Source organism: Nicotiana tabacum, chromosome 9, assembly GCF_000715075.1.
Source record: "Nicotiana tabacum cultivar K326 chromosome 9, ASM71507v2, whole genome shotgun sequence".
Classification (NCBI taxonomy): Eukaryota; Viridiplantae; Streptophyta; class Magnoliopsida; order Solanales; family Solanaceae; genus Nicotiana; species Nicotiana tabacum.
Genome location: NC_134088.1, coordinates 10,896,897 through 11,041,075, shown reverse-complemented (window position 1 = coordinate 11,041,075; position 144,179 = coordinate 10,896,897). Strand labels below are relative to the sequence as shown.

The window sequence follows — 144,179 nt, the reverse complement described above, 5'->3', positions numbered from 1 at the left end:
AGGCATGTATGTCTCCAATTGCGGCCTCGTCGGCCAACTAGCACTTTATTATTTTGGCTCGTCTACCTTTATTTATATGGCTTATTGTTATTCAGGTCATGTCGTTAATGGTCCAGACTTAGTATTTCAGATGTTGTGCTACCCGATCTGTTGGGCCCCCAGTTTAGTTAGCTAGTATATTTAGTGGCTAACTCGATCGAATACAGTATCGAGTGACAGTCGTGCCTCCCCTAATTTGGGGCGTGACAAGAATCTTGCTAGACATAATTTCTCAGACATATAACGCAAATTTTGATAGGAGAAAATTCTAAAATAAAATATTAATGTAAATATAAATCCAAATAATACATACGTTTAGCCAGGATTTTGATCAACCCATAATTTCTCTCTCTGCGTCTCACAAGAATGCCATAATTAATTTGAATAACAAGAGATTAATCCATCACTGATTTATAAGTGGACACAACTCTAGTTGAATTCAAAGATCAATATAACCTAAAACCTAAATATTAAAAAAGAACAGCCTCATGCACAAAGAATCCCGCATTCACGCTGGGTATGGGAAAGGACCGCGCTCTAAGGGGTCTGATATAGATAGTCTACCTTAATGCAAGCATTAGTGGTTGCTCCAAGGTTCCGCTTCAATAAATTATAGGACGATAAAAATAAGATACTCTTAATTATTTTCCTTACTTAATAGTTATACCGAGCTTTTTAAATATACCATTTTATTACTTATAATTAATAAACTATTATCGTCATTCACAAAAGAGCTCTAACTTTGAATTACTTTTTAGTTTGTTACATGAACCATGCTTTAAAGAAATGATGATATCTCCATATTCAAATCTCTAGCCTTAGACCGAACTTATCTTTCTATATAGCATTTTTCTTAAACTATTAAATTTTTCCCTCAAGTATCCCTTCATGTAAAAATTTTAGAAAAATTGTTCTTCTTTTTCTTTCATAAAACAAATTCTCTTTTGTGTTTTTGGTTCTTAACTAATATTACAATAATGCTAGTCTAAAGATAGTAACATCTAAAATAATATTTAAACATCGTATATATTTAGAAAGAAAAATAAAATTTAAGAACCTAAAATATTCATGAATATAGACGGAATGTTGATAGATATTATCGATTTTAGTATCAGTAAGTCCTTGCTTATTCTTTGTGGACTTTGAAGTTGATTTCCGTGTTTATTGTTATATCAAACTCATTTTTCTCATTTGAATTGAAGATATAGTCATTAAATTTATTATTCGAAGCATGAGACAATATATCTTGAGGCCTTATTTTTTAATTCGAAAAGAAATTATTTCGTTCATATTCAATGGTCATCATTGTTATTAGATCTTATTAAATAAGGAACTGAATTTACATTTTCGGTTGTTCTTCTTTGGATATAAATTAGATCAAGGAGCTATAGTTATTTTAAGCAACTTAAATACGAAAATGATTATATAAGTAAAAATCTTATTTGGTTTTGAATATAAATATTAGGAGTTTCAACGAGTAGTTCAAATAAAAAAATATTAAGAAATATTTTTAGTTTGTTTTAAAGTTTTAAATATTAAAAAAATATTACATATAAAAATTATATCTAATATAAAATATGATGTATGTATTATCCATCAATAATGATTAAACACCATATATTGAAAACGGAAAATCTGTAGGTCATCTTAAACTCTTTGTACATATGTATCACGACCTAAATTCCATTTTAGGCTGTGATGGCGCCCAACACCATTGCTAGGCAAGCCAACAGTGAACAATCTAGTGATTTTCCATTTTAACATGTTTTTCGAGTAAATAATTTTCCTTAATTTAAAGGATTTAATGCATAACGGATTTAAAATAATCAAAACGAAATCGACTAAATGCAATCATAACTATAGAAATACAATCCAAAATCATAAGTCTACTAACGTGTGCCAAGACCCGATGTCACAAGTGTATGAGCTACTAGTAGAATGTACAAAAGACTTCTACTCTACTGTCTGAAATAGAATAGACAGAAAATAAATCAAAAGAGAGACTCCGACTGCTGCTGAACGGCTCGGAAGGGCAGCTTACCGTATAGTCTCGAACCAGAAGTCATGCATGCACGCCGGACTTATAACCGGATGTACCTGCCTCAGATCCTGCACATCAAGTGCAGAAGTGTAGCATGAGTGCATAAACAACATGTACCCAGTAAGTATTTAGTATAACCTCGAAGAAGTAATGGCAAGGGGTCGACTTCCACACTTACTATAGGCTAAAAATATAATAATATGAAGTTTTAATTAAGCATGATATGTATAAAATGATAATAGAACACAGAGCAGGAAAATAAGTAAATAATCTTTTCATTTCATATAATAACCAAGTCATTTTTCTCATCTATTCCTTTCACCTTTCAAGTCCATGAAACAATATTAAATATAAAAGGGGTTCCAATATCTTTATGCATGAATTATGACGAGGACGTACGACCCGATCCAAATATACATATAAATATACCGTGCATTGTCGAGGGTCGAACGGCCCGAACCATAGATGTATCAATTTAACATGTTGGGGCAAACGGCCCGTTCCCATGAGAGTAGTGAAAATTTATCCCGCTCGCAGAATATACTTGCGAAGAGGTCGGACATGGATTTTTCCAAGTTATTATAATATCTCTCAATTCTTTTTCAAAGTAAGAAATTCAACTAGGAACCTTTAAAATATTGCAATCCTCAACCTTCGCTTTAATCCAAACAATTAGAAAGCATAAACAAGCAACGGTATCAACAAAATATGGTGTAAGCCTAAATTTACCCGGACATAAGCATGAATAGTAGCTACACACGGACTCTCGTCACTTCGTGCGTACATAGCCTCCACAAATAGAAGTACATATTGATTAAGTTCACCTATGGGGTTAATTTTCCTCTTCCAATGTTAAAAATGAGACTTACCTCATATTAAGACCTACTTCCTAGTCCAAGAATGTGCTAACACCTTCAAGTCGGTTCCGAATCACCCAAAACTAATCAAATAGTATATAAACTAACCAATACATGCTCAAAAGTTCGTATTCCAACTATTAAAGAGGTTACCCAATCCTAAATATAAGATTCTTAAAATTTACCCCCGGGTCCACATGCCCAGATTTTGAAAATTTTCAAAGAAAGTTATTACCCATAACCTCATGAACTAAAATATATGATTTTCACTAAATTCCATAACCATTTTCGTGGTAAAATCACATTTTTATCAAAACCTAGGTTTCTCATCTAAACCTATGATTTTCACATATTTTCATATTCAAATCTACTCATAATCTATGTATTAAACTCACATTAGATAGAAATTACTTACCTTAAAAAGTTAGGTTGAAATCCCTTTCTTTAAAGCTCTAAAATTGCCCAAGAGTGCAATAAATGAACCCAAAATGGCTTATGTCCCGATTTAAAATACACTGCCCAGCTGTCTTCTTCATCACGAACGCGACAGGGGCCTCGCGAACGCGGAGGCTGGCTTGGCCTACCCTTCGCGAAAGCGAGGGCTCTATTGGGAATGCGAAGCATAACAGTGGCCCAAAGTCCAGCCCAGGCTCTTCTACGCAAACGCAAGTCGCCTCACGCGAACGCGAAGGTTACAGATCCCAGACCTTCACAAACATGGACTAGCTATCATGAACATGCAGCACAAAATCCCCCAGCCCCAATTCCTTCATCGCGAACGCGAGAGTCTCTCCGCGTACGGGAAGAAGGAAACTAGAATTGGAATTTTTGGTTTTTCCAACATGGCTCTGAGCGGTCCAAAGCTCACCCCAGCCCCTCGGGGACCCCGTCCAAATGTACCAACAAGTCTGCTAACATGATACGAACCTGCTCAAACTCTCAAAACGTGTGAATCCACAACGAAACTAAGAATCTCACCCTAAAATCAAATTGAATCAAAATATGAACTTCAAGTTTACAAATTGCTCCAAACGCGCCGAATCACACTTAGACTACTCGAAATGAAACCAAATTTTGTGAGCAAGTCTTAAATCACCATACGGAGCTACTCTAGATATTGGAATTCCATTTGGACCTCGATATCACCAAAACCCTCTCCAAACCAAGTTTAAAGAACTTCAAAACCCAAAGAACCAATTTTCGATATTAGGCGCCGAAACGATCCCGGGTGATCCAAAACCCGATTTGCATGTCCTCCTCAGACTCCCAGGTCACCTCCTCAACTAGTTGGCCCCTCCACTAAACCTTTACCGCGGAAATTTTCTTAGATTTCAACTGGCGATCCTGTCTAGTAACAATGGCAACTAGCGCCTCCTCATAACCCAGGCTCTCACCTAACTGAATCGTGCTGAAGTCTAACACATGTGACAAGTCGGCATGATACTTTTGGAGCATAGACACATGAAAGCCGGATGAAATCGTGATATACTGGAGGTAAAACAAGGTCATAATCAATCTTCCCAACTCATCTCAACACCTCGAATGGGCATATAAACCTTAGGCTCAACACGCCCTTCTTCCCAAACCTCATGATCCCTTTCATCTGTGAGACTTTCAAGAAAACCTTCTATCCCACCATAAAGGATAAATCACGCACCTTCTAATATGCATAACTCTTATGTATCAACTTTACATTTTCCAAGGCAACCTTCACCAAATCAGTACCATATATTTTAGCCTCGCCGGGCTCAAACCACCTGATGAGAGAACGGCATCGCCGACCATATAGAGCCTCAAATGGATCCATCTCGATGCTGGACTAATAACTGTTGTAATAAGAAAACTCGTCCAAAGGCAAGAACCGATCCTACTGTCCCCCAAAGTCAATCACACATGCTTTGAGCATGCCCTCTAAGATCTGAATTGTAACGACCCTGCCGGTCCTTTCGAGAGTTATAGCCATGTTTCCCCATTCCATCTTCCTTTTGTGTTATTCAACTATATTATGATATGTTGGATCAGTTGATTCGGGTCTGGAGTGGTTCCGAAGAGGAATTAAAACACTTAATCTCTATTAGGAAGGCTTAAGCTTGGAAAGTTGACCAGATATTGACTTATGTATAAATAATCTCGGATGTGAATTATGATGGTTCTGTTAGCTCCGTTAGGTGATTTTGGACTTAGGAGCACGTCGGATATGATTTGGAGGTCCGTGGTAGAATTAGGCTTGAATTGGCAAAAGTTGGAAATTTGGCGATTTTGGTTGGTAGTGGAAAATTTGATATCGAGGTCGAATAGAATTTCGGAAGTTGGAGTAGGTCCATAGTGTCATTTGTGACGCGTGTGCAAAATTTCAGGTCATTCAAAGGTGATTTGATTGGTTTTGGTGTTGTTTTACGGAAATTGGAAGTTTAGAAGTTCTTAAGCTTGAATCTGAGGGTGAACTGGTGTTTTGATGTTGTTTTGATTGATCCATAAGGTTCGACTAAGTTTTTATGTTGATATATGACTTGTTGGTATGTTTGGTAGAGGTCCCAAGGGCCTCATGTTGATTTCGGGTGGTTGACGGAAAAAGGTTGGAATTGAGGAATGCTGAAGATTGAACTCAGTTGTCATAATCGCACCTGCGGAGTGGGAACCGCATGTGCGAGCCCACAGATGCAGCCAAGGATGAGGTTGGCTGGGAGCCGCAGGTGCGAGTAGTAGAGCGTACCTACGAGACCGCAGGTGCGGGAATTGGACTGCAGAAGCGGGTCTTGAGGGCTTAAGTGAGAACCGCACTTCCGATTGTTTTCCGCAGTTGCAGCATCACAGAAGCGACATGAGGATCGTAGATGCGGAAGTTCTGGGCAGAATGTATAAAAGGTGGACTTCGTGAATGTTAGTTCATCTTCCACCATTTTTAGTCGGCTTTGGAGCTTTTGAGAGCGATTTTGAGGAGGACTTCAAGGGTTTATCAGCAAGGTAAGTGGCTTGAGCCCTAATACTCGTATATGTGATGATTTCTCATGGATTAATCATGTAATTAGTGAAGATTAGGGGTGAAAATGAGGGGTTAGGGCTTGGGAATTGGAGAGTTTGATTTGGGGATTTGAGGGATCATTTGATGTCGAATTTTGATGAATTTGGTATGGATAGACTCGTGAGTGAGAGGTGTGAGCACGTGATTTTTTCCCTATAAGAATTACCCCCATAAAATATAGGAAAATAGTTTTTCCACTTTTTGCAATTTTATAGGATTTTTCGTAGAATTTTGTTAATTAGTTGCATCTTTGCGCATATTTAATTTCCATTAAAAGATAAAAATACCAAAAATACCATGCATTTGAATTTAGGATTTAATTTTACATTTTTAGGTTAATTAGTAAATTAGTTGTTTTATTAAAATAAAAAATCACAAAAATGGCTCTTTTTTGCATTTTTAGCCTTTTAATATTAAATTAGTAATTTCTTCTTTTAATTTAGGAGTAATTAACTTTCATAAATATCTTAGTAGGTAATTAACTTAATTTTATTGCTTAGTTTAATTTAAGAGTCTAATTTAGTTTTTTAATTAATTAAAAAAGGAAAAGAAAAACAAATGAAAAAGAGAGGAAAAGAGAATTAGGGCTGTTGATTTTGGCACAAATACTAAGGCTCAATTTTTCCATTAATCTGCCCCAGCCACTCGCCCGCCAGTCTGTCCCAAACCCGACCCGTTCCCAAATGCTAATAAACAAAAGATACACAGAACCCTAATCTCCAAGACCCAAATCGGCGTAAACATTGTTCTTCTTCTCCAAACAACCGAATCCGTTCCCAAAAATCGCCAAAATTCACGTGAGTGAAATCCAAACTCGCATCACGCATCTCTCCCTTCTCTCCTCCTGCCACATGTATAACGGTTTCTGACACCAAAGATTCCCCTCCCCTTACTCGCCCGAATTCGAGATATAGCACGCGATTGGAAGGTTCTGAGAACGATCGTTGGATGAGTGTGAGGCGTTGGATTGAATTCACTCAACCCGAGCCCCACATTCATGAGAGACCTGATCCGATTTTGAGAGACAGAGGAATTTGGGGTAAAAATTTGGAGAGAAAAGGTTTAAGGATTTTCTTTAGCTTCTCATTTGGCTCTTCTCTAAAAATTTCTTTTAAAGTTTCTCTTAAAGGTTCAAAGAAGGAGATACATTTTTTTAAAATTTCTCAATCTGGATTTGAGTTCCAAAGTGATGAAAAATGAATTGAGGTCATTCAACTGGTGGTGAGGATTAAGTTCGTCGACTTCGATTTTCTACTGTTGTCCTGTTGATTTGCTGTTGAAACTCGCTAGGATTTTGGGATCGAAAGGTGTATTTGCTGATTCTATAATTATTATAAAGGAAATTTGCGATTTCAGGGTTGATTCTTTTTTTATCCCATGTGACTCTGTTTTTAGGTGTTCTTGAGCTATGATATTCTGTCCAGAATGGTGTTTTGTTCTGTGATCGAATTTCTTGTTGATGAATCTCATCTCAATTGTGTGATGTGCTTGAGTACGTTCAGTTAGTAAGAGTAGATTTTGAGTAGTCTTCCTCTATGATTTATACGCTTTAATTGTTAAGTTGGTGTCGAGTTATCATTATCGAGTCAAGATGTCATCGTTTTCAAATGAATGATGAGTTCAGCTTTGAAAATCGCAAGCGAGCATGAAACTATGATGTTATTTCTCATTATGTGTGTTTTCCGGACTCTATGACCTGCTCCTATGAAATCTCTTTGTTTATCAGAATTTTTTTTTTGAATTAGAGTTCAAAAACCTCCTGGTTATGTTGTTAAGGAATAGCCACTTCACAAAAATGAACTTTTCTTGTGTTTCTCATGTTGTGTGCAACATGTTCTGATATTCGTGGTGATTTGCTCGAGCCCATTATTTGGCCTCGATGGTTCGACATGAACTACCAAAGAATCTTCTCTTTCCCTTGATTTCATGATCATTTTTGGCATGTTCATGCTGGACTAGAGCTGCTGAAGCTATCCTCGATAGTATGTGCTCTCTATGGCTTACCATGTTGAGATGACCAGTGAGGTTCATGTTTCCAGCAGTCATTTCTGCCTATTGAACTTCTTAAAACAGAATTTAACATGAAACTTGTGTAGTAGTGTGTTTTGTTTTCTTTGAAATCAGTTTGTATTTGCTAAGTCTTCTTGAATCTGTTGTCCTGTGGAAGCGTAAAGGATGAGATTCCATTCCTTGTTTAAATGGTTGAATGCTTTGTTCTAATCGATAGGTTAAGGCATGTTGTTTTATTTTGGTTTTGTTTTATAGAAGTTGGCAGTGTCTAGCCCGAGCTAGCGACTGAGTTGTAAGTTTGAAATCAAGGAAAGCTTTTTCAAACTGCCATCTTGTTTGAACACATAAGTGCACATTGTTGAATCCTTGTTTATGAATCTGTGTCGACCTGTGAAAGAGAAAGATAAGTTGGTTTAACAAAGAAATGAGTTCAAAGATGGGTTGCTGGTGAGAATCCTAATTGTGCTTGGATTAACTTTGTTTGTTCGATAGTTCTTGTGTGGAATGATAACAAGCTAAATGTGATGAAGCTTGACGACATAGGCCTAAACGATTTTAAGTGTTTTGTTTATTCTGAGTTGTGAAAATTACCTATTAAACAGAATTTTTAAGTTGCTGCATGACCTCCCAGATTTGCTGCTACAGATCCGTTTCTCCTCTTCTCTAGTTGTATTTTTCATTAAGTTGTCTCTTCCATTTGGTTATTACTAAGGCACACGCACCAGGAGCTTGAATTACAATTATGGAGTAAATCAATTGGATTGTTTTCGATCCTAGTTACTGTCCAGCTTTGCCTTTTCCTCCTAGCTTGAAGTCTCTCTTTTGGGTATTGGCACGTGATTTGCATCTTGAGTAATATCTCTGCTTCTTGTGAATTCCTCATTTCTGATTTCTTTTGAATAAGTAACAATTACTTTGGTCTTGGTTATGTCTTTAAATCCGCCTACCGCAGCGTGAATGTCATGACCCAATTCCCGAACTCGATCGCGATGGCACCTCTCGTGAAGACAAGGCCAGCCAGACCAAAACGGAACACCTCTTTATGCAGTTAATTATCATAAACAGTAATAAAACATAATATAATATCCATAGATTGCAGAATTTAACGATAACAACAGTGGAAACCATCCCGACACAGCCCAAACCGGGGTGTCATAAGTCATGAGCAACTAAGAAATACGGATACAAGTCTACGGAACACTAAATCCGATACAATAGTTCTAAGAACATGAAAATGATAAGATAAGGGAGACACGGGGCAACGGACGCCAACATCTACCTCGTAGTCTCTAAATCACTGCCTGGAATGGGAGGATCAACACTCAAGAGCGGACTCTGTGATGCCTGAATCTGCACATATGGTGCAGGGAGTAATATGAGTACTCCGACTCAGTAAGTAATAATTATAAATAATGGTTGAAAGTATTAAAACACGTAAAGGCACAAAGCAATTCCATATCAAGCAGTAAAATCACTTAAAGCAGTAAATCAGTGAAGAAATCAAATGATATCCCTTTTTAAAACAAGTAAAACAGGTAAATAACAAGTAGAAATCCACCTCTTGGGCATAGTATCAATCACTTAGAACAGTATCAGCCCCTCGGGTTCACTCTCAGATCATAATGGGTACCCGCGCTCACTGTGGGTGTGCAGACTTCGGAAGGTCCCCTTACGGCCCAAGAGCCATATCAAACCACCTCGTGGCATCATCACTCGGCACTCGGCCTCACATCACTCAAGCCACCTCGTGGCATATAAAGTATTTCAGGCCCTCGGTCTCATATCACTTAGCATATCCTCACATATGGTTCTCGGCCTCACTTAGTCCGAAAATCATCACAAGCCCCTCGGGCATTAGTAAAACAATAGTTCTCAGCCCAAAACATCTTTTAGAAATATCATTTAAATTTCAAATATGAGTAAAAGTGGCTGAGTTGTAAAACAATAAATACCAACATGACTGAGTTCAAGTGATAAATCAATATAGTGAGGAAATAGTGATAAAAAAATCCCCGGAGGGTTCAAATAATTTTGCAATCAGCCCAAATATGGCAATCAGCCCAAATCATGATGATAACAAACACGTTTCAGTCAAATACGCGGTAAAATCATCAATCGGGATGGACCAAGTCACAATCCCCAATAGTAAAATACCCCACGCTCATCATCCAGCATGTGTCTTACCTCAATATAGCACTACGATGTGCAAATCCGGGGTTTTAGACCCTCAGGACATCATTTACAAATAATTAGTCACCTCGAACCGGCTACAACTCTAGCTCGCGACGCCTTTGCCTCTCGAATCGGCCTCCACGCGTGTCAAATCTATCCAAAAGTAGAATGAATACGTCACAATATGCTAAGAGAACAAAGCCCAAGAGAAAACAATCAAAAAATATCGAAAATCTCGAAATTAGCAAAACCCGAACCCCAGGCCCACTTCTCGAAACTCAGAAATTTTTACATTATTAGATTCCTTATCACCCCACGAGTTCATACATATCAAAATTTTTCTAATCCGACCTCAAATGGTCCTTCAAATCCCAATTCAAAAGTTCAAAAATCTCAAGCCCTAGTTCTTCCATTTTTAGCTTAAATTTCATGAATTTCTAGGTTAATTTCACAATAGAATCACGTTTTAGGTTCAAAAATCTTACCTCCAATCAATTCTCCTTGAATCCCTCTTTAATAACCTTCAAAAAGCTCTCAAAATACTCAACTATGGAGGAAAATAACTCGAAATCGCGGATAAAATAACTTATAAACTTTCTGCCCAGTTCTGGTATTCCTTCTTCGCGAACGCGGTCAACCTCTTGCGTTTGCGAAGCACAAATTTGCGTTGATCAAAAATTCTCCTTCGCGAAAGCGATGCTTTAAAATGAACACCCTTCGCGAACGCGTCCTTACCATCGCGAACACGATGGGCAAAATGGACTCCCCCTAACTGACCTCTACGCGATCGTGAGGCTCCTGTCGCAAACGCGATACACCACTGGGCAACCCTTCGTGAACGCGAAGCCCTTCTCGCAAAAGCGAAGGCAAAAATCCCTCAACCTCTTCTGACTCTTCGCGAACGCGAAGACCCACTCGCGAACACGAAGAGTAAAACCCTGCAACTGTTGAACCTGCATTTTTTGTAACTTTTCAAACTCCAAAATGGTCTGAATGACCACCCGAAACTCACCCGAGGCCCCCGGGACCTCAACCAAAAGCCCAAAACATCCTAAAACCTCATTTAAACTTGTTCCAATCATCAAAACACCTCAAACAACACCAAAATCCATCAATTCACATCGAATTCAAGCCTAAGTTTTCTAAAAACTTCCGAAATACGCTTTTGATCAAAAACCCAACCAAACCACGTCCGAATGACCTAAAGTTTTTCACACACATTACAAATGATATAACGAAGCTACAGCAACTCTCGGAATTCCATTCCGGCCCTCGGATCAAAATCTCGCATATCAATCGGGAAGCGCCAAAATACTAACTTCGCCAATTCAAACCTAATTCTACACCGGACCTCCAAAACTAATTCCGATCACACTTCTAAGTCATAAATCACCTATCAAAGCTAACCGAACCACCAAAACTCTCATCCGAGCCCTGTAACATACCAGTTAACATCTAATTGACTTTTCCAGCTTGAACCTTTTCAAAAGAGACTAAGTGTCTCATTGCTTACCAAATCCACTCCGAACGCAACCAACTCAACTCGATCATATAAAACACGGATAACGAAGCATAATAAAGCATAAATGGGAAAAACAGCGCGGTAACTCATGGGACGACTGGCCGGGTCGTCATAGTGAACCCTGTAGCGGCTACACTTTTAAGTTGTTGAATATTGTCTGCAATGATGAACCATTCTGATTTGTGGAATATGTCCTTTAAGAGTGGGACATCAACACATGGAATAATAAGTTGAAAAGGGATTGAACATGACATTAACTTCCTTTTAGTAGTGTTTAATTTACTTCTATTGCATTGTTCTCTAGGAGCACGCTTAGGTCGTCAATAATTGTGAATCTCGTAGTTTACTTTAGGCTCGTAATTAAAACATCACGACTATGGGTATGGCTCCCGTGACGTAGTTGCGGTGATTGATTTCGTATTAGCTCCAAATATGAATATCCTAGTTCATTTAGTTGAATAGTTTTGAGGCGTGTCATGCCAAATAAAATCCCTAAACCCATGGCCCTCGCAAAACTAATTAGTTTTTTATAGAAAATTTGAGGTGTGCCATTTTCATTAAATAACTCATGGCCCTCATGTAATTAATTCAAACCTTGTAATAAATTGAGGTGCACCATCAATTAAACTCTCCATGGACCTCATAAATATTATTATTAATCCAAACCTTCGTAGTTGCTTTAGGCGCGTTCTTTAAATAATTCATCATAGCTACGGGTATGGTTCATGTGACGTAGTTATAATTTTTAATTATTAAATCTGGGTGTACATTTCATGTGACTCAATTTCAATTCTTAGCAATGTTAAATAGAACGTGTCGCGAATCGCGGGTGCATTTCATGTAGCGCGGTTCAAGGCATGTTTTAAATAACGTTGAATCTTCCTAAAAGTGGTTTAAATTAATTAAAAGCGGTTCTAAAGCTAATAATGAACCATAGGCTAAAACATGTAATAAATCGGATAATAGGCCAATTTTAATAGTTTAAGCGACCGTGCTAGAACCACGGAACTCGGGAATGCCTAACACCTTCTCCCAGGTTAACAAAGTTCCTTATCTAGAATTTTTGGTTCACAGACTTTAAAAATAAAAGTCGAATTTCCTCGATTTGGGATTTTAAAATAAACCGGTGACTTGGGACACCAAATAAACTATCCCAAGTGGCGACTCTGATAAATTAAATAAAATAATCCAATTTCGAACAATGTCACTTTAATTGGAAAAACTCCCTTATATTACCCCTCGGGTGGGTAAAAAGGAGGTGTGACAAGAGGGATTTATAGTTTTATGATTTTTGTCGTATTTCGAGATGTGGGCTCGGGGGGGTGAATTTCGGGATTTTGGTCTAAATTGATAGTTTTTCATGTGGAATTGGTTCCTTGGCCCATTTTGATTGTATTGTATTGTATTTCTTTTGGTTAGATTTGGGACGTTTGGAGGCCGATTTCAGAGGCAAGGGCGTCGCGGAGTAGAATTTGGCTTGGTTTGAGGTAAGTAACGCTTGCAAACTTGGTTCTGAGGGTTCGAAACCCCGAACTATGTGCTATATGATTAGTATTGAGGTGACACACATGCCAAGTGACGGGCGTGCAGGTGTGCACCGTGAGAATTGTGGTCTGGTTCATTCCATGACACCGCTTAGTGTCTATTTCTTGCTAATATCCGTATTTCTGTTATGTGATTAAGTAAATAAACTGTTAATCATGCTAAATATCATGTTAGGGCTTCATACCAATACTGTTGAGAATCGAGTGGTCGTTTCTTGTTGTCATCTCATTAGTTTCATTGATATTCTGTACTCAGTCTATTTCATGCATATCATGTCATGTCTTAGTATCATTTGTTATTATTTTGGTACATCATATCATTGTTTCGGGCTAGTTTCCTGGCATTGTGAGCATGTGTGTGTGAGACTGGAGAGTGATGACTGAGTGAGGCTGAGAGCCTAATTATGAGTGACAGTTATGGGATCGGGCTGCACGCCACAGCGGTTATGTTGATGATTATGATAACGCTTGGGTCCCTACGGAGTCTATAACACACCCCTAGTGAGCGTAGTTGATATTTTGAGGGATGAATCTTACCTAGACATGGATCTTGTCCAAAGTATTTATACCTGGAGATGGATCTTCTCCATAGGGCTGGAATGGCCTTCCTCGGTTCTAAGTGATTGTTGTCAGCGATGTGTATATATTCTGGGATGGATCTTCCCTAGGCCGGATGGCCATATACAATACTGAGTGGTTGAACACTTGAGAGTGGAGGCACATGGTACATTTTCATGCATTATGTGCATTGGCACATAGAGATCTGCTGAGCTTGATACTTCACACTGTTTAGATTTGTATTTACTTTATTGCTTGAGCTAAATACTTGAATTGAAAGCATGCCTACTTTACTGCACAATTTAATTTTGTTTACCTGTTGAGGTTTAGTCCGTCACTACCTGTCAATCTATAGTTTGGACTTGTTACTTACTGAGTTGGTATCCTCACGTTACCCCATACACCTTGTGTGCAGATCCAGATATCTCTAGCCACGATAGCGGCTATTGATTACTCCAGTTACTGACTTCCATCGGAGATAGCGAGGTAGTTGCTTGACGATTACAGACCTACCTTTCTCCTTATTTATCTTCCCTTTAGTGTATTTTGGTATTCTCATACTATGTAGTCTTGCTATATTTCAGAACAGTTGTAGTAGTTGCTCATGACTTAGTGACACCCGATGTCGAGTTTTATTTTCGTATTTTGGTTTTTGAACCAACCTCTTTTACGAAAATTCAGTATAAAGAAGGCTATTATTTAACTTTTAATAAAATATCGAATTGTTTGGGAGTGTGTTGGGTTGCTTAGTTCCATGATAGGCATCATCACCACCAGGTTGGTTTTGGGGTCGTGACATGAATTGTTCGCTCTGACTGCCCGTCGGTCTGTGGATGAAATGCGGTGTTGAGATCTACTCGGGTCCTCAACTCACTCTGTACGGCTCTTTAGAAATGCGAAGTGAACTGAGGGCCTCTATCTGATATGATGGAGACAGGCACACCATGCAACCGGACTATCTCCTGGATATAAATCTGGGCCAATCTCTCTGAAGTATACATAGTCATCACAGGAATGAAATGTGCCGACTTGGTCAATCTGTCTACAATGACCCAAACTACATCAAACTTCCGCAAGGTCAACGGCAACCCAACTACGAAGTCCATAGTAATGCGCTCCCACTTCCGTTCATGTATAATCATTTGATGGAGTAGTCCACCTAGCCTCTGGCGCTCACACTTAACATACTGGCAATTTAGGCACCTAGCTACATACTCAACTATGTCTTTCTTCATCCGCCGCCACCAATAATGTTGCCTCAGGTCGCGATACATCTTCGTAGCACCTGGATGAATGGAATATCGAGAATTGTGTGCCTCCTCTAGAATCCTCTCCCTTAAGCCATCGACATTAGGAACATATAGATGACCTTGGAGTCGGAGAACACCATCATCGCCAATAGAAACCTCATTGGAACCACCCTGTAGTATCGTCTCTCTGAAAACCGCCAAGTGCGGGGCATCAAACTATCGAGCCTTGATCTACTCAAATAGTGAAGAATGGGCAATGACGTATGCAAGAACTCGACTGGGCTCTGAAATATCCAACCTCACAAGTTTGTTAGCCAAATACTGAATGTCCAAGGCTACTGGCCTCTCCTCTGTTGAAATGAATGACAAGCTGCCCATACTCTTTGCCTTTATGTTCAAGGCATCCGCGACCACATTTGCCTTGCCCAAATGATAAAGAATAGTGATGTCATAATCCTTCAATAACTCAAGTTACCTACGTTTCCTCAAATTGCGATCCATTTGCTTGAACAAATGCTGCAAGCTGCGATGAACACTGTAAACTTCACAAGACACCCCATAAAGATAATGCCTCAAAATCTTAAGAGCATGAACAATTGCGGCCAACTCCAAATCATGCATAGTATAATTCTTCTCATGGGGCTTCAGCTGTTGTGAAGCATATGCAATCACTCGCCCCTCCTACATAAATACAAAATTGAAGCCAACGCGTGAAGCGTCGCAATACATAGTATACGTCCCCGAACCTGAAGGTAACACTAGAACTGGTGTTGTAGTCAAAGCTGTCTTGAGCTTCTGAAAGCTTGACTCACAATCATTGGTCCAATAGAGCATAGCACCCTTCTGGGTCATTCTAGTAAAAGGTGCTACAATGGACGAGAAGCCCTTCACAAATCGACGATAATAACCTGCTAGCCTCAAGAAACTCCTAATCTCAGTCACCGAAGTAGGACGAGGCCAACTCTGAACTACCTCAATCTTCTTGAGATCCAACTTAATACACTCGCCCGATAAAAAATGCCTCAATAAATCCATAGAATCTAACCAAAACTCACACTTGGAGAACTTAGCATATAGCTTTTGTTCCTGTAAGGTCTGAAGCACCACTCTCAAATGATGCTCGTGCTCTTCTATACTACGTGAGTAGATCAAAATGTCATCAATGAAGATGATGACAGATGAATCAATATAAGGCCTGAACACTATGTTCATCAAGTCCATAAATGTCGTTGGGTCATTAGTCAAGCCGAAAGACATCACTAGAAACTCATAATGGCCATATCTAGTATAGAAAGCAATCTTCGGAGCATCCGAGTCCCGAATCTTCAACTGATGGTACCCCGATCTCAGGTCGATCTTAGAGAACAACCTAACACCCTACAACTGGTCAAACAAATCATCAATATGCGGTAATGGGTACTTTCTTAATAGTGACTTTGTTCAACTGGTGGTAATCAATGCACATCCGCATAGTCCCATCTTTTTTCTTCACAAATAACACTAGTGCACCCCAAGGTAATACACTCGGCCTGACGAACCGCTTTGCTAGAAACTCCTCAAGCTGTTCTTTCAACTCCTTCAATTCTTTCGGAACCATACGGTATGGTAGGATAGATATAGGCCGAGTACCTCGAGCCAAGTCAATACAGAAATCGATATCACGATCTAGTGGCATGCCTGGAAGGTCAGAAGGAAACACATCGTAAAACTCCCGAACTACTGGTACTGAATCAATCATCGAAGACTCTGTGGTAGTATCCGGAACATAGGCTATATAATCCAAACAACCCTTCTCGACCATATGTCGAGCCTTCATAAAAGAGATAACCTGACTAGATGTACTGATAGACAAACCTTTCCACTCCAATCTAGATAACTCTAGCATTGGTAAGGTAACAGTCTTGGCATGACAATCTTGGATGGCGTGATATGGAGATAACCAGTCCATGCCCAGGATGACCTCAAAGTCAGTCATATCAATCAATAAAAGATCTGCTCTAGTCTTGTAACCACAGAATGTGACCACAGAAGACCAATAGATCCAATCCACAATAACAGAATTGCCCACAAGAGCGGTCACATAAACAGAAGTACCCAAGGACTCACGAGGAATATCCAGAAAATGAGAAAACAGAGATGACACAGATGAATAGGTAGATCCTGGATCAAACAATACCGAAGAATCCTTACCGCAGACAGAAATAATACATGTGATCACGACATTTGAGGCCACTACATCTGGTCTATAAGGAAAGAATACAAAACTCCGGTATCTCATCAATACCCAGCTATAACCAATCCTTAAGTGAAAAGCCAAACTAGAATAACTTGCACAGTAGAAGAAAGATACATAAACACATAAACTGATGCGGCGCACATCCCGATCCCACCAAATAATCAATATTAACATGAATATTCACCCTTATTACTCCATATCAATCCTCTCTTATTCCTCATGTTGCGGCGTGCAACCTGATCCCACTATACAATAGTAATTCACCTTTATTTCTCCTTAATATACAATCCTTATTACTCATGTTGCGGCGTGCGACCCGATCTCACCATATATTATCATTTTCACCCTTATTCCTCTTCAATATATCACCCTTATTACTCCTGTTGCGGCGTGTAACCTGATCTCATCATATCAGTAACAATCACACAATAAGAACAGGAATTCCACAATTTAGCCCAAAACCCTCCACAATAATTAAGCCTCAAACCAAAGCAAACAGAAAGCTATACAACTATGACACTTCACTCAATTAATACTACACAGTGAAACCAACAAAAATGTACCATAAAACATCGATTAACCAACTTAAACCAATATTATGATACAATAAAACTGTGGGATAGCTAATACCTTCTATAATGAAAAACAATGTCTACCAAGTTGCAATTAAACATGGAAATACCAATAAGCATGTAGTAGTTAGGACAGAAAAATAATATATTAAGAACGGGGAAAGGAACAGGCAAAATAGATAATTTGGCGGCGCATAGGTACTCGTCACCTTGCCTATACGCCACTCGCATGGATTTTCACATTGCAAATTAAGTTGGGGATCCCTAATCCCTCGAGTCAAAGTTAGACACAACACTTACCTCGATCCACATGCCATTCACTACTCAATTACCATTTTTACTCTAGTTTCCACCTCCGAACCTCTTGTATCTAGTCATAATTAACTTAATAACAACAATTATCACTAAAAAAATCAATATGCATAATTATAAGTTTCCCAAAATTTCCCCCCAAAAAGTCAAAAACCGACCCGGGCCCGCTTGGTCAAAAATCGAGGTTTGGACCAAAACCCATTCACCCCCGAGCCCAAATATGTAATTAGTTCCGGAATCCGACCCCAAATCGAGGTCTAAATCCCAAAATTTGCAAAATCCCCAATTCTCCAAAAATCTCTAATTTTCTACCCTTAAAGAACAAGATTTAGGACTAGGAATTCATTGGGTGATGATGGAAATTGAAGAAAACGAGTTAAAGAGTGCAAGCCTATGATTTGGTGTTGAATTTCCTCTTCAAAAATAGCCCTAGGTCGAGTTCTAGTGATGAAATATGAAATTTGGGAAGAAATGTTGTTTTTGTTCTGTTTTAAAATCATTGGACATGCCTTCTTCGCACTCGCAAGAGGCCTGTCGCGATCGCGAAGCTATGGCCCTATTAGTCTACGCGTTCGCGAAGTCATACCCCCCCAGCCTCCGCGTTCGCGAGCCAAGTGTCGCGTTCACAATGAGTTATTTTCCCCTCCCCTGGGTCCCATTTTTGGCGTTCGCGATAGCCTGGTCGCATTCGCGGAGGGTAAGACCCCACTGCTCCGCATTTGTGGCCCAGTCTACACATTCGTGTAAAGTAAAAATCATCCCTACCCAATTTACCCTTCGCATACCCAAGAGAAGCTTCGCGAACGCGAAGAAGGAAACTAGCAAGTGCTGAAGTTGCAGAAAACTAGAATTTTCCTAAGTCCAAAACATCTCGAAGCCTATCCGAAACTCACCCGAGCCCTCGGGGCTCCAAATCAAACATATACACAAGTCTAAAAACATCATACAGACTTGCTCGTGCGATCAAATGGCCAAAATAACACCTAGAACTACGAATTTAGCACCAAATTGCATGAAATTTTTAAGAAAGTTTTAAAACTTCTAACTTCTCAACCGGACGTCCGAATTACATTAAATCAGTTTTGTTGCTTACCAAATTTCGCAGATAGGATATAAATATTATATTGGACCTGTACCGGGCTCTGGAACCAAAATACGGACCCGATACCAACAAGATTAAACATTACCAAATTTCTTTAAACCATTATAATTTCAGTTTTTCAATTTTAATCAAAATTTCACATCTCGGGCTAGAGACCTCGAAATTCGATTTCGGGCATACGCCTAGGTCCCATATTTTACTACGGACCCACCAGGACCATTAAAATACGGGTCCGAGTCCGTTTACTTAAAATGTTGATCAAAGTCAACTAAAATCAACTTTTCAGGCTAAAAATTATTATTTCATCAACTTTCCACATAAAAGCTTTCCAGAAACGCGTCCGGACTGCGCACACAAATGAGAAGGGATAAAATATAGTTTTAAAGGCTTTGAAACACAAAATTGAGTTCTAAAGCATAAGATGGACTTTTGGGTCATTAGAACGACGATAAAATCACAAGTTTTAGCAGATTTCGTGGCAGACTTTAGCCCAAGAATGGTAATAGAAGCAGAAAAGGAACTGTAGGTATTCAATGGATCTAATCCAGGTACTTGGACCCTATTTACTGATGGCTCCTCAAATGTTAAAGGAGTAGGTTTAGGCATTGTTCTAATCCCACCTTCAGGAGAAACTATAAGGCAAGCTATAAAGTGACATCCCATTACTGATAATGAAGCATAATATGAAGCTGTAATTGCAGGTCTAGTATTGGCACGAGAGCTCGGAATATAGCAGGTTGTAATCAAAAGCCACTTACAGCTTGTAGTTATTCAAATGCTTATATAGCTAGAGAGGCGAGGATGCAGCAATATTTAGAAAAGGCACGAGTTTTGATCAAACGATTTCAATCTTGAAAAATCGTGCAAATACCCAAAGATGAAAATGCAGAAGCTGACACTCTGGCTAAGCTTGCATTCGCTGTAGAAGTGACAAATGAATAAAACGCTTATGTGATACATTTTTTTCATTCGGCACTCGATCAAGATAAAAATGAGGTAAATTTCAATAACTTAACTTGGGATTAGAGAAACAAGATCGTTAATTTTTTGCAGTACGGGATCCTACCAGAAGATAAGAAAAAGGCTTAGGCACTTCGACGAAAAGTTGTCCTTTATTGTTTGGATCAAGGCAACTTATATTGAAATATGTTTGGTGAACCTTTAGCAAGATGTCTTGGACCTTCTCAAATAGAGTATGTGATGAGAGAAGCACATGAGGGACACTGTGGAAATCACGCAGGAGAAAGATCCTTGGTAAAAACTCTAATTAGAGCAGGGTATTATTGTCCTAAAATGGAAGAAGATGCATAAAGTTATCTGGTCAAATGCGACAAATGCCAACGATATGGTAATAACATGAATCTCCTAGTAAAACTATTACATCCGGTTATTGCATCGTGGCCTTTTATAAAGTGGGGATGGATATCGTGGGTGCACTACGCAAGCCAAAGGAAAGGTATGATTTTTACTAGTACTAACTAATTATTTTACCAAGTGGGTAGAAGCAGGTGCCTTTAAACAGGTACGGAAAAAAGAAGTTAGGGACTTTATTTGGCGAAACATTATATGCCGGTTTGGGGTACCAAAATAGATTATGTGCGATTATGGCCCGCAATTCATAGGTGCAAAAATCACAGAATTCTTTCAAAGTTGGCATATTAAAAGGATAACTTCAACACCTTATCCTCTTGTGGCCAATGGACAAGATGAATCAACAAACAAGGTTATTATTAATAACCTAAAGAAAATATTAGAGGATTCAAAAGGAAAATGGCCAGAAGTGTTACCAAGAATCTTATGGGCTTACCGCACAACAACAAAAATAGGTACGGGGAGACTCCATTCTCACTTATGTATAGTGATTAAGCCTTAATTCCAGTAGGAATAGGTGAACCAAGTACGAGGTACACCCAAGCAACCGAAGAGTCAAATGAGGAAGAGATGCGAATAAATCTCGATTTGTTTGAAGAAAGGAGAGAAACAACCTTGATAAGGATGGTAGCGCATAAGCAAATTATTGAGCAATATTACAATCGGAAAGTTCATCTTAGGTACTTCAAGATTGGGGACTTCGTACTCAAAAAAGTTTTTCAACCAAGAAAAGCGGCGAATGCAGGAAAGTTGAGTCCAAATTGGGAAGGACCTTACAAGATTTGAGGTATTACAGGAAAAGGTGCACATGAGTTAGAAACAATGGACGGTAAAGTACTCCCATCATATTGGAATGTTGTTCATTTGAAGAAGTATTACTTCTGAAAGGAAAAAATCTCGGTCAGGTATCATTTGTACAAGGTTTAAATTCATTCTTTTTTAATTGTACTAACCATTTTAGATGATAGGCACAAAGCTAGCCTACACCAAATGATGATCTTAGACCTAAAAGATACGCGGGTTACAAAATCATCCCCGGTCTGGGTTACAATCTTTCTGATGGAAATAAAAAGGGTTAAGCAGTCATCATCTAAAATTATACCTCCGAGTCCCGTATGTTTTTCCTTTTCAGGAAATGGACCACATGGAAGGAATAATCAAGTGCTAGATATTTCATACTTCAAAGTCTAACACTTGGGGGACTATATATATGGAAGGCGAAGAAGACTAGAAAAGTCAGAATTCAAATCAAGCCTGAGGCAATCTACCCAAGAAATCAAAAGTTAAGAGCGAGCAAATCAAGAACCAAAAATTCAAGCCTGATTCAAAAACCTATGATGATGAAATATACACTCGCATATGTAAATTACAAAATCTTATGAGTATCTAGGTTAAAGGAAATATTTAGTCGTGTGTTGCAAGATATACCCCTTGAATTTTGTAAAATCTGTTATAAAGAAAACAGTTATGAAAGAGTTGTAGATGTTATTATACGTGTAAAGTATACAGTTTGAAAGTTCAAGAATACAAAACTTCCTCGAGTTATTCCATGAAATATGTATGTTCCTACTTCTTCTTTCGAATGTTTACACCAATATGAAGTTGAGATGTCTTATTCATTAAGTGTTGTCTATAAAAGGGCCCTTTTTTTTCTCTCTCTCCCCCTTCTAACGTTCTTGCCTAACGTTCTAATCCCCTCCCCCACTCCCCACCCCTCAACGGTAACACAATAGCTACACTCCGGCGTCTTGCTGCTTCCCTGTCGGCGTCGCAGGTGCGGGTACATATATTGTTGTAGACAACTGTGCTATTTGCAGGAACCATATTATGGACCTCTGTGAGTATTTTGAAGATTTTCTTTAGCTTCTCTTTTCTTGGACCAAAAACTGTTCTTTTCCTCTTTATTATCTCTGAAAATTTCACACCATATTGCAACCTTGTTGTTTTTTGGTTGGTGGGTTTTTTTTGATTCTTTGAGTCTGAAGTCAACAATTGAGTTGAAATTTGCTGTTAAAGGCTAAATGTAAGTTTTTTGTTTTCTTTCTTCTACAATTTTCTTCTCCTTTTTTACATTTTAACTTTGCCGGAGACGTGACATCATTGCCGGAGACTAAAATCATCCCACGCACATGGATCTCGAGCTGATTGGGAGACCTAAAAGGAAGTTTGGCAGCATATATTCAAGCTGCTCACTGTCGTTCTTCTCCTTTTTTGTAATTATTGTCATTTAAATTTTGAGTGTTACGCCGCATCGCGGTTTTGCTCTAACATTTTTCTCTGCAGACGCTACAAACCCGCACCTTTAACTCTGCTTCTTTTGCAAACTTTTAGCTCTTATTTGCTACAGGAGGGGCCTCACCAGTGGTAGTGGTGACAACCCCCGACTTTGTTTGTCTTCCTGGTGATGTGTGTGTATTTCAGGTTAGGGACTCTCGGTGAGCGAGACGCGCGGGTACAAACAAAAGGAACAACCCCGACAAGGGTCAGTAGGAGTTGGATGCGAACGTGCTAAGTGGACGCAACTTCGACATATATTCCAAGACAACTCCCAGGTTCTACTGGAGGGACTTGGTACCTCCCGTTTTTCATTGTCCCCTTCATTGTGTTAGTTAAGTTGTTGCAGTCATAGTTCATATTAGTGTATCCATTGTATTAGTGAGCTAATTAGTTGTAGCCTGTCTTTGCCTATCTTGGTCCATTGCTTTGGGTGTGTTATTGATTCCCCTTAGTTTGTCGTAGGTATAATGGTTGTGGTTTGGGATGGTCGAGTGAGGTCATGTCCTTGGGGGGGAGGGGGGAGGTAGAGCAGGGGTTAGGCGGTGCGCGGGGAGGCAAGAGAGGTAAAAGGAATAAGGGTGCCTATAGGTTAAGAATCGGGTCATGGAACGTAGGTACATTGACGGGTAAGTCTATAGAGTTGGCGAAGATTCTCCAGAAGAGGAGGGTCAACATAGCGTGTGTCTAGGAGACAAGGTGGGTAGGGTCGAGTGCGAGGGATGCAGACGGGTATAAACTTTGGTACTCAAGAGTCGAGAGAGGTAAGAATGGAGTAGGTATCTTGGTGGATAGGGAACTTAGAGAGTCTGTGGTCGAAGTTAGATGAGTGAATGATAGATTGATGGTTATTAAGTTGGTGGTTGGAGAGTACACCCTGAACGTCATTAGCGCCTATGCGCCGCATGCGGGCCTATCTGAAGAGGTTAAACAGCGTTTCTGGGAGGGGATATATGAGATTGTGCGCCAGGTCTCGCCTGCCGAGAAGCTATTCATATGAGGGGATTTCAATGGTCATATTGGGGCAAACGCAGGTGGTTATGGCGAGGTGCATGGAGGATTTGGCTTTGGGGAGAGGAACGGAGGAGGTACCACGCTGCTGGACTTCTCTAAGGCTTTTGGGTTGGTGATTGTGAACTCTAGATTTCCGAAGAGGAGGGAGCATTTGGTTACTTTTCAAAATGGGGTAGCGAAGACTCAGATTGACTATCTTCTCCTCAGGAAGTGTGACAGCAGTTTGTGTAAGGATTGCAAGGTGATTCCAAGCAAGGCACTCGCGACTCAACATAGACTCTTGGTGATAGACGTTGGTATTAAGTTATCGAGGAGGAAACGGTCTGCTCGGGGATCACCGAGAATCAGGTGGGGAGCCTTGACTAAGTATAAAGCCCAAGAGTTGGAGTGTCGGTTGTTGGCTATGGGAGCTTGGAGGAGCAGTGGGGACGCAAACACTATGTGGTCAGCAACATCAGACTGTATAAGGGCGTCTGCGAGAGAGGTGTTAGGGGTCTCGACTGGTGTATCTAGTAGGCATAAAGGTGACTAGTGGTGGAATGAAGTGGTCCAAGGTAAAGTGGAAGCGAAGAAGGCGACATACCTGAAGTTAATGGGGAGCATAGGTGAGGAGGAGCAGCGAGCGTGCATGGAGAGATATAAGGTAGCTAGGAAAGAAGCTAAACTGTCGGTCACAGAGGCGAAGACTGGAGCTTATAGCTGTATGTACAAGGAACTGGGGGAAAAGGGCGGGGAGAAGAAGTTATTTCGGTTGTCCAAGTTGAGAGAGAGGAAGGCTCGAGATTTGGACCAAGTGAGATGCATCAAGGACGAGGATGGTAGGATACTGGTGGAAGATGCCCAGATTAAGAGGAGATGGCAAACTTACTTTCACAGACTTCTGAATGAAAAAGGGGATCAGGATATTGTGCTAGGCGAATTGGAGCATTTCGTGAGTCACCGGGACTTTGGGCACTGCAGGCGTATCAAGGTTGAGGAGGTCGTGGGGACTATGCGTAGGATGAGTAGGGGAAGAGCAACCGGACCAGACGAGATTCCAGTAGAATTTTGGAAGGGTGTAGGGAGAGCAGGTTTAGAGTGGTTGACTGGGCTGTTTAATGTTATTTTCAAGGCAAAGAGGATGCCAGACGAGTGGAGTGGAGTACGGTGGTCCCATTGTACAAGAACAAAGGTGATATCCAGAGTTGTAATAATTATAGGGGTATCAAATTACTGAGTCATACCATGAAAGTATGGGAGAGGGTCGTTGAAGCAAGGGTGAGGATGACAGTGTCTATATCAGACAACCAGTTCGGGTTCATGCCGGGTCGTTCAACCACAGAAGCTATACACCTTGTTAGGAGGTTGGTGTAATTGTACAGAGAGAGAAAGAAGGATCTGCACATGGTGTTTATTGACTTGGAGAAAGCGTATGACAAGGTTCCTAGAGAAGTTTTATGGAGATGCTTGGAGGCAAAAGGTGTGTTGATTCCCTATATTATGGCGATTAGGGACATGTATGATGGGGCTAAGACTCAGGTTAGGACGGTAGGAGGCGACTCTGAGCACTTTCCGGTTGAAATGGGGTTACACCAAGGCTCTGCGCTCAGTCCATTCTTATTCGCCCAGGTGATGGATGCGTTAACAAACCATATACAGGGGGAGGTGACATGGTGCATGCTATTTGGCGATGACATAGTTCTGATCGATGAGTCACGAACCGGTGTTAACAAGAAATTGGAAGTTTGGAGACATACTCTTGAGTCTAAAGGTTTCAAGCTGAGTAGAACGAAGACGGAATACTTGGAGTGTATTTTCAGCACTGAGCCGGGGGAAGTGGGCGTGGATGTGAGTCTTGAATCATAGGTTATCCCAAGTAGAGGAAGCTTCAAGTACCTTGGGTCAGTTATCCATGGGGGAGGGGAGATTGATGAAGATGTCACACACTGTATTGGGGTAGGATGGATGAAGTGGAGGTTAGCATCCGGAGTTTTGTGTGACAAAAGAGTGCCAACAATACTCAAAGGTAAGTTCTATAAAGCGGTGGTTAGACCGGCCATGATGTGTGGGGCAGAGTGTTGGCCTGTTAAGATCTCACATATCCAAAAGATGAAAGTAGCTGAAATGAGAATGTTAAGGTGGATGTGCGGGCACACCAGGATGGACAAGATTACAAATGATAATATTCGGGAGAAGGTGCACGTGGCTCCCATTGATGACAAGATGCGAGAAGCGCGGCTTAGATGGTTCGGGCATGTAATGAGGAGAAGCCCAGATGCTCCAGTAAGGAGGTGTGAGCGGCTGGTTGTGGAGGGCATGAGAAGAGGTAGAGGGCGGCCTAAGAAGTATTGGGGAGAAGTGATTAGGCAGGATATGGCGAGACTTCAGATTTTCGAGGACATGACACTTGATAGAAATTTGTGGAGGTCAAGTATTACAGTTGTAGGCTATGAGCTAGTTGAGTCTTGCGTTACTTTGTTCCATTGTGAGCCTAGTCTGGTAAGGTTTTAATCGAAAATTACTAGGGGCATTGTCGTGTCTTAACATTTTCTCTTTTCGGTGCTAGATCTATTTACTAGCCATCATTTCTGTCTTGTATTTTTCTTATGCATTTTAGGTTCCTATTTTTCCTATGATATCTATGGTGAAACTCATATTCTCCCCTTTTGTTTTTCTGGTTTTTCTTATTATCTTGAGCCGAGGGTCTTTCGGAAACAGCCTCTCTACCCCTTTGGGGTAGGGGTAAGGTCTGCGTACATACTACCCTCCCCAGACCCCACTTGTGGGATTTTTCTGGGTTGTTGTTGTTGTTGTTGTTCTTGTTAAAAAAGGTCACGAAGCATTGAAGCATTTTTAATGCAAAGTTAAATAACAAAGGGTGAAACAAAAACCCAAATATTAAAATAGGCAGAAAATAAGCCAAAAATTTATATATCAAGCTTTGCAAACATAAGGCAAACATTTGTCTTCAAACCCCAAAACAAACCAGTGGTAAAAAAATTCAAACATCACTAAACCCCAAACAGGACTAGGGGTAAAACTCCCAAACACTCCACCAATAAAAAAAACGAAAATAATACTTCAAACTTTCATTGTGGGACAAAATCTAAACCAGTAGGATGAAGAATGGCATCATCAGAAGCAGGAGGAACAACTTGAGCAGAAGAAGGTTGAACAATAGCTTCACTAGGAGTAACTTCATCACCCTCGGGAATGCCAACCTCAGGTGAAGAAAAGCTCTGACTCTGCTGGGTTTTCTCAATAGTTTCTTTTGTTTTTGCAATTTCAACAGCTAAGTCAAAGCCTTCCCGACTTGCTTCCATTAAAGTTTCAAGACGAGTGTTTAAGAAAGCTCAACTAACATCAACAACGGCCTTATCTTCAAGGGCTTCATAATCTTTTTCCCACTGCTCAATCTCACTTCTTAGCTCTTCCTTCTCATTCAAGGAAGCATCATAAGAAGTCTGTAAGGGGGCAAGTAACCTCTCTAAAAATTGAACTTGCTTTTTAGAAGATACTCAGAGATCTTCTTGAGCTTGAGTGAGTGTTTGAACAAGCTCCCCAGCATAAACTTCTTTCTGGTTCAGCAGTTTCTTTAGACCCCTAATTTCTTCAGTGGCCTTGGAAAGCTGCTCAGCGAATGAAGACTCGAGAAGGTTTTTATCTTTGCCTGCCTGATTGGATGAAGCTTTCTCAACAGCGAACTCTGCTACCATTACTTTCACATGTTGCTCCAAGGTACACTTTTTTTCCTCTAAGACTTCTTTCTCAAGTTGAAGACTTTCGAACTGCTCCTTCCAGTTGTCTGCCTCGATCGAATAATCATTCATTAACTGCTCTGTGTGGACGATCCTCTTCATCATTTCCGTACTAATGAGATTTATCCACATAATGAAAAGAAAAATGTGATATCAATGAAAAGGAAATCACGTGCAAAATAAAAAGCTAAGGCTTATACCTTTAAAGATGAATGTACGATACTATTCATCCACGTTAAAGAACTGCGGCTTTCCAATTTTTGACTTCTCAATGGGGCCAATCAATGATTTCAGCTATACATCAGCTTGGCCAGATTTCTTCAGAAGATTACCATCTTCAGGAACGAACCTCGATGGTAACTTTTTTCATTACCCTACTAGAGGAACCAACTTTAACATGAGAAGTACTAACAGTAAAAATGGTCGAGGGAATCAAAATACCCACGAACGAGCAGTGGTAGTAGCAATAGATGCGGAGAATTAAGGATCAACTGAAACAAATACGGGAAAATAAGCAAGATGTATTTCCTTAGAAACAAAGCCGAAGTCTTCATCAAACCCACGAGAAAAGAGTTGTTCAGTAGAACCTCAAGTTGCGGCAGACATCTCATCATCAAAACTTACTAAGGTAGCACCTTCAGGCTCGTTCATGGGAATAGAACCGGGAGGAGGAGTAGCTTCGTCATCTGAAATGATATGTTTCCTAGCTCGAGACTTACAAACCAACAAGACCTTATCCTGATCCTCTTCACTCTCGGAATTGTGTGCTCTATCAACTTTTCTTTTTGACGAAGAACTCAAGATTATCTCTTGAGCCATCGACAGAGAGAGTCTCGAAGTAGTAATTGATGCGGCACTCACACCCCGAATGGGAAACCCTAGTGAAGAAAGGGGTTAGTAAGTGCCAAAGTAAGTATGGAAGCAAGGTAGAAAGTGGAAGAGGGAGATACCATGAGTCTTTACTTTCCATCCAAACATGTTAGAAAGGTATTTCCAAGACCTTTCTTTCATAGGAGCAACGGTTAACAATTTTTCTACCCAACCACGAAAATCTGGAATCTTCTCAACAACTTCTATGGTTGCTGGAAAAGAAAAGTAAAACAGTTATGAGAATTGTAAGTTATTCACACAAAAAAATAGAAAATATGAAAGGGAACTTACGTGCAAAGTTTCACTTTTCGGGAAAAGGCATGTTCACTTCTCCCACTAACCCACTTGTGAGAGCAGCAATGAATCGAGCATATCAACTACAATCCTTGTCATCTTCAGGGCTCAGTAAACCCTCTTACTCCTGGCCACGAGAGTAAATACCCCAGAACGAAATAACATGGGGGAATAAAGATGAATCAGATGATAAAAGGTGAAGGCTAAAGAAGCCAAGTTTGACAAGTATCTAAGGCATGCCACAACCCTCCATACAATAGGACCAATTTGTCCTAAAAAAAGGTTAAAGAAACGACAAAACTCTATGATGATTGGGTCAATAGGTGGTCTAAAACCCAACCTAAAGGGATATGTATACACAAAAGAATAACCAGCTTTAAATGAGGTGATCCTTTGATTTGCATTAGGAACTAAAATTGGGAAATCAAATTTCCAGTGACAGACTCTCCGTACAAGGGAAATCAAAGCCTCAGCAATCTGGGATGGGTAAACATCAGCACGATCATGAGAAGTCATGGAAGTAACTTGATTTCTAATCAATTCTCTATCAGTAAAGAAGGAAAGTTCAGCGGGAATAATCTCATCAATAGTGGGTTCACGAAGTGGCTCACTAGAATCCCTACTTCTAGCAGAAGATCTATGTGAAGAAGAAGCCCTAGTTCTAGAAGACGATGGGGTAGTGGTACTGGGTTAAGAAGAACAACCACGGATAGAAATAGATCCTAAACTATGTAACCTGCCACCTCTTCTACTTCTGCTAGGAGCAGACGAAGGGGGAAGTTCATCCACTATAACAACTTTACGAGGATCAGGATTTGAAGAAGACATAATTGTATAAGAAAGTAATACGTGATGAAGAATGAGAACTATTATGAACAAAGAACAATGTGGAAAGTTTTTCGTAAAAGCAAAGGCAGAGGAGGTATTTATATGAAGAAGTAACCATCATAAAAAGTGAGTCATGATGGAAACGTCATAATGAAGTAGTCACTTTATGATAGAGGCAGCCGTAAAAAAGCTGTAAAAATGCTGAAGAGTCATAAACCTAATCGATGAAGGCCACGTGTCTCATGCATTAAATGGAAGTGACATACGATGTGTTGGTTCTGGAGAAGACATAATGATACATGGGAAACAGAGGCAAAACTTCCCGCTATAAATACATACCACTTACCAAATATTCAATTGCTGAATAATTAGCAAGTGGGGGACTATCTGTATTGGTAAAAATAAATATTACACGTGGAATTAAATATGTGGTTGATATGGCAAGACACATGGATTACTATAAGAGCGACAGCTGGAAAGATGCGTTGAAAGAAACATGAGTCGTAAAAGATACGAGCAAATCACCCACGAGAGGAAAAGATATGGTCGCTCAAATCTAAGTGGTTACATGAAAAGGTATTGGTGGAATGAATTAAGACAATAAAAAGTAAAGATTCATAAATCATCAATTAATGAGCGTGAATGATCTCAAACGTTACAAAATCCTCATGAACAGTTACGATTACCAATTATAATGTTTCATTAATATCATTAATGCTCATAATGATTCGGTCATAAGATGTTATATTTATAGATTCCTATATAAGGGAAAGAGATATCATTTGTACAAATACGTTCAGATTATTATTGAAATACAATTACTTTCTTTTGCTCATTATTGGTTATTCTTGCTATCTCATATTCTAATTTCCTTTCTTATCACTGAGTAAATATAGAATTTCTTGATTATTAGTAACCCGGGTACTTCTCAAAATAAGCTTTGACCGAATTACACAATATTTGGTTAAACAAATTGGTTCCATTGCCGGGAATTTGACAATCTTTTCACTTTCCAAATTCTTTTTCTGTCAAAAATCATGTCGACTGCTAACGTCAACAACCAACAAAATCAGCAAAATCAGTTGAACCAGCAGAATTAACAAGACGATGGAACTACAATCCCTTCACCCCGAAACTCTCCTCAATAGTCCCGAGAAGGGTCACTTGATAGATCAACATCACATGTGAATGACCAACAAGGGGAAGATCAAGTCGTTGATGATGCATTGAAGCAATTAATTGCAGAACAGGTCAACAATGCTCTTCAAGTTTTTGTTAGTGGGTTGCCAACTGTACTATCAACTCCACCTCCGAATAACACCGCAACTGTAGAAAATCCACGCTCGAGACTCGCTAGTTCGGGCAGTGGAGGAACTCCTAGCGAATCTCGCGATGGAAGGTCAGGTATTCCAATTAATTTTGACTTACAAAGTTTAGTACTAACTTTGCAGAAACAGCTCAAGGAGCAGAACAATCGCATAAAGTAGATACCTGGTGTTCCACCCGTAATTAAAGGGGTGGATATTGATAAATATTCTCAACAGCCCTAGAAGCCAAGTGCTACTCCTCTGCCAATTCCAAAAAAGTTTAAGATGCCCAATATCCAGAAGTATGATGGGACAACCAACCCACGAGATCATGTAACTGCATTTACAACTAGTGTGAAAGGTAATGACTTGACCAAGCAAGAGATTGAGTCGGTGCTGGTCAAAAATTTGGTGAAACACTCACAAAAGGAGCACTAACATGGTATTCTCTTTTACCTGAAAATTCTATTGATTTTTTTGCTGAGCATGCAGATTCATTTATAAAAGCACACTCGAGAGCTCAAAAAGTTGAAAAGAGGATGGAATACAACTTCAAAATAAAACAAGAAGATACAGAGCTACTTAGGGAATTCGTGGATAGATTCTAGCATGAAAGAATGATGTTACCACGTGTGCCAGATAATTGGGCGGCTATGGCATTTGCAAGTAACCTAAATGAAAAAAGATCAGAAGCCATGAGAAGACTCAAAGAAAGTTTACGAGAGTTCCCTGCAACAACTTGGAATGATGTTTACAATAGGTATAGCACAAAGCTGCGGATCGAAGAAGATACTATCACTCAGTCATGGGGAGATGAAAGAGTAAGTTCGAGGCGACTAGAAACTGAAAAAGGTCCGGTAAGAACAGGTACAAACCATACATGGGACCAGCAGGAAGGGATTCATGTTCTAAACAAGAGAACCCGAGGTACGGTTCCAGATCAAGGGATAGAGACGCAAGTTCGTCATCCAAGTTTGGAAAGGAGCGAGACACGCAAGACAACGACAGAATTACAAAAGCGAAGATTGGTGGTTACAGTTTCAATATTAGCACATCTGAGTTGGTGGATGTTTTAAGAAACATGGGAGATAAGGTGTGGTGGCCAAAAGAAATGAGATCGAACCCCAACAGAAGAAACCCAAATTTCTGGTGCGAGTTTCATAATGATCACGATCATAAAACAACAGATTGTAGGTTATTACAAGGAGAAGTAGAGCACTTGTTAAAACAAGGTTATTTAACCGATTTGTTTAGTGAAAATGGTAAGCAAGCATATATGAAGAATAGACAAGAGCCACCAAAACCTTCATCACCAAAAAGAACGGTTAACGTGATAAGCGGAGGAGAAGAGTTCAACGATGTAACATATACGACTGCAAAAAAGGTGTCAAAAATCACAGTTACCCACGGATAGCAAGTTCGCCAAGTTTTGGAAGAAGACATTATAACATTTGATGATGCAGATGCAGACAGCATGTTGAGCCCACACAATGATGTATTGGTAATATCTTTACTTGTACATGATACTAATGTGAAACGAGTCTTGATTGATCCAGGTAGCTCTATAAATATCATTTTTTTAAAATGATAAATGAGATGCAAGCTGATGACAAATTGGTACCCAAAGCAAGTACCTTATCTGGATTTGATAATTCAAGCATTGTTATTAAAGGGGAGATAGTACTCACCACGTTCACAGAAGGAGTAACAAAAGATACGAAATTTCAAGTGATAGATATGGACATAGCGTACAATATGATTCTCGGGCAGACCTTGGATTTACGATATGGATGTTGTTCCATCTACTTTGCATCAGGTTATTAAATTCCCTTCCCAATGGGGAATCAGACAAATCCGTGGTGATCAACAGGCTTCTAGAAGTATCAATTTAGTGGCAGATTCAAGCATAAAAAATGACGTTAAAGACAAAATAACAATTACAAAATTCAGTTGAGGATTTAACAGCACAAACCTTAGCTGGAGATGGACAAACAAATGTAGACTCAAGGCCTGATATTATTCAAGAGCCAGAAGAGAACGAAAACATCAAAACAATACTTGAGGAACTCGAAGCTGTTGTGCTGTTTATATATTGGCCAGATAGAAAAGTTTATATTGGAGCCAACCTGAGCCCAGAAATAAAAGGTAAGTTAATTGAATTTTTAAAAGCTAAGGCAGATTGCTTTGCTTGGTCGCATTCAAATATGACATGTATACCACCGGAAGTGATGACCCATAAGCTGAATGAAGATCTAATGTTCCCACCTGTCAAACAAAAGAAAAGGAAGCAAGGATTCTTCGAAACCCAGGTGATTCAGGATGAGGTACAAAAGCTTTTAAAAATCGGGTTTATACGAGAGGTAAAATATCCTAATTGGATAACTAATAATGTATTGGTGCCCAAAAAGAATGGTAAGTGGCGAGTTTGTGTAGACTATACTGACTTGAATAAAGCTTGCCCTAAAGATTATTTTCCTTTACCACATATAGATGAACTAATTGATGTTACTGCAAGACATGAATTGTTGAATTTTTTAGATGCTTATTCAGGATACAATCAAATAAACATGGATCCTTTAGATGAGGAAAAAACTTCTTTTATTACAGACAGGGGGACTTACTGTTATAAAGTAATGCCTTTCGGCCTAAAGAATGCTGGAGCCACGTACCAGAGGTTAGTAATGAAGATGTTTCAAGAATATCTTGGAAAAATAATGGAAGTCTATATCGATGAAATGCTAGTCAAGTCAACACAGGCAGGGGATCACATCCAACATTTGTCAAATACATTTCAGATTCTCTGCAAAATCAATATGAAGTTAAATCCCGAAAAGTGTGCATTTGGCGTGTCTTCAGGTAAATTTTTAGGTTTCATTGTTTCTAACCGAGGAATTGAAGTAAATCCAGCACAAATTAAAGTCATCAAAGAGATACCGGATATACTCACAAGCAAAAAAGAGGTGCAGAGGTTGACAGGCAGGATAACGGCTTTAGGGAGGTTTATTTCTAAATCTTCGGAGAAAAGTTTTAAGTTCTTTTCGGTATTGAAAAAGCAAAGCCAATTTGAGTGGACTGAGAAATGCCAACAAGTACTCAAAAATCTAAAAGCATACTTGTCAAACCCACCATTGCTGGCTAGACCAAAGGACGGAGAAAGGCTACTCATCTATCTCGTTGTTTCAAAAGTGGCGGTAAGTGCAGTATTAGTTCGGGAAGACAAAGGTAAACAATCTCCAATTTATTATGTTAGCAGGTCCTTATTGGATGCTGAAACTCGATATCCTCATTTAGAAAAAACTTGTTTTACCATTAATAATGGCATCTAGAAAGTTGAGGCCTTACTTTCAATGTCACTCAATCTCTATGGTGATCACTTACCCCTTACGAAATATATTGCATAAGCAAGAATTATAAGGTAGATTAGCCAAGTGGGCTATAGAACTAAGTTAATATGATATCACATATCAACCTAGATGTCACGACCCAAAATTTCCATCGTCGGCACCGTGATGGCGCCTAACATCGCACTCGCTAGGCAAGCCAACGTTATAGATTAATTAACATTTTTCCTTTACATTTCACAGATTAAAATGAACAAACTAAATCAAGTATAAGTAAATGCGGAAGTACGTAAACAGCTATTACTACTACTTAGAATCTGGTGTCACAATCCACGAACATACTATGAATATCTACAAGCATCGATCTGAAATAAATTACATCTATTTTGGAAGTAAAGAAAAACAATCCTACAGAGATATAGAAGGGGACGCCAGGGCCTACGGAGGTCATCAGGACTACCTTGGGTCTCCTAGATGAAATGTCTTCAATCGACCTCTCGATCAGCCACTACAAGCTCCAAAATCTGCACAAAAAGTACAGAGTGCAGTATCAGTACAACCCGATCCCATGTACTGGTAAGTTTCGAGCCTAACTTTGACGAGGAAGTGACGAGGCTACAGCGGCAGTTACAATATAACCTGCATACAGTGCATAATAAAATAGAAAGAAGAATGGAACAAATAAAATACTAACTTGTAAGGAAAGAATACACAACTCCTCTATCTCATCAATACCCAGCTATAACCAATCCTTAAGTGAAAAGCCAAACTACATAATAACTTGCATAGTAGAAGAAAGATACATAAACACATAAACTGATGCGGCGCGCATCCCGATCCTACCATATAATCAATATCAATATGAATATTCACCATTATTACTCCATATCAATCCACCCTTATTCCTCATGTTGCGGCATGCAACTCGATCCCATCGTACAATAGTAATTCACCCTTATTTCTCCTCAATATACCACCCTTATTACTCCTGTTGTGGCGTGCAACCCGATCCCACCATATATTAACATTTTCACCCTTATTCCTCCTCAATATATCACCATTATTACTCATGTTGCGGCGTGCGACCCCATCCTACCATATCAGTACCAATCACGCAATAAGAGTAGGAATTCCAAAATTTAGCCCTAAACCCTCCACAATAATTAAGCTTCAAACCTACAACTATGAAACTTCACTCAATTAATACTACACAGCGAGACCAACCAAAATGTACCATAAAATACCGATAAACCAGCTTAAACCAATAGTATGATACAATGAAACTACGGGATAGCTAATACCTTAAATAATGAAAAATAATGTCTACCAAGTTGCAATTAAACATGGAAATACCAATAAGCATGTAGCAGTTAAGGCAGGAAAATAATATATTAAGAATAGGGAAAGGAACAGGCAAAACAGATAATTTGGCGGCGCGTAGGTACTCGCCACCTCGCCAATACGCCACTCGCACGGATTTTCACATAGCAAATTAAGTCGTGGATCCCTAATCCCTCGAGTCAAAGTTAGACATAACACTTACCTCGATCCACAGGCTACTCACTGCTCAATTACCGCTTTTCCTCTAGTTTCTATCTCCGAACCACTCGTATCTAGTCATAATTAACTTAATAGCATCAATTATCGCTAAAGAAATCAATTCCAATGCATAATTATAAGTTTCCCAACATTTTCCCCAAAAAAGTAAAAAATCGACCCCGGGCTCGCTTGGTCAAAACTCGAGGTTCGGTCCAAAACCCCATTCACCCCTAAGACCAAATATGCAATTAGTTTCAAAATCCGACCCCAAATTGAGGTCTAAATCCCCAAATTTGCAAAATCCCTAATTTTCTACCGTTAAAGAACAATATTTAGGACTAGGAATTCATTGGATGATAATGGAAATTGAAGAAAACGAGTTAAAGAGTGCAAACTTATAATTTGGTGTTGAATTCCCTCTTCAAAAATAGTCCTAGGTCGAGTTCTAGTGATGAAATATGAAATTTGGGAAGAAATTCCGTTTTTGTTCTGTTTTAAAATCACTGGACAGGCCTTCTTCGCGTTCGTGAGAGGCGTATCGTGATCGCGAAGCTATGGCCCTATTGGCCTACGCGTTCGCGAAGGCATACTCCACCTAGCCTCCGCGTTCATGAGCCAAGTGTCGCATTCGCGGTGAGTTATTTTCCCCTCCCCTGGTCCCATTCTTCGTGTTCGCGATAGCCTGGTTGCGTTCGCGGAGGGTAAGACCCCTACTACTCCGTGTTCATGACCCAGTCTACGCGTTCTTGTAAAGGAAAAATCACCCCTACCCAATTTATCCTTCGTGTTCACGAGAGAAGCTTCGCGAACGCGAAAAAGGAAACCAGCAAGTGTTGAGGCTGCAAAAAACCAGAAATTTCCTAAGTCCAAAACATCCTGAAGCCTATCTGAAACTCGCCCGAGCCCTCGGGGCTCCAAACCAAACATGCGTGCATGTCTAAAAATATCATACAGACTTGCTCGCATGATTAAATCGCCAAAATAACACCTAGAACTACGTATTTAGCACCAAATTGCATGAAATTTTCAAGAAAGTTTTAAAACTTCTAACTTCTCAACCGGACATCCGAATCACATCAAATCAGTTTTGTTTATTACCAAATTTCACAGATAGGATACAAATATCATAACGGACCTATACCTAGCTCCGGAACCAAAATACGGACCCGATACCAACAAGATCAAATATTACCAAATTTTTTTAAACCATTATAATTTCAATCTTTCAATTTTAATAAAAAATTCATATCTCGGGCTAGGGACCTCAGAATTTGATTCCGGGCATAGGCCCAGGTCCCATATTCTATAACGGACCCACCGAGATCATCAAAATACGGGTCCAGATCCGTTTACTCAAAATGTTGACCGAAGTCAACTAAAATAAACTTTTTAGGCCAAAAATTATTATTTCATCAATTTTCTACATAAAAGCTTTCCGGAAACGTGCCTGGACTGCGCACGCAAATGAGAAGGGATAAAATATGGTTTTAAAGGCCTCGGAACACATAATCGAGTTCTAAAACATAATATGGCCTTTTGGGTCATCACACTAGAACTGCAATAAAATCACATGTTTTAGCAGATTTTGTGGCAAACTTCAGTCCAAGGATGGTAATAGAAGCAGAAAAGGAACTACAGGTATTCAACGGGTCTAATCCAGGTATTTGGACCCTATTCACTGATGGCTCCTCAAATGTTAAAGGACCAGGTTTAGGCCTTGTTCTAATCCCACCTTTGGGAGAAACTATAAGGCAAGCTATAAAGTGTCATCCTATTACTAATAATGAAGCAGAATATGAAGTTGTAATTGCAGGTCTAGAATTGGCATGAGAGCTCGGAATAGAGCAGGTTGTAATCAAAAGCGACTCGCAACTTGTAGTTAATCAAATAAAAGGAACTTATATATCTAGAGAGGCGAGGATGTAGCAATATTTGGAAAATGCACGAGATTTAATCAGACGATTTCAATCTTGGAAAATCGTGAAAATACCTAGGGAAGAAAATGTCAAAGCAGACGCGTTGGCTAATCTTGCATCCACTGCAGAAGTGACAAATGAAGAAAACACTTCCGTGATATATTTGTTTCATTCGACTCTCGATCAAGATAAAAACGAGGTAAATTTAAATAATTTAACTTGGGATTAGAGAAACGAGATCGCCAATTTTTTGCAGTAAGGGATCCTACCAAAAGATAAGAAAAAGGCTCAGGCACTTCGACGAAAAAGCTGCCCATTATTATTTGGATCAAGGCAACTTATATCGAAAGATGTTCGGTGGACCATTAGCAAGATGTCTTGGACCTTCTCAAACAGACTATGTGATGAGAGAAGTACATTAGGGACACTGTGAAAATCACGCAGGAGGAAGATCCTTGGTAAAAACTCTAATTAGAGCAGGGTATTATTGACCTAAAATGGAAGAAGATGCAGAAAGTTATGTGGCCAAATGTGTCAAATGCCAATGATATGGTAATAACATGCATCGCCCAGTGGAACTATTACATCTGGTTATTGTACCGTGGGCTTTTATGAAGTGGGGAGTGGATATTGTGGGTCCACTACCGCAAGCCAAAGGAAAGGTACGATTTTTACTAGTACTAACTAATTATTTTACCAAATGGGTAAAAGTAGGTGCCTTCAAACAGGTACGGAAAAAAGAAATTAGGGACTTCATTTGGCGAAACATTATAAAAATAAAAAAATGATGGAAAGATGTAGGTTCATAACCCAAAATAGGAAAATAGTTTAAAGAATTTTCCGTTTTCTTTTTTGCTTCATGTTTTAGCATCATTTCATTCTTTTCATTTTTCTTGAATAGAAAAGAGAATTTGGATTACCTTTAAGTCCCGTGCATATGGGCACAAATGTTTTAGGGCTAAAAATTATTTATATTTGATAGCCGAAAAAATGTATAAAACTTTTGTGTATATATATACAAATCTTGTGATATATATGATACACATAGAAATGAACATCTTTGAGCAAGGAATCCCTAGTTGAATGATTCCCTATCAATATCATTACTCATACTGAAACTTACAAAGTCATCTTTTTGAAGATCGGAGAAATTCCCCGGCTTTGATAAAAAATTTAATCTACTTTTGTCCTTGTAATTGACATTGACCCCAGTTCTCTAATAAAATGAGGACACTACATTGGGAATAGCCGGGATAGCTCAGTTGGTAGAGTAGAGGACTGAAAATCCTCGTGTCACCAGTTCAAATCTGGTTCCTAGCACATGATTAATTTGTATGGGTCTCTCTTCCCTCGAATTAATTTCTAATTAATTGATATGAATCAACATATATATTCTTTTAGAGTCTAGATTAGAATAATAGCTTTATCCAGTTTGGCGAGATATGCCCCATCTATGTTTCTTATTCACTCTATTCTTTTTGAAATGGATTATATATATAACATCAAATATTGCTAAAGAAATCAACTAAAATACATAAAATTAAATTTCCCAAACTTTCCCCTAAAAAGTCAAAAATGGACCCGGTCCCGCTTGGTCAAAACCCAAAGTTCAGACAAAAATCTATTTACCCATTCACCCCTGAGCCCGATTATGTAATTTGTCTCAAAATCCAACCTCAATTCGAGGTCTAAATTCTATTTTTTACAAAAATCCCTAATTCTATCCAAAGCCCCAATTTCCACCATAAAAATCCTAAATTTTAGGTTCAAAACTCATAAATATAATGGGTAATTGAAAGAAAGTAGGTTAAAATCACTTACCAACAAACCGGGGATGAAAATATCTTGGAAATATCGCCTCTAGGTCTTCTGGTTTTGAAAATTTGAAATAATGGCCAAAAATCCTATAATAGGACTATTTAATAACTGGGCGACAATGTTCGTCGCGTTCGCGTGAACACTGTTGCATTTGCGAAAAGCAGGGCCTAAGTGGCCTATGTGATCGTGAGTAACTGTACGCATTCACGAAGGTCTATCCCCCAATGACCTCCGCATTCACGAGACTGGACTCGCGTTAGCCGAGCTAAAGCTACGCGTTCACGTGAGACGGGTCGTGTTCGCGTAGAGCAACCCCCCAATGCTCTGCTTTCGCGACCATGGTCTCGCGTCCGCGTTGTGAAAAATCCTCCCCAGACCCCCTTCGCGATCACGAAGCACAACACACCAGAACACCAGCTGCAATAAACACACCAGATTTTCTAAGTTCAAAACACCTCGTAGCCTATCCGAAACTCACCCGAGCCCTTTGGGCTCCAAACCAAACATGAACGCAAGTCCTAAAATATCATATAAACTTGCTCGCACGATAAAATCACCAAAATTACACCTAGAACTACGATTTGAACACCAAATTAAATTAAATTTTCAAGAAAACTTTAAAACTTCTATTTTTACAACCGGGCATCCGAATCACGTCAAACTAGCTCCATTTCTCACCAAATTTCACATACAAGTCATAAATATTATAATGGATATGTATCGGGTTCCGGAACCAAAATATGGTTCCGATATCAACAAGATCAAACATCAATCAATTCTTAAAAACTATTAAACTTTCAGACTTGGAATTTTCAACAAAAATTCATATCTCGAGTTCGAGCACAGGTCCCAAATTATGATACGAGCCTACCCGGACAGTCAAAACATGGATCCGGGTTCATTTGGTCCAAAAGTTGACCGAAGTCAACTCAATTTAACTTTTAAGGCAAAAATTCTTATTTTTATCAATTTTTAACATATAAACCTTCCAGAAAAACACCCGGACTATGCACGCAAATCGAGGAAGGCTAAAATAAGATATTTAAGGATTTGGAACATGAAATTTAGTTTTAAAACATGAGATGACCTATCGGGTAATCACATGCTCCACCTCTAAAATAACCATTCGTCCTCGAACGGACATAAAAAGTACCTGAGCTGGTGAAAAGGTGGGGCTATCTACTCCGCATGTCTGCCTCGGACTCCCAAGTAGCTGCCTCGATGGGCTGACCTCTCCACTGCACTCAAACTAAAGGATAATTCTTTGATCTCAACTGGCGAACCTGCCGGGCTAGAATAGCCACCGGCTCCTCCTCATAAGTCAAATCCTTGTCCAACTGGACAGAGCTGAATTCTAGCACATGAGACGGATCACCGTGATATTTTCGGAGCGTGGACACATGGAATACCGAATGAACTGCTGCAAATGAGGTGGCAATGCGAGCTTGTAAGCCACCTCACCCACTCTCTAAAGAATCTCAAAAGGCTCGATGTACCTAGGGCTCAACTTGCCCTTCTTTCCAAACCTCATTACACCCTTCATGGGTGATACAAGGAGCAACATTCTCTTTCCGACCATGAATGTAATATCACAAACCTTACGATCGACATAACTCTCCTACCTGGACTGAGCTGTGCGAAGTCTATCCTGAATAATCTTAACCTTATCTAACACATCCTGTACCAAATTTGTACCCAATAACCAAGCCTCCCCCCCCCGGCTCAAACCACCCAACCGGCGATCGACATCATCTACTATATAATGCCTCATAGAGAGCCATCTGGATGCTCGACTGATAGTTGTTGTTGTACAAGTGGCAAGAACTGGTCCAAAGAGCCTCCGAAGTCAAGAACACAAGCGCGGAGCATATCTTCCAATATCTGAATAGTGCGTCGGACTGTCCGTCTGTCCGAGGATGAAATGTTGTGCTCAACTCAACCTGTATGCCCAACTCACATTGTACTGCCTTCTAGAAATGCGAGGTGAACTGCGTACCTCGATCAGAAATGATAGACACGGGAACACCGTGAATACGAATGATCTCGCGGATATAAATATCTCCTAACTACTCTGAAGAATAGGTAACTGGCATAGGAATGAAATACGCTAACTTGGTTAGCCTATCTATAATGACCCAGACTGCATCGAACTTCCTCTGAGTATGTGGGTGTCCAACAACAAAATCCATAGTGATATGCTCCCATTTCCACTCAGGAATCTCTATCTTCTGAAGCAAATCACCAGGTCTCTGATGCTCATACTTTACTTACTGACAATTTAAACACCGAACTATATATGCAAATATGTCCCTTTTCATCCCCCTCCACCAATGCAAGTCTTGATACATCTTGGCGGCGCCCGGATGAATAGAATACCGAGAATTGTGGGCCTCTTCTAGAATTAACTCACGAAGTCCGCCCACATTAAGCACACAAATATGACCCTGCATCCTCAAAACTCTATCATCTCCAACTATAACCTTCTTGGCATCTCTGTGCCGCACTGTGTCCCTAAGGACAAACAAATGAGGGTCATCATATTTCCACTCCTTGATGTACTCAAACAATGAACACCGAGCAACTGTACAAGCTAGAACACAATTGGGCTCAGAAAATCCAACCTCACGAACTGATTGGACAGGGCCTGAACATCTAATGCAAGCGGTCTCTCACCAACTGAATGAACATAAGGCTGCCTATACTTATTGACTTTCTACTCAAAGCATCGGCCACCACACTGGACTTCCTGGGATGATACAAGATAGTGATATCATAGTCTTTCAATAGCTTCAACCACCTTCTCTGCCTCAAATTGAGCTCCTTTTGCTTGAACAAGTACTGCAAACTCTTAGGATCCATGAACACCTCACACGACATGCCATATAGATAATATCTCCAAATCTTTAGCGCGTGAACAATGGATGCCAGCTCCAAGTTATGAAATGGATAATTCTTCTCGTGAATCTTCAACTGTCGCGAAGCATATGCAATAACCTTGCCACCCTACATCAATACCGCACCAAGTCCAAGACAAGATGCGTCATAATATACTGTATAAGATCCTGAACCTGTGGCCAACACCAACACTAGCGTCATAATTAAAGTAGTCTTAAGCTTCTGAAAGCTTGCCTCACACTCCTCCGACCATTTGAATGGGGCACCCTTCTAGGTTAGCCTAGTCAACGGGGCTGCTATAGATGAAAACCCCTCTACAAACCAACGGTAATAACCTGCCAATCCCAAGAACTCTGGATCTCCATAGCTGAAGTGGGTCTAGGCCAGTTCTGAACTGCCTCAATTTTCTTAGGATCTACCTGAATGTCCTCTACTGATACGACGTGACCTAAGAAAGCAACTGAGCTCAACCAAAACTTGTATTTTGAAAACTTAACATATAACTGGATGTCTCTCATAGTCTAAAGAACGATCCGAAGGTGCTGCTCATGCTCCTCTCGACTGCGGGAGTAGATCAAAATATCATCAATAAACACAATCACAATCCAGAAAAGGCTTGAACACCCGGTTCATCAAATCTATAAATGTTGCTGGGGTATTTGTCAGCCCAAATGACATCACTAGAAACTCTTAATGCCCACAACGAGTCCAAAAAGCTGTCTTAGGGACATCGAATGCTCTAATCCTCAACTGATGGTAGCTAGACCTCAAATCAATTTTTGAAAATACTTTGGCACCCTGAAGCTGGTCAAATAATAATCTATGCACATCTTCATCAATCTATCCTTCTTCTTTACAAATAATACAAGCGCACCCCAGGTGCGAGACACTAGGTCTAATAAAGCCCTTATCAAGCAAATCTTATAATTGCTCCTTCAATTATTTCAAATCTAGCGGGGCCATACAGTATGGCAGAATAGAAATGGCCTGAGTGCCCGGGGCCAAATTAATACAGAAGTCAATATCCCTATCGGGTGGCATCCCCGACAGGTCTACAAGAAACACCTCTAGAAACTCACGGACAACTGGTACTGAATCCATATAAGGAACCTCCACATTAGAATCATGGACATAAGCCAAATAGGCTAAATACCCCTTCTCGGCCATATGCCGAGCCTTCACATAAGAAATAACCCTGCTAGTAAAATGGTCAGGAGTCCCTCTCCACTCTAATCGAGGCAACTCCAGTAAGGCTAAGGTCACCATCTTGGCGTGACAATCCAATATAGCATGATAAGATGACAGTCAATCCATACCTAAAATGACATCACACTCAACCATATCGAGAAGTAGAAGATATACACTAGTCTCAAGACCTCCAATGATAACCACACATGAACGATAGACATGATCTACCACAATAGAATCTCCCACAAGTGTGGACACATACACAAAAGCACTCAAAGAATCATGAGGCATAACAAAATATGAAGCAAAATAGGACGACACATATGAATAAGTAGAACACGAATCAAATAGAACTGAGGCATCTCTACTGCAGACTGAAATCGTACCTATGATAACCGTGTCAGATGACTCAGCCTCAAGCCTGGCTGGAAAAGCATAGCATTGGGGATGGGCCCCACCACTCTGAACTACATCTCTAGAACGACTTCCTGCTGGATGGCTTTCACCTCTAGCGGCCTGACCTCCATCTCTAACAGCATGACCTCCACCTCTAGCTGTCTGATCTCTACCTTTGGCTCCCTTACCCCCACCTTTAGTTGGATGCAACCGGTGCCAGAATCATGGCACGCGAACTCTATTGCGACGTGCCGCCCAATAATCTCGGACAAGTCCTCCTGATATGCCCAAAACCACCACACTCATAACATCCATCCTGTGCTATGGCAGCTGAAACTGAGACTGGCCCGAACGGGCTGAATGACCGCGGTAGTAACTCTTAATAGGAGGTGCACTAATAGAAGCTGTCGGTGCACTATAGGCTGGCTGCCCAGAATGACGCACATAAGGACCACGGCTCCGTGAAGCACTGTTGGATGCCTGAAGCGCTGACTGATATGGCTTGGGAGGATGATCCCTACCAAAAGTACCCTACCTCCAGATGAGGCACCACTAAAACAATCAGAATGAAGAGGCCTCTTATCTAACCCCTGCCCCCTCTCCTATGAAAGAACATCCTCGATCCACCTAGCAACATTGGCAGCCATCTGAAAAAGAAATCTCACTACCGGTTTCCTTGGCCATTTGTAACTTGATAGGATGAGTGAGTCCCTCAATAAACCTCCCCACCCCCTCTCTCTCGGTAGGAAGCAGAAGAATAACATGACGGGATAAGTCCACAAAGCGAGTCTCATACTGGGTGACAGTCATACTACCCTACTGAAGGCACTTTAACTGTCTGCGGTAGCTCTCTCTCTCTCTAAGTGATTGGAAGGAACTTCTCAAGAAATAGCTGAGAGAATTGGTCCCAAATAAGAGCAGGTGACCCGGCTGGTCTAGTCAACATAAAATCCCTCCACCATTTCTTGGCAGAACCAGACAACTGAAATGCAGTGAAATTGACCCCATTGGTATTTACTATCCCCATGTTCCAAAGCACCTCATGACAGCTGTCAAGATAGTCCTGGGGGTCCTCTAAAGATGCGCTACTGAAGTGAACTGGAAAAAGCTTAGTAAACCTATCCAATCTCTATAAAGCCTCGAAAAATATAGTTGATCCATTGCCGGCCTGTGCCGTAATACCCGGCTAAACTATCCCAATTAGCTGGGCTGTCGGAGTCTGAAATTGGGGAGCCATCTACTCCGGAGTGTAAGCGGGAGTCTGTGCTCCTCCCCCAGCCTGAGAGAAGGCTGGTGCCATAGGAAACATACCAACCTGAGCCACACTCTCCATAAAACCCACTAAACGGACCAAGGCGTCCTGAAGCATTGGGGTGGCAATGAACCCCTCCGGTACATGAGCTGGTTCGACATGCATAGTCTGGGATGGAGCCTCCTCGTCAAACTCTACCTGAGGCTCCACTACTGGTGCTGCTGCTCGAGCTCTTGGTTGAGCCCTACCCCTGCCTCGGCCTCTAGCATGGCCTCGACCTCTGCCCCTCGTAGGAGCTGCTGTTGGGGGCTCGGGCTTGTTCTCTCCATCTATGGGAGATAGAATAAAATCGCATGACAAAGAAGAATTGAAGTGAAACTGTTCCTAACTCTATAGCCTCTTGAAGATAAGTACAGACATCTCCGTACCGATCCTCCAGACTCTACTAAGTTTGCTCATGACTCGTGAGACCTATGTAACCTAGTGCTCTTATACCAACTTGTCACGACCCGGAGTTCCCACCATCGGGAGCGTGATGGCGCCTAACATTTCACTTGATAGGCAACCCAACGTTAGAACAATTTATTCCATTTAACAGTTTAAATGATAAAATTAAGAGAGAACTGAAATAATGGAAATAATATAAAGTATAAATGCGGAAGTTAAACCAGCCAAACATCTATTACAAATCCTTGAACCTGGTATCATAAGTGCACGAGCTTTTAGAGTAATACATATAAGGGTCTGAAATAAATACAAAACTGTTTGAATGAAAATATATAGCTAAATGGAAAGAGGATGGGGACTCTACGAGCTGCGGGCGCTGAACAGTTGCACCTCAAGTCTCCACAAATATCCTATCTGAGCACGCTAATAACCGTCGCTGGGATCGACTCCAAAATATACACAGTGTGTAGAGTGCAGTATCAGTACAACTGACCCCATGTACTGGTAAGTGCCGAGCCTAACCTCGATAAAGTAGTGACGAGGCTAAGGCGGGTCATTCTAGGTTTCTCCCCAGCAAAGTCGCCAGAGCTGTCACACCTCATTTTTACTACACCCGAGGGGAGTATAAGAGAGTTTTTTCCAATTTAAGTGACAATCGAAACGGGATTATTTATTTATTAAAAATTAGAGTCGCCACTTGGGATAATTTATGGTGTCCCAAGTCACCGGTTTAAAATCCCGAATCGAGGAAGTTGACTCTTATATATGGTCCGCGAACACAGAAATCCGGGTAAGGAATTCTATTAACCCGGGAGAAGGTGTTAGGCATTCCCGAGTTCCGTGGTTCCAGCACGGTCGCTTTGATCATACTTGGCTTATTAAAATTATTTAATTACTAATTTTAAATCCTATGTGCATTTACCCTTTACCGCTTTTAAATCACTTGATTATTCGTAGCTAAAGAATTGAGTTACGCGTGCGTATAACTTTTTCCGTTGGCGCGTCAAAAATCATGTCACGCAAACGTGTCCATAATTAATAACGCTTTGTATTATTAAGAAAGTTTAGCCGAAGTTACGCAAACGTATACGAACATTTGTTAAAGAAATCGTAATCGTGTCACGCGAACGTGTCCACAATCATGATGGTATTTTAAACGGCCCTAAAGGTTTCTCTACAAACATTTGTTATTTTACATCTACATTATGAAATTAACACAAGAGCCATTTGTTACTAAGTGTCTAATTATGGCTTGCCTCCAATTTCCTTTTCAAGACCCTAATTATTTAACACTAAAGTACTTGACAAATCCCTTCCAATCAACAAGGCTTCATTGAACCATTTTATTAGCGGAAGGGCCTGAATTAAACAGGCCCAAACTTCTGAGAAACAAACCTGCCTCAACGTAGGGGAAATCTTTTGGATTTAAGAGACTCCAATAATATTCAGGCCCAAAGGCCCAAATATTTTGGCAGCGCTGGCTGCAGGCAAGGACTTCAGGATCGAATCCCTGAAGCCAAAATCCAACAATGACCTTGCTCATACCCTTTTCGACCATTGAGGAGGGGAGAAAACGAGTTGGGGGCATGGATAAGAACCTTATACAACAATCACTAATAATCCCTTTTAAACTGAGGCGTAAACTGTACGGAAACATCAATTAGCTACAATTAAAATCAAGCAAACTATACATACATAGCTTAACACATGAATTATAACAAGAACACAAAGGTATAAACAGCAGAAGCTAATAGAATCTAACATCTAAACAAGATTTCTATTCGAATTCCAATTTGAACATCCGAATCTGCATACAAATTCAGTCTGGCTCCAACTTGTGGCACTTTATTTGTTAGCAAAGGGGATAAGAAAATACCTGAGAGCACAAATAAGAGAGAGGTAATAAGATCAGCAAAGAGCAGTAGCAAGAGCAAGGGTCAGCAGCAAAACCCAATCAACAGAACCAACCAGCTGCTCTAAAATTAAATTTCAAACCCAGAATTTGAAGTAAACGTCCAGAAACTAATTCAACCCAAATAATGGACCAGACAGAACTTCAGCCAAGCTGATTTTAGTTCATTTCTAAGGTTAGCTAGTCAGAACTTGTTGCACCACCAGGAAAACTGCAGAAATTAATAGAAGACTCAATGAAACAGTAAAATTTCTAGCATTTTTGTATTTTTCTGAGCTTTTCTTCTTTTTACCCCTTGGGTCTGCCTTGAAAAGCAAGAAAAGCTGCCTTTATAGGCAAGTTATTAGGGAAGCTTTCAGATATTAGTCTTTGCACATTTGAACCTTTTAAAATTTTCATTATAGCTCAGATACCCTTATTAAAAGAACAGAAAATCAGAACCAACCCCTTCCCCAGCTTCCTAGAAGCTTCCTAGTCTGTTATAGCAAGATTCCCTTAAGTGACTTACCCAATTTACCACCATTACCCCTGTATTTTACCTTGAAGCCCGGCCAGACTTGAACATGGGCTTTGGATCCCCAAACAAGCTCAATGCTTAACTAGACATGGGCTTAGACTCAGACCAAACAGAACACCTTTAACATGAGATCTTAGACTGTCCTAAGAGCCCACAGACGAAACCCAAACAAATTCAGAAGACTAAAAAACCAAACAAATCAATTAATTAACAATCACAAACAGGCAGCGAATTAATTAAGCTTAGTGACCAAAACAAAGACAAAAATGAGAAATTTAAGCATGGCACTAATGAAAGTTAACCAGGCCATAAACTTCAACAAAAGAAAGCTGAAAAACCAACGGAACATATACGAACGCAAAATCAATCTTAAGGGAAACTAGGTCCAGAACCTTGTTCAAATTTCAATCAAGGTAAAAAAAACTTAAAGAAAAGAAGAGGAACAAAAGGTAAACTCGGATAGAAAAGAAAAAGGGAAGGAAATTTACCCTAGCAAACCCGAAATGGCATCGGACACCTTGATTTAAACGGAACTGATGCTAATCACTTATTCTTTGTCAAGAACAAATGAGCAGCATCAATTCGTGTTGAATCAGACTTCAAACTCGAGCAAATCGGAGGCTTAAGGTCATGCATGCCCACAACTTTGATGGAATTTTAGGGTTCGAACTCAAATTTGAAATTCGGAGAGTTCTGGGGTGATTCAAGGGAATCTAAGTGGGCATTTAGAGTGAGGGAGAGATGGGGGTTCAAGGGTGTGATTTTGGGGTCGAACCGACGTGGCGCCGCCACCGGAGAACACAGGGGCGGCGCTAGGGTTTTTCTTTCAATCCAAGATTCAAGACGTTCTGGGCTTGTTCGATGGAAGGTGCTTGTACATTTGGATTGAGGGAGTTGAGGAGGGTGTTTGGTGTTAATTTGGGGTCGGTTCGTGGTGGCGCCGCCACCGGAGGTGGGGGGATTTGTGGCGGCGGCGCAGGGTTTGCAGGGGCGGGTTGTGAGGGAGATGAGTGAGGGTTATGGGGCAGGTTTGGATATTTAAATACTAAGTCGCCCTGTCTTCAGGACTATCCAATCAAGAAACCTCGACGGTCCTGAACTGTTGCCCATTAAACGACGTCGTTTGGTTTGGGGGGAAACCGACCGGGTCAAGGCGTGGGTTTGTGCCGGGTACTGGGTAATTTCGTTTGGGCTGGGGACAGTTAAATGGGTTTTAGCCCAAATCTGGATTTCTTTCTTTTTCTTCTTTTTTTCAATTTCAAAATTCTTTTCTTTTCAAAATTAAAATAAAAACTAAATTAATAATAATAATTTTTAAACTAAATTAACCTACCCAATTAGATTAATCACTCACCATGGTATTTACAATACTTAATTAAATCCTAAATTTAAAGAAAACTATACAATTCAAAATCAAAAAGTAAAAATGCAAAAATGAATTATTTTTGTGATTTTTATTTTTTTATAAACAAACTAATTTACTAATTAATCTAAAAATATAAAATTAAATCCTAAATGCATATGCAACATATTTTTTATATTTTTCATGAATTAAATAAAATAAACGTGCACCGACGAATGCAAATAATTAACAGAAAATGCCACGAAATCCAACAAAATTGCAAACACTGAAAGAATTTTTTTTTTTGAATTTGTCGGAGTAATACATATAGGGCAAAAATCACGTGCTCACAATTGCCCCTCTTTGCTCGGAAATACGAAGAGTTTTCGTGCAAAGATAAGTGAACGGATACGAGCAATTTTTGCCCATTTGAATACTCCATGGGAAGCATTTTTGAAAGATTTGACCGCACCCTACTTCGAGGTTGCCTACATATCCTTGGCTAAAAAGGAATCAGGTCAGTATAGTTCAGAAATGTCTGGTAGCTGGGACTACCATGGAGCTGTGATTTCACTGTTACTGCTGCTGCTGCTCACTGAACCCCTTATTACACCATGTCAAAAATAAAATAAGCTAGACTAGACTATGATCTATGCTTTACAAAATCTTGTCTTGGTCTTCAAACTTGATCTTTTTTTTTCTTGTTGCCTTGTTGCCTTGTATTCTCTTGGTAAAATTCCTTTGTTGCCGTCTTGAATTGTAAACTGAGATGCTTCCCTTTCTCCAAGTGGATGTCTGACTGCTGAACTTGATATGTATTCCCATGCTATCCAGGCGGGCTCCTGGCTTCAAAATGTGAATGTATTCTCATGCTATCCATGCGGGCTCCTGACTGCTAATCTGAAAGTGTTCCCTGCTTTTCAGGCGGGCTCCTGACTGCTAATTTGAAAGTACTCCCTGCTCTCCAGGCGGGCTCCTGACTTCAACAAAGAATTCGACAGCTAAAATTTAAATTGTACTCCCTTGTTCTCCAGGCGGGCTCCTGATTGCTACGCTTGAAAGTATTCCCTGCTCTCCAGGCGGGCTCCTGACTTCAACTTGAAATGTATTCTCTGCTTTCTAGGCGGGCTCCTGACTTCAACATTTGAAAGTATTCCCTACTCTCTAGGCGGGCTCCTGACTTCAACTTGAAATATATTCCCTGCTTTCCAGGCGGGCTCCTGACTTCAACACTTGAAAGTATTCCCTACTCTCCAGGCGGGCTCCTGACTTCAACTTGAAATATATTCCCTGCTTTCCAGGCGGGATCCTGACTTCAACACTTGAAAGTATTCACTACTCTCCAGGCGGGATCCTGACTTCAAAATAGACAAAACAAAGAAAATTTTCCTGCCCCTGTTTGGTGGCTGGGCATAGGTATGAGTGTAAAACTAAATCATATTACCAAGTATTACTAAGAATTGAAAGCTAGATCCCATTATTCAGGAGGTCCTGACAACTCTTAACTAAACGACAATATTTAAAACCTAAGTTATGTCTTCTACAGGTATGATTTCTGCTAAATCTTGTAATCTAAGAGGGTCTTAAACTACTCTCCATTATCCAGCAGGGTCCTGAAAATCAAAAGTCAAGTTTTATCTTAAGAGTGGCAACTTTCATGGCTGAACTATACTACCCTACAGCAGAACTTACGCTAAATGTTATTATCTAATCGAAAATTTAAAGCTAAGTCCCATTATTCAGGAGGGTCCTGGAAACTCCTAATTGAATCCTATCTCGAACCTGCAAACTTCTAAGCTAACTTATATTCTTTTCGGATACATTTATGCTAGATTATGCTATTTCTGAACTTTAAACTAGGTATCATTTTCCAGGAGGGTCCTGAGAGTTTACGGTCAAACCTTTTTTGATGCTTGCTCTTTCCCCTGCGGAGAGTTTCTCCGAAACAAATGAATTTTCTGCCCCTGTTTCAATCAAAGAGAATTTTGTCAGTTTAAAGTGGTGGTTAGCTGATGGCTTTCTTGCTGGAGATCTTTCCACTACATTATTTTGTTCTGAATGGCTTTCTCGAACTGGCCCTGAACCGCTTTGACTTTCTGACTGACTTTCAAATCCCATGGCCTTTAACAAACCGAGTGTTCTATACACATGCTGCTGTTTCACACCCCTGACCCCATTATCTGAACCTTTGTATCTCCCATGACATTACCAAATCTTTCCACCGGTGAAACTTCTAGTGATCCCCTGTATCCCGCCTTACATCATGCTGTCTTTACTAGGCTCTGGTCGCGTTGTGATTTGCAATTCTGGAAGTTGGTAGTGAGTTTTGAAATTCTTTTCCACTTACTTGGGACAAAACTGATATTAAAACATCTTAAACAAATAAACCCAAAAGAAAACGAAATGCAATGACCTTACGGGTTAAGGATAAGAAGAATCCAAAACCAGATGACTGCTACAAAGGGAAAAAAGAAAAAGAAACTTATCTGAGTGGAACAGCTGGCACCAATGATCATGACATGCATTTCGTATTAATTGGCCCAATCTGTCCAACCGATCCACTTTCAGTTGTCGTACTTCATCGCCTCAGCATTTCCATGACCTGATTACTTTACCCAAACCTTAACCTTGTTCATCCTGCGGTGCCTTAAAACAGTTTTCCACCAACAGACCTTTCTCACTTGTCAACTCACTTTCGCCTCAGGGTGCCCGTGAAGGTTTTCACCAATAAGACTCTCTCATTTTAATTTCTCTCAACTCCCATCGCCTTACGGTGCCTGTGAAGGTTTTCACCAATAAGACTCTTTTATTTTTATTTTTCCTACTTGAACCAGAGTGCTACCCCTGACATGAATTACTTTTACCCGCTTGACTTGGCATTTCTCAAAGACTGATCAGAAGGTCTTTCTTTGGACTGTAATGTGGGCTTTTGGACATGGTTAGAAAGAAAAGGTATAAAAAGCTCAAAATAATTCAAATGGGTTCAAATTACAACTTTCGGAATCAGATTTCTCACAACGATCATGACTTTTGCCCCACTTTTCCTGCTTGGGGACTTTTGGATTTTTAATTTGATGAGAACGAACCGTGAGGCTGCCTACGTATCCTTAAAAGGAATCAGGTCGAACGTAGTTCATGTTATAGGAATTACTTTGTTGTTGTGATTTTCTCTTTTCTCCTTCTTTTCTTTCTCTTTTGCTTTTCTTTTTTCCTTTTTATTGTTTTTCTTCTTCTTTTCTCTTTTCCTCTTCTTCTCTTCTTTTTTTCTTCTCTCTTCTCTTTTTTCTTTTTTTTTTTCTTTCCTTTCTTTCTCTTTTCCTTTTCTTCCTTTTCTTATCTTTCATGCTTGTGCTTCTGATATTCACTACTGATTTCGAAGGAGGGGTAAGAAAGAAAATAAATAAGGTTCAAAAGAGGTGACGAGGGATAAAGTGTTTTAGATAGCAGAACAAAATGCTTTCATCATTTCAATCTTCAAAATATGACAAATACAAACAAGTACAATCAACAAAGAAATCATACATAGTATCTCTTGACTGTATCGGAATTGATAGCCATTTCCACACATTTCCCTTCCACATCTGTCAAATATAACGCGCCATTGGACAACACTCTAGTTACGACAAATGGCCCATACCAGTTTGGGGCGAACTTTCCTTTTGCTTCAACCTGATGAGGCAAGATACGTCTCAACACTAACTGACATACTTCGAACTTCTGTGGACGTACCTTCTTGTTATATGCCCTTGTCATTCTCTGTTGGTACAATTAGCCGTGGCATACTGCTGTCAATCTCTTTTCATCAATCAGACTTAATTGCTCCAAGCGGGTTTTGACCCATTCAACGTCATCAATTTCTGCCTCAGCGACAATCCGAAGGGATAGGATTTCAATTTCTGCGGGTATTACTGCCTCCGTGCCATACACCAACAAATAAGGAGTGGCCCCTACTGAAGTACGGATGGTAGTGCGATAACCCAGCAATGCAAATGATAGCTTTTCATGCCACTGTCTAGAACCTTCCACCATATTTCGAAGTATCTTCTTTATATTCTTGTTGGCTGACTCGACTGCTCCATTCGCCTTAGGGCGATATAGGGTGGAATTGCGATGTATGATCTTAAACAGCTGACATGTCTCTGTCATCAGATGACTATTGAGATTAGCGCCATTGTCCATGATGATTACCTTCGGAATCCCAAACCGACAGATGATATTTGAATGCACAAAATCGACCACTGCTTTCTTAGTCACAGATTTGAAAGTTTTCGCTTCAACCCACTTGGTGAAATAATCAATGGCTACCAGAATAAACCTGTGTCCGTTTGATGCTGCTGGCTCGATTGGCCCAATGACATCCATGCCCCAAGCAACAAAGGGACATGGTGCCGACATTGTATGCAATTCAGATGGTGGGGAATGAATCAAATCTCTATGCACCTGGCACTGATGACACTTGCGCACAAAATTGATGCAATCTCGCTTCATAGTGAGCCAGTAATAACCTGCTCGGAGAATCTTCTTTGCCAGAACGTACCCACTCATATGTGGTCCACAAACTCCGGAGTGTAACTCAATCATGATAATTGTGGCCTTTCTAGCATCTATGCATCTGAGCAATCCCAGATCTGGAGTTCTTTTATACAATACCCCTCCATTGAAGAAAAATCCACTTGCCAATCGTCGAATTGTTCTTTTCTGATCACCTGTGGCATGTACCGGATATACCTCTGTTCTGATGTACTCTTTGATATTATGGAACCATGGCTCCCCATCAAGTTCTTCTTCCACCATATTACAGTAAGCATGCTGATCACGGACCTGAATCAGCAAAGGGTCTATATAAGCCTTATCTGGATGATGTAACATTGACGCCAGAGTAGCCAAAGCATCGGCGACTTCATTATGTATTCTTGGGATATGCCTGAACTCTATTGACTGAAACCGTTGACAAAGATCATGCAAACATTGTCTGTACGGTATGAGTTTCAAATCCCGTGTTTCCCATTCTCCCTGAATTTGGTTCACCAAGAGGTCCGAGTCACCCAAAACCAAGACTTCCTGGACACTCATATCCACAGCTAACCTCAAACCCAGAATGCATGCCTCGTACTCAGCCATATTGTTGTTGCAATAAAAACGAAGCTGAGCCGTAACAGGGTAGTGTTGCCCTGTTTCAGAAATAAGCACTGCTCCTATCCCCACGCCCTTCATGTTTGCATCCCCATCAAAGAAAAGTTTCCATCCCGGCTTCTCAACTTGCTCGGACTCATCAATGTACATCACCTCTTCATCGGGGAAATAAGTTTTTAAAGGTTCATAATCTTTGTCAACCGGGTCCTCGGCCAAATGGTCCGCCAAGGCCGGTGCTTTCATTGTGGTTCGAGTCACGTAGACAATGTCAAACTCTATGAGCAAGATCTGCCACTTTGCAAGCCTCCCTGTGGGCATAGGCTTTTGAAAGATATACTTCAATGGATCCAAGCGAGATATGAGGTAAGTAGTATAAGAGGACAAATAATGTTTCAACTTCTGGGCTACCCAAGTTAGGGCGCAACACGTCCTCTCAAGATGAGTATACTTAACCTCGTACGGCATGAATTTCTTGCTAAGGTAATAGATGGCCTGCTCCTTCCTACCAGTGATATCGTGTTGACCCAATACACAACCGAATGAATTGTCCAAAACCGTCAAATTTAGAATCAAAGGTCGCCTTGGTTCTAGCGGGACCAACACGGGTAGATTTGACAAATACCCCTTTATCTTATCAAACGCCTCTTGACATTCATCTGTCCATTTGACCGTAGCGTCTTTATTTAACAGTCTGAAGATAGGCTCGCAAGTTGTCGTGAGCTGAGCGACGAACCTGTTGATATAATTCAATCTCCCCAACAAACTCATCACCTCGGTCTTGTTCCTCGGAGGTGGCAATTCCTGGATGGCCTTGACTTTCGATGGATCCAGTTCAATGCCCCGGCGGCTGACTACGAACCCCAACAACTTTCTAGACGGCACCCCAAAAGCACACTTTGCAGGATTAAGCTTGAGATTGTTCCTGCGAAGCCTTCGAAAGAACTTTTTCAGATCACTGACATGGTCAGACTGCTTTCTAAACTTCACGATCACATCATCCACGTACACCTCGATTTACTAGTGTATCATATCATGGAATATTGTTGTCATTGCCCTCATGCAGGTTGCCCCAGCATTCTTCAAGCCAAATGGCATGACCCGATAGCAGTACGTTCCCCACAATGTGATGAATGCCGGCTTTTCTGTATCTTCCACGTCCATTAAGATCTGATGATAAGTCGTGTAACAATCCACAAAAGAACCAATCTCATGTTTGGCACAATTATCGATCAAGATATGGATGGTCGGCAATGGGAAATTGTCTTTTGGACTCGCCTTGTTGAGATCCCGATAGTCAACACACACCCTGGTCTTGCCATCCTTCTTCACTACAGGCACAACATTGGCTAACTAAGTGGGATGTCGGGTGACCCAAATGACTTTGGCATCGAACTGCTTGGTGACCTCTTCCTTAATCTTTACACTCATATCTATTTTGAACTTTCTCAACTTCTGTTTGACAGGAGGGAATTCCGGGTCAGTGGGCAACTTGTGAACCACTAAATCAGTGCTTAGACCCGACATGTCGTCATAGGACCATGCAAAAACATCTTTGTATTCGAACAATAATTTAATTATTTCCTCCCTGAGTTGAGGTTCCATATGTACAGTTATCTTAGTTTCACGGACATTTTCTTGGTCCCCTAGATTAACTGCTTTTTTATCGTTCAAATTAGGTTTGGGCTTTTCTCAAAATGACTTAGTTCCTTACTAATTTCTTCATAGGCCTCATCATCATCAAATTCCAACTCGTCATCACACTCAATTTCTTGTATTATTATTTCAGAGTTAGATTGGCCGAAGATTCCTCATGCATGTCATGTCATTGATATCAGCATAAAAAGAACTGTACAAAAGAACAAAACAAAAATAAAATTAGAAGAAATGAAGGAAAAGGAACAATTGCATTTCATTGAATTTAAAGATAAGAGGGTTTTAGCACATCCAACTGGAGGGAACATAATATCTGAATTACAGACCCTGGAATAATCCAGACAACAAAAGAAAATCAAAACCCACTACCAAGACTCCATCCGGATAGGAAGAGGAGTAGCTTCCCAGTTGTTGACTTTTGCACGTGGTCCCACGAATTGCACATCTGCCTTGCCTTTCCCAGCCTCAACCATGTTAACCTCAGCGAATAACCTTTCGAACCCCTTCTCCAAGTCTCCGTTGGCACCAATCAGTGATCCAGGAACCTTTGACAACAGTTGCTTTCTGCTACCCGACCTGATGAATGATCTGGACAGACGCGGGATTGGCTTTGGCAATGCCCATGCTTTCTGTTTCATTTTCCTGGCTCTTCTCACATCCACAACTGTGGGCTTGAACCCTAGGCCTAAAGTATCTAGATTCCTTGGAAGAGAAACTGGCTACACAATACCTTGCAAAGATGCACCCAAACCCTTGCCCGGTACGAAACCATTTTTCAACGGCTACCATGACTGATGCAGTAGCTACCTTTGGAGTTGGAATGCACTTCCCTTCTGGAATTTTCTCATCCTATACTGTGTCAAAAACCTGATAAACCCATGGCCCCTTGTCGTCTTCAACCTCTATGAGTGGAACAATGGCATCATTGGGCACACACAAATTATCCTTGTCGTGTATGACAATTTCCTATCGATCCCATTCAAACTTGACAATTTGATGCAGAGTAGATGGGACCGCCTTGGCAGCATGAATCCAAGGTCGTCCCAACAGCAGATTATACGAAACAGCCACATCTAGCACCTGGAATTCCATAGTAAATTCAACTGGCCCTATTGTGAGCTCAAGCACTATGTCCCCGACTGAATCTTTCCCTCCACCGTCGAATCCCCGAACGCAAATATTGTTCTTGTGAATTCTTTCATCCTCCACTTACAGCTTGTTCAATGTGGAGAGAGGACAAATGTTCGCGCTAGACCCATTGTCAACCAGTACCCGAGTAACCACGGAATCTTCGCATTTCACCGTCAGATAAAGGGCTCTATTGTGCTCGGTACCCTCCACGGGCAACTCATCATCAGAAAAAGTGACTCTGTTTACCTCAAATATCTTGTTAGCTATCTTTTCCAAGTGGTTTACTGAGATTTTGTCAGGAACGTGGTATTCGTTCAAGATCTTCATCAAAGCACGACAATGCTCGTCTGAATGGATCAATAATGACAAGAGCGAGATCTGAGCCGGTGTCTTCCTTAACTGTTCCACAATGGAATAGTCTTGCACTTTCATCTTTCTCAGAAATTCTTCTGCCTCTTCCTTAGTCACCGCTTTCTTCACCAACACTGGATTATTTTTTGAGGTCTTAGCTTTTCTCAGCTCGTCGGGGGCAAAGCATCTCCCCGATCGAGTCAAACTATGAGTCTCACATACTTCTTCTTTAACCTCTTTCCCTTTGTAAGTCACGGTCACTCGTTCATAATTCCATGGGACTGCCTTGCTGTTGACTATCGGTAATTGAGTTACCAGTTTGATAACGACAGGATCTGTGGGGGCGCCCTTCACAATGACCACAAGATTGTTCGTCACTCCTGGCACAACCACTTTTTCTCTTTCATGTTTTCCTACGACGTCACTAGTGGACCCCTTCTTGACCTCCACAGATGGTTCATTATTTGCGCTGTTCAACTTGATCATAGACTTCTCACTTGTTGACTTTTCAAATGGTCTGGCTTCACTAGCCCGAATCATCATGACGGTTTGCGAAGGCTTCTTAGGCTCCCCTCCCTTATGCACTATCTCGATCATATTTGTTTCATGATGGGCTGGCAAGGGATTCTGGTTGATATTAGGTGCCTCCGAAGCTTGGACCTCAATCCGATTGGTGTCAATGAGCTCTTGAATAGCTGTTTTCAGTTTCTAGCATTTCTCTGTATCATGTCTTAGGGCCCCTGAGCAATACTCACAACTCATCGAGCGGTCAAGATTTCTGGGAGGGGGATTTGGCAATTTAGCCTCGATCGGATTCAACATACCCAACTGTCTTAGTCTGTGGAATAAGTTAGCGTACGATTCTCCCAATGGAGTGAAAGTCTTTTGCTTCTACAACCTCTCATTCTTAAAGGCTTGGTTGGGTCGAAAACCCGTTCCAGGAGGATTTCTGTGGGCTTTTGGGGGTAGGTAGTTATTTTGTGGAGCTTGGTATGGGTTTTGTGGAGCCGGCGCATGGTATTGTGCATGAGTGGGAGGTTGGGTATAGGTTTATGCATGATGGACAGAAAAATAGGGATCTGGCGGTGGGTAATAGTGTTGTGGTGGGTTATATGGAGTTTGGGGGTAAGTTTGGGGATAGGGTCGCGGCTGGTTGTAGTAACGGGGAAGGTTCCTGGATCCAACCCAAGCTCTCGACTCAATTGTCGCAACATCCTCCTTCTTCTTCTTCCCGAGCACACCCCCAGTACCGTTTTGAATGGCCTGAGTGGTCGCCTTGATTGCTGAATAACTCATGATCTTGTTGGACTTGAGTCCCTCTTCAACCATGCCTCCCATTTTCACGACTTCATTAAATAACTTACCTACTGCTGACACCAAGTGACTAAAATAAGTGGGTTCCAAATCCTGCAAGAAATAATCAACCATCTTGCTTTCTTTCATCGGAGGGTCAACCCTCGCTGCTTGCTCTCTCCAACGGAATCCATATTCCCCTGAAGCTCTCACCGGGCATCTTCTCAAGCTTTGTCAACGATAGACGTTCTGGGATAATTTCGGGGTTGTACTGAAAATGGCAGGCGAAGGCTTGGGCCAAATCATCCCATGTGTACCACCTGTTGTGATCTTGTCTGGTATACCATTCTAAAGTTGATCCACTTAAACTTTGGTTGAAATATGCCATCAGCAATTCATCTCTTCCACCTGCTCCTCTAATCTTGCTACAGAATCCTCTTAAGTGTGCTACCGGGTCACCATGCCCATCGTACAGATCAAACTTGGGCATTTTGAACCCCGCTGGCAACTGAACATCTGGGAACAGACATAAATCCTTATAAGCCACACTTATTTGACATCCCAACCCCCTCATATCTCAGAATGACTGTTCTAAGCTTTTGACATTTCTGATCATCTCTTCATGCTCGGGAGTTTTGGGCGGTTTCTTGGTCTTTGTCGGGATATCAAGATGAGGGGTGTAAGGATATGGTTCTGGAACTTTGAAGGTGGGTTTAGAGGGATAGTACTGGTTTTCGTGAGTTTAGAACAGGGGTTCACTGGAAAATCGATGTAATATGGCAGGTGGAGGTGCCACAAAAACAGGGGTAATTGGTGGGGGAGGGTATGAGACTTGTTTGGGTGGTGGAGTTTGAGAAGTATGGGAAGTGGTGCCATAGCATTGTTGGTAGAGGGGAAAGGCTGGAGATGAGTTCACAGTGGGAGGATCCGGAGGTTGGGCTGATGGTGGGATATAAGCAGGGTTGGCAGGATAAACCGGTGGTGGATGCCCCTTCGCCCAAGCTTGGTACATTTAAGCCATCTGTTGCTTCAGCTTATACATTTCTTCCCTCATCGCATTAACGTCCATTTCTTCCACCTCTTTCGATGGGTCGATAATACTTGTTTCTGGTTCCTGGTTGGCCATATCAGCCTGTCTTTCGATCGGGTATTGTATGAGTGAGTTGCCAAAATGTCGATCAACTAACCACCTGCCTGAGCTCAATACATCAACAACAACATTGTTAGCGATTAGGCTTTAACAGATTGGTAACCGCACATTGGGCATGAATGCACCTAAATAGTTAACCGACTCTATTATGTATTTGATTGGTTGCATGCGTCATCCCGGCCTTTTCTTTCTTCCGATTGCAAACTTCCCTCTTTTTTTCGTTTCCTTCCGTTCACTCTTGCCTCTGTTCTCTCTTTGTTTTTACTCTCTCTTGATTTCTTATTTTCTCTCTCTTTTTTGTTTTTCCGCTCTTTTCTTTTCTTTACTCTCTTGTATTCCCTCTTATTTTCTTTCTTTCTCTTGTTTTTCCGCTCTTTCTTTCTCTCTTTTATTTGGTTACGGTCGAATCGTATGGAGATTGCCTACGTATCATGACCCCGCATGAATCAGACCAAGCGTAGTTCTTGGGGATAAGTGTGAAATAAAGTAAAAACATTTTGGGATTTTCAGTTTTTCATATATAAAAAATTGCTATTACAAAGGCTAAAATTAACAGACGGGAAAGAAACTAACAGACTCTGATGAAAGAACGAGATACAGACTCAAAAACAAACAACCCACACATTCTGATAACAGAAATATCGACTCCACAAAAACTGGCAGACTTTAACGGAAAGAAAGTACAGACTCAAGAAATCACGAATACATCAATGCCTCAATTGTCCTCGGGACCTGCGGGGCATCATTCGGCCTTGTTGCGGGCCGACTCGCTAAATCCCCCTGAAGGTGGTAGAGATCTTCCATTACCCGGCGAACAAAAATCATCACAGTAGCAAAGAACATAGATCGAGTCATATCCTCACAGCTACTGCACTTCATCGCGATATAGTTGGCAACCATTTTGACTCGCTCTCTTATGACGCCCTTCTCTCGCAACAAACGCCCAATTTGTTTAGTTCTGGCTTCCAAAGTTCGTTCGGCCACCTGGTTCTGCTCTTGGAGTTGTTGCAAGTCCCTTTCTAGTCGTACCATTAAGGCGTAACAATGTTCTCTTTCAGCCTTAAAATTTTTGGCTTGTTTGGCCATTTCACCCTCGAGGTTGCCAATTGCCTTTTCCCAACCCGTGACCCCTCTTTCATATCTTTCTTTCATCTGTTGAACGAAAGTTGCACGCCCTTCAGCACTTTTAGCCAACCTTGCCCGTGCTTTTGCTAGTTCGGACTCAGCTTTCTGCATGTCATCTTCATAGTCACGTACCTTTTGAGTGAGGTTGTAAATGAGCCTCTCATCTTTCCTACTTCGGCCTGGGTTCTCGGCTTCCATTTTCAACTGTCGAACCTGAGCTCTAAGGGCTTCATTTTCTCGCACCAATCTTCTCCTTTCACCTTCGGCCTCTTGTGCCTGCAAATCATTGTTGAAGGTGACATTTCTCAGTTCTTCTCGTAAACAATGGATGATGGCCTTATATTCCTTTTCCTTCTCCCCCAAGCTAACCTCTCTTGAACTTTATCATCAAAGGCTTGAACATGAGGCCTTTTGGGCTCTGGCTCGTTGTTTACATAATACATTTTATCAAACCAAGCAGCATAATTTGGATCTACTTCCCCCTTGGCGATGTCTGGTACCTGGGTGCCATTTTTTAGATACCGACAGCTATTCCAATCCTACTAAACTGCAGCCTCGGGCAATGCAGCTTCTGGATGTAACTCTATGACCTGGGTGTTTAGATCTTCATCTTTAGGCACAATCTGATACCTTCCCAATTGCCTTAAGACCCTCTGCGGTGCATATGGCTGAATACTCCTTACTCCCATTATCCTCAGGTATCCTTTGGTAGCAGTCATATAGATGGCCTCTATCTTCGGAAGCAATCCTATAGTCCACTCAACCTGACCTGCGTCAAGAACTTTCAAATGAGAAACTCATGCTTCAAATCCTTCTGGTGTGTTGTAATATTTTATCCTCTCCTCATAACTAATGATGAAGTTGTTTGGGCTCGAACCGTAACTCATGAATCTGGGATGATGGCGAATATGCTCGATCAACCACATTTGCAGAATGATGCTTCAACCTTCAAAAAATTGAGCCCCTACTTTGCATAAAGTCAATGCTCGATAGATATCTGCCACCACCAACGGGACAAGTGTATGATCTTCCTTGGTAGTGAGGATTTGTGCAATTCTAGCCATACGAATATCCATCGTTCCTTTCTCATTTGGAAAAATCATGATCCCCAAGAATGCCACAATAAATGCGAACCGGAGATGAACTTGCCAAAGACCCTTGTTTTGTTTATTGCTTAGACCATTTTCATGCATTTCAAAACCGGCAGAATGCCCGAACCTGAAGTATAAGAAATGGAAAGCACAACACCCATTGCTCACACGTTCCTTATTTGTCTGTTTACTAATATTCAGGATGTCAAAGAACTTGTGCACAGATGGAGCCCTTGGAAATATAAGTTGTTGTTTCCTCAAATCCCGTCTGAATTCAATGTACCCGGCTATCTCCTCCAAAGTAGGGGTGATCTCAAAATCCGAAAAACGAAAGACATTGTGGACAGGATCCCAGAAAGTTACCAAAGCTTTGATCAGATCTTCCCGCGGTTTGATTCCAAAGAAGTCTATAAGAGCACCCAAGTGCTTTTTCACTCATTTCTGACCATCTTCGTCTAGATCATTCTACTACATACGCAAGTGTAGCCGAGACTGTTCCCTAACCACTTCTGGCGGTTCCTGGATGGTATTCATTTGTTCTTGCGGAAGATTAAGGTTAAGGTTGACTCGAGTTGACCCTTTTGTAAACAGTTTTTGAAGAAGAAAGGAAAAATAAAAAAGAAAAGAAGAAAATAACCATAATTTCTTCCCCTATATGCCAACTTTAGCCAAATGGCTGTTTTTGCAAATGCGGCCCCTTTCCAATTTCGCGCGAATTTTGAGGCCGGGGGGAATTATTTTTATGACCCCTCACAAACTGGTCCATTCTTTCACGGAAATAGCCTTTCGACAACTGAAGCAATATTCTGAGGCTATCTTGGCAAGAACGGTTTACAACATTACTGAAGCTGAATCGGCTTATTTTGACCGAAAATCAAGATTGCGTTCACTCGACCACCGACTCTCTTTCCTTGTTTTTTTTTTTTTCAAAAATAAGGCCGAACCTTATGTAGGTTGCCTACGTATCCCACATCCGGTGAGAATCAGACCTGCGTAGTTCGGTCAGTTTTGACACATTTGAAAGAACATCATGTTTGACTCTTTTGGAATAACTCTTTTTTTGAAAAAATTTTGGGCAGAGTTTCAGGACGCTTTTCAAATACCGAGATGTTTAGAACCGGGTTTTACTTCCTTCCCTATATCACTTTTGGTTTTCCTCTCTTTTTTCGCTTTATTTTCCCATGTCGGTCAGCATACAAGCTAAAATAAATGTTCACATAGCACGTAGAATGCATCAGGATGGTCTGTTATTTCGGGCATACCTGTCCTAGACGGACCCAATCCCTGTGTTGAGTCCCCTAAGTCAAATGCATATGATGCAAACAAACGCTCCTACTAGGGATTCGGCATGAGGCTGTGTTTTTCTAGGTTTAAATCCTGGGGTTTTGGTCTAGACTTGGGGTACCCGAGCAGATAATTGGAGCCGAGGAGGGGGCGACGTACCGGGATCATTGAAGTCTACCTGGCCTTGTCGTTGGCCCAGCCTCGTTCTATTTGGTATAATTTCTATAGAAAAAGTGGGCTACGCGAACGTATGCACCATTTCCAGAAGACTAAGATGGGTGGCGTAAGAAGACAGTTATATACAATTCAGATAATATTAAAGCGGTAAACAGATAGCATTTAGCACAAAAGATTCACAGAATACAGTAATATCAACAATAAATAAAGCCAAGTAAAAAATATGTTAACAAGCTCGAATTCTTGAACCCTGAACCAGAAATTCTGGGTTCGATCCCCAGCAGAGTCGCCAGAGCTGTCACACCTCCTTTTTACTACACCCCGTAAAATGTATAAATTCAAGGGAGTTTTTCCAATTAAAGGACAATCGAAACATGATTGTTTATTTATTAAAAATCAGAGTTGTCACTTGGGATAATTTAGGGTGTCCCAAGTCACCGGTTTAAAATCCCGAATCGAGGAAGTTGACTCTTATTTATGGTTCGCGAACACAGAAATCCGGGTAAGGAATTCTATTAACCCGGGAGAAGGTGTTAAGCATTCTCGAGTTCTGTGGTTCCAGCACGGTCGCTTTGATCATACTTGGCTTATTAAAATTATTTAATTATTGATTTTAGATCCTATGTGCATTTACCCTTTACCGCTTTTAAATCACTTGATTATTCGTAGTTAAAGAATTGAGTTACGCGTACGTATACTCTTTTCCTTTGGCGCGTCAAAAATCATGTCACGCGAACGTGTCCATAATTAATAACGCTTTGTATTATTAAGAAAGTTTAGCCGAAGTTACGCAAACGTATACGAACATTTGTTAAAGAAATCGTAATCGTGTCACGCGAACGTGTCCACAATCATGATGGTATTTTAAACGGCCCTAAAGGTTTCTCTACGAACATTTGTTATTTTACATCTACATTATGAAATTAACACAAGAGCCATTTGTTACTAAGTGTCTAATTATGGCTTGCCTCCAATTTCCTTTTCAAGACCCTAATTATTTAACACTAAAGTACTTGACAAATCCCTTCCAATCAACAAGGCTTCATTGAACCATTTTATTAGCGGAAGGGCCTGAATTAAACAGGCCCAAACTTCTGAGAAACAAACCTGCCTCAACGTAGGGGAAATCTTTTGGATTTAAGAGACTCCAATAATATTCAGGCACAAAGGCCCAAATATTTTGGCAGCGCTGGCTACAAGCAAGGACTTCAGGATCGAATCCCTGAAGCCAAAATCCAACAATGACCTTGCTCATACCCTTTTCGACCATTGAGGAGGGGAGAAAACGAGTTGGGGGCATTGATAAGAACCTTATACAGCAATCACTAATAATCCCGTTTAAACTGAGGCGTAAACTGTACGGAAACATCAATTGGCTACAATTAAAATCAAGCAAACTATACATACATAGCTTAACACATGAATTATATCAAGAACACAAAGGTATAAACAACAGAAGCTAATAGAATCTAACATCTAAACAAGATTTCTATTCGAATTCCAATTTGAACATCCGAATCTGCATACAAATTCAGTCTGGCTCCAACTTGTGGCACTTCATTTGTTAGCAAAGGGGATAAGAAAATACCTGAGAGAACAAATAAGAAAGAGCAAGGGTCAGCAGCAAAACACAATCAACAGAACCAACCAGCTGCTCTAAAATTAAATTTCAAACCCAGAATTTGAAGTAAACGTCCAAAAACTAATTCATCCCAAATAATGGACCAGGCAGAACTTTAGCCAAGCTGATTTTAGTTCATTTCTAATGTCAGCTAGTCAGAACTTATTGCACCACCAGGAAAACTACAGAAATTAACAGAAGACTCAATGAAACAGTAAAATTTCTAGCATTTTTGTATTTTTCTGAGCTTTTCTTCTTTTTAGCCCTTGGGTCTGCCTTGAAAAGCAAGAAAATCTGCCTTTATAGGCAAGTTATTAGGGCAGCTTTCGGATATTAGTCTTTGCACATTTGACCCTTTTTAAATTTTCATTATAGCTCAGATACCCTTATTAAAAGAACAGAAAATCAGAACTAACCTCTTCCCCAGCTTCCTAGAAGCTTCCTAGTCTGTTATAGCAAGATTCCCTTAAGTGACTTACCCAATTTACCCCTATTACCCCTGTATTTTACCTTGAAGCCCGGCCAGACTTGAACATGGGCTTTGGATCCAGAACGGGCTCAATGTTTAACTAGACATGGGCTCAGACTCAGACCAAACAGAACACCTTTAACATGAGATCTTAGACTGACCTAAGAGCCCATAGACGAAACCCAAACAAATTCAGAAGACTAAAAAAAACAAATCAATTAATTAACAATCACAAACAGGCGAGGAACTAATTAAGCTAACTAATTAAGCTTAGTGACCAAAACAAAGACAAAAATGAGAAATTTAAGCATGGCACTAATGAAAGTTAACCAGACCATAAACTTCAACAAAAGAAAGGTGAAAAGCCAACAGAACATATACGAACGCAAAATCAATCTTAAGGGAAACTAGGTCCAGAACCTTGTTCAAATTTCAATCAAGGTAAAAAAACTTAAAGAAAAGGAGAAGAAAAGAAGAGGAACAGAAGGTAAACTCGGATAGAAAAGAAAAAGGGAAGGAAACTTACCCTAGCAAACCCGAAATGGCGTCGGACACCTTGATTTAAACAGAACTGATGCTAATCACTTGTTCTTTGTCAAGAACAAATGAGCAGCATCAATTCGTGTTGAATCAGACTTCAAACTCGAGCAAATCGGGGGCTTAAGGTCATGCATGCCCACAACTTTGACAGAATTTTAGGGTTCGAACTCAGATTTGAAATTCGGAGAGTTCTGGAGTGATTCGAGGGAATCTAAGTGGGGATTTAGAGTGAGGGAGAGACGGGGGTTCAAGGGTGTGATTTTGGGGTCGAACCAAGGTGGCGCCGCCACCGGAGAACATAGGGGCGGCGCTAGGGTTTTTCTTTCAATCCAAGATTCGAGACGTTCTGGGCTTGCTCGATGTAAGGTGCTTGTAGATTTGGACTGAGGGAGTTGAGGAGGGTGTTTGGTGTTAATTTGAGGTCGGTTCGTGGTGACGCCGCCACTAGAGGTGGGGGGATTTGGGGCGGCGGCGTTAGGGTTTGCAGGGGCGGGTTGTGAGAGAGATGAGTGAGGGGTAGGGGGCAGGTTTGGACATTTAAATACTAAGTCGCCCGGGCTTCACGACCGTCCGATCAAGAAACCTCGACGGTCCTGATATGTTGCCCATGAAACGACGTCGTTTGGTTTGGGGGGAAAACCGACCGGGTCAAGGCGTAGGTTTGGGCCGGGTACTGGGTAATTTCGTTTGGGCTGGGGACAATTAAATGGGTTTTAGCCCATATCTGGATTTCTTTCTTTTTCTTCTTTTTTTTCAATTTCAAAATTCTTTTCTTTTCAAAATTAAAATAAAACCTAAATTAATAATAATAATTTTTAAACTAAATTAACCTACCCAATTAGATTAATCACTCATCATGGTATTTACAATACTTCATTAAATCCTAAATTTAAAGAAAACTATACAATTCAAAATTAAAAAGTAAAATGCAAAAATGAATTATTTTTTGTGATTTTCATTTTTTATAAACAAACTAATTTACTAATTAATCTAAAAATATAAAATTAAATCATAAATGCAGATGCAACATATTTGTTTGTATTTTTCATGAATTAAATAAAATAAACGTGCACAGACGAATGCAAATAATTAACAGAAAATGCCACGAAATCCAACAAAATTGCAAAAAATGAAAGAAATTATTTTGTTTTGAATTTGTTGGAGTAATACATATAGGGAAAAAATCACGTGTCGGAGTAATAATAATAGAATAATAGAAATATTGAACATAATTAAACACTCAACTAAAAATAATAATCACAGCCTCAAGAATAAACCAGCGTCGCCCAGAATTACCAATCTTTAACAGTTCAAATATAAATACCGGAAAACCAACACAGCTCAAGAAATGGAAACATATAGGTTGTTGCGGTGTGCAACCCGATCCCACTAGATAACACATAATCCTCCCTTATTTCGCCGTAACAATATCAACAACAGTAAATAATATATATATGTTGTGGCGCACAACCCGATCCCACCATATGTCAATATCAATATCATAATTCACCCTTACTTCACCATATCAATACACCTATTACGGTGTGCAACCCGATCCTACCTTACAATACAAATTCACCTGTATTTTGCCATATCAATCCACCCTTATTATACCTGCTGCAGCGTATAGCCCGATCCCACCATATCAGTACTAAATGCTCAAAGCACAGTCAAATCAATGGTTCAAACTACAAAGGCTTTACAATCAGTAAATGCCAAACTGAACCAAAAGGAAAACTTGCACATTATAGAATCTACACAAGTAATACTACACAGCTAGACCAATCCAGCAATTTACAATTAGAAGGTGCAAACAAGTCAATTTAAGCAAACAATAGGGATTCGTGAAACTATGAAAAGAACTAACATTATTAACAGTAGAAGGTATTGATTAACATGTAGCAGTTAAGCATGTAAAACATTTAGACCATATAACAGTTAAGATAGGAAAGGAAACAATTAAGGAAAAAAGGTAAATCGGGGGAAAATAGATAATTCAGCGGCGTATAAGCACTCGTCACCTCGCATATACGCCGATCGCATGAGAATCACATAACATATAGTCTGAGGGTTCTTAATTCCCTCAAGTCACTGTTAAACATAACACTTACATCACTTCGCGGCCAATTCAAAGCTCTACCGGGGCCTTTCCCCTAGAATCTGCCTCCAAACCACTCGTATCTAGCCACAACTAACTCAATAACATCAAATATTGCTAAAGGAATTAATTACAATGCATAAAATTAGATTTCCCAAACTTTTCCTTAAAAAGTCAAAAATCGACTCAGGCACGCTTGGTCAAAACCCGATGTTTGGACCAAAATCCATTTACCCATTCACCCCCAAGCCTAATTATGTAATTTGTCTCGAAATCCGACCTCAATTCGAGGTCTAAAATCTATTTTTTTACAAAAATCCATAATTCTACCTAAACCCCCAATTTCTACCATGAAAATCATAGATTTTAGGTTGAAAACTCATGGAAATTAATGGCTAATTGAAAGAAAGTAGGTTAGAATCACTTATCAACAAAATTGGGGAAGAAAATATCTTGGAAAAATCACCTCTAGGTCTTCTAGTTTTGAAATTTTGAAATAATGGCCAAACATCCCATAATGGGACTGTTTAATAACTGGGCGACATTGTTCATCGCGTTCAAGTGAATACTGTCGTGTTTGCGAAGAGTAGGGCCTAAGTGGCCTACGCGATCGCTAGTAGTTGTACGTGTTCGCGAAGGTCTATCCCCCCATGACCTCCGCGTTCGCGAGACTGGGCTCGCGTTCGCGTAGAGTTACCTCAACTCCACTACCCAGCCTAGCTAAATCTACACGTTCGCGTGAGATGGGTCGTGTTCGCGTTCGCGTAGAGCAACCCCCCAACGCTCCACGTTCGCGACCATGGTCTCGCGTTAGCGTAGTGAAAAATCCTCCTCTAACCCAGATCCCTTTCGCGATCGCGAGAATGACTTCGTGGTCGCGAAGCACAACACACCAGAATACCAGCTGCAACAAACACACCAGATTTTCTAAGTTCAAAACACCTGGTAGCCTATCCGAAACTCACCCGAGCCCTCAGGGCTCTAAACCAAACATGCACGTAAGTCCTAAAATATCATACGAACTTACTTGCACGATCAAATTACCAAAATAACACCTAAAACTACGAATTGAACACCAAATCAAATGAAATTTTCAATAAAGCTTTAAAACAACCGGACGTTCGAATCACGTCAACTAACTCCATTTCTCACCAAATTTCATGGACAAGTCATAAATATTATAATGGACCTGTACTGGGATCCGAAACCAAAATACGAACCCGTTATCAGCAAGACCAAACGTCAATTAGTTCTTAAAACCATTAAACTTTCAAACTTTCAATTTTCTACAAAAATTCATATCTCGAATTAGGGACATCGAAATTCGATTCCGGGCATACGCCCAGGTCCTAAATTACGATACGGACTCACCGGGACTGTCAAAATACAGATCCGGATCTGTTTGATCCAAACATTGACCGAAGTCAACTCAATTTAATTTTTAAGGTAAAAATTCTTATTTTTATCAATTTTTAACATATAAGCCTTCCGAAAAATACTCGTACCGTGCATGCAAATTGAGAAAGGCTAAAATAAGATACTTAAGGATTCAGAACATGAAATTTAGTTTTAAAATATGAGATGACCTATCGGATCATCACATTCATGCTCCTTGTAGTAATTTAGATGTTAATGTTATGTCGTCAGCAAAAATAAGGTGAGATATTATGGGACCTTGTCTGGATAGTTTTATAGGGTGTCAATTCCTATAATCCACTTCTACGTATATTTTACGGGGGATCATCTCCATGCATATGATGAATATATAAGGTGGGAGGGGGTCTCTTTGACGGATGCCTCTTGAGGGAGTGAAGAAATAAGTGGGTGCTCCATTGATTAGGATTGAGATAGAGGATTGTATCATGTGTTTTGGAAAATTAAAGTAGTGGAGAGTGTCATGTATAAAGCCCCATTCCAATTTATCAAAAGCTTTATCTATGTCTAGTTTTAGGAGAAAAGATGATTGACCACCCTTCTTTCCTTAAATGGTGCATGATCTCTTGCACGATGATTGCATTATCAGATGCTTTACGATTTTTTAGAAAAACGGATTGTTCAGGGCTTATGAGGCTTAATAGTAAGGGTTTAATATGATTGATTATAATTTTGGTGATTAGTTTGTAAAAGGTGTTACAAAGGCTTATGGGACGATACTGAGTAATAGAGGTAGGATGTTGTACTTTAGGGGTAAGGCATAGGTACGTTTTGTTCACCTCTGGTGGCATTTGTTGGGTACTAAAGACCTCCATGCAAAAGGAAGTTACTGATGAACCCACTTTGTTCCAATAATTTTGGTAGAAATATGGGTATAGTCCATCTGGCCCATGAGCCTTTAGGGGTTGGAAGGATTTGATGGCATTGGTTATTTCCAGTGTAGTGATGGGGGAAGTCAAATTGCCAGATTCCCGATTATTGATAGTATTGTAAGTGGCTATGTAATTAGGATACGTGTAGTGGGTATGGATAGTAGTAAATAAGTTGTGATAATTCAATTGAGAGATTTATTTCTTGTTAGTTTGTTCATAGTAAAACATGTTTGAATTTTTATAAAAATAAATAATTTAAAGTTATACTAATATGGTAAGAAATTTATAAACAATCTCACTAAAAGGTAGTAGTAATTTAGTAAGCAGTAATATGCACTAATTAGTAACTAGTTAACTGAAACATATACTGTAATAATATGTTTAGAATAATGCTGACCACTGGGTGACATAATTTTATAACACGATAATTAGTGACTATTCAAGTTCATACCGGACAAGTTTTGACACGCACGAAAAACATAACGATTTAAGCATTATCTTGAAAATGGATTAATAGCCTGTTTGGCGTGCTTCTAGAATTAGCTTATTTTAAAAAATATTTTTGGTGAGTGATAATTTGTGTTTGGCTAATCAATTTGAAAAATATTTTTGAGCACCAATTAGTGTTTAGCCATGCCTTTAAAAATACTTTTAAGTGTATTTTTTTCCAAAGTACTTTTCAAAAAAGTATTTTTGTGGAGAAACTAACTTTTTTACTTTTCAAAAGTCACTTTTATTTCTACTCAAGCATTTTTCCTTCTAAAAACATGGCCAAACATCTAAATTTTGCCAAATATTTTTTTTGAGGAAAAAAATACTTTCAAAAAAGCTTAGCCAAACAGGCTATAGGTGAAATAGAGTTATACCAATAATGTAAAAAAAATTATATTATGGTAACTCTCTTTATATACTTTATACTTAAATAATAATAAAAAAAGATAAAAAACAAAATAAAAAAGGTGAGGAGTTTAGTTGGAAGTGACATGTCACATGCGTTTGATACATCATTGAACGGTGTCACCATTTTTTCTTTTTTCAAAAGGTGCACCTGAAAACCCACTTCTCCAAGTAAGCCCCCCCCAAAAAAAAACATTCACTTCTCCCAGTCAACTGAAAGTCAATCACCCTTTTTTTCTGCCGCCGGTAAGACACTACCGGTGCTTCCGCCACCGCCACTGCCGCCGTAATGGAAGGCGGCGACTTTGAGAACGGCACTGAGAGTCCACCAAGTGCTGCAACTTCACCGATCACTGAGCAGCTTTCTGCTCTGTCTCTCAATGGCGACATAGATTCTCCTGTTTCAGTTCAGAAACCAGAGAAAGACCCCAGAAAAATTGCTAGAAAGTAAGTTCTTTGCCCTTGTGGGTGCAAAATTGCTAAATGTATATTTTGAAGATTATTTGTGTACATATATTTTTGTTGTGTCATGGGTTGTGAGATTTTATAGAATCATACACTATTAACTAAAACCTTGTGGTGATTTTAAGTGGTTTGACTAACTTAAAAATCTAGAGAAATAGGCTGCCTTACAGTTCGTTTTTGCAAGAGGTTGTTTCAGTAGTTTGAACCCGCGACCTTCGAGTGACATGGCGGCATAGATGAATATATAATTTTATAGATTATTTGTCTATATAAATAATTATTTGTGGGTACATATATAGTTGAGCTCATTCGCAGTTTATGAGAAATTTATAGAAATATATATTAATTAAAGGTTTTTCAAGTGTAATATCGTTCAAAGGCGAGGTGGATGATGTTGAATACTTTGACCAACTCAAAAAGCGTAAGCTTGTTAAATAAGAGACACATTAATTTCCTCAATGCGGGCTTGAGTCCTTATCCTTCGGTGGATTGAACACACGTAAATTGTTTTTGATAGCAAGTGACAATGAGATTTAAAGCATTTGTCACGTGCAGAGTTGTGTAGCTTCCGAGAAGCGAATGAAGGGAAGTTTTCCAGCAAGCTTACGCTTACTCTCGGCCTCTTTGATCGGTAGGCAAGCAGGCTAAGCCACTTTTTTTTTTGTTGTTTTGGAATCAAACACGTGAAAATTCTTGTTTATAAGGGTGTATTGACTTGAATTCTATGTTGCTCGAACTTTCCATAATATTGTCGCACCCGTGTCGGATCCTCCAAAAATTCAACACGCATCCGACAATATTTGTGAAGAGTCCGAGCAACACAGGTGGGAGCCTTGGTGTAGCCGGTAAAGTTGCTGCCATGTGACCTGGAGGTCACGGGTTCAAGCCGCCTGCCCTTTTTAGTCCGAGCAACATAGCTTGAGTATAGGACCTTCGCCGTATCTCTTACTATTTGTAAATAATATAATATTATTATAATATTTTTATTTTTTAATTTTATCTTCATATTTTTTATTGTGGTGGTGCCCTAACCAACTTACGCGCACCTTGACTAGTCTATGGGATAATTGACATGCATTGAGTAACTCTACTTACTAAGATTTAGGCAGATGGCAAGAAATCACCTAGTTTTTTTTGCCTCCATTGGGATTTGAACTTGAGACCTCATGATTCTCCTCCCACTTCATTGGCCACTAAACCACTCCTTTAGGTATATTTTTTTCATTATCGAGGAAAGTGTAATTTTACGGAAAAGTAAAAAGCTCCGTGCAAAAGGAAGTAAAAAATAGAGAATCTATATAAATATGTGATTATTTAGGAAAGACGCCAATCTTCTATGCAAATAGGAATCTCATTGGTGTACCAAAAACACATTAAAAAAAGAGAGGCTATTCCTCAAACGTCAAAACAAGCTTTGTCCCTTTAAGAGCTCTGCTCTTTCTCTCTCCATGGTACCCAGATAAGTGCTAATAGAGCAACATCCCACGCTCGGTGTTAGACCCAACTAAATAGATCAGCCTTCACATTATTGTATCTCGCACCATCTTAAAGCTCTACCACTGACGTAACGCTACCTAGCAATGAAGTAGGATATGATCCATGTCATCTCCTGAATCTTTGCACATGAAATACCAATTGACGTGTGATTCTCCTCTTCAATTTTTCGGTTCTCAAAATCGCTCCTTTAGTCATCAACCAATCGAAAAAGCACACATTTCTTGGAGTCCTTGGGATCCACACTGGAAAACGAGGGAAACCCGACTTTTGCCTAGCAAGCAACTTACAGTATTAGCTCTTTACGGATATCTGACTCTAACTATTGACCACTCCCTAACTCCGACCTCCAGTAATCTTGGTTGTCTAGCAGTAAAGTCTTTTTATAGAGCATTTCAAGTAGATTTTCAATATCTGCCATCTTTCCATCTCAGATGGTTCCTTCTTAATCTAAGATCCCAAATACACTTCCTTCATGCCGTATCCAGAGACTTGTTAGACTATCATCTCTAGTTGGCATGAATCTCTATAGATGTTTGGAAAAATGATCCTCAGCCTGTTGTCCCTCGACTACCTGTCCCCCTAAAAGTCCTGTTTCTCTCTTAACTTAAGTGAGATACAACCACTTAATCTTTGTTTTCATAATATTCCTTCAAAAGGCCGCATCGAAAAGGAACAATGATGTTTTTGGTTATCCACCTCCTTTCCGTGGTGTCATATTTCTGTGCTACCACCTTCCAAATTCATGCTCCTATGCAGTGTTGAAGTACACATATTCTCTATGCAGATGACACGCTGCTTAAGTGCAGGCCTGATGAAGACCTACTGCTGCATCGGAAAGCTATCCTTCTGACCTTTGAAGCTATAGCTGGGTTACATATTTTTTTGACAAGGGCTGGGTTAACAACTATGGGGGCCTAGAAGAGTGGTGAGGATGCTAGCGTTATGTGGACGGCAACGACAGAATGTATAAGGGAGGCGGCGATGGAGGTGTTAGGGATCTCGAAGGGCTACTCTAGCGGGAACCGAGGTGACCGGTGGTGGAATGACATGGTACAGGGTAAAGTGGAAGCAAAGAAAGCGGCATACCTTAAGTTAGTGGAGAGCACCGACGAGGAGCAGAGGAAAGCGAACAAAGAAAGATATAATGAAGCTAGGAAGGAGGCAAAATTAGCGGTCACGGAGGCTAAGACTGCTGCGTTTGATTGGCTGTATGAGTAACTGGGGGCCAAAGGTGGGGATAAGAAGTTATTTCGGCTGGCCAGAGCGAGATAGAGAAAGGCTCGTGACCTGGATCAAGTTAAGTGCATCAAAGACGAGGAAGGTCGTGTATTGATGGAAGAGGCCCAGATCAAGCAAATATGGCAATCATACTTTCATAAATTGTTGAATGACGAGGAGGACAAGAGCATCGTGTTAGGGGGATTGGGGCACTCCGAGAGTCACCGAGATTTTAGGTACTGTAGACGTATTAGGGTTGAGGAAGTCGTGGGAGCGATGCGTAAGATGAGTCGGAGCAAAGCGACCGGACCGGACAAGATCCCAGTAGAATTTTGGAGGTACGTGGGTAGAGCAGGCTTGGAGTGGCTGACTGGCTGTTTAATGTTATTCTCAGGATGAAGAGGATGTCGGATGAGTGGAGGTGGAGTACGATGAGTCCGTTGTACAAGAACAAAGGTGATATCCAAAATTGTAGCAACTATAGGGGTATCAAGTTAATGAGACATACCATGAAAATTTGGGAGAGGGTGGTGAAGGGAGGGTAAGGAGAGCGGTGTCTATATCAGAGAACCAGTTTGGGTTTATGCCGGGTCGTTCTACTACGGAAGCTATCCATCTTATTAGGAGGTTGGTGGAACAGTATCGAGATAGGAAGAGGGATTTGCACATACTATTTATTGACCTAGAGAAGGCGTATGACAAGGTTTCTAGGGACGTTCGTTGGAGATGCCTGGAGATGAAAGGTGTACCAGTAGCTTATATTAGGGCGATAAAAGATATGTATGATGGAGCTAAGACTCATGTTAGGATAGTGAGAGGTGACTTGGAGCCTTTTCCGGTGGTTATGGGGTTACAACAAGGATCTGCGCTCATTTCGTTCTTATTTGCCCCGGTGATGGATGCACTGACACATCATATTCAAGGGGAGGTGCCTTGGTGTATGCTGTTCGCTGATATAGTTCTGATTGACGAGACGCGAGGCGACGTTAACGAGATACTGGAGGAATGGATGAAGGCCCTTTAGTCTAAAGGTTTCAAGTTGAGTAGGACTAAGACGGAATATTTGGAGTGTAAGTTCAGCGATGTATCGGGGAAGCGGATGTGGAAGTGAGGCTTGACTCACAAGTCATCCCTAAGAGAGAGAGTTTGAAGTTCCTAGGGTTTATTATCCAGGGAGATGGGGAGATCGACGTGGATGTCACGCACCGTATCGGGGTGGGGTGGATGAAATGGAGGTTAGCGTCTGGAGTCTTGTGTGACAAGAATATACTATCGAAACTTATAGGTAAGTTCTACAGAGCGGTGGTTAGACCCGCCACGTTGTATGGGGCTGAGTGTTGGCCAGTCAAGATTTCACATACCCAGAAGATGAAAGTAGCAGAAATGAGGATGTTGAGATGGATGTGCGGGCACACTCGGATGGATAAGATTAGGAATGAGGATATTCGGAAGAGAGTGAGCGTGGCTCCCGTGGATGACAAGATGCGGGAAGCGAGGCTGAGGTGGTTCGGGCACGTGCGGAGGTGTGAGCGCTTGGCTCTGGCAGTTACGAGGCGAGGTAGAGGGCGGCCTAAGAAGTACTGAGGCGAGGTGATCAGGCAGGACATAACGCAACTTCAAATTTCCGAGGACATGGCGTTTGATAGGAAGGTGTGGAGGTCGAGCATTAGGGTTGTAGGTTATGGGGTAGGCGATCATTTCTCCTCGCTGCGCCGGCTAGTCTGATAGTGTTTCGTCTAGGACTGCTAGCGGTTTTTGTTGTGTTTCACATAATCTTTTTTGTTGTCCGTCACATTTTGGCCTTTCCATTTATTTGTTGTATTTTAAGATGGTGATACTATTTTTCTGGTTTCTGTTGTGGTTATGGATCTACTATCTCTGAGCCGAGGGTCTCCCGGAAACAGCCTCTCTATCCCTTCGGGGTAGGGGTAAAGTCTGCATACATTTTAACCTCTCCAGACCCCACTAGTGGGATTCGACTGGGTGGTTGTTGTTGTTTGTTGTTGTTGACCATGTTATACACAAGCCAGCAGATGTCTTTGGCTACAAAATTGGATGCTTTCCTACCAAATATTTGGGGTATACCCTTGGGTGCTAAAGGAACGGATGTTAATATATGGCAAAGGGTGATTGAAACTGTGAAAAGAAATTGGCACCCTGGAAGAACTAGTACATATCCTTTGGAGGATGATTAACATTAATACATGACGTGTTGGATGAGATTCCTACTCATATATGTCTTTATTTGCCATGCCTCAAAAGTGGAAAGGCAAATGGACATGGAGAAGCAATTTCCTGTGGGGAGGATGTCAAGACAACGGAAATCAAGTTGGGTACAGTTTCCTGGGATAAGAGATCTGGAGGGTTGGACTAAAAAATTTTAGAACTTCAAAACAAAAGCCTGCTGATGAAATGGCACTGGAGGTTCAATGATGACAAAAATGATTTGTGGATGAATCTTGTTATTGTTAAATATAGGAAGACCGAAGAGTGGTGCACTGATAGTGCAAAAGGTGCATATGTAGTTTCTATGTGGAAATATACTAGAAGGCTGTGAGATGATTCTTTGATAATGTTTAGTAAAAGTTGGAAATAGCAAGAGAGTTAAAATGTGGGCTGAGAAGTGCTTTGGTGATACTCCTCTATGTGAGCAATTACCTGACTGTATGCAATTACCCACAAGAATTGCACTATTGCTGACTGCTATTCTTCTGGTTTATTGATATTATATTGAGAAAAAATCTACCTTATCAAATAAATAAATAAATTGAGAAGAGATCTCAATGATTGGGAGTTTGAGCATGTGAAGGAACTAATTTAAAATTTGAAACTGTAAGGATTGATTAACATATAGCAGATTCTTTACTCTGGAAGGGTAAAGCATTTTCTGTCAGGGCATGCTACAAAACTGTTGCTAAAAATTGGAGGAAGCCATGTAAATTAGCCATGGAGGATAATTCGAGTGACTGTCGCAGCCCCATGTTACCTGCTTCACCTGGACTGCAAATCATGGTGCCTATCTCACTCATGAAAACCTACAAAATAGGGGCTTTACTGTATGCAGTATTTTGTGCAGGAGCGGCTGAATCTGTTGATCACTTACTGTTCCATTGCATTTTCATCAAGCAGATTTGGTCTATTTTTATTTCTGGGAATAAATTGTCATGCAGAAGCACAATACAGGCCTTAAATAGCTGGTATAATCAGACACTAGTGAGGGGAAGCAGATTCTACTGGAATGCAGTGTCTAGTTGTATTTTTCTGGAACACACCTGGTTAGAGAGAAATGTTTCTCTGGAAAAAAAGAATTCATTTCTCATTTAGAGTTTAGGTGTTCAAATATTCTCTATTTGTGGTGTAAGAAAGATGTAACTGATTTTGCTTCACTAATTGATCTGATGTATTCCTTCAATATTTAGGAGGAAAAGCTCATTCCTTCTGTACTCTCTCTTCTTGTTACTCATTAATAAAATCTCTACATTTTCTTATAAAAAAAAGAACTTAGTGGGGTCTGGGGAGGGTAGTGTGTACGCAGGCCTTACCCCTACCCTGGGGTAGAGAGGCTGTTTCCAAATAGACCCCCGGCATCCTTCCCTCCAAGAACTTACCACCTTGCTCTTGGGGAGACTCGAACTCACAACCTCTTGGTTGGAAGTGGAGGTTGCTTACCATCAGAGCAACCCCTCTTGTCCTTAATAAAATCTCTACATTTTCTTATAAAAAAAAAGAACCTTTTATTTGCTAAGGTGTTGTTACAATAAAACCTTTGAACTTTCAAACAGCTGAAGTTCTTTATAATTATCAAACGCTTTCAGAATTTAACTACACTATTTAACTGAATAATGATGTTTTAGTAATGGCAAAAACAACGAGATAGGTGCTTTGATGATTTTATAGCAAGGCTTTGCTGATTTTATTTCTTATCAGGTATCAGATGGATCTTTGTAAAAAAGCATTAGAGGAGAATGTTGTTGTATATCTGGGAACGGGCTGTGGGAAAACTCATATTGCCGTCTTGCTTATCTATGAGATGGGACAGCTGATAAGGAAACCCCAGAAGAGCATTTGCGTGTTTCTTGCTCCCACTGTGGCGTTGGTGCAACAGGTTTGCTTATTTTTGAATTTTTTTTTGGTCAACCTTTTAAATTTTATGATATAAAAGATGAAAACTATTTTACATGAAATCAGATGGCTGAAATATCAAATATCTTCCTTGCTATTGAGGCGGTATATGAGAGCTTTAAGCATGTTTCCGCCAGCTATTTTACACAATTCCCTTTTTGTCTTTTCTCCTTTCAATTGAGTCTCTTTTTTGATAAAACAATAATTTTGTTGATTCATGGGGACACTAAAATAGAAGCGACAATTTTATTCTCTTATGTCACCGGCCCAATCAAAGCCCTTCTTTTGGGTGACCACTTTGATGCCGTTGCGCTTTCTGCTGCTTCAAAGGCACCACATATCTTTCCGGCTACTGTTCTGATGGCATTGCTCCTTTTGTCCAGTGGCTGTTCCAGCTTTGTATTCATCATATTATTGAGTTTTCAACTTAGCTCTTTACTTATCGTATTTGTCCATAGAAATTTTTATTGATTTTGTGGCTAGTATGTACGCAATATTCTACGCATATATGGCGAAAGAAATTTTATTAAATAATTGAAGACTAAGTGTTTCAGTCTAGACAAAATAATTAAGTATATAGAGTTTTTCGATTTTGCTGAAAATTGGTCAATGGTTAGCATGAAAAGGCCTATAGACTTACATCTCGTAGAGAACAAGAAAGCGCTCTTCAATTCAGAATGTCATTTGATATGTTTAACTAATTCTCTCTTGTCTCTTCGTTAGAATCTTATTACTTCGATTAAACCCATTCTGTTTTCTGAGTGTACTCTTACAACTTGGGGCAGGGTGGGAATTAAAAAGTTTGTCCGAAACATGATAAAGCATGGGCATAAAAGTTAATTTTCTTTTTCATGTGCTTTTGAAATTGGAAAAGCAAGCCAAGGTCATAGAAGACTCTATTGACTTCAAAGTTGGGACATACTGCGGGAAATCCAAGCATTTGAAGAGCCACGAAGACTGGGAAAAAGAAATGGAACAGTATGAGGTGAGTCTGCATGACCTTTTTTTGTTGGTGATGGACATCATCTCCTGAATGTTATTTGTTTGAGACAGAACCATGGGCATTCTTGGTATGCAAACTTCCGATTACAGATTTTAATACAAATATTCTTTGAAACTTGAATAACTGATGTTAGGGGTAAAAAAAAACTTGAATTACTGATTTCAACTAAATTAATGTATTCTTACCTTGTCCAATTACAATTGAAATCTTACATAATTTTCTGAGCCTTTTGAAGATAGTGGATGATGCTTATGTGCTTGAGAAAGGGAGATTCTGAGAAGAGCGACAAGTACGGGTTGGAACTCCTGTGTTACATGGGTTATTTTGAGGGTATCACGGATACTCTGAAAGAAGTAGAAAGTCTCTACACATTTTGGATTTTTTTTGTTTACAGCACTTAGCTTAGTGTCATTGTGCATCTATACATGACATAGATGGTTTGATTGAGGTTGTTGGATCCTTTCACTTTTGGGTGGGGACCTACAGTTTTTTGTTCTCTCTTTCGCAAATGTTGACGTCAACACTTGCTTGTTTTGTTTTATTCATTTAAATTATCCTTTATAGTCACTAAGAATAAAAACAGGAATCAACATGGTTTCTGTTAACTATATGTAGTAGATTGACTGAACCATGTTATGTGTTATATACTGTGGTCTTCTCATCTTAGGTCCTTTTTTGGGCTGTGCATGAGTGTGGATATTAGTGATGGCTGACTGTTATACTGTAACTTTTTTTTGTTGACACTATGTGAATGTTTTGACCAACAAATTTGCACTTTGTTTGTTCAGGTCCTTGTTATGACCCCTCAAATACTATTACATAATCTTTCCCACTGCTATATCAGGATTGAATTTATTGCTCTTCTGATCTTTGATGAGTGCCACTATGCACAAGTTGAGAGTGATCATCCTTATGCTGAGATTATGAAGGTAATTAGCTGAGCTGGTGTTATACGCTGGGAAACATGCTTTGTTTTGTATGTAGTAGCCTTCTTATTCATGTATATTATTTTTAACAGATATTTTACAAACCTGATGTAGTAAAACTGCCCCGTATATTTGGCATGACTGCATCTCCAATATCAGGAAAAGGTAATATATTGTGCTGTAATCTTCAGGTGTATTGTTGCTTTTTTGGGATGGATTCACCCAGTAACAATATGTTGTAACTTTCTCCAACTAGCTGGATCCAATCAGATAGCTCATCAGTAATTTCATATGTCACCTTCGTGTTTTAAACTTGACAATTTTTTTTATAATTTAAATAAATTTATTAATCTAGGGAAAATTGACAAATAGTACTTCACAGTGCTTGTAAGATGCTAAGGGATTGTCATGGAATGTAAGTGTTATGAGATTCAACACAGTAATTTTCGGCAGAATGATATAAAGTCACATGGGATTGACATGGAACTCACACTTGAGGTTACTTGATAATTTTTGGCAAAATCATCTTAAGTATAGATGTCATCCAGAAATCACCATCTGTCCCAGATTTGTGTCTCTTTCTTGGGTTTTCAGGGGTCATTTCTCTGGACCACTTCTTACTTGTTATAAGCGAAAACGTTTTTCCATCTTGTGAGATCTGTAAGTCTTTAACTATTACTTCGAAATGATGAATTTATCCCCTTCTCCTATCCATGTAAAATTGGTCAACCTGACTGAAAACTGACTGGGGAAGCAGAGGAATTGTTGTTATGATATTTTCTTTGTCTATGTTAATGATCAAATATCACTGGCTGTCTAATATAGCCTTGTATGAGTGGGAAAATGTCCCTGTGTACTCTTTTTACCTCCTTTTTCTAATAGTGTCTCTCATCTGCATATGTGTAATTTTACCTCCTTATGCATGACAGTATGTGTATCTTTGTTACATAGTTGATTCTTAACGTCATGACCTCTATGAATTCTATTTAGAAATGGGATCAACAGAAGTTACAGGAGTATTATCAGAAAATAAATCTGAAAATGCCTTCAAGTTTTCTGATTTTTTGACTTATAAAAAAAACTCATCTGAACAGCCTCGCTGCCTTCTTGAAGGTAGGTAAGGTGTACATACTACCCTCCCCACATCCCACTTGTAGGATTACACTGGGTCTGTTGTTGTATAAAAAAAACTCATCTGATCTCTGGGGTCTGTGCCTTTGTGGAAAGAAATCTGCTTGCCATGCCATGCATTGGTCAATTGCTGTGACAGATTGATAGTTCTTGCTATCTGATCTTTGCTTTCAATACTAATCATTCTTCCAGGCGAAACTGGTGTATCTTTCCTTTAAGCTACATTTGTTTTTGGATGCTCCTCAACTCTCAGATATTATGTTGTCTTCTTACTATTGCAGGTGCTACTGTTGAAGGCCTTGAGACCTTACTTCGCTCTAAGGTGCTACTATTGTACACAAGCTTTTTTTCCATCATCAATAAATTATTTTTCTTTTGAAAAAAAAGAAAAAGAAAAATAAGAAAAAGAAAAAGGATGACCATAAAAGATTACAGTTTCCTCACATCATTATTATGGGAACAATAAAGTCCAAAAACAGTTACTTGTGAAGGATGGGTTTCTGTCATAGGTTTATTAGTTCTTGGAGTTGTTAAGAACTGTCATAAGATTGCGACTCCAATTTCCAAGCTATCATTTTGTATCCTGGGTTTCTTGCTGTGGGTGTTTCATTGTTAGGTAGCAAATGACTAGCTTGGCGGCATTTTACCTGCCTGGGCTGAGCTGGGCTGCTAATCTTGGTTCATACCCATACTGTTGTAGAAGTGTGAGGTAGAGGGAAATAGGACCATTAACATTTCTATATTTAATTTCTGTCTATGTATGATCACAGGTGTATTCTGTTGAAGACAAGGATGAACTGGAACAGTTTGTTGCATCACCTAAGGTGAATGTATACTACTATGGTCCTGGCGCCGCGTGTCTTACTAAAGCTTACTCTCAGAAGCTTGAAGAGATAAAACACCAGGTATTATCTGGTCAGTAATTTAGATGGCTATTTTCTAATTAGTCTTCGAATAAATACTTTCTGGTGTTTTCATGATTTGACAGTGTGTGATGGTGCTTCACAAGAAAGCAGTTGATCATAGCACACTCAGGAACACAAAAAAGATGCTCAAGAGATTGCATGGACATCTAATTTTTTCTCTGGAAAACCTAGGTGTCTTTGGGGCATTACAGGTTTTGTTGCGCTTCTTCTTGTTTGTCCCCTAATCCGTTTTCACAAGTCCTGATCTTTCATTACTGTTAGATTATCGGATATTTTATTGCTCACATTTAATATTTTACTTGTGTTCCCATTTATATTAGAAACAATTATCAGGGGAAGACCTGCCCCCACCTTGCCGCCACCTCCAACAAGCAAACATTATAAATGGTCTTTTTACTTGAGTATCATTTAGAATTTCATTAAAACAGAGAAACTTGCGTACTATATGGAACCCATGATTTAGGCTCAAGACCTGACCAGATTCCTAGCTCTCTTCTAAAACAAAGTGGGCAGACGGGTTTGAAAATCTTGTGCAGTTTAATTGACTCTCTTGACCTGGCATAGAGTTTTTGGCAGTTAGGTGTAGAACTTCCGTTCTCTTTTTGTTTTTACTTTCATACTGCTGCTGAAGTAGTATCTACGGACATCTTTAGGCACTTCAGATTTTATTTTTTGTGTGTATTTTTAAAAAACTTCAGCTGGAGAGTCCACATGCATTACCCTACTTTAGACATTATTTCAGTAGAGTATGCACTCCAGAATCTTGTTGGTTCCCTAGTTATGCTTAGCGTAATTTAAGCACTATTAATTCACAGGGAAGACATCACGATCTATTTTTATTTATTAGTTTTAAGACTTACAGTCGGAAATTCAATTCTAAGTTGCACCCTTGTTTTGGTGAAGGCTAGTTGCATCCTCTTAAAGGGGGATCACTATGAGCGCCATCAAATGGTGGAAGCTGATGTTAATGCTAGTGATGACTCTTTGTGTGACAGATATCTGAGTCAGGTCGCCACAATGTTTACTTCTGGTTGTGCTAAAGGTATGTTTTATTCTATTGTGGATTCCTGTTCTATAGCTATTTGTATTCTTTCCATCATTACAAGTATTCCTATGAATTCTAGCTTGAACAAGAATTCTATTCTTACTGGCCTGATCATGGATTACTTGGTTCAAGAAATGAAATTAGCAAGCTCTAACCATATCTTACTGACTTGTTAATAGAGATCAAGACATTTGAATTGGACGTCTAAATCAATTTATAGCATTCCACTGATTAAGCAGGGTGTTCCTTTGCCAAAGCTAAATTTGGGTTCTTATTCCTTCGTGTTCTTACAACACATTTCACCAATGACAAAGAAGCATACAGGGAGGAGAACTAGTACACCTAAAACAAGTAAATGAAATTTTAATCCAGATATACATGGATCTTCTTAACGCTGTATGGGGACTGTAGAAATGGAAAGGGGACACTGTAGGAGGAATTGTTGAGGTTAGATGAAACGGCAAATACACATAGGTGATTGCCGCTGATTTTGCCAAGGAAGGAATAGTGTTTACACCATTGGAGGTAAAGTTCCAGAGGAATTCTCTGGCTTTATCTTCAACTGTGGTCATCGACATGCCATCACTTGGGACAAGATTCACTTGGAGGAATAGAAGGACGATTTCCAGGATTGATCTTGGTATCGACTGAATGGGAGGGAATTCTTTTTGTCACTCTACCCATTTGGCATAGGGATCAGTGTTGGATCATTGTCCTATTCTCTTAAAGAACTGGTGGTTAGAAAAGGTTATCTCCATCAAATCTGAGAACATATGGCTTCAGCATGAAGGAAGGGATGGTTAAGACAGTGGGATAGTTAAGTACACGAGAGGAAACCACATTTTAGGTAGCCAAGAAGCTCAGAAGTAGAAGAAACCTCAAGAAATGAAACATGGAGATATCTGGCAGAGTAGAAACAAACACTACAGAGTTATTACAGGAGTACATACATTGGAGTAGGTCGAAGGTGATGGTTTATGCGAGAAATAAGAGAATGGAGGGAAGCGTGAAATCAAATATCTTACGCCTGAATCCTTTTATGTGCATCATTTACTATCAACACATATAGCTATATTCACCCACTTGTGGTCACTAATGCTATATTACATTGATTATAACTATATTTGCATAGCAAATTTTACACTTAACTGTCTTATAGTTTGCTTAATGATGTTGGGATTTTGAGGGAGGAAGTTAAAGATAGGCTTGGGCGACACTACTACCAAATTTCGTTCTGCTGAATAATGGTGATAACAAGACCAAATTCTTTTCACCTGCCAATGCACGTAGTGGACATGGAAGATGTAATCTCATTGAGAAGATGCAAATAGATGACTAGATACTCCAAGGAAAATGAAAATAAAGAGTAGATTTTGCAGGCTTATCTATCCGTTGTTATATGAGGAATAGGATGAGCAAGGGTCAGGATTTGATGGTAGTTTTTTTGATGAAGTAATAAATTTCATTAAAGAAAGGGCACACATGTCAGGATTTGGTGGTATTAGTTTCTAGAAATTCGACAGCAGGGAAATAGAGGAGCTAGAGAAACCATTTGAAGCTGAAAGAGTGGAGGTAGGGGATGAAGAGTTGTTTAGGAGACAAGGCACTGGATTTGATGGTTTCACTCTTGCCTCTTTTAAACACTAATGGAAAATGGTAAACGACACTGTTTATAGTGCGTGCGTCATTTTTATCGGTTTGGTCCCTTTAAGAGATATTTAAATTCTTTGTTCTTTGTTCTATTTCCGAAGAGGAAAGCAACAGATAATAAATAAGGACTTTGGACCAATCAATTTGGCTGGAAAGTGAACAATGGTAAATGTGTTGTTAATGAGATTGAGATTTGTGGTGAATAGCATTGTATCCATTGCACAAGATTCTTTCGCTGGTTGAAGGGTATGGATGTTCGTGTGATCTCAAACGAACTGACAAATTCTGTATTGATCTGTGGAAAGTTGGGAATTCTGGTTAAACTAGACATGAGAAGGCATGTGACCGTGCTTGTGGGACTACGCTGGGTATGTTGTTGTTGTTGTTGTTGTATTAGTCGTTATCCAGAATGGTTTCTTGGGGAAAGTTGTAGAAAGTGGAGAACTAGTGCATACCCATTGCATGTGTGTGTGTGTGTGTGTGTGTTGTTGGGAGCAAAAAGTTATTCGGCAGGAAGACCTTTGTGCCGTTGTTATTATTGTTTATAATAGAGAGCTAATGTTATAATCTGTAGGTAGTGAATTCTTGAGTGTAATTTCGGGTTGTTGGAGGAGAGCATGACATGGAATATGTAGCACATCTATTGTTTGCAGATGGCACTTTAATCTTTTTGATCCAAACGGAGACATCCATTTCTTATATAGAACACTTGGGGGTTCAAAGACAATTGGGCTACACTTCAATATGATAAATTTGGAATTAATTCCATTAGAAGAGGTGAAAAAAATGCTAAGAGACTGGAGAGGATAGGAAGATGCGATATTTATCAAAAGGAGGAAGAGTCTTCTTAATAGAGTTTATTCCCCCACATAATTTGTAACTTTGTTCACAATCGCTATTGCAATAAATAAAAGAATGGAGAAACTAAAGCGAGAAGTTTTATGCATGGAAGGAAGTTATCATTTGATGTTCAATTTACCAATCAAGCAAGAATATAAGCTGCCTTCGTTTTCAGTGTGATGTTAGCATTTCAAAGAAAAAAGGCTGGACAACTAGATGGGAATCATGTTGTGACTGAACAAGTATGATGAATCAAGTTTCAGTCTGACAGTAATCTTTCCACGCCTCTTTTTACCTCTCTGTATAAAGTTAGACTTGATTTCGAATTTTATTTGCTTTGCTTTAGGGTCTTTTAATGAAGACTAAGGGCATATGATAAAAGTCAATTCCTGCAAATATAGGCTCAAATAATGATCTGTTCCAACAGAAATATCAAAGAACCTTTGATCTGTCTTGTGCTGTGGCTTGTGTATATTCTTGTTGTTTTCCTCTGTATATTACTAGTCTAACATATGCTTTATCATGCAGATGGTATGAATCCTGATTTGACACTTGTGGAAGTTCTGAAGGAGCCTTATTTCTCCAAAAAGCTTTTACGTCTAATTGGAATCCTTTCCAACTTCGGGTTAGTCATTATGTAGCTAAATGAATAATTTCCTGTTCCTGTTCTCTGACTTATTAAGGATTTATAAGTAGCTGGAAACAAAATAGTCAATTCCACTTTGAGGGGTGTTCTTCTGGGTCATTGTATCCGATTATAATAAAATCAACCGAAGGAGTATTGGCAGTGAACTTACTTGATAACCTATTTTCAATAAATTCAGTTTATGCATGTAAATTTACTATTAGAAAACTGGAAGCATAGACAATATTTCCTTTAACAGTTGGTGTGTTCTTTTCTTATGAAAACTTTATATTCTTTTGATTGCCATTTTCAAGAATAGTCCCAAAATTTCCATTTTGCTTCAATGCAACTACTCAAAGAGTTTAGGGGTGAGGGAGATGCATCAATGCAAATGATCTGTAACAATCAGGCTACAGTGTTAAAAATGGAGCATGTAAAAGTAGGTTGTCATTTCGTTCCACAAATGATTAAACCGGGTGAATTGCGGCATGTTTTGTTTGCTCGGATGATTAATTAATAGATATTCTTACAAAGCCACTCAGCAACTCTGGAATTGAGTATATTTTTAGCAAGTTAGGAATATCTAATATGTATGATCCAACTTGAGAGGGAGCGTTAAGAATGTCAATATTACGAAATTGTTAATATGACAAGAATACGTACCTTGTAAGTATAGGAAAAGTTTAGAATCCATATAATTGGGTAATTAACAATAAGGATTATTTTCTTTTCCTTTTTTGGATTACTTGTAGACATTATTCAAATCCCAGCATGTTTATTCCTCAAATAAGCACTATCTTTTTCGACTTCTTCCAGTGTTGGGTTCCAAAATTATGTAGTCGATGCACCAAATGTCCAGGCCTGGCTGCACGGAGGTGTTAGAGTGCCCCATTTTGGTTGTGAAATAGGTTGTAGTCTCCTTTTATGGTTTCAAGCAACCCTCACATCAAGAGCTGACTTTTGGGTTGAGTTGGACCTAATGTCCATTTTCTTAACGTAAAGTTTCTTTTTCACTTTCTCAATGACCTCGTTCCATATCTCTGTCGATTTTTGCACCATACCCAATGGCATTCCCAATAAGTAGAAATAATCCCTAACTGCAGCCTAAGATATCAGCCAAGTGCTCTGGTCTCAAAAGATTCTGCTCAGTTATTTGTCCTATTTCACCTGATGACATCTTTCCTTGCCACTTGGTTTTTTCCATGTCCTTTGTTTGTCCTATGATTAGTGGAAAAAGGGCTATAGGAGGTTAAATTATGTTATAACTGGGGATTCTAGAAAGCGGCACAAAGAATGACACAGGAGATCTATAACGGTTTAAATGTGACCTTCTCTGTACATTTTACATTATGCTATAACTGAGATGTTGCGGTGATTTGCAGAAGATAATGAATTTGAAGTTAATAAGATCATTAGAACAAGAGAAACATAATGTATTAGTCTGAACCACCCTAAATGTACTGTTAATCATCCAGCAGCTATAAGCTTAATGCTGTTTGTTCCAAATAAGACTCTTTGAATAGAACTATAACCGATTAAACCTGACGTATTAGTTTATACATTTGTACATGGGAATTAGAAATTTCAATTTCTCAGTTTATCAAAATATGTTTGGAGCAGAAGATCATTCTACTTGTACTGATTTTTGTTCGTCATGATTTTAATCTTAACATTTTATTCTTTGCCCTTACAGAGCACAGTATAGGGCCTATTTTTAAAGAGCACCACAATGGGGCCTCTATGGAGAATTATGGAATTAATGCCTTGAATATGAGTGTTTATATTTATGGACCTAACCAGCTAGTTAGCCCCTCAGTTTGCTCTCAGTTACTCTAAAAGTGCACCCGAATAGGGCCCTGATGGAGAAACATGAAATGAATGCATTGACTACAATTGTTCATATTTTTGGATTAGCCTCTGTGCATTTGCTGCCAATTACGGTGGTACCATCTGAAATTAAATGTTCAACAACCATCTGCTTTTGATCACATTTCTTCCCCTAAAAGTTTATTCTTCAACGTGATCTTTTGCCTTCATAATGTACCTTTACCCGTTAGAAATAATAAGAATATAATTTGAAGTCATTAATGTATGTTTCTTGCTTTCATACCATACCTTTACCCAATACGTATAATAAATGCTTCATTTTGTTTGATGTCATGGATGTATATTTCTGCTTCTTAGTGAGTTCAGTCGCTAAGGAATTCGAGAGTCAACTTCATAATCTGCATTTTGGTATCTCCCTCTCTTTATTTTCAGGGTACAACCAGATATGAAGTGCATAATTTTCGTCAATAGGATCGTGACTGCGAGATCTCTTTCTTATATGCTTCAGCATCTGAAAGTTTTATCTTCTTGGAAATGCGGGTTTCTTGTAGGAGTGCACTCAGGATTGAAGAGTATGTCACGAAAAAATACAAATATCATTCTCAATAAGTTCCGTTCTGGTGAGGTAATGGTTCTTTGTTAGATTCTTTCTCTGCTCGCTTGATTCTCTTAGACAGAGGACCTCTGGGAGGGCAACTCCAAGTTTATGTTTGATTCTCCATCTGATAGTTCGTATGAAATTGATCGCATATCCATTGCTTAATTTGACAGCTCAACTTATTGGTTGCCACCAAAGTTGGCGAGGAAGGACTTGATATCCAGACATGCTGCCTTGTTATACGATTTGATCTTCCTGAAACTGTTGCCAGTTTTATACAGTCTAGAGGGCGTGCCCGCATGCCAAAGTCTGAATATGCATTTTTGGTTGATAGGTATCTCCAAATTTTATGCTTTCTGTACCTTATTACCTGTCAAGTTCATCAGAGCAATATCTCTGACACAAACTTCTTGGCAGTGATAACCAAAGGGAGCTTAATTTGATTGAGCATTTTTCAAGAAATGAAGCTCGGATGAATGATGAGATTTCTTCCAAGAAATCTTGCACGACAGTTATAGATTTTCAAGAAAATATATACAAAGTAGATATGACTGGTGCAACCATCAGTTCTGCATCAAGCATTTCGTTGCTTCACCATTATTGTTCCAAGCTTCCACGTGACGAGTATGATCTTGTACTGAATTTCACTTGATATTTCTGTTTTTCTTTTTCTAATTAAAGTTTATTCTGTTCTGTATCACTTATGTGTGGATTTTGCTTTCGGAACTCATATCTTCATGGGTTAACATGATTTCTTTTCTGTTCGTTTTGCTTCTTTTGTAGGTTTTTCTGCCCCAAGCCGCAGTTCTTCTACTTTGATGACATAGATGGAACTATTTGCAAATTAGTTTTGCCTTCAAACGCTCCAATGCATCAAATTGTGAGTGCTCCTCAATCTTCTATAGAAGCAGCTAAGAAAGATGCCTGTTTAAGAGCCTGCAAGAGCTTGCATGAACTTGGAGCACTCACTGATTATCTTTTGCCGGATCAAGCAGATGAAGACCTGATTCACGTTTTTTCTGACTCAGAAAGCTCAGATGGTTAGACAAAATTATTTTGATAAAAGCATTTTCAATATGCTTTATGTTATTTTGGTGCTTGTTGTCATTATTGTAATGTTGATGTCATAGGCGAAGACGCACGAGAAGAGCTCCATGAGATGATTGTTCCCGCTGCCTTTAAAGAACCATGGACTGAGACAGAGAGTCCTGTTTGCCTTAACTCGTACTACATCAACTTTTCACCTTGTCCAATTGATAGGGTTTATAAAAAGTTTGGCCTATTTTTGAAAGCACCTCTTCCCCAAGAGGCTGAGAGAATGAAACTTAATCTCAACTTGGCTCGAGGTAGATCTGTAGAGACAGAGCTTATTCCATCAGGAGCTACTAATTTTGAGAACAATGAGGTTAACTATTTGACCCTCTTCTAGTATAAACAGAAAGGCTCTCTTCAATATTTTGACTACTTTCTCTTAGCAGGTACAACTAGCAGAGAAGTTCCAGAGAATGTTCCTCAAGATCATTCTTGACCGCTCTGAGTTCATTTCAGAATTCGTATCTTTGGAAAAACAAGATTATGTTGACTCAGCTTCAAAATCTTACCTACTTCTTCCACTCAATTTATGTGGACACAATAAAATTTCCGTGGACTGGGAGCTTGTCAGAAGATGCTTGTCATCACCAATTTTTGGGACTTCAGTATATGCAGGCAATAGTGAGATATCCAAATTTGATGAGCAGTTGCAACTTGCCAATGGTTCCAAAAGCGTACATGATGTTGCCAATAGTTTGGTATATGTTCCATGCAAGGATACATTTTTCTTCATATCTGATGTTGTCAAAGAAAGCAATGCATACAGCATATATAAAGATTCAAAAAACCATGTCAAACACTATTATGATACGTAAGTAAATGACTTTATTTTTGTTCTTTGCTTACCAGCTTGGTTTCCTGTTCTTTTGTTGATTCTACCTGCATTCGCATGCGCATATGTTTTTTTCTGTCTACTGTAAACCAGAATAGGAGTTCAAGTATTAATAAAATGGAAATGAGCCCTTGGTCTGGTGTGGCAAAAAGGGGAGAAAATTTACAAATTAGATGCAAAGAGTATGGCAGTTAGAAGAGTTTTTGATGAGGTCAATTAGCATTTAACCGCTTGCTGCTGGAGAACCAATTAAACAATTTCCTCACATGTATTTGGAAGTTCTTTTTTTCTTCTGGAATTTTTTTTATTATGGTCAGTCACTATATGTCTATTTTATACTTTTTGAGCCTCACTTGTGGGATTACAATGGGTTTGTTGTTGTTGTTGTTGTGAGCCTTGAGTACTAACAGAATTTCTTGATGTAACTTCCTTTACCCTGTTTGATAGGGTAAATAATTTAATTAACGTGGGATAACTCCCGTATACTAGCTTGTTTGGGAAACTTCCCGTTATTGATGTATCTTTACTTGTTTAGGAAGCATACAACCTGCTTTAGTTTGGGAAAGGAGACACTTCTTTTCATTGCAATTGTGTAACTCTGCTTGTTTTCTTGGTTACCCTAACTGGCCGCTAAAGGGACTGTCATGCTCTTCTTGTTTAGAGCTACATTTGTTTTATATCTTCTGATGTTGCTTATTGAGGACATCTTGTCCTCTTCCTTTGCGCTTAGCTTAATAATACTTTTCTCATAAAGAAAACATATATCTTAGTTGAAGATCTGATCATTTTTACAAATATGTATCATGTATATTCTAATGGGTGAGAGATTTCTCTTACAGTTTTGGTATCCATCTTTCGTACCCTGAGCAACCACTAATAAAAGCAAAACAACTCTTCTGTTTGGACAACTTGCTACGAAAGAAAGGCTATTCAGGTAATTGTTTATTATTCAAGCTGCTAAGTTGAGCTGTTTCTATTGCAAAACTCATAAAGACTTGTGATGCAAGGGAGGGGGATTGGAAGAAAGGGTTTTACTCCGATACATGTTGAAGCATATTGTTTAAACTAATGGGCATCTGCTTTGAAAGCAAAGAAACCACAAACTCTACTATAGAACTCAAAGTCAGAGGCAAAATCATTGACAGTAGACTATTGAGTGCTGATAAAGTTCTATCTAGTTCTATTTATTTGTGAGAGAGCATCCAAAAACCCTAGTTCTTGTGAGAATGCAGGGGAGAAAAATCTACTATTGATATTTGTTTTAATTATAATACAATGAGCCCTATTTATACAATACATATCATACTCCTATTCTATGTGGGACTAGGACTAATTCATATTATTTACATAACTATTTAACAATCCCCTCAAGCCGGTGCATACAAATCTTATGTACCGAGCTTGTTACATATGTAACTAATACGAGGACCAGTAAGGGACTTGGTGAAAATATCTGCAAGCTGATCATTTGACTTCACAAACTTTGTAGCAATATCTCTTGAGAGTATCTTTTCTCTGACGAACTGACAATCAATCTCAATGTGTTTAATTCTCTCATGGAACACCGGATTTGATGCAATATGAAGGACAGCTTGATTATCACACACAAGTTCCATCTTGCTGATCTTACCAAATTTCAACTCATTAAGCAAATGTTTGATCCAAGCTAGCTCACATGTTGCCACAACCATTGCTCGATATTCTGCTTCTGCACTAGACCGAGCAACCACATTCTGTTTCTTGCTCTTCCAATACACCAAATTTCCTCCTACTAAAACACAATATCCAGACGTTCATCCTGCCCAGCCAGCTTCTAATTACGCAACAATTTGCTCATGGCCTCGATCTTCAAACAATAATCTTTGCGTGGAACTGATTGTATATATCGAAGAATGCAGACAACTGCATTCCAATGACTATCAGAGTGAGAATCCAGGAACTGACTTACCACATTTACAGGAAAGGAAATGTCAGATCTAGTCAATGTGAGGTAATTTAATTTACCAACTAGCCACCTATATCTTGTAGGATCGTTAAGCGGCTCCCCCTGTCCTGGTAGAAGCTTAGAATTCAGATCTATAGGAGTGTCAACATGCCTACAACTTGTCATTCTTGTCTCCACAAGAATGTCTAAGGCATACTTCCGTTGTGAGATTACAATACTTGAGCTAGACTGAGCAGCCTCAATACCTAGAAAATATTTTAATCTGCCTAGATCCTTAGTCTGAAAGTGCTTAAAGAGATGTTGCTTCAACTTAGTAATACCATCCTGATCATTGCCGGTAATGACAATATCATCAACATAAACCGCTAGATAAATACTGATATTTGAAGCAGAATGCCGATAAAACATAGAGTGATTAGCTTGACTACGAGTACTTACCAAACCAAGCTCAAGGAGACTGCTTTAGACCATAGAGGGACTGGCGCAACCGACATACAAGGCCACTAGACTCCCCCTGAGCAGCAAAACCAGGTGGTTGCTTCATATAAACCTCATCCTCAAAGTCACCGTGAAGAAAAACATTCTTAATGTCCAACTGATAGATAGGCCAATGGCGAACAACAGTCATGGATAGAAAAAGACGAACTGATGCTATTTTAGCCACGAGAGAGAAAGTATCACTGTAATCTAGCTCAAATATCTGAGTATATCCTTTGGAAACAAGACGAGCCTTAAGTCGATCAACCTGGCCGTCTGGACCAACTTTGACGGCATATACCCAACGACAACCAAGAGTCGATTTACCCGAAGGGAGAGGAACAAGCTCCCAAGTACCACTCATATGTAAAGCAGATATCTCGTCAATCATAGCTTGTCGCCATCCTGGATGAGACAGTGCTTCACCTGTAGACTTAGGGATGGAAACAGAGGACAAAGATGATACAAATGCACAATGGGGTGATGACAGACGATGGTAACTTAAACCGACATAATGGGGATTAGGATTAAGTGTGGTCCGTATACCTCTCCGTGGTGCAATCAGTTGACTAAGAGGAGACAAGTCCGCAGTATTAGCAGGGTCAGGTGCAGGACGTAAATCAGCTGGGCCTGATGCTCGGCGCGGACGACGATGATAAGTCAGGAGTAGTGGAGTTGTAGAAGGTTGAACTGGACTAGGTGGTGAAACTGGAGCTATAGGTGGTTGAAGTGCAGCTGGAGTTGTAGGTGGTGGAGCTGGAGTTATAGAGGAAGATGGATGGGAGATAGTGACTGAATCTCCAAAAGATGGAATTGGTAGCACCTCAAAAATATCTAAGTGATTACTTGGACCTTGTGAAGTATGATTGGGTTTCAAAAAAGGTACATCAACAGACATAAGGTACTGCTGGAGGTCAGTAGAATCGATATCCCTTTTGTGTTCTCGAGTAACCCAAAGATACGCACTTAAGAGCACAGGGAGCTAACTTATCTTTTCTTGGAGTAAGGTTATGAACAAAACACGTACTCCCAAAGACACGGGGTGGAAGAGAGAACAAAGGTAAGTGGGGAAACAGGACAGAGAATGGAACTTGATTCTGGATGGTTGAAGATGGCACACGATTAATAAAATAGCATGATCTAAGAACTGTATCACCCCAAAAGCGCAACGAAACATGAGATTGTATGAGTAGGGTACGAGCATGTCTATTCTTTCTTTCAGCTATCCCATTTTGTTGGGATGTGTACGAACAAGATGTTTGATGAATAATCCCATGAGAGTTCATAAACTTCTTAAATGGGGAAGACAAATACTCTAGGGTATTATCACTACGAAATGTGCAGATAGAAACCCCAAATTGATTTTGAACTTCAGCGTGGAAGGTCTGAAAAATAGAAAACAACTCAGATCGATTTTTCATGAAAAATATTCAGGTGCATCTGGAATAATCATCAATGAAACTGATAAAGTAGCGGAATCCCAAGGTAGAACTGACCTGACTAGGACCCCAAACATCTGAATGAACTAAACTAAAAGGTGACTCTGCTTGATTATCAAGACGCCGAGGGAAATGAGAGCGGGTATGTTTACCGAATTGACATGACTCACTCTAGAGTGGACAAGTGAGATAAACCGGGTACCATTTGCTGAAGTTTGACAAACTGGGATGTCCCAACCGTTTATGTAATAAATATGTTGAATCAGTAAATTGTGCTTTAACTTCTTTCGGTGAAGGCAATAGGAATAGTGGTAGAAGATAATAAAATCGCCACCTAGTATATTACAGTGAGAAGTCCAGTTGCATAGAATTTTTCTTGGGTGAATAATGCTGAGGCCTGTTTTCTGGCTCAAAACTTATAGAAACCCAGGGATTTGACAGGAGTATGGATAATGGAGGGGAGATACATGGTTTTAATGGTTATTACTTATTGAAAAAAAAAAGATATTTGGTTTTAGAGGATATCTGCACTGGTGTAATGTGCCGAGCAGCTCCAAAGGTGAAGGGTCTATATTTTCTTCTAAAACTTCAGTAAGTCATTTGGGACTAGCTTCACCAAGACATGACATGAGAAAACTATAAGCTTTCTTTATTTAACTTGCCAGATTTTCAGAGTGTCAGCTTGTTATTCCCTCCTGAAAATGAGTTTAATTTCTATTATGCCTATTATTCTGAAAAACACAGTAACTTAAGTGGTGTATTATTTTTCAATTAATGACTTTCCTCTGGCCCTCTACACAGAGTTGCGTGATAAAGAGGAGCACTTTGTTGAACTACCTGCTGAAATTTGCCAGCTCAAGATAATTGGGTTTTCCAAAGATATTGGGAGCTCATTATCACTGTTGCCATCGATCATGCATCGTCTTGAAAGCCTACTTGTCGCTATTGAACTAAAGGGCTGCCTATCTGCTTCTTTCCCTGAGGGAAGGGAAGTAACAATAGATCATGTAAGGAATTCTCCGATCCTCAGTAGCTATGTTGCGCGGACTCTCCAAAATGTTGCCGCACCCGTGTCGGATCCTCCAAAAATGCACTACTCTTGGAGAATTTGACCCACACCCGACGACACTTTGGGAGAGTCCGAGCAACATAGCTTAGTAGTATTTCTCAATCAAACACATCTGTTTTACATTTATCACTTGTTCATAGCATATGAATCATGTCAGATACAGTACCTAGTTTACTATTAACTGCCTGAAACTGGACCAGGTTCTTGAAGCACTTACTACAGAGAAATGCAATGAACCTTTTTCTCTTGAAAGGCTTGAAGTGCTTGGTGATGCATTTCTCAAGTTTGCAGTTGGGAGGCATGTCTTTCTTACATACGATGCCTTTGACGAAGGACAGTTAACTAGAAGGCGCTCAAACATTGTGAACAATTCCTATCTGTACACGATAGCAGTCAGAAACAATTTACAGGTACATGGTGTTGCTGAAAACTCTAAATGCTAGATATGGACAGACTCCTACAGTGATATGACAGCACATCTTTTATGTTCAGATAAGAGAATGCTTGCTTTTTCTTGTTTCAAAACATGGCTTTTGAATTTTTGCAAATTTTACATTATTTCATTGTGAGAAAGTGCAAACACTGCCATTGTTTGCACAAACTCAGATGCACGTGTGGCTCTCTCATCTCACATGGCCCCAAAAACAAATAAAAGAGCAGAAATAGAATATATCTTGTTGAACTTATCAGGAAAAAAAGTTCATCTGTGTTGATTAATATGAGGCCTCGAATAATTTGTCATTGTATCAAATAACTTTAATATTATCTCCACTAAACTAATATAATAACCAAGTTAAATTTACTAATAAAACTTTATACCTAGTCGATAACCGTAAAATAGAATGGGACGAAGGGAGTAATAAATATCTGATACATTCATGAGTAGGTATTGGACGAAGGGAGTAATTATTTGATACAATGACAATGAATTCAAGGTATTGAAAATGTGAAATTTTGTATAAACATGGTATGGGCTAAACATTTCGAGATATTAAATAGAAAGACTACCATATAAATTGAGATTAAGAGAGCTATAAGATTTGATGATCTCCTATCCAACCAAGTAAAGAGGGGATTTCCTGTGTGTCTGGAACAGTAAACATTTTTTTAAAATGGAACAGTAAACTTTTTTCTATGCATACATTTAACACGTTAAAGATAGTGATATTTGATTAGCTGTTAATGAATGCTTTTTTGTGGCATCATTGGAAAAATTAGTCCTACTAAGTTTTTTTGATGTTGCCTTGATGCACCTTAATATTCAGTCATCGCTGACATTTTCTTTCCTAGTATGAGGAAATGTTTTACTCTTGACTGTCACGAGTATGCTGTTCGCTGCACAAATATCTGAATGTTGTCAAAAGCAAGCCATAAAGATAAAATGAACATACTCACCATGCTAAAATGACTTCCTCAATTTCTAATAACCTATGTTGTTGGATTCTCGAGTTGGACAGTTCTGCATTTTTCTTTTTGTGTGATAAATAAGACAGCTAGCATTCTGTATCTCAATAATTGAACATAAATATGAATATAAGATGAAACTGCATATCTCTAATGAATTTTAGAAATCAGAGGCAATTGTGGTTTCCTATGAGGGGAGGAGGTCATAGAATATACATTAATGTGACTGTATGTGTGTAAATATGTTTGATTACGTGTTTAATTTTTTTTTTTTTTGTGAGCTTTCTCCTTTTAAGATGTTTATACTCTTAAGTCAATTGATTTGATTGAATCTCTAAGTTTTTCTTTGTGTCAGGCATTTATTCGTGATCAATCATTTGATCCCAACCACTTCTATGCAGTAGGCCGTCCGTGCCCTGTAATCTGTGACAAACAAACAGAAAAAAACATACACGGTCAATGTGGTAGTGTAACAGATGGTGCAAAGACTGAAGTTAGGTGTAGCAAATGTCATCAGTGGTTGCGTAAGAAAACAATTGCTGATATAGTTGAAGCCCTTGTTGGCGCTTTTATAGTTGACAGTGGCTTCAAAGCAGCAATTGCATTTCTTAAATGGATTGGTATCTATACAGATTTCGAAGAATCACAAGTAAAGAGTATTTGCGCTGCAAGCAAAGTCTTTATGCCACTTGCTGATGAAATTGATATTCCGGCCATTGAAAATTTATTAGGTTATCCATTCGTCCATAAGGGTTTGCTCATTCAGGCCTTCATCCATCCATCTTATAACAACCACGGAGGAGGTTGCTATCAGGTATGGAATTTCTCTTTTTCAATAACCTACTTTTCTGAAACTCTCTGGTTGTTGTGTAGGCGATTTTTAGTACTTTGCAGCAACTTCTTTCTTAGAACATTTGATTTCCTTTAGCAGAGACTGGAGTTTCTTGGAGATGCTGTCCTCGATTATTTGATCACATCCTATCTATACTCTGTGTACCCAAAACTGAAGCCTGGCCAGTTGACTGATCTGAGATCAGTTTCTGTAAACAACAACACCTTCGCAGTTGTTGCAGTACATCAAAGCTTCCACAGCCATATACTCTGTGATTATAGTAGTGGCCTCCGTGAGTCAATTACTAGATATGTCAATTTCATTGGAAGACCAGATTCTATGAAAAGGTTGGCTGAAGAGCCATCTTGTCCAAAGGTATTCACTATTTACATGATGAAATCTTCGATATTGATGGATTCATGGAGTTTCTTATACAGAGTTTATAATAGTTTGTGTTTACACTTATTGTAGTATAGAGTATTTGCCCTTCATCAAATAAACGTAAGAATTTACATTGCAAAGTTCTCCCATAAAAGAATTCAGGTATAAGACACTTGGGTCTTCAAATCATTTGATATTATTGCTAGATAGCAGATTGATTATATATTTAGGCAAAACGACATTGTCTCCACAAATAAGGGTAACGCTGTACTTTGTAAAGTGATGTGAAAGGTTTCAGGTGTAAGGCGTATGTCTCTGTCATTCTCCTTTTCTCTTATTTTTTTTTTTTTTTTCAAATTGGTAACATTTTTGTATTAGATATAAACATGAGTACACTAATTCAGTGTAGTCATCCATAATTACAAAAGGAAGTACAAAGAGAGACAGACTAAGTCTCTATAAAGCTTGTGAGAAGGCACGGGAGAAAATATGATATATTGATATTGTGTGTGATGCAATACAAGAGGTGCTATTTATAGCTACTCTATACAAAGGGGATACTACTCTTATTCCAATGTGGGACAATTACATAGCTATCTCTAACATTTACATAACTATCTCTAACACTCCCCCTCAAACCGGAGCATATAAATCATATGTACCGAGCTTGTTACATATATAATCAATGCGAGGACTAGTGAGGGACTTGGTGAAAATATCTGCAAGTTGATCATTCGATCTCACAAACTTCGTAGTAATATCTCCTGAGAGTATCTTTTCTCTGACGAAGTGACAATCAATCTCAATGTGTTTAGTTCTCTCATGAAACACCGGATTTGATGCAATATGAAGTGCAGCTTGATTATCGCACACAAGTTCCATCCGACTGATTTCACCAAATTTCAACTCCTTGAGCAATTGTTTGGTCCAGACTAGTTCACATGTTGCCATAGCCATTGCTCGGTATTCTGCTTCTGCACTAGACCGAGCAACTACATTCTGTTTCTTACTTTTCCAGGACACCAAATTTTCTCCTACTAAAACACAATATCCAGACGTAGAACGTCTATCAGAAGGTGATCCTGCCCAATCAGCATCCGAGTACCCAACGATCTGCTCATGACCTCGATCCTCAAACAGTAATCCTTTACCTGGAGCCGATTTTATATACCGGATAATGCGGACAACTGCATCCCAATGACTATCACGGGGAGAATTCATAAACTGACTTACAACACTCACATGATAAGAAATGTCGGGCCTAGTCACTGTGAGATAATTTAATTTACCAACCAGCCGCCTATAGCTTGCAGGATCGCTAAGCGGCTTCCCCTGTCCAGGCAGAAGTTTAGAATTCGGATCCATCGGCGTGTCAACAGGTCTGCAACCTGTCATCCCTGTTTCCTCAAGAATGTCTAACACATATTTCCTTTGAGAAATAACAATACCTGAGCTAGATTGAGCAACCTCAATACCTAGAAAGTACTTCAATCTGCCTAGATCCTTAGTTTGAAAGTGCTGGAAGAGATGTTGCTTCAGATTAGTAATACCATCCTGATCATTGCCCGTAATAACAATATCATCAACATAGACTACCAGATAAATACATAGACTTGAAGCAGAGTGACAATAAAACACAGAGTGATCAGCTTCACTACGAGTCATGCCAAACTCCTGGATAACCGTGCTGAACTTACCAAACCAGGCTCGAGGAGACTGCTTTAGACCATAAAGTGACCGGCGCAAGCGACATACAAGGCCACGAGACTCCCCCTAAGCAATAAAACCAGGTGGTTGCTCCATATAAACCTCATCCTCAAGATCACCATGAAGAAAGGCATTCTTAATGTCCAACTGATAGAGGGGTCAATGACGAACTGCAGCCATGGATAGAAAAAGGCGAACTGATGCCACTTTAGCCACTGGAGAGAAGGTATCACTGTAATCTAGCCCAAATATTTGAGTGTATCCTTTGGCAACAAGACGTGCCTTAAGTCGATCAATCTGGCCATCGGGACCAACTTTGACTGCATAAACCCAACGACAACCAACGGTAGATTTACCTGAAGGAAGAGGAACAAGCTCCCATGTACCACTTGTATGTAAAGCAGACATCTCGTCACTCATAGCCTGTCGCCATCCTGGATGAGACAATGCTTCACCCGTAGACTTAGGGATGGAAACCGAGGACAATGAAGATATAAAAGCATAATGGGGAGATGACAGACGATGATAACTCAAACCAACATAATGAGGATTAGGGTTTAGTGTGGTCCGTATACCTTTTCGAAGTGCAATCGGTGTACTAGGAGCAGGATCCGCAGTAGGAGTCGTGTCAGGTGCAGGACGAGAACCAGATGGGCCTGATGTAGGGCGCGAACGACGATGATAAGTCAAGAGTGGTGTTCCTGTGGCTGGGGAACTAGGAGGGATAACACTGGACTCCTCAAAAGTTGGTATGGGTGAAACCTCTGTGGTTGAAGGTGGAGGAGGATTACTAAACTCCTCAAAAGTCGGTATAGGTAAGACCTCAGATATGTCATGGTGGTCAGCAGAAGTGACATAGTTGTGAAGAAAGGTTTAGACTCGAAAAATGTGACGTTAGCTGTCATAAGGTACCTATGAAGATCAGGTGAATAACAACGATATCCCTTCTGAACACGAGAATAACCAAGGAAGACACACTTGAGAGCACGAGGAGCTAACTTATCTTTCCCCGGGGCTAAGTTATGAACAAAACATGTGCTCCCAAAAACCCGAGGTGGAAGAGGGTATAAGGCTGACTGGGGAAACAATATTGAATGTGGAATCTGACCCTTGATGGGAGATGAAGGCATCCTATTAATCAAATAACAAGTTGTGAGAACTGCATCGCCCCAAAAACGTAGCGGAACACGAGACTCAATTAGAAGTGTGCGAGCAATCTCAATAAGGTGCCTATTCTTTCTTTCTGCAACCCCATTTTGCTGAGGGGTATAAGGACAAGATGTCTGATGAATAATTCCATGAGAAGACATAAACTGCTGAAACTGAGAAGATACATATTCTAAGGCATTATCACTGCGAAAAATGCGGATAGAGACACCAAATTGGTTTTTGATTTCAGCACAAAAACTCTGGAATATAGAGAATAACTCAGAACGATCTTTCATTAAGAAAAGCCAAGTACATCTTGAGTAATCATCAATAAAGCTAACAAAATAACGAAATCCCAAGGTTGAACTGACTCTACTAGGACCCCATATATCAGAATGAACCAAGGAGAAAACAGACTCTGCATGACTCTCAACTACGCGTAAAGGAAGCTCGGGTATGTTTCCCAAGCTGACATGACTCACAATCTAATCTAGACAAACTGGATAAACTAGGCACCATCTTTTGAAGTTTGGATAAACTCGGATGTCCTAAACGTCTGTGGATTAGATCTGGAGGATCTGTAACTAGACATGTTGTGGAAGGACTGAGCGAGTTAAGGTAGTAAAGACCTTCTGATTCACGACCTGTACCAATTGTCCGTCCCGTACTGCGGTCCTGCATAATAAAAGAATCATCAATAAAATATATACCACAATTGAGGGCACGAGTCAAACGACTAACAGATGCAAGACTAAAAGGACAACCAGGAACATAAAGAACGGAATCTAGGGTGATAGAAGACAATGGGTTGGCTTGTCCAACTCCTTGTGCCTTAGTTTGACATCCATTGGCTAAAGTAACAGTAGGAAAAGACTGTGAATATACAATATTCGACAAAAGTGATTTATTATCAGAGATATGATCAGAAGCGCCTGAGTCCATGACCCATGGTCCAAGAGTACTAGACTGGGAAACACAAGCAAAAGAATTACCAGCAATAGGAGTGTCAGTCTGGGCAACTGAGGCTACTTGTGGAGATGTTTGCTTACTTGCTCGATACTGAAGGAGCTCATTATATTCTTCTTTAGATACAGAAAAGCCGTGGTTACCTGTAGTCTCGCTCTGAGCAACGTAGGCATTTTTGGGTGGACGGCCATTTAAGGAATAACACATTTCGCGAGTGTGTCCAAGTTTGTGACAATAAGAACACTTGGGTCTAGATCTCCCAAAACGACCGCCTCCTCGTCTATTCTCCATAGCTTGAGATGCCCGAACATCCACTGTCTGGGATGCAAGAACAGAGGAATCAAGTATCTGTGATGAAATCACTAGGTGACTTGGTGCTGCAGCAAGGCGAAGTAATCGAGAGAATAATTCATCAACTGTAGGGACAGTCGGACTCGCCAAAATCTGGTCTCGTACTGAATCAAGATCATGAGGAAGTCCAGCGAGTGTAAGAACTAGAAACATTTTCTGTCGCTGCTCTTGTTGTTTTGACACACTAGCAGAAACTGGCATCAATGTCTCAAATTCCTCCATGACTACCTGTATCTGACCCAAGTAAGTAGACATATCTAATTCTTGCTTCTTTAAGTTTGTCATCCGTGATATCACATCATAGAAGCGAGATATATCATTAGTGTATAACGTACGAGCCTTTGCCCAAACCAAATAACATGTCTGGAATGGCCGAAACAAAGGCATCAACTTAGAATCAATAGAACGCCACAAGATGCTACATAATTGAGCATCAATTTTTGCCCAAAGCGCTATCGCCTTTTCATCTCCTTCGCTAGACTGTTTAATCAGATGATCTTGCACACCTTGACCTTTACACCACAACTCGACAGGTGAAGCCCAAGCTAAGTAGTTTGAACCTCCCATTAAAGGTTCCGAGGTAATCATAACATTAGAGTTTCCAGAACTCATGCTTTTAGACCCAAAAACATCAATTCCCAAAGACATCTTGTAAATTATTACCAAATAAGAGAAATAATCAACTGTAATCCACAGAAAATAGAGTAAGGAACACTGAATCAGAATAGTAAACTACTGTAGCAGTTGGAAAGTTACTGTTGCAGCCGGAAAATATTCAAAGTGGTCGGAATGAAATAAAAACAGTAGGGGTAGGATCGGAATTACCAGAAGACCCAACTGTTCTGAAGGAACTTTTTCAGAAAATGGCCGGAAGTCAACTTTTTGAAATCACTATTCACGCCGGAAAAATAAAAAAGTGGTCAGAATTTGGTGTAACCTGGATGGGTAGGCTCGGAATTGCAAGGGAAACAATCTGTCCTGAAGAGTCGTCGCCAAAAAATGGCCGGAAGGTGGCCCACGCAACGTTAGAACTTCGCCGAAAAATTTTCTTTGGACAGCTACAGTACCGCCGGAGATTTTCACTGGGATTTGGTCGCCGGACAGTGACTACTCTTGTGGTAGTGTTGGATTTTGTGCACAACACTGACCGAGACAAAGCAGACGCAAAACAACTTTGAAAGTCGCCGGAAAAAAGGGTTCCGGTGACTGATTTTACTTCCCGGAATCGCTGGAATTTATGCACAGCGATAAATCTCTCACGATAGCTCTGATACCATGTGAGAAGGCACGGGAGAAAATATGATATATTGATATTGTGTGTGATGCAATACAAGAGGTGCTATTTATAGCTACTCTATACAAAGGGGATACTACTCCTATTCCAATGTGGGACAATTACATAGCTATCTCTAACAAAGCTCAAGAGGTTTAAAACATCAAAAATACATTCACTCTCGTCTAAGCACTCCTGTTTACACCAAAAATAAAATAGCGTAAGGCAGCTCATTTTCAACTTTTGTATTGCACTATGTGTATCCTCAAAACATCTTAGGTTCCTTTCTTTCCAAATTGTCCACCATATACATGCAGGGACAATCTTCCATCTCTCCTTCTGGCCAGACTGCATTCCATCTCTTTTCCAACTTGTTAGAACTTCCCTGATTCTCCCTAGCATAACCCATTTAATTCCCCTCAGGTTGATGAATATCTTCCAAATTTGATCTGTGACACTGCAGTGCAAAAAAAGATGGTTGACTGTCTCCTCCTGAGCTTTACATAAGTAACATCTGGACCTCAACTGATATCCTCTCTTAGTGAGATTGCCTTGGGTTAGGACAACTTGTCTTGCTAGAAGCCAAACAAAACATGCCACTTTGTAAGGTATTTTAACTTTCCAGATCATTTTTCAAGGCCAACAACCAATCTGATTATTAGAATGATTGTACTCCTTGTAAGCTGATCTAACAGAGAAAATTCCTTCTTTCCCCCTTTGCCAGAACAACCTATCTTCATTGTTGGTGGTCTCTCTAAACTGTTCTAGAGTATTATAGAAATCTGTCAGCCTCTCAATTTCCCAGTCAGAAATCTTCTATATGTAAGATTCCATCCTTGACCTGTCCAAAGTTCTCCTACAGAAGCTCTTTGTTGTTGATTCAGATTGTAGATGTCCGGGAATAGTTGCTTTAAAGTTCTCTGTCCAAGCCATTTATTTTCCCAGAAGGATGTTTTCATTCCATTTCCAACTCTGAGACTGGAATTGTTTCTGAACATTGGCCATATGTTTCTAATAGACCTCCACAGACTCACCCCATAAGGAGTACATACTGTTTTTGTTGTCCAACTACCTTCCATCCCATACCTTGCCTGAATTACCTTCTTCCACAAAGATTGCTTTGTTGTGGCAAACCTCCATAACCACTTCATCATCAATGCTTGGTTCTGAGTTTTCAAATTTCTGATCCCCATTCTCCCTTCTTTCTTGCTGGTCATAAGTACTTCCAACCTGACCAGTTGAAACTTACTCTTATCACTAGTGTCTTGCCATAGAAAGTATCTATTCTTTTCTACACTGGCCGGAACTGGAAATAAAGACATCATGTAAGTAGGCATGACATCCAATACACTATTGATGAGGATTAGTCTACCTCCCAAGGATAGGTATTGACTCTTCCAACTAACTAGTTTCTTTTCACATTTCTCAATTACTCCATTCCATATTCCTTTTGATTTGCTTTTTGCTCCAAGTGGCATTCCCAGGTACACTGTTGGTAGAGCCCCCCAGTATTCTAGCCAAACTATGCATCTCCATTACTTCATTAACTGGATAGATGAAACTCTTGTTCCAGTTAATGTGTAGTCCAGATATAGCTTCAAAAAGAATGAATACCATTCTCAGGAAAAGCAACTGTTCTCTGCTAGCATCACAAAACACCAAAGTATCATCTGCATATTGTAGATGGGTGATTTCCAAGTTAGTTGACTCCCTAGAGTTTAACCTGAACCCCCTGATCCTATTATTTACTTTGGCAGTTTTAAACAGATTGTTTAAACCTTCCATAGCCAGAATAAACAGGAAAGGGGAGATTGGGTATCCCTGTCTCAAGCCTCTCTGAGAGGAAAAGAAACCAACAGGTGAACCATTGACTAAGATAGAAAATTTGACAGTACTAATGCAGAATTTGATCCAACCAATCCATCTTTCATCAAAGCCCATCTTCGAAAGTATTCCCAACAAAAACTTCCAGTTAAGGTGATCATATGCCTTTTCTATGTCCAGCTTGCACAGGATACCAGGTTCTTTGCTCTTCATTCTAGCATCTGCACTCTCATTTGCAATGAGAATAGCATCCATTATTTGCCTACCTTTGATGAAGGCCATCTGTTGATTGTCCACCAGCTTGCTCATTACTTTCTTGATTCTTTCTGTTAGGCTCGCGAAATTATTTGATATTGTTGCACACAGGAGTTGATTGTTTTCCAGTTTAGGTCCTAAACTCTATTCCCGCTCCAACATTCTTACATTGGCCTTGCCAGAATATCGATGTAACTGAAAGAAGTCCCTAAAAGACGAACCTAACTACCCTAAAATAGTCTGACGTTACTAAATGGACTATATTCTGACATGCACTACCTTTTTACCCGGAATGTCCCAGATCACCAAATCTTGCATGGAAAACAAAGATTTATTATTTTCATTTCTTTTATTTGAAGGTCATGTGTTCAAGTCGTGAGAATAGCTTCTGGTGTTGAATAATAAAAGAAACTAGGAAAAGCTGATTCTAGATCAATATCAATGAAAATAGGTTCCAGGGCAAGTGAAATTGAAAGCAGTCTATTTAAAAAGAGAGTTAGCAAATCCAATCCAGTTGTTTAGAGTAAAAATTATGATTAGAATCAGTTGGATAAAATAACATTCCAGTCCACAGCTAGTATTGGGATCAAGGCTTCTTTCATTTGTTGAATCAGGAATAGACGACTCCAGGTAAATGCTTTTCCAGCAGGTTGAGGCTGCATTCCTAGCCTTTCCCTACTCGACGAAACGATTAGACTGTTGAGGCTGCATTCCTAGCCTTTCCTACTCGACGAAACCATTAGACTTTTATCGAGGCTTACCAGCAATACAGATCCTGTGCTGGTGTAGGGAAAGTCTAAAAGTGCATTCTAGAAAAAAATCATAAATTAGGTGTAGTAGCGTTTGATATATTCAAGACCAACTAGTTGGAAATAAATCTTCATTGTGTTGGTATACCTAATTTAACATATATTATTGAGTATTTGAATGAATGCACCCAAATAGAGCGGAATAATATATAAAGGATTCATACAGTCGACTAAAACCCGTTTAGAATTGAGCGTAGTCTTTTTTCTTTTCCTAGGTAGGTGAGAAAGGAGCTTTATTGCCTAACCTTGCAGCAGCATATTTAGAGCTGAAATAGTGAGGAGAAAAGGTAGATGTTAATAGTTCATTAATGGGTAAAGCAGTGGGAGGCTTTGAGGCTCTAGCATTATAATTGAGGATGCTCTGGTCCCTTTAATAGGTTATGACAGTATCTTTGCTGGAGCATTAAGAAGAAAGATGCAGAATACCTTGCTATTGAGAGTCTATTGGAGTAAAAGAATAGTGAGAACAGAGAAATAGAAGAAGAAGCAATCTGGAATTCTACCTGGATTTTGTTGCCGATGGTAGGATTCAGAGTCAGGTACTCGAGCATGAGCATCAGATATATGTATTTATCCAACTCAGGTGCATGCAATTTTAGATATACCCTAACCATACATGGAAGGATTCTTACGAGGTACAATGCCCATGTCATGCCCAATTGACAGGAGTGCATCTGGACAAATGAAGAGTCCGTATAATGTAATGCACAAAGCCATAAAGCACCGAGAAGCAACAGAAGATTCACCAAAGCCATAAGCGATGACTCATTTTCCAACCATTAATATCAACGAATATGGAGTTGTTCCATGGGCTACTTGCAGAACAATATGGAGTTGTTCTTAGCTCTACTTATAGAACATTATGAAATAATTCTATGTACTACAAGGAAGATGTTTACCCGCATTCCTACTAAACAATATGGGAATTTTTCTGCATTTTAGCTTCTTGGATGGGTAGGGCTCCAACGAAAATGAGAATCATTGAATTACTCAGGTGACATTAACTAAATAATGTGCTATTTATTGTAAATCAATGAACTGCAAATCCTTGGTTAAAAAAATTTACCCTATCAAGATAAAGATATTGATAGGGTAAAGTAGACATGGTTAGCAGGTTATATAATCTAAAATAATATTTGAACTTATACCATAAACATCCTTGAAAGGTTGGGCCTAACTTACTAAAAAGGGATGTTTTTCTGTTCTTTTTAAGTTGTCTCTTACATCATTGTACCTCCTTGTTTAGAAGAGAGTTTGTTGTCCAGTAAAGGGCTGCTGAAAAGGAATGTTAGTCAAGGAAATTGGGTTATGATGGTATATATGGAAGCATTTGTATATATCAAGTAATACTGGGGTTGGTTGCTCCTCTCCTGAGCAGTAAGGAAAATTGCTCTATCATTTCTTTGCTGGGCCTTTGAAAGATGAACCCTCATTTTGCTCTCATGTTTACTGGTTGGTTCAGGCCCTTGGCGACCTGGTGGAGTCTTGTATGGGTGCAATCCTGCTTGACACAGGGTTTGACTTGAACCGTGCTTGGCATATAATGCTCTCCTTCTTAAAGCCCGTCATGAGCTTTACCAGGTTGCAGCTTAATCCAAAAAGAGAACTCCATGAACTTTGCCAGTCTTATGGCTGGCATCTAAAGTTCCTGGCTTCAAAAAAAGATAGCAAATATCTAGTTGAGGCCAAGGTGAATGGGGAGAATGTTTCTGAAGCGGCTTCTGCTCTCAATATCAATAAAAAAGCTGCCGCAAGAATGGCTGCCCAGCAAGTACATTCAAGCTTGAAGGTATGCATCTTACTAGTTCCTGTCCTGTTATTTCTTCTTGTTGGAGCTCTTTTTCTGTATGTTACATGATCAAAATGTTTGTCAGGGGGTCACCGATGCAACTTTTTTTAACCTTTGAAGAAAAACAAAATGCTGAACAAACTGCAGCTTGTTTCCAGTAGCATGAACTTTTCATTTTTCATTTTTTATTTTTTATATTTTTAAGTGGCATCAACTATATACTTGAAATCAGTGGCGGATTTATAGGGCATATTATGGGGCACGTGAACCCATGGTCTTTTCGCAAAATTAGATATTTTATGTATGTTATAAATAGAATTTTATTTATGGTGAATGTCTATATTTAGAGAGATTCTAGGGTTTATTACTTGGTGGCTAAGTCACTCTCTCCCTATAAATAGAGGGTTCTATTCCATTGTAATTCATCCCAAATCAATAAGAATTCTCTCTCTCTATTTCTACAATATTGTTCTTCTACTTTTATTGTTTCATAACACGATATCAGCACGAGACTCTACCGTCTCAAGAAGATTAAGCAAACATGGATATCTCACAAAGCAAACTTGGATCAAAGTTCAATTGTAAAAATATTTGTTTAGTTGATTCATGTACAACACATACAATATTCAAAGAGAAGAAATATTTCTCTCATTTAAGTATGTGTAAGACAAATGTTACTACAATTTCTGGTAGTAGTAAATTAATTGAAGGCTCTGGAAGAGCTACTATAACTCTGCCTAAGGGAACAATACTTATCATAGAGAATGCAATGTTCTCCTCCAAGTCCAAGAGGAACTTGTTGAGTTTTAAAGATATCCGCCGAAATGGATATCATATTGAGACAATAGATGAGAATAATATTGAATATCTCATCATTACCAAAAATGTCTCTGGCTAGAAAAGGGCTATTGAGAAGTTCCCATCTTTGTCTTGTGGCCTGTATTGGACAAGAATTAGTGCAATTGAGGCACATTCTATTGTAAACCAAAAGGTTACTGATTCCAATACTTTTGTACTTTGGCATGATCGTTTGGGACATCCTGGATCAATTATGATAAGACGAATTATAGAAAACTCAAATGGACATCCATTAAAGAATTTTAAGATTCTTTTAAATAATGAATTTTCTTGCACTTCTTGTTATCAAGGCAAGTTAATTATAAGACCATCACCAACAAAGATTGAGATTGAGCCCCCTGCGTTTTTAGAACGTATACAAGGGGGCATTTGTGGACCTATTCACCCACCTAGTGGGTCATTTAGATATTTTATGGTCTTAATAGACGCATCTTCTAGATGGTCTCATGTGTGCCTATTGTCATCTCGCAACCTCGCGTTTGCAAAATTAATGGCACAAGTAATTCGATTATGGGCGCAATTTCCCGATAATCCAATTAAGTCTATTAAACTTGATAATGCTGCTGAGTTTTCATCCCAAGCATTTAATGATTATTGCTTATCAATTGGGATAAAAGTGGAACATCCTGTAGCTCATGTTCACACTCAAAATGGTCTTGCAGAGTCCTTAATTAAACGTCTGAAATTGATAGCAAGACCGTTACTCATGAAAACGAGGTTGCCCACTTCTGTTTGGGGTCACGCCATTTTGCATGCAGCAATGCTAGTTCGTCTCAGACCGACAAATTATCATAAATATTCCCCGTTGCAATTAGTTTTGGGTCATGAACCTAATATATCCCATTTAAGAATTTTTGGATGCGCAATATATGTGCCTGTAGCACCGCCATATTGCACCAAAATGGGTCCCAAAAGATGGTTAGGAATATATGTTGTGTTTGAATCACCCTCTATTATTCGCTACCTCGAAACATTAACGGGGGATTTGTTTACTGCACGATTTGCAGACTGTCGATTTGATGAGACACTTTTCCCAAAATTAGGGGGAGAAGTTGGTGAAACCAAACGGGAAATTTTGTGGAAAAATCCATCATTATCTCATCTTGATCCACGTGCCTTTATTTGTGAAAAAGAGGTGCAAAAGATTATCCATTTGCAGAGAATAGCAAATCATTTACGGACTTGAAAAGGATAACAAAATCACATATCCCTGCAGAGAATGTTCCAATCCGCATTGATGTCCCTATTGGACAATCTTCTAGTGCCGTAGCTAATGAGTCAAAAGCACGCCTAAAACGTGGCAGACCATTAGGTTCCAAAGATCGAAATCCTAGAAAAAGGAAAACAAATGATCAAAATGACACTACGAAAGAACCTCATGAAGAAATCCACGATTTAATAAATTCTGAGATTCATGAGGAATCCATTGAGCCCAGACTCAAGAAAATAAGGAACTATCAATAAATCCAATCGATATTGAGACAAATTTGAATCGAGTGGATATAGTGGTGGATTATGTCTTTGCATATAATGTTGCATCTAGCATTATGCAAGAAAGTGAGGATCTTGAACCTCAATCTGTTGGAGAATGTCGACAAAGACTTGATTGGCCAAAATGGCAAGAAGCAATCCAATCAGAGTTGAATTCACTTGCAAAACGTGAAGTTTTTGGGCCTGTAGTCCAAACACCTAATGGTGTAAAGCCTGTTGGCTATAAATGGATCTTTGTATGCAAGAGAAATGAGAAAAACGAGGTACAAAGATATAAGGCACGCCTTGTTGCACAAGAATTTTCACAAAGGCCTGGTGTCGATTATGAAGAGACATATTCACCCGTTATGGATGCTATAACGTTCCGTTATCTCATTGGTTTTGTTGTCCATGAAAAGCTTGACATTCATTTAATGGATGTGGTTACCGCCTACCTTTATGGCTCACTTGATAATGAGATATACATGAAAATTCTCGAGGGATTCAAAGTGCCTAAAGCAAATAATTCAAAGTCTCGTGAAATGTTTTCAATCAAATTGCAAAGATCGTTGTATGGTCTAAAGCAATCAAGACGAATGCGGTATAATCGTCTTAGTGAGTATTTATTAAAGGAAGGCTATATAAATGATGACATTTGCCCATGTATTTTTATAGAGAAAACAACATCGGAATTTGTTGTACTTGCCGTATATGTTGATGACATAAACCTTATTGGAACTCCTATAGAACTCCAAAAGGCAATTGATTATTTAAAGAAGGAATTCGAGATGAAAGATCTCGGAAAGACAAAATTATGTCTTGGTTTGCAAATTGAACATTTGGCAAACGGAGTTTTTGTTCATCAATCTGCCTATATAGAAAAGGTATTGAAACGGTTTTGCATGGATGGAGCACATTCATTAAGTACTCCAATGGTTGTTCGATCACTTGATGTGAATAAGGATCCATTCCGACCTCAAGAAAAGAAGGAAGAGCTACTTGGTCCTGAAGTACCATATCTTAGTGCAATTGGTGCACTAATGTATCTTGCTAATACTACAAGGCCTGACATAACCTTTTCAGTTAATGTCTTAGCACGATATAGCTCTGCTCCTACAAGGAGACATTGGAATGGAATCAAACTCATATTGCGATATCTAAAAAGAACTACCGATATGGGCTTATTTTATGGCAATAATTGCAGTCCTGATCTTGTTGGTTATGCCGATGCGGGGTATTTATCCGATCCACACAAGGCTCGATCTCAAACAGGCTATGTGTTTACATGTGGAGGCATTGTCATATCTTGGCGATCGACTAAGCAATCAATTGTGGCTACTTCATCTAATCATACTGAGATAATTGCTATTCATGAAGCAAGTCGAGAATGCGTGTGGTTGAGGTCTATAATACATATTATTCGAGACAAATGTGGCTTGAAGTGTGACAAACTGCCCATGATTTTGTAAGAAGATAATGCAGCATGCATAGCCCAATTGAAGGGAGGATTCATAAAAGGAGATAGGACAAAGCACATTTCACCAAAGTTATTTTTCACACATGATCTTCAAAAGAATGGTGATATTAATGTGCAACAAATTCGTTCAAGTGATAATATAGCTGATTTGTTCACCAAGTCTCTACCGACGTCAACCTTCAAGAAGCTAGTGTACAAGATTAGGATGTGAAGGCTCAAGGATGTGAATTGATGCTCTCATCAGGGGGAGTTAATGCGCGTTGCACTCTTTTTCCCTTACAAGGTTTTGTCCTACTGGGTTTTCCTTGCAAGGTTTTTAACGAGGCAACCAAAAGGCGTATTATTAGATATGTGTACTCTTTTTTCTTTTCTAGAATTTTTTCCCATTGGGTTTTCTTTTAGTTAAGGTTTTAACGAGACACATTATCTGTTGAATAAACATTCAGGAGGGTGTTATAAATAGAATTTTATTTATGGTGAATGTCTATATTTAGAGAGATTCTATGGTTTATTACTTGGTGACTAATTCACTCTCTCCCTATAAATAGAGGGTTCTATTCCTTTGTAATTCATCCCAAATCAATAAGAATTCTCTCTTTATTTCTCTGTAAGACAAGAGGGGTTGCTCTGATGGTAAGCAACCTCCACTTCCAACCAAGAGGTTGTGAGTTCGAGTCTCCCCAAGAACAAGGTGGGAAGTTCTTGGAGGGAAGGATGCCGGAGGTCTATTTGGAAACAGTCTCTCTACCCCAGGTAGGGGTAAGGTCTGCGTACACACTACCCTCCCCAGATCCCACTAAGTGGGATTATACTGGGTTGTTGTTGTTGTTGTTGTCGTCTCTCTATTTCTCTGCAATATTGTTCTTCTACTTTTATTGTTTCATAACAATGTATATATTTTTTAAAATTGGTATAATATTAGTTGTTCGCACCCATTTTCCAAGAAGGTTGAATGGTGCACTTGGTTGAAAAGTGAGTTATTTACCAAGAGGAATATGGATCAATTCCCCCTAGCACATTTTTTTCTCCTTTTTTTAGTAGTGCACCCTTGTATTTAAAATTCTAGATCCACCTCTACTTGAAATATTGCTTTTTAGGAAAAGGACATGGTGCAGATGTTGATAATTTGGTTGTCTTTTTGGCTAATTCTTCATGCCATATAAAAGGAAAATAAGCTTTAGGATTATTAGTTACAGTTTATATGTGGGTGAGAACCATGAGATCTCATGTTCAAATCCCAGCGGAGGCACACTAGGTGATTTCTTCCCATCTATTCAAGCCTTGGTGGATAGAGTTACCTGGTACTTGTTGCTGGCAGGAGGTGGCAGGTATCCCGTGGAATTAGTCGAGGTGCGCGCAAGCTGGCCCAGACACTACGGTTATCAAAAAATAGTTACAGTTTATATGAAATTGAAGATTTACTTATCACAAAAACTAGGTGTAGATTTCTGTGATAAAGGTGTTGAGAAAATCCTTGTATTCCAAGGGTGTGTTTCATTAGTGGAAAAAAGATTTCTGGAAAATGCTTTCCAATTTTTCCATGTTTGGTTGGATCAAATATTTTGGAAAATATTTTCTTTATGAACTCATTTTCCTCCAATTTCAAATAAATGGCTTCCCTAGTAAGAGAACGAATAACATTTCTGAAACTCGATAGTCTAATTGATGGTTTCAACCCTCCCCACCCCACCCTCTAACCCCATCCACCCCACCCTAAACCCCGCCTCCAAGCGCCCCCTTCCCATGCTGCTCTCACTCCCTCCTCTTTCCCTTGCCCCTCACTCCACTCCACCCCACCCATCCCCCCACTCCACTCTGTCCCTTGCCCACCCCTACCCCCTCCCAAAACCACCACTCCCCCTCTGTCTTAGCAAACCTGCTCCAACCCCTCCTCCCCCCCCCAACCCAAAAAAACCCACACCCCCAACCGCATGACCCATCTCACCCCCCAACCACCACTACCCCAAAAAAAAGAAACCCCACCCCATAATGTTTGTCTAGGTTATAAATGCTCTTGAGATAATATTTTTTGCTTACTAACGAAATATCAGAAAATAAGTAAGAAAATCACTTATTTTTGTGGAAAACATTTTCCTTTCATACTAAGCCTGATGACTTGAATCACTTGGCTTGCTCAGGAAAACCTCTGATGCTGCACGGATGGTTAGTGAGATTTTAACCTTAGGGTGTTTGGATATTTGAAGGGGAGCCTTGGCGTAACTGGTAAAGTTGTTGCCATGTGAACAGGAGGTCACAGGTTCGAGTCGTGGAAATAGCCTCTTGCAGAAATGTAGGGTAAGGTTGTGTACTATAGACCCTTGTCGTCCAGCCCTTCCCCGGATCCCGCGCATAGCGGGAGCTTAGTGCACCAGGCTGCCCTTTGGTATTTGGGTATTGGTTGTAGCAACTAGCTAGAATGCTAAGGTCCTACGGTGAGGGGCTTTGGTGGCTGTATAATACTGAATTTGGGTGCAAACCTTGACCATGTCATGATCACCTTCTTTCAAATGCCATGTATGAGAAAGAGTGGTTTTTTTTTTTGCAATAATTTGGTGCATGGTTGCAGCCTTGCAGGCCTCTCCCATGGTGTTCTGTTGACTAATCCTTAAAGAATTTTGAGATCTCTATAACTTTAATAATTATTTTTAGCTCCAAAACTTTGTAATCCTGTTGTTGTGCTCTTCTTTGTTATGAACGAACTTTCTCCTCATAAGATAAAATAGTACGAAAACATCTATTTTGGTGGCTTATTGCTCAAATTGATTTCTTCTCATGACATCATTGTTCTTGTAGCACAGACTTTCTTGTTGATTCCTTCATACAAGTCTTTACTCACCCCAACATCAGGTTGCTGCTTTATGATGATAATCTCTTCAGCGGTTTTGCTGGAGGAGCATGATTGAGATCATTGAACTGTTTGCTCTCACAGCTTTCTTCATTTATGTGATACCACCGTGGTGTTACAAAGTTATAATTGTAGTGGATCAAGTTGCAGAGAATGTTCTCATTGCATTCACGCTCTGTACTAGTGATGAGTCTTGCCTAAAGGATTATGACAGTAGGTAGTCATCAGATACAGAGGCTGTTCAAGCACTTAGTGACCATAGCTTTATCCATTAGTTCAGGGAGCCAACTTTCTTGCTCCATTTTCGTTTCTAGACCTTCAACAGTAATAAAAATTGTTCAACTCCTTGAGGAAGAACTTCTTAGTACTCCTTAATTTGTGCTTCAGAAATAACTCCTCCCCCCCCCCCCAAATCCCCCTCGCCAAATAAAACAAGGCATAAGCTGGTATATATATTGTACTATTGACCCTTGTGGTCCAGCCCTTCCCCGGACCCTACCCATAGCGGGAGCTTAGTGCACCGGGCTGCCCTTTATAAGCTGATATATATAATTTTGGATAATACATAAGGACCCCCTCAAACTTGTCCCAAATTTCCCCTTGCGGCCTTAAACTTTGCAGGGGTCATAGTACTCCCTGAGCAACTTCTAAGTGGTATTAGTACCCCCTTTGTTGGCCAACCCCTGTTTTAAGGAAAGGAAGTGCTTAACATGCAATTCTTGCTTCCACGTGTCAATTTCATTTAAAAAACTTATTATCATTGTACCCCTAAACTATGTGAAATGCATCATTCATGTCCTTTAATTCAAATCAATTATTGCGGTTTAATTTTAAGCTTCAACACGTGGCGATTTGTGGTGCTAATCATTTTCCATTAGTAGAAAAGGGCAAGTGTAGACCATTTTGGTAACAACAGGGGTAGTTTCAACCCCAACTTTTTACAAAAGTAAACCATTTCGCATAGTTCAGGAGCAACTATGTACCTTCTCCATGCATTTAACAAAATATATCTTGCAAAAATAAATTATAAAACTTTTTTGTGGTCCCTCACGCTCTTAAAGAGAGAATGATGAACACTCTCTATGCCAGGTGACTGAGAAAGGGGGCATTAATTCCCCTTGAAAGTTTTTTAGGGGGGTACTAGGACCCTCACAATGTTCAAGGTCGTAATGGGAAATGGGGACAAGTTTCATGGATCAGTTTACATTGCCTTATGAGCATTCAGAGTAGAGAAATGCATCACTATGCTATGCATACGGAAAGATAATGATTTATCACTAAAACCTATAACATTCCTCGCAGAACTTCACAAGTTTCTCGCTTTAGTTGATAAATTACCTTGTTTTGGCAAATAATTTATTGACTGGTTTACATATTATCAAGTATGCTTCGGTGTTCCTTTTGCCTTCTATTTTTACTTCTCCTCTTCAAATGTCTCTCTGGTCAGTGAGACAGTGACAACACTTCTGCTACTTTTGTTCTTTGCTTCTCTCAGCAGTTGCATGCTGATCAGGCGTCGTTACTATAGATGTCAGCTCTTCTTATCTGATTTTATCATTGTTTCTGCAGTTTGATTTCCATTTTAGTATTCCAATCTTAATACCTCCCTTATCGGACTTCTCTTAAATAGCTATTTTGCAGTTCAGTAATGTCTTCCAATGTGCAGGCTCAAGGCTATAGGCGCAAGTCTAAATCACTGGAGCAAGTGGTAAAAACAGCTAAAAAGATGGAAGCTAAACTGATAGGATATGATGAAATACCCTGTGTTCTTACTGCTAGGTGCAATGACGTGGAGAAGAACGAAGCATCTGAAAGTGATCGTGACTTGAAAGCATTTCCTATTAGTGAGCAACTTGCAAGAAATTGCAATTTCAAGTTAAAGCCTGCGAGAAAGTTGGCCCCAGAGGCAGCTGTACAATGCAATTCTGAGCAGACCATCATGCCTAATGGCTCTAATTCAGATTCAAAAGCTACAGGTATCAATAACAAGGATCTCTATCTGCTTATTTATCCATGTTGTCATTCTCTTACTCCAAAATAATTCAGGTGGTGCAATAAATGGATCGGCAAAGTCAATTTTGCATGAAGTTTGTGCTGCCAACTGCTGGAAACCTCCTAGATTTGAATGTTGCAAGGAGACAGGGCCAAGCCACTTGAAAGAGTATGTAGTGAACTAGTAAAAAGTAGCTTTTATTTTCATTCCAGAATTTTGAGCAGATTCCTGCAATCATGAAAATGTAAACTAAACCGTAGTGAACAAACTGCATTAACTAATTACTCATCTCAAAGTAATTACTCAGCATTGTAAAATATCGAGTTTCATGAAATGGCCCAAAATCGTAAAATGACAAGTTGTACTGGAAAATAACATTTGACATTAATGAATGAAGCCTAGGAAACTTATTCCTCCAACAAGTACCGATAAGAAATGGACCTTGGGCCTAACTCAACCCCAATAGTTAGCTCATGAGGTAAGGATTGTCCAAGACCATGTAAGGAGACCAGAAGTCCCATCCACAACTGATGTAGGTCTCTAACACCCCTCCCCACCCACACACTGACGCACACAAGCTCAGAACTGGACATTTGGAGTGTAAATATAATATGGGCCCAACATAAGGGTTTCAAGAATTGGGATGAGTGTGGCTTTGATACCATGTTAAGATAATGGACCTTGAGCCTAACTCAACCCGAAAAGCTAGCTCAAAAGGTGAATATTGGCCAAGACCATATAAGGAGACCAATTACTCCGTCTACAACAAGATGCGGGAAATCTACCAAGTAGAAATCAATGCACCATATAGAAGAAAAGTTCAGCTTGAGATGGGAGGATATATGCGGTCATAATTTGTATCTGGTTAATTTCTGCACTATTTGATTGTTTAAATTTTTATTATGCACTTGTAGTTCTTAAGTTTAATTCTTGGAACCTATAACATAAAGAAAATCCTTGCTGGTTATGTGGTTTAATGCTGTCCTTGGGAATCCCTGCCTTTAAGTTTGTTGTCTGATCTAACCAGAAAAGGTAGAACCACTAACATCATCCTCAACTTCTTGATTATTTCTGTGCACTGAAAATCCTTGACATTTTGTAGCCTATGGCACCTATCTTTATTGTGAGAGGGAGGGATGGATGGAGGGATGGAGGGAGAGGTGTTAAAGTAATAGCTTATATTGTGCCCAACCCCCCATGTTCTCCAAACTGCAGACATTATGTCCCCTCTTTAATTTTACAAAATTGTCTTCAGGTTTACTTTTCGGGTGGTGGTGGAAATTGAAGAAACATCAAGAGTTATAGAGTCTTGTGGAGCTCCTCGGGCGAAAAAGAAAGATGCAGCTGAGGATGCAGCGGAAGGGGCACTTTGGTTCTTGAAGCACGAAGGATACATGTTCGATAACTGAGAGTGCTTACCCTCTGAATACTGACTTGATTATAACAAAAATTGTACTATGTATGATCCTTAACGCGACCATAATGTGTCTGTATGTCTATCCTATACGTGTACAGGTATAGAATTTGTATATTAACCAGGTAGTACTGAGTGATAAAGGGGTCTTGCTCACTCTCTCCTGGTGTGGCTGCAAATAGAATAGGTGCTAAATGATGTAATTAGTTCTAGTTGGCAAACTGCTTTAGGTATTGAAATCATATGCGGCTTGCCATTTTTTGGAGGTCATCCTTCCTAGCATCCCATTCTTGGTGGGAAAAAAACAAAGTATCCCATTCTTGGTGCTTTTATTTTAATTCTCATTTTTCTTTTCTTTTTTTGTCATTTCTTTGTTCGCTTTCTTCTTGATTAAACCAGTCACAGATGCCTGCTACTTGAAAGGGTCAAGTGCACAGATAGTCATTCACAGGAATGCTATTTAGGAATTAGCCAATACTTATTTTGTCCTAAAATTTTAAACTAAAACTCGTAACTTAAGGATAACTCAGAATATTTTTGTCCCCAAAAATTGAACTAAAAAATTAAAATTTTGGATACACTAGTTAATTCCTAAATAGCAGCTCTGTTAACTAGTGTCATTTCTACTATTGAAATTCCTATGCTATTGCTGTGGAGTGTAAATGACGGAAAAGATTGCATTACTTACCGAGCATGTATTTTGGGCAGACATCCTAGGAACTGAAGTTGTTAGGGATTTTATAGCATGTAATATTGACTCTATAACTCATAACATCGCGGCAATGACAATACTGTGTGATGTATTTTTGGTCAGTAGTTATATAAATACCGCCCTTTAACCAAAAAAAATAAAAATTGCTAGTTTGATAGAAGCATACATGACCAAGTCTTTGTCATTTTGTATTATCAGTTTTACTTAATTGTTTCTTGTGATATAACGTTAATTTAACAGAAAAACATTTTTCTTTCAAAGTATTATAGTAGAAAATACGATTCTAATAATGTAGCAAGTATTAGTAATAAAACACAAAACACAGGATAATTAGGAAAAAATGACAAATCCTTTAATGAAGGATGAAAAATATTTACACTCCATCTTTGCTTTAAGAATCAAATTCCCTTCCAACTTTGAGCAATAAACATTTTTTTCCCTTCATCTCTGTTGAATCTTTTAAATACCTATTTTGTCGTCTGAACATTTTCAAGATGAAAAATAATAACCAAATATTTAATTTAATGGCATCGAATAATGAAAGAAATGAGCATAATAAAATAATTTATTCATATTAGTAATTTTATTAATAATTAAAACTCAAAAATCTATTTGCACAACTAAGAAGAAGAGGGTGTAATTTTATACATGCACTTAGTGGCGGTGAAATGGATAAAAAGATAATTATTCATCCATATTATCCACTAAAAATATGTTAGATAATGGACTTTTTAAAAATTGATCAAATATGGATAAAATCTATATTATCCATTTAGAAAATAGATACTTAGCGGATAACCCATGGGTAACATTTGCAAAGACTCAAATTGGGGGTTCCTCCAATTTGGAAGAATAAAAATTTTCCCAAAAGTAATCGCATTCAAGAAGTCATGAATAATATAAGTATCCATATTATCTATCGATTAACCTATTTTCTATCCCTATTAAATATAGACCCTTACATATACTTAATGCAAGTAAAACAAAAAATAAACAGAGATAGATTTAATAATACATTTTTAGTGATTATCTATTTATACTTTCAATGAAATTTAACATTTAGAAAATATTTCATCAATAACTATCAAAACTCAAAAATCTTGTAAATAAATCTATATAAACAATAGAGAGTAAGAGAATATAAAACTTCAATATATATACTTAGCGCACATTATATTAAAATAATAATCATAAAAATTAGCTGTAGATACTGTAACAAAATTTATAAAAGAACTATTCTATTTTTAGTTTATTGAACTCATATCAATTCATAATAAAACATAAAATAATCCAAATAGTAAGTAAAAAAACATCTAAGGTAAATATATTGTATATAATTTTTAAAAGGTATTATATACTATGGGAATTGAAAATGTCAATAGGCGAAAAAGATATAACGTAAGTTAGGAAGGGGAAAGAATGTGTTGTTCAAAATTATAGGGGAGTTTGATTGTAAAACTAAGAGAAAATGCATAAAGACCTCATTCAATTTGTCCTGGAAAGTTATTTATACACCTAAACTTTACGGGTGTCCTAACACCCCACTATTGTTTAAAGAACCGTATTTACTTACTCCCTCCTAAGGCCTGGCCAGTCGCGCGTGTTTGACAACTGAATTGAGCGCGTCCTTACTCTTTTAATCGTTGAAAATACCCAAAAAAAAAATAGAAATAAATAAATCTTTAACGTTAATATAACCCCAACCAACGGTAAAATCCCCTCTTCCCCAATATTTTACCAAACCCAGTTGAAGAACCCTAATTTCTTCTTCTTCTAATTTCTGCCGAAAATCCCTCAAATTGCCCTTTTGAGTTTTAATCTTTGAAGGCAAAGATTAACATTTCTCCTTCTTAAGAACCCTAATTTCTTTCTTTTAGTAGTGTTATACCTTTGTCCTAAAATTCAATTATCCAATCTTTGAAAGTAAATGCAAATTATCTGACTTGATATTGTCTTGTTGTGTTGTAGTTGTTGCAATGCCTTCAAAAGGCTTGAATTTGACAAGGCTTTGTACGGAAGAGGAAGAAAATGAGTCAAGAGGAGAAATTCGATGCAACCATGGCTATGTGTTGCCTTTGTTAACAGCTTGGATCCGTCGAAACCCAGGAAGAAGATATTGGGTTTGTCCATACTATGGGATAAATGATAGTAAAAATTCTTTCACTAATTGAGTTGTGAAAAATTATCATTCATTAATTTTCTTTTGTTATTCATCTTAGGGTCCACGATCTTGTGATTTTGGGGTTTGGAAGGATTCCGAAATTGATCCTAGGTCCAAATTTGTTATTCCAAAATTGCTTGACAAAATGGGTGAACTTGAGAATGCATTAGAAGGCTTTGAAAATCTTGCCAAGCTGAGGACAACTTTAAACGTTGAAAACATCATAGAAGAGGACAAGATGAAGAAGATTGAAGCTCAATTGGTGAAATTGCAAGATGATATTGAGAAGATGAAAGAGAAGGAAAAGAAGTGGAAGAGTAAATTAGCTAAGTCAAAGGCTAGGAAAAATGTACTTTGGTTCATTATATTGGGGATGTGTATTATTCTTGTTGGTTGTGGGTATCCAGGAATCTCATTGAAAGAAGATGTAATGAGGTTGCCATTGTGAATCTAGTTTTGTCATCTCAATATGAATGTAGTTGTTGCTTGTAGGATTTATTTTGTATGTTTACAATGGAACTTTCATTTGAATGTAAGCCTTTTGTAGTTTTGTCATCTCAATATTTTGTAGTATTCTCATCTCAATATGTATTTGTAGTTCTTGCTTATCAATTGTTGTTTCTAAAGAAGCGTTGTTTTTACATTGGGAAGTAAACTGCATACTGCATAGATCAACTATTGGGAAGTAAACTGCATACTGCATACTGAAGTATTGGGAAGTAAACTACATACTGAAGAAAGTAACTGTAAATTGCATACTGAAGAAAGTAAACTGCATACTGCATAGATAAACTGCATACTGCATACTGAAGTATTTCATTTCATGGCAAACACACATACTATCAACTTGTACAACTCATAGATCACTAAAACATCATATATGCATTTGTTACATAAAAGTCACAAAATGAGTTAACAAAATAGCTATTTGTTGTTATTGTAGCAGCAGCAAACCAGACACCAAATGTAACAAAATTGCAGTCTATAACTACCTACAAATCCTTATCAAAATACAGAATTGCAGTCTATAGCTGCTTAACATTTTTTGCATAATGCAGTCTATTGCAATACAGTCATCAAACAAAATCATAGCTTCATCAGCTGGGTTGATTTGCAGTGGTGCTTTCCTGGCTCAACTTAGCAGCCCTAGACCTTGTTTGAATGAGTTTCTTGCCTCTCAATTGTTGAAGCTGCCTTGATATCATAGCTTCTTTACCTTTCCATTTAACACCTCGTGTTGGTTGATGGCCTAGATCTCCAGTTACTTCTGCCGAGGACCTCACATCCTTAAAGTTTGTAGATGACATTCCAGGCTGCCAAAACCCAACAGAAAATCAGACAAATGAAATCACTTAAATATGAGAGTTTTTGTTAGACTTATATTTTGAATTTTGAAGCCACTTTGAGTGTGTAAAACTCTCATCCTAACCATCCTTGGTTTCTTATATTGTGTTCTTACATCAGTGCTAGTACCAACATCTTATATCAAACAATCAAAATTAAAAATCTGGTAATATTTAAAAAAGACAAAGAAGACATTAAAGGGAAGAACTTCACCTTTTCTTTAGAACCTTTTGGCCTACCCCTTCCTCTTCCAGTACTTTGCTTTGGTGGCTTTGAACTACCAACACTTGTAGGCACAGAACTTGCTGAAGTTGCAGCAGTATTACTTCCAGCAGCCTTTGCACAGCCCCTCTTGTTATGACCCTTGTTATGAGAATTGCTACATGTCATTTCCACTCCACTACTGGACAATTTTCCTGTCTTATTTTCACCAAGCTCTTTTCTTCTAACCTTCTTTGGCCTTCCAGGCATCTTCTTGACATGAGGTGGTATAACATTTGGGTTTTGTGACTCTGGCCACATATTCATACCCAAGACAGGTTGAAGAAAGTAACTGTATGTTTTCATGTAAGTTGCATTACTGTACCAGTGAGAAATATAGTTCATAGGCTCCAGATTTTTATAATGCAGGGCAGCAACTGCATGAGAACATGGTATGCCGTTTAACATCCAAGCTCTGCAGGTGCATGTTTACCTGTTGATGTCCACCAAATGCTTCACTTCACTTGCACATGATCCTTGCTTCACTTCAAATCCATACTCACCATTCCAGAAAATGTTACATTTCATTGACCTTACTATGTTCTCTTCCAAGATTTTCATGGCCATTGGTGAAAAATCAGTAATCCAAGTGTTTCCAAACCGTCTGAGCTGACCTATTCTGTTCATCATCTTCACCCTTATTTCTTCAAGCATTGTCACTATAGTCTTCTGCCTTGCTGCCAAAATCTAAGCATTGAAAACATTATGCCATATTATTGTCAACACTATCAGACTTGCAGAATGTGTTGAAATACACCTTACTCCATCTTTCAATGTTGTAGTACAACAGTTCATCAGCTATCTTAGTCCCCAATTTCTTCATGTCATCCAGATTTTTCTTCAACTCTCACTCATAGGTAGACCTTGCACACCTCCAGAAGTAGTTCCTTCTCTCTATGCCCCTCCATTTCTTAGACCAGTTAGCTAGGATGTGCCTTGCACACATCCTATGCTTAGAATTTGGAAGCAGGTCTGTTATAGCATTCTCAAGCCCCTGGAAAATTAACAATTGTAGTTAGTTTTAAGTGAAACAACAGTAGAAAAATAACAACAAACTACAAGTGATTACCTTTTGCATGTCTGTTATTATGGTCAGATTTGTACCATCTCCAAGCTGAAGATCACTCTTTAAAAGGTTGACAAACCACCTCCAAGTGTGCATATTTTCAATCTCAACAACAGCCCAAGCAAGTGGAAGCATCTGATTATTTCCATCTTTGCAAACTGCTACAAGTAGTTGGCCTCTACATACCCCTTTTAAAAAAACATCCACCCAATCCAATGCATGGCCTACAACCAGCTAAGTATGACTTCTTCATTGCATCAAAACAAATGTAGAACCCAACAAACATTTTCTTCCCACCTTCAAAAGTTCCTTCACTAAGTTTCACTACACATGTACTACCTGGATTAAATCTAAACAACTCATCCCTATAATCTAAAATCCTGCCATACTCCAGTTTATGATTACCCATTATCTCATTCAACACAATATTTTTTGCCCTCCTACAAACTGTCCTCCCAACATATAATCCCAATTTCTTTCTAATCAACTCTTGAAACTTGAATATTCTAATGTTAGGTTGTTCTTTTATCCTCTCCTTGAACCTTTTAGCCAAGAACTTTGAATTACATAACTTGTTTCTGTTAGTAGGGTCACATTTGTGAACTGGATTGTAGTTCTTGACTACAAAATCCTTAGTCCTAGAATCATAACTAGCAACCAGAAGCCAAGGACAAGATGCTTTCTTGTACTTAACCCTCACCCTTGTAGGTTCATTTACATACTTTTCTATAGAAACCTTTTGTTGAACAACATATTTAGTTACAGCTTATCTGAAATCTCTCACACTTGCAAATGCAAGTCTAGTTTCCCAAATTATTTTCTTGCAAGTCTTGTCAATATTACTCTTCTTTGAGTCTTTCTTCTTCTAGCTTTAACTTCTGTTGAACCTCCCTTTCACCTTCATCATCAACATCATCTGGATCTGTCTCAAAACTAGCAGCTTCATCTGAGAGGTAATAAGGCTCATCACCACCTATCTTACCTTCTAAACTATTCTTCTTCCTAGATTCATATTCATCATACCCCACAATTGGACCTCTCTTACTTAGTTTAACATGTTATTGTTCAGGAGCACTTTCTTTCCTCTTCCTCCTCTCTACAGTCCTTCTTTCTGCCCTAAATGCCCTGTATTCCTCACGTGTATCATTGCCATAATCAGCTTCTCCTTCTTCAAACAACTCCTCATGGTCTGAATCTGAGTTGTTATCAGTGTTGCTACTAGATTCAGATGAGTTTGATTTAGATGAGGAGTTTGAACTATCATCAGTAGTAATAGCTGTGGGCACACTATTATTGGCACTATTTTCAGCAGTATTGGATGCCTTTTCAGAAGTTCCCAAACCCTCATAGCCCCCCAGATCTTGACCAGATTCCTTCTCAAAAGTAACATTACTATCATCCACAACTTGGCTGACATATTCTGATAGAGGGGGGACCACTACAGCTTCTTCAACCAAGTGATCTACATAAACCTCCAAAATATCCCCACTTTTTAACTCTTCACAAATACCCATAAGGTCCCTATCAACCTTAATTACTACAAACCAGGACAATTAGGCGGTCTAACATAAAATAACAACAGAAGAACTATTGTAACAACACTCTTTTACATAACTTAAAAATTCAAAATACGAGAACATATCAACATCGACATCAACACAATCAGTAATCATCCGACCAACATAATCATCCACTGAAAAGGAATGTAACTTATCCATGGAGATTTTTCCACCATGGAAAAACCTTAGTGTAACAAGTACAAAAGACATTAAAGTACCTGAATATAGTAGAAAATAAACTAATTAAGAATTAATAGTTACTATTAGACCCCTACATAAGAAGTCAGAATACATGCTGTCACGCCTCCTTTTTACCTGCGCCCGCAGGGGTACAAGGGAGTTTTTCCAATTAAAGGACAATTGAAATGAGATTATTATTAAAGAATCAGAGTCGCCACTTAGGAGATTTATGGTGTCCCAAGTCACCGGTTGAATCCCGAATCGAGGAAAAGAATGACTCTATTTAACAGTCTGCGCACCAGAAATCCGGATAAGGAATTATGTTAACCCGGGAGAAGGTGTTAGGCATTCCCGAGTTCCGTGGTTCTAGCACGGTCGCTCAACTGTCATATTCGGCTTGATTATCTGATTTTAATACATTTTGAACCTTTGTACAAATTTTAACTTTTAGCCGCTTTTATTATTATTATTATTATTTTAAAAGAGAATTACAACGTCGTTAAAGTACGTCTCGAACCACGTCACATAAATGCACCCGTAGTTTTTAACATATTTTTAACGTCGTTGAGATTTGATTTGGGGCACATAAATGCGCACCCGAATTTAGGAAAGTAATTTTATTAAATATGCGCCTAAAGAGACTATCGTGTTATTAATTCGGTGAAGGCCGTAGATATTCGCTAAGCGGCCTCTCCCTAAAGCTAGATAGTTATTAAAAATAGAGGGCCTCGCCGCTTGTACGTTTTATTTTGGCGAGGCACGCCTCTTTTATTTTTAAAAGGACATTCCTAAAGTGTCTATATTTTCTATTTAAGTTTGTCTTTAAAATAAAAGAAAATAATCCTAGTTAATTACATGCTTGAAAAGGCCATCACTTATTTATCGGATTAAAGCAAGCGCAACCGGAAAATTGCAATCAAACTTGCGTAAAAGGAGATTATTTCATGCCTTATTCTATAAGCCAATACTACTGAAATTGAAAATACGGAATTGACAAACAATATATATTCAAAAGAAAACTAATTATCCTATAACTAATTTAAACCCACATTGTTAGATGAAATGAACCGTTGGAACTAATTGTTTTCAACTACTTGAAACTAAGCCAACCTTAATTACTAATGATTACGAAAGTTTGCTTAAGCTGTTCTGATTAAATGCACAAGAAAGTTATGGCCTTGGTTTTAACTCTTACGACCAGATTTACATACTATTAGGCGCGTTATTGCATTTTTTTTTTCAAAAAAAAAGTATCGGCTAAGATGAAGCGCTATTAACTAAATGAAGCTAACACATTCGAGATTTGCTGATTTTTAAAGAAACATGAATATTGGCTAACTGATTATTCCCAACACTAACACTCACCCAAGTGTTCATTCAAATTCCTATCTTTCTAAGTTTAAGGCATCACTATGTTCACTCAAAAGTTATCTGTTTACAGAAGTCTATTATTTGCTATCATCACTATGAATATAAACAACGGGAAAGCTGGAAATAAACTACTACACCAAGTACAGTCCATAGTTTGTTACTAGTCTAAATGGTTCAAAATGATAAAGGCGATCCTAATTGACCAGTTCTTGACTCAATATAATTCAAACAAACGGAAAATGACAACATTGGACTGACTATCACTACAAATATTCACGTGAACATAGGCCGGAAATACTACTTCATTTCATTCCAATTCGAGGTTACACCAAGGAATTCGAGCGTGTACCTGGTATTGAAAATACAAGAATAGAAAAAAGAAGTGAGTAGCAGCAGTGGTGACAACAAAGCAACAACAACCCAGAAACAGATTAAAACCAACAGAAATCCAGCAAACAACCAATGGAACAGTTTTGTTTAACCAACAGCAAACTCAGGACCACAAGTTGCAATTTCAGAAGTACCAAACAGCAACACAGATACACCAGAAACCCAGGAATAAAACCAGAAATACCACCAACAATCACATGCAGAAACAGAATGTATTCAGAAATGCGATAGAACAGTAGATTTTCTGATTTCTGTTCTTCAGACTCTCAAATAAAGAAACTCAGAACTTCAATTAAACAGCAACAAATACTAATACTGATTTTCAATGGTAAAAGAAAGACCTCACTTTCACTCAATACTGGATTCTTAGTCTTAAAAATCCAGCCTGTTTTTACTCTCAAACTACTGAACTCTTAGCATTCAAAATCCAGCCTAGACTCTCTCAAAAAATCCCTCCAAACTCTCTTCAAAATTCCTCCCAGAACTGAAAACTAACCAAAAACTCTCTAAAATTCCTCTACCCTCTCTGAAAAATATGTCCCCCCTCTTATACAGACTTGCCTTACCTTTTAAACCTACTGCCCGACCCCCTTTCTCCCACTAAATCTGAAATTTTTCACTTAAAATCCACTAAGGAAAACTTTTCCTTATTTTCACCCTCCCCCAATTCCCTTTTGTTCCCCATTACATATTAATTTAAAGACACTAATATCCCACTAACAAAACACTAACATTAAAATATTATCCTAACTGTTTCATTCCCAAATCATCCCTGAAACCCCTTAATATTACTGCCCATCAGCTGTACCAACTCACCTAAGGAGGAAAGCTAAGCATTGACTAAACTAATTCCCAGATGATCACCTAAATTACTACAGCTATAAACCAATTCCAGCTAAACAGGAAAATACATCAAATACAAGAGTTTCAGTGATTCAGAACAATGCTTATAATCAAACAGAATCTTAATTAATCAGACAACTAACAATTGAAAAACTATAAACAACAGAATGCCAAATGATTCAAACTATACGAACGACCTAATCAACGAAGCTTAATTAATCGATTACATATTACAATTGACACTAAACAATCAGAAACAGAGAATCATGCAATTCACGGGTAATTTCAGCGATATTGACAGAAATAGGGACTAACAGGAAACTAATTAATCGATGCAACTTATTAATCGATTATACATACACAATTGGTAACAACAAAAAGAATCAAACATACAAACAGGGTGATTCATGGCTTTGGACAAAACAGGGGACTTATGAAACTAATTATTCGACGACATTAATCAAATCGAATGTGTAGTTTATAACAGGTACAATTAATCAACAAACAGAAAAATCGACCAAATAAAAAGGTCACTGGAGATGAGAAGATGAATTGATAAAGAATGGAAAAATCAACAAAAACTAAACTAAACATATACACAGATAAAAAAAACATGAACACAGAACAAGGGAAAAAGAAAAATACCTCAGAACATCAGAACTATACGGACCCAGGCTCGAACTCGGACTCGGACACTTTGAGGTCGAACAGACATTAGTCGAAGTGTTCTCAACTGAGAACACTTCGATTAAGGTCGATTAGACCCCAAATCCTCACTTAATTTGGACAGATTCCATGATTTGGAATTTCTAGGGTTCCTGGTTTTCGATTTAGGGTTCGAATGTTTCTAGGCAGATTTGAATGGAACCAAAGTCATTTATGGTATGAGGGAGGTCTGGGGGTTGCCTGGTATGAATTTGGAGTGGATTGGGGTAGGTTCATGTTTGGATCGAATCTTCAAATGAAGATTCGAGGAGTTTCAGGAAGATTCGAGCTAGATGGTTAACATATTTGGAACGAGGGTGGTCTGATGGTCTTATGGTGTTGATTTGGTGACCGGCGGCGTTGTTGCCGCCGGGTTTTAGGCAGTGGGGTGTCATGGCGGCTAGGGTTTCGGTGAGGGGTGTTTGGTTCAGTCTCTGAGTTGAGACGATGAACAGGAAGACGAGGGGGGTGTTTGGTTAGGGGGGCTGGGGTAGGAGGTTGAGTTTATATAGGGGCGGGGTTGTTTGATCCTGGCCGTTCGATCAAGCACGATCGACGATCTGGATCGTTTCATTTAATGGCACGACGCCGTTTGGTCTCTATACGAAATTGGGCCGACCTTTTGGTGAAAATGGGTCGGGTATAGAGGAGGCCTTAAGGCCGTTGGATCAAGATAGATGAACGGCTCAGATCTGATCACCTAAAACGGTGTCGTTTCAATTATGCAGGGGCTGAACTGGACTATTTGATTGAAACAAATCAACGGCCCAGATTTGAGACTCAGAAACGACGTCGTTCGAGTCTTCTGCAGGATTGGCTGAAATGGACCGGGTCTTTTGAATGTTTGGGCCTGATTTTTGGTCTAAAATTTTAGGCCAAATCCGATTTGCCTTATATTTTCAACTCTTTTCATTTTCTTCTTTTAATTAATAATTAACAAAAATTCTAAAAATAAATTGTAAAACCAACATTAAACTACAAAATATTAATTAACTTTTAACAACAATTAGCACACAAGTTAAAACATTTAATTAAAATAAAATCACACGATGGCACTAAATGCATATTTTTGTGATTTTCTTCTTTTAAAACCAAATTATGGTTCGATTAGTTCCTAAATGCACAATCAAATCCTAAATACGCATGCAACATATTTTTGTTTTTGTATTTTAATTAATTAAAACAGGATAAACATTCACAGATAAAAACACAAATAATTATCCAAAAATGTCACGCAAATCCTAAAAATTGTACACCAAGAAACTTTTGTTTTATTTTTTGATTTCTTTTGGAGTAGTTTTCGTGAAGCAAAAATCATGTGCTCACAGCTGCCCCTCTTTGTCCGAAAACACAAAGAGTTTTCGTGCAAAGATAAAGTGAGCGTATACGAGCGATTTTTGCCCGTTGGAATACTCTGTGTGAAGCATTTTTTGAAAAGGTTTAACCGAACCTTTGCTTCAAAGGTTTCCTACATATCCCTAGCTAAAAGGGAATCAAGTTAATGTAGTTCGGGAAATTTTGGTAGCTGGGACTACCATGGGACTGCAATTTTGTTGTTACTGCTGCTGCATGTTGTTACTACTGCTTACCGATCTCCTTGTTACACTGTGCTCAAAAGAAAACAAGAGGTTAGACTAAACTATGAATTACAAACTCTTATCTATCTTCCACTCGCTTTGGTTGCCTCGCTTTCTTGTCGGCTTGTGCTTCCTCTGGTGCTTTTCTTCCGAAAAATGTTGGGGATGACACTGGCCTTTTGCTTTTTTGAACACAAGTTTTATCATTTCGTTCTGTCTGCTAGGGACATTGCTTCCTACATTAAAGCTTGTTATGCTGGGGATTTTTGTTGTAACCCTCCGCATTACTGACTTCTGATTTGACATTGAAATGTATTCCCCTGTTCTGCAGGCGGGCTGCTGACTCCAACTTGACTTTTGAAAGATGACACAACCTTCATTCTCCAGGCAGGCTCCTCACTTCAACAGTAATTCAAAAATATAACAACCTCCATTCTACAGGCGGGCTCCTAACTTCTTCAACAATTTAAAAATATAACAACCTTCGTTCTACAGGCGGGCTCCTGACTTCTTCAACTTAAAAATTTCAACAACCTCCATTCTATAGGTGGGCTATTGACTTCATCAACAACTTTGAAAATAAACCAGCCTCCATTCTCCAGGTGGGCTCTTGACTTCAACAACTTCTTCAAAATAATTCAGCCTCCATTCTCCAGGCGGGTTCCTAACTTCAACAACTTCTTAAAATTTCAGCCTCCATTCTCCGGGCGGGCTCCTGAATTCATCAACAACTTAAAATACAACAACCTCTGTTCTACAAGCGAGCTCCTGACTCCAACTTAAAATTTAACAACCTCCATTCTCCAAGCGGGCTCCTGACTTCAACAACTTCTTCAAAATAATTCAGCCTCCATTCTCCAAGCAGGCTCCTGACATCAACAATTTCTTAAAATGTAACACCTCCATTATCCAGGCGGGCTCCTGACTTCAACAATTTCTTAAAATGTAACACCTCCATTCTTCAGGCGGGCTTCTGACTTCAATAATTTCTTAAAATGTAACACCTCCATTCTCCAGGCGGGCTCCTGACTTCAACAACTTTCTTAAAATTTTAACACCTCCATTCTCCAGGCGGGCTCCTGACTTCTTCAACAATTTAAAATTTACAACCTCCATTCTACAGGCGGGCTCCTGACTTCTTCAACAACTTGAAATATAACAACCTCCGTTCTACAGGCGGGCTCCTGACTCCAACTTAAGATTTAACAACCTCCATTCTACAGGCGGACTCCTGACTCCAACTTAAAATTTAATAACCTCTATTCTCTATGCGGGCTCCTGACTTCAATAACTTCTTCAAAATAATTCAGCCTCCATTATCCAGGCGGGCTCCTGACTTCAACAATTTCTTAAAATGTACCACCTCCATTCTCCAAGCGGGCTCCTGACTTCAATAACTTGAATCATCTTCTTTCAACTGCTTCCCTCAAAACTGGTGTTTTATTCCTCTGAAAACTGTTGGGGATAACACTGTTGGGGAATTATCCTCCTCCTTTTAACAATGGTGGGGATGACACTGATTCAAAGGCCACTACTTTTAAAACTTTGGGTTATATTGCTTCTTCCAAGATTGCTTTTCTTTAAAACTTGTATCTCCCTTCTCGTATGCTGCTGGGGATTTTACTTCCTTCGAAACTTGTGTTATCTTCCTCTTCCCTAAGCGGCTATCTTATTTCAAGAAAATTTTCGTACTTGTCACCCCTCCTTTTTCCGCCCCCGCGAGGGTACAAGGAGTTTTTTCCAATTAAAGGACGGTCGAAACGGGATTGGTTTAATTATTTCAGAGTCGCCACTTGGGAGATTTAGGGTGTCCCAAGTCACCAATTTTAATCCCGAATCGAGAAAAAGAGTGACTCCATATTACAGTCTGCGTACCAGAAATCCGGATAAGGAATTCTGTTAACCCGGGAGAAGGTGTTAGGCATTCCCGAGTTCCGTGGTTCTAGCACGGTCGCTCAATTGTCATATTTAACTTATTTATCTGATTTTCATACAATTGTGAACCGATGTGCCAATCTTAACTTTTTTACCACTTTATTATTATAATTATTATTTTTTTAAAAAAAAATTAAAAATTGTGAACATTGTTTAAAACATGTCTTTGGATTACGTCACATGAAATGCACCTGCAATCCGGAACATATTTTATTCAATGTTTTAGGATTTAGATTTGGGTCGCATGAAATGCGCATCCGAGTTTAAGAAGGTAAAATTAATTAAATCGCGCCTAAAGAGTCTAGCGCGTTATTATCTTTGGGGAAGGAAGTAAAATTCACTAAACAATCCATTCCAAATTCTAAGTAATTTTTTATAAAAAAATAATTAAATAAATAAATGAGATTAGAGAATTATGTAAATTTGTATTATTTACATCTATTTATTTTTAGCGAAATCCTTCCTTATTTTAAGAAAATCCTTTAATGACTACCTTTTATTATTACTAAGTTTGTCTATAAATAAAAAATTCAATATCTACATTCTTGAAATTAACATATTAAATAGAAGAGAAAAACAAATATTAACAGAAAGTAATAAAAATTATAATCATAAATACAACATGGAATTATCGAAAAAAAAAATTAAAAAAAACAAAAAAAAAACTAATTAGCCCATAGTTTGATTAAAAATTTAAATTGTTAGTAAGACTTAAGCTTATTGAAACTAATTATTTATAAATACTGAAAATTGAAAGAAAGAAAAAAAACTTGATTACTAAACCATATTTCTAAAAATTTAAACGATTTAACCTTAACTAACTTTGTTTTAATTCACATCATGTCCTAATACTTGTTCGCAAACTAATTCATGTTTTAACTGAAATTGACTACATGATTCCGATTAAATTATTGTTGACGAAAAAAAAAACCTTATGAATAAGGAACTTAGTTAACTTTTGCCAAACTGATTCAATAACGCCATTTTTACGTTATTTCTTCTATTTTTCTATTAAACAGTTTTAATTAATAATCAGGCTTAAATATATTTCCTAATAATCTGGTTAAGGCGTTATTTAATATGTCGCTATAATATGCCTAGTTATGCCTATGACAGTGATTTACAGAATAATAATACATGAATAACCTAAATACAATACAAAAAATTAAATTAAACTAAATTAAAAATTTAACACTCCATTCTTCCTTTCAGCTTACAAAAAGCCAAAATTACAGTTGTGTACCTGATATTGTCAATATAAGAAGAAGAAAGTCAGCAACGTAATACGTAACACAGCAACAACAACAATAACCAGCAATAACCAGTCAACGAAAATCCCAGCGACAGCTTTGAAAAATTCAAAATAAAATCCAGGAATGCCAAAAATAACGGACAGAAACCAAGGGAGATTTTCAGATTTTTGAAAAGCTAGTTAATCTTCAACACTTAATTTCTACACCTGTATACCAGAATATTTATCAGGTGTGTACTACTTTCTCTTCTAATTTTCAACTTTTTTTTATTCTTTCTTTGTATGTTTTTCTTTTCTTGAGAGTTTCAATATATATATTTTTTTCGGAATAAATGTTCAACTCTTTTTTTTTAATCTCTTTTTTTCTCTTCTGTGTATTTCTCTCCTCCCTCTTGTGTTCAAGACTTCACATATATATATCCCATCCCATAAATCCTTTAATCAATTAAATCAATACTTTTTCTCTACCCAACCCATTATCTTCCCACTCATCCCCATTATATTAAATAAACATATCACACCACCCCATTATATTTTGTCCCCCATGCTTTATTTAAAATAATGCAAGATTCCCCTTTAATTTAAATCTTGTCCCCCCTTTATATTAAATAATCATATCACAACCCACCCCATTTCATTTTGTCCCTCATGCTTCAAATAAACAATTTCAAAATGTACAATTCCTAAACTACCCCTTCCGACCTTACTGAAATTACCAAACTACCCCTGAACGTATTACAAATTTACCAAACTACCCATCAGCTATAACACATCAATTAATCAAACTTAACCAAAATATAGACAATATGATCAATTTCTAACAATGTTCAAACAACAATATGAACATGGATGAACATCATAACAACAATATCACATGAACATGATTTTAACAACATTTCAACAACAAATCACATGAACACAAATTGAACAACCAAGAACAACTAAAATTTGATTGAACAATATTTTTAGCAACAACAAACCTATTTTCGGATTTAAACAACAACAATCAAACAAGTATATTTAGATTCTTAAATTCAATAATATTGAACTTAAAATCAACTCTAACAACATTACAACAAACAATTCTTATATTAAACTTTAAACAAGATTATGAGACCAATTCAAGAAATAATCACAAATGATAAACAAGAAATCAAACTATACAAAATTCGGATTCAAGATCATCCAAACAAAGTATGAACATGAATGAATCTATTTAACACAACAAACATGACGGATTAAACGATTAAATCAATATATTCCTTTAACACAACTAAATTCTTTAAACAAATAACAAGATCGACGAAGAAACAATTATGAACTTAAACTTGAACTTAACAATACTAACAATTTCTAACAATACATAAACACATGAAACAAATTGAAGAAATAGTTAATTAAATTTCAATTTGAATCTAACAAACAACAAACTAACAAATATTCACTTAAACAATAATACAAACATGAAATGAATATGAAAACAACTAATTAAACTTCTATTTTGAAATCTTAAAATTAATTTTAACAAAGCACATGAACATGAACAAACTAGAAAAAATGATTTCAACGATAAACAACGAACAAAACAAGAATCAAATATTTAACGATTTTAACTTTTAGAAATATAAAAACGAAATATGGACAAAATAAAACTCAAAAACAACTAACCGGAGATGAATCAACGAAGAACTTTGATTGTAAACAAATCTGTCTGAGCCTCGACCAAAGCTCGAACAAATGACGACGAAGACGAAGAGAAGATGAAGCAGCCCGTAGCTACTGCCGCGACGAGCAGCAGCAGCAGTCCGTCCAACACCTGCTGCGACGAGCAGCAGCAGCACGACGTCAAGACAGCGCTCACGGCGACAGGCAGCAGCAGCACATCGCGGACAGCCATGGACGACGACATGGTCGACGTCGAAGCTCGTCCATGGCTGTGTTCGTTTGGTTGTTTGATTGAGACAGAAGCAGCAGCAGCTGGTCGATCATGGCAGCGGCAGTCCATCGAGGAGGATGACGGGAAGACGACGCACCGGCAGAAGCAACGGGGAGCAGAAACGGGCAGCAGTGCGCACAACGGAGGTTTGACGAAGAAGATGAAGCAACGGAGAAACCATGGACGACGTCGACGGAAAAATGAAGACGTGAAGATGGAGGGGAAGCCATGGTTGGGGTGTAAGGGGGGCAGCCATGGTTGTGTTTTTTTTAGCTTGGGGAAGATGATGAAAAGAGAGAAAGAGAAGAAAGGGGGGGCGGATTGGTTAGGTCTTTTTAGGGTTTTTTTTTTTTTTTTTTTGTGTTGTTTGTAAGATAATAGGATGTTGGGTTATGGACTGGGTCGACCCAGTTCGAAATGGACTGGGTCGTAGGGAAGATTGGGCCATTTTTTGGGCCTATGGCTTGAAATCGAAGAAGAGACCCAATTCCGACTTTCTTTATATTTTCGCTCTCTTTTCTTCTTTTATTTCTCTAAAACTAAATTATAAAAATACTTAAACTATTATTAAGAACTAAATTAAGTTATAAAAGTGCAAATTAACCCTCAATAACAATTAACGCACAATTAAGTATTAATTAAGCATAAAATTGTATATTTGGACATTAAATGCTAAAAATGCAAACGATGCCTATTTTTGTAATTTTTAATTTTTGTAAAACAAATTTAATCACTAACAATTGTAGAATTAAATCCTATATGCAAAATGCGACATATTTTTGTATTTTTTATTAATTTAGCAAATAAACATGCACAGACAAATACAAATAATTATTCAAAATATCACAAAATATCACAAAATTGCACATCAAAGAAAAATCATTTTATTTTTGAATTTTTTGGAAGTAATTCTCATATTGGGCAAAAATCACGTGCTTACAGCTGCCCCTCTTTGCCCGGAGACACGAAGGGTTTTCGTGCAAAGATAAAGCGAGCGATTTTTGCCCATCCGAGTACTCTGTTGAAGCATTTTTTTGAAAAAGATTTGACCGAACCTTTGCTTCAAAGGTTTCCTACATATCCTGGGCTAAACAGGAATCAGGTCAATGTAGTTCGGGAAGTCTTGGTAGCTGGGACTACCATGGGACTGCAATGTTACTGTTGTTGCATGCTACTTTTACTGTTTGCTGACCTCCTTATTACACCATGCTTAAAAAAAATAAGAAGCTAGACTAAGCTAGAAATTACAGAATCTTATCTGTTTTCCCCCTTGCTCCGGTTGCCTTGCTTTTTGTCGGTTTGTGTTTCCTCTGGTGCCTTTTTACCAAGACTTCTGGCCCTTGGTTTTTTTTTTTTTTTTAATACCAGTTTTCGTCATTTTGTTCGGTCCGCTGGGGACATGGCTTTCTTCATTAAGCTTTTTGGCTGTTCCTCTTGGGACACGATTATCTTCATCAGATTCATCAAGACGCGTCTTTTCTTTCTTTTGACTCATGCGCTTGAATTTGCGCAGGGACTTCTTGTTGCCACCTTCTACCTTCCGGTGTTGGGATTTTTATTGTTTCCTGCTGGGGATTCTTGTTGTAACCTTCTGCCTTCCGGTGGGGTTACTGACTTCAAAATCTGCAGTATAAGACTGAAAAGTATTCCTCTCGTTATACAGGTGGGTGCCTGGAAATGGAAAAATGAAATGTATGCCCGCATTATACTGGTGGTCGACCTGGAAATGGAAAACTGAAATGTATGCCTGCATTATACTGGTGGGCGACCTGGAAATGGAAAACTGAAATGTATGCCCGCATTATACTGGTGGGCGACCTAGAATATGGAATGAACAGACAAAATGTATTCCCTCATTATACTAGTGGGCGACCTAGAACTGAAATGTATTCCCGCATTATACTGGTGGGCGACCTAGAACTTAAATGTATTCCCGCATTTTACTGGTGGGCGACCTAGAACTGAAAAGTATTCCCGCATTATACTGGTGGGCGACCTAGAACTGAAATGTATTCCCGCATTATACTGGTGGGCGACCTAGAACTTAAAAGTATTCCCGCATTTTACTGGTGGGCGACCTAGAACATAAAGTATTCCCGCATTTTACTGGTGGGCGACCTAGAACTGAAATGTATTCCCGCGTTATACTGGTGGGCGACCTAGAACTGAAATGTATTCCCGCATTATACTGGTGGGCGACCTAGAACTGAAATGTATTCCCGCATTATACTGGTGGGCGACCTAGAACTTTAAATGTATTCCCGCATTTTACTGGTGGGCGACCTAGAACTTAAAAGTATTCCCGCATTATACTGGTGGGCGACCTAGAACATAAAGTATTCCCGCATTTTATTGGTGGGCGACCTAGAACTGAAATGTATTCCCGCATTATACTGGTGGGCGACCTAGACCTGAAATGTATTCCCGCATTATACTGGTGGGCGACCTAGAACTGAAATGTATTCCCGCATTATACTGATGGGCGACCTAGAACTTAAATGTATTCCCGTATTTTACTGGTGGGCGACCTAGAACTTAAAAGTATTCCCGCATTATACTGGTGGACGACCTAGAACTTAAATGTATTCCCGCATTTTACTGGTGGGCGACCTAGAACTTAAAATTATTCCCGCATTATACTGGTGGGCGCCTAATTGGTAAAGAATAATTTGAATTTGTTTCCTTGATTCTCCGAGAAAATTTCCACTTGTGGCAAAAAATTTTCTGCCCCAATTCTGGCGATCTTTCTTATGGCGTATCTTTAGGCCATCATCAACACTTTATTTTCCTGTTCAAATCAAAGAAAATTTAGTTAGTTTTTTTTTTCGAATATGGCGAGTGGTCATGTCACTCCTGATGGGGATGATTATCCCATTTCCCTTATTCCTGTCCGGCGTTCTCAAAACTTGTTGGGGATGATGTTATTTGCTGGAGATAACATTCTGCTGGGGATGGTTTTTCCATTTATCCCTTCACCATTTTGTATTTCAAAAATTTCTGGAGGTTATTTTGCCGAAGATGGATTTTCCTTTCTTCCCTTCCACTTCTGTGTTGTCCGACCACCTCGGAGCTTGGTCGATATTCGGTCGGAGTACTCTGGGGATCGTCTTGGAACTTGGCTTACAATTTCCTCAACATGTAAGCCATGTTGGGGATCGTCTTGGGGATCGTTTTTCTGCTTGTTCGTTTTTTTTTCCGGCTCTTCCCCGTACTTTCCTTGCCATTTTAGGACAGTATTATTCGGCCTGGCAATCAACGTCTTTTGCCTTATTGCCTTGTCTCTGGATTGCCCTTTTTACCTTTTATGTTGTACCATTTTGGCAACTGGTAGTAAGCTCTGAAAGACCTTCCTTAAAACATAAATTTCTAGAAAAATTCTTTTAAACAAAGAAATGAAAAGATAGAAAAATGAGAAAATCTTTCTGAACAAAAAAAATGAACTTATCTGGGTGATACAACCGATTCCAATGATCATGTTGTGCATTCCGTATTAATCAACCCAGTCTATTTGTGTCGATCAAACTTTCTGATGTCTTCACTTGCTGGGGATAAATAGGTGCCCAATTCTTCGCAAAATACGGATCTTTTCCGTCAATCTATCTTGTCGCCTTATAGTGCCCTTCGCGGGGTTTTCACTAACAAGGCTCTCTCATTTCTCACAACTCCCGTCGCCTTATAGTGCCTGTGAAGGTTTTCACCGATAAGACTCTCTCATTTTGTATTTCTCAGCTTACGTCGCCTTATGGCGCCTGTGAAGGTTTTCGCCGATAAAACTCTCTCATCTTATTTTCTCAGCTTGGGATTGGAGTGTTGCCGATAAGATTTATCTCTACCGGGAATTCTTTTGGCTATAAATTCTTTCAATTCATGATCCTCATTCAGTCAGGGACCGATGTTTTATTATTGGTTTTCATTTGCCTATCTTAACACCTCTCGGATACTGATCGGGAGGTCTTTTTTGGATATCAATATAGGTTTTAGAAGAAAAGGATATAAAATTCAAAATAACTTTGATGGGTAAAGTATTACAACTCTTGGAATCAAACTCTTTTTTTTCTTTTTTTTTTCAAAATTTAGAAACATAATTTCTGCCCCAGTTTTCTTACTTGGGGATTTTTCTTTTGATTTTTTTTTCTTTTTTTCTTATGACCGAGCCGTGAGGCGCCTACGTATCCTCTTTGAGGAATCAGGTCGAACGTAGTTCATTGACTCTTTTGTTTTCTTGCGACCTTCAAATTTTTTTTTTTTCATACATGTTTTCATTAATGATTCCAAGAGAGGGGTATAAAAAGATAAGTATGGCTCAAAGGGGTAAAGCAAAGGTTAAAAGTGTTTGGATAAAAGAAAGAATTGCCTCCGTCATTTCATTATCCGATAAGCACTAAGTACAAACAAACAAATAAACAACAAAAGAAATTACACATAATATCTTTTGACTGCATCAGAATTGATAGCCATGTCGACGCATCTTCCTTCAACATCCATCAGACGTAAAGCGCCATTGGATAATACTCTGGTCACAATATACGGCCCTTGCCAATTCGGGGCGAACTTGCCTTTTGCCTCAATCTGATGTGGGAGGATCTGTTTCAATACTTGTTGCCCTACTTCAAATTTTCTGGGGCGCACCTTCTTATTGTATGCTCTTGCCATTCTCTTTTGATACAACTGGCCATGACATATTGCTGCCAATCTTTTTTCATCCATTAAACTCAGCTGCTCTAGTCGGGTTTTGACCCATTCATCATCGTCAATCCCGGCCTCAGCGATAATTCGAATGGAAGGAATTTCAACTTCCGCTGGTATTACTGCTTCGGTTCCGTATACCAACAAATAAGGAGTCGCACCTATTGAAGTACGAACAGTAGTGCGGTATCCTAACAACGCAAATGGTAGCTTTTCATGCCATTGTCTGGATCCTTCAATCATTTTCCTCAATATCTTCTTTATATTTTTGTTGGCTGCCTCAACTGCTCCATTCGCCTTGGGCCGATACGGGGTGGAATTACGGTGTGTAATCTTAAACTGTTCACATACTTCTCTCATCAAGTTGCTGTTAAGATTAGCACCATTGTCTGTGATTATTATTTTTGGGATCCCAAATCTACAAATGATATGGGAATGGACGAAATCCACCACTGCCTTCTTGGTTATAGACTTGAAAGTTTTGGCTTCAACCCACTTAGTGAAATAATCAATGGCTACCAGAATGAACCTGTGACCGTTCGAAGCTGCCAGCTCGATAGGCCCAATGACATCCATGCCCCATGCTACAAATGGCCATGGTGCGGACATTGTGTGCAATTCCGTTGGTGGAGAATGAATCAGATCTCCGTGTATCTGACACCGATGGCATTTTCGTACGAAACTGATACAATCATGCTCCATAGTGAGCCAATAATATCCCGCTCGCAGAATCTTCTTTGCCAACACATATCCGCTCATATGGGGCCCACAGACTCCATCATGTACCTCTGTCATCACTATCGTGGCTTGACCTGCATCAATACATCTCAGCAATCCCAGATTTGGGGTTCTTTTGTACAACATTCCTCCACTGAGGAAAAATCCATTTGCCAGTCGTCGAATGGCTCTCTTTTGGTCTCCGGTTGCCTGCTCCGGGTATATTCCCATCCTGAGGTATTCCTTGATATCATAAAACCATGGCTCGCCATCCATTTCTTCTTCTATTATGTTGCAGTAGGCATGCTGATTACGAACCTGAATATACAATGGGTCAACATGGATTTTGTCTGGATGGTGCAACATCGATGCTAAAGTGGCCAAAGCATCGACAACCTCATTGTGAACTCTCAGGATGTGTCTGAACTTCACTGATCGAAATCGCTTGCTCAAATCGTGCAAACATTGTCGATATGGTATAAGCTTCAAATCCCGTGTTTCCCATTCACCCTGGATCTGATGTACTAGGAGGTCCGAGTCTCCCAAGACCAAGACGTCCTGAACATCCATGTCTGCAGCCAATCGTAGGCCCAAAATACATGCCTCATATTCAGCCATGTTGTTGGTACAATAGAAATGTAGCTGAGCTGTAACAGGATAGTGATGTCCTGTTTCTGAAATAAGTACTGCTCCTACTCCAACTCCTTTTGCATTAGCAGCCCCGTCAAAGAAAAGCTTCCACCCTGGTTCCTCATTCAGTTCTGACTCCTCTATATGTATCACTTCTTCATCTGGAAAATACGTCCTCAAAGGCTCGTATTCTTCATCAATAGGATTCTCAGCCAAGTGATCGACCAATGCTTGGGCTTTCATGGCCGTCTTCGTCACATAGACAATGTCGAACTCTGTGAGTAATATCTGCCATTTTGCCAATCTTCCTGTGGGCATAGGCTTCTGGAAAATATACTTTAATGGATCCAGACGTGAAATAAGGTATGTAGTATGTGACGACAGATAATGCTTAAACTTCTGTGCTACCCAAGTTAGAGCACAACATGTCTTCTCAAGTTGAGTGTACTTATTCTCATAGACTGTAAACTTCTTGCTGAGATAATAGATGGCTTGCTCTTTTCTTCCTGTGATGTCGTGTTGACCCAACACGCAACCAAACGAATGATCCAGAACCGTTAGATAAAGGATTAACGGCCTCTCCGACTCAGGTGGAACCAATACAGGTGGATTGGATAAATAACCTTTGATCTGGTCAAATGCCTCCTGACATTCTGCCGTCCATTCTATCGCGACATCTTTCCTCAGCAATCGAAAGATGGGTTCACAAGTTGTTGTGAGCTGAGCGATGAATCTGCTGATATAGTTCAATCTTCCCAACAGACTCATTACTTCTGTTTTGTTCCTTGGTGGCGGCAATTCCTGGATGGATTTGATCTTTGACGGATCCAACTCAATGCCTCGCCGACTGACGATAAATCCTAACAGCTTTCCAGATGGAACACCAAATGTACATTTGGCTGGGTTGAGCTTAATGTCGTACCTTCGAAGTCTTTGGAAAAACTTCCTAAGGTCTGCTACGTGGTCTTCCTGACGCTTGGATTTGATGATCACATCATCTACGTACACTTCGATCTCTTTGTGTATCATATCACGGAACACAGTAGTCATTGCTCTCATGTACGTTGCCCCAGCGTTCTTCAAACCGAATGGCATTACCCGATAACAATAAGTCCCCCATGGCGTAATGAAAGCTGTTTTCTCTGCATCTTCTTCATCCATCAAAATCTGATGATACCCAGCGTAGCAATCCACAAAGGAGCCAATTTCTCGCCCGGCGTAATTGTCGATCAAGATATGGATATTGGGCAATGGAAAGTTATCCTTTGGGCTTGCCCTGTTCAGATTACGGTAGTCGACGCATACCCTGATCTTCCCATCTTTCTTTGGTACTGGCACTACATTAGCCAACCAATCAGGATATCGAGAGACCCGAATAACCTTTGCTTGCAGCTGCTTGGTTACTTCTTCTTTAATCTTCACACTCATATCTGTCTTGAACTTCCTCAGTTTCTGCTTGACGGGAAGGCATGCCGGGTCAATGGGCAATTTGTGAACCACTAGCTTGGTGCTTAAA

General features: G+C 39.2%; 1 protein-coding gene and 1 non-coding gene across 6 annotated transcripts; both read left to right on the top strand.

Annotated features, from left to right (window-relative positions):
* The first annotated feature begins 38,975 nt into the window (after nt 1-38,975).
* Nucleotides 38,976-39,048, top strand: TRNAF-GAA (transfer RNA phenylalanine (anticodon GAA)). Its single transcript has one exon. It is a non-coding gene; the product is annotated as a tRNA-Phe (tRNA).
* Nucleotides 39,049-71,940: 32,892 nt separating this feature from the next.
* LOC107799148 (dicer-like protein 4) lies at nt 71,941-119,704 on the top strand. Of its 5 annotated transcripts, none has more exons than XM_075221443.1 (25): nt 71,941-72,261; nt 78,922-79,099; nt 79,991-80,101; nt 80,908-81,048; nt 81,138-81,210; nt 82,458-82,498; nt 82,947-83,081; nt 83,165-83,293; nt 84,006-84,144; nt 87,166-87,262; nt 89,522-89,714; nt 89,861-90,021; nt 90,105-90,311; nt 90,471-90,727; nt 90,818-91,092; nt 91,166-91,590; nt 92,451-92,545; nt 96,274-96,479; nt 96,742-96,951; nt 98,301-98,759; nt 98,877-99,152; nt 108,955-109,281; nt 117,598-117,907; nt 117,978-118,092; nt 119,180-119,704. In XM_075221443.1, exons 1-25 carry the CDS (start codon nt 72,104-72,106, stop codon nt 119,331-119,333), a joined length of 4,872 nt encoding a protein of 1,623 aa, XP_075077544.1. In that variant the 5' UTR covers nt 71,941-72,103; the 3' UTR covers nt 119,334-119,704. The 5 variants fall into 5 exon arrangements, with proteins under 5 accessions (XP_075077544.1, XP_075077543.1, XP_075077545.1 ...); XM_075221442.1 differs by having other exon boundaries at nt 91,163-91,590; XM_075221446.1 differs by having other exon boundaries at nt 71,984-72,261; nt 80,964-81,048; nt 91,163-91,590.
* Nucleotides 119,705-144,179: the final 24,475 nt, after the last annotated feature.

Bases quoted from the DNA above. Each gene is read 5' to 3' on its own strand.
- LOC107799148 (XM_075221442.1), top strand. From the start codon at position 72,104: ATGGAAGGCGGCGACTTTGAGAACGGCACTGAGAGTCCACCAAGTGCT. The intron at 83,082-83,164 runs GTATTATCTGGT...ATGATTTGACAG, and splicing joins TTGAAGAGATAAAACACCAG to TGTGTGATGGTGCTTCACAA. The intron at 98,760-98,876 runs GTATGGAATTTC...TTCCTTTAGCAG, and splicing joins ACGGAGGAGGTTGCTATCAG to AGACTGGAGTTTCTTGGAGA.